This window comes from Ceratotherium simum, chromosome 12 (genome assembly GCF_057802395.1).
Source record: "Ceratotherium simum simum isolate JZ-2026a chromosome 12, ASM5780239v1, whole genome shotgun sequence".
Taxonomy (NCBI): Eukaryota; Metazoa; Chordata; class Mammalia; order Perissodactyla; family Rhinocerotidae; genus Ceratotherium; species Ceratotherium simum.
In genome coordinates, this window is record NC_141911.1 from 68,947,676 (window position 1) to 69,088,701 (window position 141,026).

General features: G+C 40.4%; 2 protein-coding genes and 1 pseudogene across 2 annotated transcripts; 1 reads left to right on the top strand and 2 right to left on the bottom strand.

Annotated features, from left to right (window-relative positions):
• Positions 1-20,819: 20,819 nt before the first annotated feature.
• EGF (epidermal growth factor) lies at positions 20,820-99,452 on the bottom strand. The gene is given in 24 exon segments (XM_004426580.3): positions 20,820-21,070; positions 22,865-22,973; positions 26,059-26,176; positions 29,216-29,383; positions 33,159-33,303; positions 34,660-34,782; positions 38,135-38,260; positions 38,965-39,081; positions 43,148-43,267; positions 46,549-46,698; positions 47,386-47,553; positions 50,985-51,208; positions 52,476-52,580; positions 56,763-56,911; positions 59,129-59,265; positions 60,329-60,454; positions 61,598-61,720; positions 65,167-65,289; positions 65,848-65,973; positions 77,847-78,049; positions 78,793-79,020; positions 79,437-79,618; positions 81,964-82,163; positions 99,326-99,452. Coding segments are annotated over 24 exon segments (3,648 nt in total).
• LOC106801247 (large ribosomal subunit protein eL30 pseudogene) lies at positions 63,188-64,289 on the top strand (annotated as a pseudogene).
• Positions 99,453-124,057: 24,605 nt separating the features above from the next.
• LRIT3 (leucine rich repeat, Ig-like and transmembrane domains 3) lies at positions 124,058-140,823 on the bottom strand. The gene is made up of 4 exons (XM_014784615.2): positions 140,398-140,823; positions 137,257-137,726; positions 128,160-128,465; positions 124,058-126,794 (listed from the first exon to the last, which is right to left on the bottom strand). The coding sequence occupies exons 1-4, from the start codon at positions 140,562-140,564 to the stop codon at positions 125,644-125,646; spliced, it is 2,094 nt and encodes a 697-aa protein (XP_014640101.2). The 5' UTR covers positions 140,565-140,823; the 3' UTR covers positions 124,058-125,643.
• Positions 140,824-141,026: the final 203 nt, after the last annotated feature.

Genomic DNA, 141,026 nt, shown 5'->3' on the forward strand with positions numbered 1-141,026 from the left:
TCTCAGCTTCAACGTCAGGCTCTCAGGGAGGTCTGTCCTGACCCGTGCAGCCCAGCTGAGATTCCAGCATCTCCCACTGTCACTGTGCTCTGTAGTAATCATCACGATGCTACCTTAACCTCTGTCTCCCCAGACGGACGATCCGCTCTGTGAGGGCAGCCTCATTGTATACCCAGCACTTGGTACAGTCCTGGCAACATAAGTAGAGTCTCAATGTTTTTTTGAATGAATGAATTGAATGTAAAAATAAATAAATAAATGAAGTGAAGAGAGAATGGACCATGGCCAGAAAATTCTCGCTAATCATCACAGGTTACTTTGCTTGGCTTCTGTCCCACCCCTCCACCCTGCCCAAAACCCACTTATTCCTTGGCACCACTTCTCTTCATTTTCCGGCATGGTTCAAGTTCCACAGTTTAGGCCCTTGTGGAGTTGCAATGACTGCACCAGGGAAAAGCTCATGCCGCTTCTCCTTCAGCTGTGCACGAGCAGGCGGTATAGCCTCAGCGATTGACCCTATGACACCTCTCAAGCACCCTTCACTCATCACTCAATAATATGCACAATCCTTTGAACCTAAATTTTCTCATCATCTGTAATTACTCTTTGAAGCACATGAGATGTTAACAAGAATAAGTGCAACTATCCAGCTTTGTAATAAGCAGCCATGTTTATTGATACTGTGATTAGGAAGTCACTAAATATAGATGTGATAATCTTACGCTTAGTTCCAGGGCAACCAGACGACTGAAAGGCACCTTTTCCAGATGGCTGGGCCAATTGAAATCAGATGATCACATCATGCTTTTGTGAGTCTTAGTCCAGGGATATAAGATAGGATTATTACCAGAGATATTACCAGAGAGTATTGAGAGCTGCGGGCAGAGTCTCAGTAGCAACATCTAAGAAAGGCTGACGGACAGAAAGAGGAGAGCAGAGCAGCAGATTCCTTACCTCCCCGTCCTAGTCACAGGACCAGGGAAGTACCTATGGAGCATAGACTTGCCCAAGAATCCTACCCTACCCCAGTCCCATCCCGCTCCATTCCATCTCACACAGACCAGGGAGTCTAGATGACCCTGAGAACCAACGTCTCCTCCTGGTTCCCATGCTGCTACACAACAAACTGATGGCATCATTTCTTTCTGAACCTGCCTCCTGATCTGTAAGGGGATTTCAAAGGCCCCGCTCTGCCATTGTGCCCATGTAATCTAAACAAACCACCTACAGAAGTTTCAGTGGAGAAAGACATTTACGTAGCACAGCAAAGCCCCCTAACTCAAGGCACTTATCTCGCAAAAATGTGCCCTCGATTATAAAAGATATATTCATCAGGACTCTGTCAGGACATAAATGACAGAAGCCAAACTCAAACTGGCTTAGGCAAAAAAGGTACTGTTAGCCCACAGCTGGTGAGGTCAGATCAATACAGCTGGAGCCCGCTGCTCAAATACTGTCAGATCTCTCTCTCTCTTTCTCTCTCTCTCTCTCCCTCTCTCTCTCCCTCTCTTTGTGGGATTCAGTCTCAGGCAGGCTCTCCCCAGGGGGTGGCAAAATGACTTCCGGCAGCACATCACTGTCTCTTACCACTTAGCAACTCCAGCAGAAAGAGAGGGAGTTGCTGTTTCTCAATAGCACCAGCAGAAACCCCACAATCGAGTAGTATTATTCTGACTGAGATCCCTTGTCCATCTCTGGACCAGCCAACATAAACTGAGGGATGAGAAATGCTGACTGGCCAGGCCTGGGTCACATGGCCAAGAAATGGGGTCAGCTTCACCTACACGGAAAACTGGGTAACACTGTTGCCCAACGGAAGAGCAAGTCGCTGCATCAGAAGAAGGGGAAATGAGCACCAGGCTGACCCCTACATATGCCCATTCAGAAGGCGCAGGTCTTTCTGCTTTCCAGACGTATTTATTCCCCTGCCTCGTGCCTCAGTTGGACATGTTGGCCTCCAGAGTTGTTCCCCTCATTGGTCTGTTTGGTTCTCCCACGACAATAATAACAATAGTAGCCCGTTCACCCCTTATATGGCACTGACTACATAATTTGACTCATGTGCTCCCAACAACTTCACATGAAGTTGTTACTATTACTAACCACATTTTACAGATGAGGAAACTGAAGCCCAGAGAAGTAAGGTGATTTGCTGAGGTCACACAGCAAGCAAGTGGGGGAACCAAGGAGCAAACCCAGCAGGCTGGCTGCAGAGAGGGCTGACATCCAGCTCCCTATTTTGCCCTTGTGATACAGTTTTCTTTTGTTTCCACTTATGCAGTTAGACTGTTTAAAGCATGCTCTCAAAAGCAGGGGTGATAGCTGAAATCTTTTTCGCCCCAGGCTTACATAGAATCCTAATCTCAGAGCTCAATGACTCTGTAGCAGATGATGGTAATTGGAATTTCTTAAAGATTTTTTATGTTGATTTTTTGACTCCATCAAAAAAAAGCTGTGGAAATAGAGGAAGTCTGAAAAGTGACCTCCTCCATAACAGTATTTCTCAACCTTTACTTATTCACAACCCACTTCACAAATTTTGCTATATCCATACCCACCTCAACTATTATTTATCTGGTATTTTTATTTAACTTTATCCTAAATTGACTCACTTTGTATTCAGCCCTGACTCTAGCCTGATACATCTGAAATCATGGACTTGATGTCCTAATTGTCTTTTTCCTAAAACATATTAAAAATAAACACCTGCGAGGGGCAGGCCTAGTGGCACAGCAGTTAAGTTTGCGCACTCTGCTTCGATGGCCTGCCAGGTTCAGATCCGGGGCTCAGACCAATGCACCGCTTATCAAGCCAGGCTGTGGCAGCGTCCCATATAAAGTAGAGGAAGACGGGCACAGATGTTAGCCCAAGGCCAATCTTCTCAGCAAAAAAGAGGAGGATTGGCATCAGATGTTAGCTCAGGGCTAATCTTCCTCACAAAATAAAAATAATAAAAATAAAAAATAAACACCTGCGAAATCAAACTAAAATCACAATGAGATACCACTCACATTGCCAGAACAGGAAAAATTAAAAGGCTGACTGTAGAACAATGGAACCACTCGCACATTACTGGTGGGCATATAAAATGTGCAACCACTTTAGAAAAAGTTCTGTCAGTTTCTTAGAGAATTAAAAAATACACCTATCCTATGACCTAACAATTATAATCCCACCCTAGAGAAATGAAAATATCTTTACACAAAAAGACTTGTATAAGAGAGTTCATAGCAGCTTTATTCATAACGGCTAAAAACTAGAAACAGACAAGAGACTGGATAAACAAACTGTGATATAAGTCACATAATAGGATATTGTTCAGCAATATAAAGGGATGAACTACTGATGTGTGGAATAACAGGGATGAAGAAAAAATTTAGGCTGAGTGAAAGACGCCTTACACAAGAGTACATACCATATGATTCCATTTATTTGAAGTTCTAGAATTGGTAAACTTACCTATGGTGAAAAAATCAGAACAGAGGTTGCCTGGGGATAGGGGTAGGGGCAGAGATTAAGGAGAAACAGCAAAAGGAGGCTTCCTGGGGTGATGGTAATATTCTATATTTTCATGGGAGTTTGGGTTACACAGGGTATGTACGCATTTTGTCAAACTAGGTAAATTTTACTCACACAGAGAAATAAACTATAAATAAATATTGAACCCTCATTAATGATGTGCATGCTGAAGGGTTTTAGGGGAAATGTACTGGTGTTTGCAACTCATTAAAAATAAGATGCATGAAATGCGTTACAAATGAGATGAAGTGATGGCTGGATCAAGGGACAGAGAGAAGGTTAGATGTGTGATAAAGCAAGTATAGTAAAATGTTAGTGGTAGGATCTAGGTGGTAGGTGTATGGGTGTTCACTGGAAAATTCTTTCCGCTTGGCTGTATTTTGAAAATTTCCGTTATAAAATGTTGGATGAAAAGCAAACATCTAACCTTGAAAATGAACTGTTCACGTAGGTACCACTGGAAAGCACGTGCCCTCCCTCCAGTAGTACACGCACACAGCCTGCAAACACTGCTAGAGCAAAAACTTGCTTTTCTTGACGTCTAGAGTTGCAAAAGAACATGATTCTAGCTCTGGCTAAGCCTATAAAGCTGAGTGAAAAATTTACGACTTTCCATGTCAAAAATTACACATTTCCTCCAATTTGTCTCAATTCCAAGCTTGTCTAACACAAAGAAACAACTGACTGAAATTTGTAAGTGAGCTCTATTCTCCTTCAGGAAAGTCATTCTTTAGGAAAAGAGAGGGATTTGGCTTCTGGAAATCTTGGTCACTGCACAAATATGTCTCTAATTTAAGGGCATGATGGAAAAACATCAAAGCTGACAATTATGGAACTTGGTATGTTTCATAAGTGCCACCACGTAAACCATTGCCTGCGATACTGTTCAAGTTCAGCAGGAAACGTTCAATCCTAATATGCAGTTATCAAACATTTGAATCTAATGACAACCCACATCAACAATGACTTGGCCTAAAATATTTTTTTCTGACAAATTAATGAGTGTCATCCACAAGGTTTAAACAATAGTCCTTAATCAGGAGAGATTGAGAACCCCAGAACAGCAGAGCAAGCAATATAAAACAAATTTGAATAGGAGATTTGGAGCACAGGCAGAATAGAATGATTTTTTTTTTTTAGCAATGGCAATTACTATTTCCATCAAGGAAAAAAAGCTCTAAAGACAAATATTCAGCAGTCTGGAAGAGTTTGAATAGCTATTAGCATAGATTAAATCTGTGAAAGAAAAGGAAGATGGCGCCCGGGCTTTCTCCTTGTGACGGCATCCAAAAATCCAACTCCTGTAAAATGCAGACATCATTCTAATTAGGCGATTATAACAGCTTAGTTTATTGGACTGTAATTCAAATATAAACTTCCATTTTACATACTCTGGCATCAAAATGAATGAATTAACTGCTGTTAGAAAAAAAAAAAAAAAAACCACGATGCCGTTTGCTTTATATACGTGTACATATGTGTAAACTAACAGAGGGTGGGAATCAGAGCCATGTTTTTCCTTCTTATAACATCTGCATGAAAGTCTTATTTATTAACTACCTGAATGAGATCTACTTTTAGACAGACTAATGATAACAAGTTTATATGAAATTTTAAAAAATGACAGATACAAAAAGAAAAATTATCAAGCAAATATTAAAACTAGGGAAATGCATATAAGTCTTCAAAACTGCCTGCTAAAGGAAGAGGCCAAGCCTGCGTGGCTATACCAAAGATAAATTACAGACAGCTAAAAACAAGACAAGAGAAGTTCCTGCCAAGAAAACCAGAGTGAGGAAACTATGGATTTGGTCTTGATAGCGACCATTTGGCAAAAATGGAAAACTCTTGTTGAAACAGTGTGATGAATAGACGCACCACGAACATGACCAGGATCATGCATAATGCAGTGCTACAGATGCTAACAGACTCACACAAGAACACTTCCATTTATTTTTCGCGGGCTTTGAAAATTGATCTCTAAAGTGGTCCCATGTGAGTGTCTCCTTGGCCCAACAAATCTCCGAGAGTACTTTGATTTTCTTTGCATCCAAAATGAATCTATCCATTGTGGCTATGCCTCTTAATTGACAAAATGAAGAGATGGAAAAGAAGCCAAGTTCCTGATTAAATTAATGTGCCAGTTCTCTGAATTATGGAAGACCTCTTGCAAACCCCAAATGGATCATATGGTTTTCCTAGGAGCGGTTTTTAAAAAGTGAATGAACAATAGGACCAGCTCTGACAATCCAGGTATGAAATGAATTGCTATAGGATTTCTTCCTAAGCTTCCCAAGCTAGAATCATTTCTTTACCCTCCCTAGTCTCATGCCAAAGAACTGTCTCATTATCCAGTCTCATCCATCCCCATCATACCCCCGCCACTGTGCACTCCTTCAAGTGCTTTAATCTCTAGAAACCACCTATGTACTTGAAACTAAAAAAGCATTGGGGTCAACAGGAGTGGCCAAGCCGCGTGGTATCACCACCAAGGAGTAAGCATCTAGACTAGTAGAAGTAACGTGCTGACCTCCTTGCTGCTGTCCTTCATGCAGTGGGGGAGCCGGCCTCTTGTGTGGTATGTGGGTGGGCATGGAGGATGGAGGTTTTAGTTCTGAACTTCCACCATGTTTCCCTCTAGACATCATTTGCCCAATTTGGAAATCGCACTCACAGACTCCTGGAAGCACCATCCAGGCCCACATGGAGATGCTATTGGAAAGGGATACTTGACTATCATAATTGCAAATTTGCACCTAGTTTCGGGCCTGGCACAAAAAAAAAGAGTGCAATGTAAAGGGCTCCTTCTCTAGGATGGTTGACAGAAAGCAATTCTGTCCTTTCTTCCAAAATCTCACAGAAATGACAGAAGAATAGGATCTAAAATATGAAAACCTATTTTAAGAGGATAATTCATATTTTTCTCTTTTGGGGAATATTTTAATTTGACAGGCATAAGCCTCAGACAAACATCAGAAACAAGTGTAACTTAACTGTGTGGATGGGATTTAAAGGAAATCAGAAGTGTGCCAGTTATGTTGGAAAATGACAGTCTTTCCCATCAGAAAAACTGCACAAGAGCAAGATATGCAAAATTTGGTTTAGTGAGCCATTTACATAAAAATGACCTGGGATTTGAGTTGACCCCAGCTGTAGACAATATTTTTAGCATTTTGAACTACCCACTCCACCCATAGCTCCTGCTGAAAGGGCCGACCAAGATGGCCACATTTGTGTTATGTACATCTAGTCTCCTCCTGCCAATGGCTAACTGGAGCCGTGTGATCCACGGTGAGCAAATCCAACTGGGGCCAAGACAATCAGATCCCTGCCCAGGAGTCTGGAATTGGGAAACTGGCTCAGCTTCATCCTGATTCATTTGCTACTCAAAGTGTGATCTGTGGACCAGCAGCATCTATGTCAGCTGCGACCTTGTTAGAAATATGCACTCCCAACCGTAGACCTGCTGAACCATTATTTGCACTTGACAAGCTCTCCAGGTGACTTTGTGGATAGTAAAGTTTGAGAGACACTGAGCTAGAGATGGAGAGGGGGGCACTTGCAAGGAAAGGGTGTATAGAATTTGGGCTGAGTTGGTTTCATGGCACACTGGAGCACCGGCAAGCCAAAGTTACAGGAAACATAAAAGACTTGAAAAGGTTGTGGAGAGAAGAGGGAGAGCAGAGTAGACCTGCAGAGACAAGACCTGAGGGAGTTATCCCAACTCCGTCTGTTCCCACCCAATCCTAGGACCCAGAGATACTTCACATCTTGGATGGATGCCCTGGGACCCAGGGCAACTTTACAGTTAACACTCCTTTAGAGCAGACAGCTCCAGTGGGAGTCTGATGCTAACCCCTCATTATTCCTAAATGAGCTTCCTGTGTGACGTAGCTTCTATCAAAACAATAGAATTTGGGAAGTTTAGGGTAAAAGGAGAAATAAATCACTTAGTACTCCACAGGATCAGGGGCACATCTGGTGTATGGCGTTCAGTCTGACATCTCACTTGAAAAAGGACACTATGGGCCAGCCCTGGTGGCCTAGTGGTTAAGTTTGGCACACTCCGCTTCGGCAGCCCAGGTTTGGTTCCTGGCCGCAGACCTACACCACTCATCTATCGGTGGCCATGCTGTGGCAGTGACTCACATACAAAATAGAGGAAGATTGGCAGCAGATGTTAGCTCAGGGGGAATTTTCCTCAGCAAAAAAAGAAAGACACTGACATCCTGGAGTCAGATATCCAGAGAGAGGCAGCAGCATAGTCTGAAACTAAGTCTGCAAGGGCCCCAAGTGTAACTGATAGAGGAAAGGGGAAGAGAAGCAGGGATATTTGGCTTCCGGAAGAGAAGATTCTCAGGAAAAGTGTCTTGAAACAAAGAGACACTGTTTTTTAATATTTGGGGGATTACATGAAGAATTGGTCTTCTAGAGGTCAGAGCCAGTCCAGTGGATGGCTGTCACAGCTCACCACGAGGAAGAATTTTTTACAACGCCAATGACATAACAGCTGTTGTTTGAAGACCCAAGTCCCCTGTGACTGCAAGTGTGAAAGCTGGTGCCAAAGGAGCCTCTTCAGAGACGTGGGAGAGGACCTTCTCTGAGCGTGGGACCAGATAGCCTTCAGGGTGCGCTGTGTCTCCAAGACTGCCCAGTTTGGGGGCTAGGATTATAAAGGCTCCTTTCTCTCTTCTGATTATGAGCAAATACAGCAACTGCTTTACGGATCTGAGTGGTCACAGAAGTCCAGATTCTTCTATTTGCCTTATTCTCTGAGTGCTCTGCTGAGTTTTATGACAGTTTTTGAATAAGAAGATGGTAACAATTGTGAGGGAATAAAGAGTCATTTGGAGTCTAAGAGACAAATTGAAAGAAAGCTGTGAGTTTGAAATGAGAAAGGAACAAGGCTGATTCCAGGAGTTCTAACATGGCAGGAGGGTAAGAAAGCTGTTAGAGGCAGAGGACCTCGAAGCTTCTGCTTTCTTCCATTTGGCACCTTGATTTTCTCTCTATTTTAATTGCTTAAAAAGTCATCCTTATCCATTATCTCATGGATGCAGGAAGTACAGACAGTTTCATTATAATTTCCAGCTCAGGACAAACATACGCATTGCCCTATGAATCTGCTTAATAATTTAGCAAACACAGAAGGTTGCGCAAGGATTTGAAAAGCAGCATTTAAAACTGAACATTAAGGGGAAAACCTAAACAATGCATGGCTAACGGTCAGATTCGTTCATAGAAGAGAAGAGCAAAACAAATCAAGGCGCCAGAATTTGAAGCCCCTTCTCATCGTAATTACAGACGTTTTTTACTATCCCCAACCAGATAATTTCTTATGAGATTCCAAAGACCAATTTTTAATTTTTCCATATACTGTCTCCTAAGTTTTACACAACCTTTCTTTCCTCATAACCTCCATTATCTCAGTCCTCTTTTTTATCCCTCCATTTGCCACAAGTGTTCAAAATGTGTGATAAACAGCACTTTTCTGCCTCTCTTCAGGCTCTTCCAACTATGGGGGAAAATTCCCAGCTCAGAAACTTGTTAATCCAGCATGCATGCTCCACGGCTTCAGGGAGCCAGAGTTCAGCAAACCCAGCCCAGACAAATGCAAAGAATGTGAACAATTCTGCTTTGGAATCCATGAAGCGCTCAGTAGAATTGAGGAATGATTTTTTTTGTGTGTTCTTTTCACCTTTTTATAAAACTATGAAATACACATTTTTTTCACTTATTCCTGACATATGGGCAGCTTACAGAAAAATAATAAAAATGCCTATGTGTCCACCTCAGAGACTCAGAAGTAGACTATTCCCAGGATCTCAGAAGCCCCGGATACAGATCAGTGCAGGCAGGCTCTCCTAGCTCCACAGACAACTACCCCTTCAGGAATTTGCGTCACTGGTTCCCTGCTTTTCTTTATACTTTTACCACTTAAGCCTATATCCACAAACAACATGGTGTTTAGTTTTACCTGCTTATAAACTTTATATGATGGAATTATTTAGTATGTAAAACTCTCTTCTCTTGTGTTTTACAGATTAATCCAGATTAAACATTGTTTTCTAGATTAATCCATTTTCATGTGCATAGATGTAATTCACTTATTTTAACTGCTATACAGTATTCCACAATAAAGCCGTACAATAATCTCTTATTCATGTTACTGTTGATGGCTGTTTACGTGGTCTCCAGTTTTTTGCTGTTATGAACTCTCTTGTATGTGGCCTTAGATATACAGGGGTAGTGTATACTCCAGATTAGGATTGCTGGGTTGTAGAATGTGAACATGTTTATTGGTAATGCCAACCTGATTATACCAGATAACATGCGCACCAGCAGTATGTGAGAGTACTGGTCGTTCCACCAGTACTTGCCAAAACTTGGACTTCTCTGACTTTAAAATATTTTCAGTGGCTCAGTGTGAAATGGTATCTCACTGTGGTTTCATTTCCATGATGACTAATGTGATTAATCATCTTTTCACGGGTTTTGCATCTTTCTATTGCATTGTCTCTTTCTTATTGACTTCAGGAAATATTTATATATTCTAGATTTATATTGTCTTTGACAGTTATATTTGTTGCAAATTTCTTTTCAAAGATATATCTTGTATTTTTATCCTCTTTCTGGTATATTTTGAGGAACAGAAGTTCTTAATTTTAATGATAATTTATTGATATTTTCCTTTTTTGGGTCTTGATGCAGAAATCCTTCTTTAACCCAAGGTTATTAAAATGTCCTCCTATAAATGTTTCTAAAAGCTTAGTAGTTTTGCCTTCCACATTTCAGTTTATACTCTACCTTGGATTAACTTTTCTGTACAGTGTAAGGTAGGGGTCTGCTTCGTTATTTTCTGTATGAATAACCAGTTTTCTCAGCTGCACTTACTGACAGGCCATTCTTATCCCACCGATGTGCACTGCCCGCTCCATCATTTTTCAAGTTTCTGTGTGTAGCTCATTTAATATTCCATTTGTTCACTTGTATATTCCTGCAACAATGCTACACTTATTAGTCACCATTGCTTTATAATAATTTCTGGTATCTGATAGATCATGTCCTCCTATTTAATTCTTCTTCATGGGTAAGATTTGATTTTTCGTACACAGTCTACATTCATTTAAATTTACCCACATAATTACCCTTTCAATTGTTCTTCATTTCTTGTAGTTTCATGATTAGATCTGGGATCATTTTACTGTGTCTGAAAAATTCCCTTCAGTATTTCTATTGGTGCATGTCTTCTGGTTGTCTGATTTTCCAGGTTTTTGTTGTCTAAGGTCTTTATTTTGCCTTCGTTTTTTAACAGTATTTTTGCTGGATGTGGAAATCTAGTTATTTGCTTTCAACACTTTAAATATATTATTCTATTTTCTTCTGGCCTTCCTCATTTCTGTTATATCTTATTTTTGTTCATTTGAAAGTATGTTTCTTATTTCTGACTGCTTTTTAAATTTTCTTCTTTTCTTTGTATTTAAGGTTTTTTTTATGTTTATCTTGTTTGGTTTCATAGCATTTCTTCAATCTGGTTTATTACTTTTCATTCATTTTGGAATATTCTCAGATGTTATCTCTTCAAATGTTGCTTTTACTCCAATTCCCTCTGCTAGCTTTCTAGAATTAAATATATTTTATATATAGATGATATGTATTAGAAATTTTTTGTGTCTCATCTATTATGCTTTTTTTGTATTTTCTATTCTTTCTCTTTCTTTTCATGCTTCAGTATGAATATTTTCTATTAACCTATTTTCTAGTTCACTAATTCTCTCTTCAGCTGTGTCTAATCTGTTAAAGCCATTTCCTGAGCTTTTTATTTCAGTTACTGAAATTTTCAGTTATTATGTTTAATAGATTCAAATTCTTGCTGAAATTCTTTTTCTTGGTCTATATATTCTTCAATATATAAACCTAAGTCATTTTAAAACCCATGTCTGATACTTGAATAATTGGATCTCATGTAGGTCTGTTTATTTTGCCCTTTTTTTTTCTTTTCTCTTGGTTTTTGGTCAATTGTCTTATCTCCTTGTTTACCTGGTAATTTTTTACTGAATTCCAGACATTGCATATGAAAAATTGAAGAAATAATCAGAGGTTTTGAATGATATTATGTTCCTCTAGACAGGGTTCACTTTTGCTTGTAGCAAAATTAAAGATGAGGTCAGGTCACCTTAAAACCTATTTGGGAATGAGCTAATTTGATCTGTATTTCTTTGTGAGAGCTAGACTGTTTCTAGTTAACTCTTTTGCCTAGACTATAGCTGTTCAAAGATCCTATGCGAAAATTTGGATTGGTTATCAGGGTTCCTCCTCTTTGGCAGGCCCTAAACTCTGATTTTTGTTTCCTAGCCCCATAAAACTGTCAAAAGCTCTGCTCAACTTCTTTTCCATTTTACTGCTATTTTCTTCTTATCTTTTCAGTCTGCTGTTTACAAATTGGCAAATGCCTCAAGAAGAAAAGTGACACTGAATATTGTTCATCTCTTTGCATTTCCCATTCCTTCTCTCCAAGATTTAAGCCCTTCAAATCCTTACTGCCTTAGTAGCTCTCTGACGCCTTCAAATGGATTGTTGTTTATATTTTTATCCAGTTTTCTAATTATTCACATCAAGAGGTTTCTGATAAATCTAGACTTTATAGCCAGACTTTTCCATTTAAAATTTAATCAGCTTGTCAAATTTTATTTTAAAAACATGAGATTTTTATTAAAATTTTATTAACTCTAAATATCTGTTTGAGGAGAATTGACAACTTTCTAATATTAAGACCTATTCATGACCATGTATATCTTCTTTTAAGCCATCTTTCATGTCTTTCAATTTTCTCTATAATGGGCCTAGACCTTGTTAGATTTATTCATGGTTACTTTCTATTTCTAATATTATTGTAATTGATATATATTTTTTAACTACATTTTCTAGTTAGTATTACTGAGATATAATGATTTTGTTACTTCTTGTAATTTAACTATAGATTCTTTTGTGTTTTCTATGAACAACTAAATCATCTAAAAATGAGAGTTTAATTTCCTTGTTTCCAATCCTTACATATTTTTTCAATTTAATCTTATTGTTTTTGAAATATTACTGTGCTGTCAGATTACTGTCTACAACAGCTAGTGTGATGTTGAATGGAAGTGATGTTAGTAGAGCATCCTTGTCTTGATCCTGATCTTCAACATTTCACCATTAAATATAAAGTTTGTTGTGGATTTTTTGTTAGATTTTTCTTCATCAAGTTAAGGAATTTCACTTTTCTTATTCTGCTAAGATTTATCATGAATGGATGTTGAATTTTATTGAAAACTATTTCTGCATCTATTTAAATGTTTTTTCTCTTTTGATTTGTTACTGTGTTGAGTTATACTTGTTGGTTTTAAATATTTAACCAATTTTTCATTTCTTATATAATTGCCACTTGGTCAAGATATGCTATCTTTTTAATATATTGCTGAATTCACTTGTTAAATTCAGTTGTTCAGACTATATGCATCTATATTCATAATTGTTTGGCCTGTAATCTTCCTTTCTTGTGCTATACTTGTCTACTTTAGAAATAAGGGTTATATTAACCTCAGAAAATGACATAAGGAGTGTTTTCCTTTTTTTAAAAAAAAGACTTTATTTTTAAGAGAAGTTTTAGGTTTACAGCAAAATTGAGAAGAACATACAGAGATTTTTCATATACTTCTTGCCCCCACACACACATAGCCTCTCCCATTATCGACATCCCCCACCAGAGTGGTACATTTGTTACAACTGATGAACCTATATTGACACAACATAATCACCCAAAGTCCATAGCTTACCTTGGGGTTCACTCTTGGTGTTGTATATTCTGTGAGTTCGGACAAATATATGACATGTATGCATCATTGTGGTATCACACAGATTATTTATACTGCCCTAAAAATCCTATGTGCTTCACCTATTTCTCCCCCCCCAACCCCTGGCAACCACTGATCTTTTTATTGTCTCTATAGTTTTGCCTTTTCCAGAATGTCATATAGTTGGAATCATACAGTATGTAGACTTTTCAGATTGTCTTCTTTCACTTAGGAATATGCATTCAAAGTTATTCGATGTCCTTTCATGGCTTGATAGCTCATTTTTTTTTAGCACTGAATAATATTACATTGTCTGGATGTACCATTGTTTATTCATTCACGTGCTGAAAGACATCTTGGCTGCTTCCAACTTTAGGCAATTATAAACAAAGTTGCTATAAACATCTGTGTGCAGGTTTTTGTGTGGACATAAGTTTTCAATTCCTTTGGGTAAATACCAAGAAGTCGATTGCTGGATCATACCGTAAGAGTGTGTTTAGTTTTGTAAGAAACTGTCAAACTGTCTTCCAAAGTGGCTGTACCATTTTGCATTCTCATCAGCAATGAATGAGAGTACCTGTTGCTCCATATACTTGTCAACATTTGGTGTTGTCAGTGTTCCGGATTTTGGCCATTCTAATAGGTATGTAGTGGTATCTCATTGCTGTTTTAAAATGCAAATTAAAGATGATGTGGAGCATCTTTTCATATACTTATTTGCCATCTGTTTATCTTCTTGCTTTCCTTTTTTTACTCTATGGAAGAATTTGTGTAACAGGAGAATTAGTGGTACCTTGAATATTTGGTTGAATTTGCCTGCTGTATCAGTCAGGATTCAATCAAGGAAGTAAACCACTAGGTATTACGGATTAAAGAATTTATTATAGAAATTAGATCTTACATAATTGCAGAAGGAGCTGGGAAAGTAAGGTCCAGACAGGGAATTTGACTGATCAGCAGTCTTGAGGTATAGATAAGTTGAAGTTTGCAGAGAAATCTGTAAAACCAGGCATTCCCACCTTCTTTAGTGGGAGCATGAAGCAAAGGTGGTGCGGAGGTCAATGGAAGACTTTTGCATCTATGTCTTTCGGTGGGCCTGGCACCACTGGTGTGCACCAGGTCCAACAGTCGGGACAAAGAGACGATCACCAAGAGAGGGAGAGGGAGAACAATCTGGAGCCTGACAGCAACCACTATGGGGAAGTGAAGACTAGCTGCACCTGGGCATCTGTCTGTCGCTGCATCAAACTGTGATGACCAACTGTATCACAAAAACATCCAGGGATGAAATTCGGGGGAAAAATTCTGGTTCACCAAGTTGACAAAGTACAAAGCTACCAAACATGTAAAGCTTGATATTTATCTTGTGGAGAGATTTTTAAATTTTTTAATTTCTTTAATGGGTTTAAGACTATTCAGGTTTTCTATTTCTTTCTCTGTCAGTTTTGGTAAGCTGATTTTTTTTTTTTAGGCAATGTCATCAAGTTATTCACACTATTTTCTTACTTTCTAAATTGCTACCTTGCCTATAGTTTTATGCCCTTTTCATCCATAACATTATATAGTCGTTCATTCTCTCTTCCTTTTCTGATTAATCTTATATATTTATTTGTTAAACTTTTTTTTTTTTTTTTGAGGAAGATTGACCCTGAGCTAACATCTGTGCCCATCTTCCTCTACTTTGTATGTGGGACACTGCCACAGCATGGCTTGGTGAGCAGTGTGTAGGTCTGCATCTGGGATCCAAACCTGCGAACCTGAGGCTGCCAAAGAGGAGTGCATGAACTTAACCACTACGCCACCAGGCCAGCCCCTGTTAAACTTTTTAACAACTAACTTTTGGATTTCTTAATCCTCTTCCATTTTTTCCTATTTCATTAAGTTCTGCTCTTATCTTTATAAGATAAGAGCTTTGCTTACACTTTCTTTGGATTTATTCTGCTTTTCTTTTTTTAACTTCTTCATTTTGGTGCTTAACTCGTTAGTTTTCAGTCTTTTTTCCGTTATAACATAGGATATAAACCTATAAAGTTCCCTCTAAATGCCAGTTTACTTATATACCATTAGTTGGGGTATACAGAATTTTCACAATTGTTCAGTTTTATATGTTTCCATTATAATTTCTTCTTTGACCCATAAGTTATTTAGAAGTGTCTTTGTAATTTTCAAGCATTCTAATTATTGCTTTATTATTTAATTCTAACTCAATTTCATTATGGTCAGAGAATATGGTCTATATCACCACGTTCATGTGGTCTTTTGAAACTTGTTGAAGCTACATTATGGCCTAGTATATATTAATTTTCATGAATTTCTATGTGTATTTCATATATATCCAATTCTAATAATTACACTTTAAAGTCCTCTATGTCCTTACTAATTTTTTTGTCTCCTAAGTTTGTTAATTACCAAGAATAGTATGGTAAAATATCCTACTGTGATGATGTTTTCTTCAATACTTCTTATAAGTTGTCAATTTTTTGCCTTACATATTTGAGGCTGGGTGCTAAGCGTATATGCTTTTAGAATTGTAACATATATCTGCCAAATTGAACATTTTTTCATTATGAAGTAAATTTTTATCTCTAGTAATGTATTTTATTATTCATCTTCACTTTCCTTCAACTTTGGATACAATCTTTCTCCACATGTAAGTAAAATGGGAAGAAAATCTCCCCCACTAACTTCATAGTTTGAAATGTGAGAATTAATGAGGTCAAATAAGATAATGCACACAAAAATCCTCCGTAAATTAAAAAGCACAATGCAAATGTAAGATAGAACTCCAGAGAAAAACATTCTTATTCCACAGATGCAAAGTTTTTTTGACCCCAGCACAAACTATCATATATACCCGCATCTGTAGGAGTAGATAGGCTTAAATGAGATTTGCGTGTAAATGGTTTAAAAACTCAGTCACAGCCCAGTCATTACCATAGTTCTTTAGGTGATGTTTCCTTACCATTGAGGCAACAGATGGAGGTATTAGTAAAAGCAGGTGAAGATAGTGAAAAACTTTGGAAAGTTGCTGTCAATAGAGATCGAGTGGTTCTAGAGCTCTAATTATATACTTTCCTACCTATCATTAGAAGCTACCACCTGAGTGTGTGTGCTGCTGCCTCCAGCTCTAACAAATTAATAAGTATTTAAGACTAATGTCCACATTCTACAGTGTATTTCTACTTGGCTTAACAGCTGCCAACAAATATTAGCAAAATATTTCACTCTGACATACAAATGGGTTATTCCTGCAACACATGGGATATTTAATTACTATTTGAATTATGAAAGTGACCTGAGATTTTTAGTAGAAGCCTTATATAGTTTCTCAAGGACTTCTTCTGCTTATAAGCATCCTGCCTTAAAAAAAAAAGATAAAAAATATTTTTCCCAGCTCCATTTAGGCATAGATAACTGCACAGTGCTAACTCATACTAATATTGTCATTAATTAATGTTCTCATTAATTTTCTTTATCCAATGCATAAAACTTGATGAATACATGACCAATATGTCCTAAACAGATATGTGTAAGGTAGACATTTTGATGTAAAAATGAAGTTGCATGTTTAATCTGTCTTGGTATTTGTGCATAAAGTTTCTTAAAATCCCGACCCAAGAGTTAGGGCTCTGCTCTTCACCCCGTATTCATGTGTCACTTGCCTGGATTAGAAGCAGTACAAACAAAGCCACCAGAGTGTAAACTAATACTATTAACAAAGTGGTCTCAAGAAGTGGTAAAATAATAACAATAGTAAGACCATTTGATGTCATGGTAAGCATTATGCTCAGCACTCTGCATGCACTATTTCGTTTGAAAACCACCACGATCCTATGACAGCAGCAGTGTTATTCTCCCCATTTTATACATGAGGAAATTGAAGTTGAAAGAGATTAAGTAGTTTGAACAAGGTAACAAAGCTACTAAGTGACACACTGGGATTCAAATTCAGTTCTACTGACTTCAGAGACCATCTTCTTAACCACTGCATTATGTATCGTCATTAAATAATACTGACACCACCTCTTCTATCTGGAATCGATGTGTCTGCTTTCTGAGAATGCAGCTGAGCACAGTAAAGAAGAAATAAAAGGATGCAACATGCCAAAAGTCTAAGGGCTGAAACTTATGTACTTTACTCAGGAAATGTTCTTAAGCTCCCCTTCAGTATTCAGTTACTCTTACTTACAACGCTAACTTGCTTAGTTATCTGAACACCAAGGTTACAAAACAGAAGCAACGAGAAAGGTGGGAGGAGTTTCTATGGAAGGTATTTGATGGAGGCACAAGAGCAGACAGTTTTAAAAGTCCACAAGAAAAGTAATAAAAATCATAGGTCAAAATACTTGGACTCAGGGTATAAGGACATTTAACAGGCAATAAAGGATCTTTGATCATCACAAAATCATAGCACGCTATTATGGCTGATGTGGAACGAAGCTCTTATGTCATCAAGGAAGTGTAGAACTATGCTCAATATGTTTTACACGATGGTAGAGAAAGAGTGCTATCTTAAATTGATAAAACAAAAGAATATTTGGTGTTGAAAGCAGTAAGGCCTTGAGTATCCCCAGTAGTAGAAATAACCCCTTCATTTGTTTCGGCTTGCCATGATTTGAAGCTGTTTCACAACAAAGGATGCCTCATCTCAGAGCTACAGAAACCAAGGTGTGGTTTCTTTAAACTCCAAGGTGAGCAGTTGACTCACTGTCCAGACTGACTCCCTCAAGATTCTCAGTGAAAACAGTTTTACTATACTTTCATTATTTTGACAGATGAGTGGTATAAATGAGAAATAAGAACCTAAATAAGTCAGGCATTAATCTGGGATTTACAATTCTTAGTTTGGAATGCACCCTGAAGGCTTAATTGTTGAGTGGGGCACATCTTAATGTTTCTTCTGCCCCACCAGACACGGAAATTGAACCATGTCACAAGGGTCAAATATTCACTGTAGAGGGGGGGAAAAAAGGAAATGACCACTAGCTATGAAATTTTCCTGGTTAATAATTTATGTGCTTCCTAAAGTCTCTGCTTCAGATATGTGAGTGATTCACATAAGATTAAATGTCCATCCCATATTTTCCTATCGGGCTACGTTGCTGCTAGCAGATGGCGATGAGGACAGACACCCTTTCAAGTTCCAGACAGGAAAGGATGTGCTTCAGGCTTGTCTGGAGCTGAAGAGCTTGGGATGGAACAACACGGAGAAGGGCTTCTCACTTAAGGACTTGGAAAAGGAAGAAAGAAAAAGTAACATAAAACAAAACAGCAAAATCTTGCCTGTTGCAGTTGCTTAAATTGCTTGGATATTTTCCCTTCCTCAGCTTTTTGTCTGTTTTTTAAGGATTTATTGTTTAGTGCTTTTAACACATTTTGAATGATCACACAGTAATCATTGATTCACATGAAAACGATATCAGTCAGAAATTAAGGTGAATAGTTGGAACTGGAACACGTGGTTTCAAAAGCACGCAGTGTCCTAAGTCTTCATTAGGTGCCAGAGACAAGGGCAGATGCTCACCTCACGTGTGGTACATGACACCTAAGCAAAGGAATCACAAGCAGCCATCATGCACAGTGAGACCAAGTGAGTTAGGAAATACAAACATTCAGTCTGGAAAAAATGCAAATCAACATGTTGGCTGAAAATGCTCCATTTTAAAAATAAATTTGTAAAGGAGGATATTTTTGGTAGAGATGTGGAGCTGCAAGCAAAGATATCTCTTCAGGGTGACTTGTTGGCTGAAGAACACACAGCATGTTTTTTCTTTACTCAGACTGGGGAGCTGGTGTTAGAGCCAGTCAAGGACTCCACATGGTCCCACTGTACAAGGTATCAGGTTTACTGAAACGCCAGAAGGAAACAGGTTTTCTGGTTCAGAGATAATGCTGTTATAGGCTATTGTGGTCTTATGTCATCTCTTTGGTTACCACTGAAATCCTAAAAGAAAGAGGCACTAAAATACAAAAATATAATCTAAACCCTTAAGGCTTCAAAAATGCTCACTCTGGGAAGAAAAAAAAATATTCACACTTAGGAAAATATTACCCCCATACTTGGGAAAATTATGACTATTGTTTTTCTGAGGTCAGTTCACTCATTAGAAATAAAAGATGGGTCTTCTGATCCTCCAGGGTATCAACTGTCAATTAAAGCAAAATCGAGTACAGAAAAATCTGAATTATCTGGGGAAAAGGATCATACTGAATAGTGAACTAATAAAGTTATCCTTCCCCCCACCAAATCTTTACCAAAATTTCTAAGAAATATCCACTTGAAGAGATGTGCTTCAACTTCTTTTTACGCTGACTTCTACTATAACCAAAGTCCAAGGAGTTGAATATAAACAAAAGAAAAGATAAGGAAACGGACTAGTTAATGCATAAACTGAATAATCCAAAGCCTCAGGCAATCCACGGTTACTGGATTCGGTTGTGTAATCTGTAGTAACAATGTCTTGGCTGCAAGAATGATATTTCACTGGAATACCTTGTAAAATTTTCCTTTATAACATTAGAGAGATTTCAAATATATTTTTTAAAAAGAGTAACCATAAAAAGCTTGGCAAATCACTTTGGTTCAACTCTAACACCCCCTTAGACTATCATTTATTACTTAACCACATACATAATAAAATGTTTATGTTTTATGGTGATTTTATTTAAACGATTAGAAGAAATTGCTGTCCAAACTGAAAACAAATCAAGCAATTTGCTTACTGTCTCATATTTGAGAATGAGTAAAAATTCTGTGCAAACACACAAAGAGGGAATTGACATTTTCATTAGAAAAAAATTCTGTAGGAGAAAGAATAGTAATGACCAAGAAACAATTAAGTCTCTTGGGTAATGTTTTAAAAATTAAATGTTTTCATTCAAAGATTTTGAAATAGAAAACATAAGCCATGTAATTCTGAAGAAATCAGGTTCTAAGTTAGTATATTTTTCATTAATTTATCATAATTCATTCTGCAAAATTACCGGCACGGACCACACCACTGATAAGTTAAATGCCTACAATGTATCATGACACTAATTTTAATATTCTAACCATCTCACGAGATTGAGCTAAATGTTCTGTCCAGGTAAAAGAAATTACTTTATAACTGACCAAACCAGTATGATTGCCGGCTTTAACCCCAGATTTCTTCTGTGGCTGCAGGAAAAAAAAAAATCTATCTGTATCGATTATTGAAGCCAACACAGTTTACAAAGCACCCCCATTGGTTTCTAACGAGTTACCTAGCGATTCTCCCGGTTACTGTCGCTCGGAAATGTGCAGTGAGACTTGCCTGAAGGAAGACACCAGAGCACAACCCATATTTGCCTCCAGGATGCTGAGTAGGTGATTAGTCATAGAGATGGTAGAACCAAAATTCGTGTTTTTCCTCTACTTTTTGAAACAAAGTGTTATTGTCCATCGATACAGTTTGTTCTTCTTGACCTTCCTTTTAATTCCAGTTTTCACTGAGTCAGCTCCATCTGGTGTGGTGGACCTGGGGCCCTCTGCTGCTATAACGGGTTAGCTGACAGGGGAGAATAAGGCTTTTCAACCCCCACCGCTATGGGCTGTGCCCCACAGCAGGGGAGATGAAAGCTACACTCCAGTCCCTGGGGACTGGGGCCCTTACCGCTGGACGGTGGAACGCAGCAACCTTGTGGTGTGCCCATAGACCTCTGGGGCTCCTTCCTCCACGATGTCGGTTGCAATGACCCTACACAAAAGAAAAAAGACATTTAAGTATTCACATAATTCACAATGTTCAGCAAGTGAGACCCTAAAAGTAGTGGTCAGAGAGTAGACCTGAAATATGAGACCCAACCCATTTTCAAACCATTCTGGACCCAATTTTTAAGAAATTAAAATAGTCTTTTTGGTTGAGATGATTTAAAGGACTATGCTACCTGACACTGCTCTTTAGCTTTCTCTGTGTACTTTCTTTCTCCCCATCTGGACCATGAATGACTTGAGAACTGAGCTCAGGTTTTAAACACATTTGCATTCCTATCCCCTAGCATGGTGCTCTGCATCTAACCTGCACCAACCGATGCTGGCAGAGGGGGATGAATATGGTTCTATGGATCCACCACTAGTTCAGCCTGGGTTTTATTTTAATGGATTTTCCAGGAGCAGACAGGGAATTGGCTCAGAGCCAATCTTGGTCTTTTATCTCATCCTTCACTCTACCTGCCTGCCTCCCACCTCTATGCGCCTTTTCACCACCGTCATTTATGAGACAGCAGGACAGGACTGGGGATGTGAGCACTCATATTGGGAGACAGTCATATGAGTGGCCCACAGAGAATGGGGCAAACTGTTTGCAGTACAGGAGTAAAAAGAGAGAGACTCGCACATATTCCTGAGTCCCCAGCTAACTGAGTCCTTGTTCTTTTCTGAGTTTAACCCTACTCTTGTCAAATCATTGTGCTATTGATTATTTCGCAAAACTGTATTCTATGTACCTCTAAAGAGGATTACCTTTGTAACAAAGAATTATGTGCTTTTAGTGCCTCAAGAAAAAGTCGTTATGTAACTACAAAATATTCCGTTACTTTCTAATAACGCTACTGACAACAAAAGCCCAAGCAACCTTTGAAAATGCTGAATGTTTTCGTTATCCAGGTAACAATACTGGTAACATTATATGTATAAAACTATAATATTTGTTGTAGTTTAAATATTCAATTCTTAAGTGTACCTTAATATCCAGGGCCTTCTTCAAATTAGGAAATAAAGTTACATTGAATTTAGGTTACATGGCAACATATGTACGAGAGAGGAATTTAAAGTGAGTTTTTCAAACTATGTTCTCTCTATAAGGAAATCTGAGGAGGATAGTACAGCAATCAGCATATTTATGAAGGGCAAATATCAGAAGATATAAGCGGAGCTGAGGCTCCTCTCATCAGTCGCAGAGGTATGATGCCAGAGGGTATCTAACTCCACTTCTGCCTGAAGCAGATGGAGTTCCAGAAGAGCCCGAGAACCTGGGCTGACCCTATGGCCCCCTCCCAGTGGCTTGGCTGGACTTCACAGATGGCCAGGCCTCTGGCTGAGGGCTAGCCCCTGATTAGTATCTCAGTGCTCCCAAGTCCCTAGGAGAACCCCCAGGTCAACTCAAATTCACATAAACTCTTCCTACTAGAACATGGAACACATTTTCTTGGAGCCGGTTACAATTTCACTGGAACTACCTACAGTTACCAATATCGATCCCAAACCCCAAGAATGACCTCAAAACCCAACCTAATTCAAAATAAGGAGTCACTCTGTGTGTGCTTCCTCAAAGCGATCGAGCAGACGGCTATGTGACTAGAGTTTTGAGTGAACGTGGTAACCTCACATAAGACAGGAATCCAGTCCAAATATATTTCTCTAAAGCTCTATGGTGTTCCAACACAGCCAGCTGCTCACATAGCTTATACAATTTAACTACTGTTTTTGTGCTTAGATGAGACTGATCACACGCAGGAAAACATTCAGGATTCTGGTAAAGATAACCACTCACTGGGCTCCAGGGAGGAAAACCGGCCAACATCTGCTGTCTGGCTGTTCTTGGGGTCCATAGGTTGACTCCCATTCCTGAGGTTTTGGTGTTGTTCCTTTATAACCACAAACTGCAGAGAACAAAAGGAAGAGAGAAGACATTGTTACAACTTATAAACTATCACAACATACATTAAATAAAAGCCTACGGTTCCATCACATTCATCCCACCGAAGGCGAAAGCTGAAAGAAAGACCCTGTCAAATTTTCTCTCTCTGGCTCATGACAGATTCCATTTTCAATCAGAAACCTTATGTCACTCTCTGTTAAAGCAACTCAGCACTACCAATGCCCTTAATGAACTCTCTTCTAATTCTGGAATCCCACCTTTTGGGTCACGGATCCCTGGGGGCTACTTTTCACTCTAAGCAATCCAAGGATCCAGAAGTGTTCTAAGCATTGTCCACAGGCCAGACAAATAATATCTCATATATGTATGTGCTCCAACTTTTCAAATATGTGTGTGTGTTTAGTTAATAAAATTCATTTACTCATGCTACCAAGTTCTGAGTAATTTGGGCTCATTCATGAGTAATGATAACTAACAGTGCAACTAGTATTTTGCAGGGATTCATGAAATGCTTTTTTTTTTCTTTTCTGGGAAAGACTCACCCTGAGCCAATATCTGTTGCCAATCTTCCTCTCTCTCTTTTTTTTTTTCCTCCCCAAAGCCCCAGGATGTAGTTGTATGCTCTAATTGTAAGTCCTTCTAGTTCTTCTATGTGAGCCGCTGCCACAGCATGGCTACTGACAGATGGGTGGTGCGGTTCTGCACCCGGGAACCGGACTCAGCCAGCCAAAGCAGAGCATGCTGAACTTTAACCGCTAGGCCATCAGGGCTGGCTTGTGAAATGCTTTTTCATGGTTGAACAGCTTGGGCACCAGAATTCTAAAAGCAGGCCCAGAAAACAACATTTCTCTTTGGTCAACAAAACAATTGCTGTTGTCATTTTCTGTATTGTCCACAACAGATTGGGCACTTGCAATGCAGGCTGACCAGGGTTCACTGACTCACATTCACACTAGATAGGTTAAATATTAAAACTGATCCATGAGAAAAGGAAAGAAAAGAAGCGACCCCGTACCCCAGGATAAAGGACACAGTTTGGCGAAGTCCTTCCTTGCCAATCAGTAACCCAGCAGAGGGCCTGCCCCAGGGTCTTGGCTGATTGTGCTCCACGGGTTCAGAAACGGGCCTTCCACAGGAAGGAGCCCATAACTCAGACACACCACGAGGAAAAGGGAACAGAGAAAAACTCTCCTTGCTCATGTTTCTCTTGAGAAAAGTGCAGGAAGGAATAGCGAGTGGAGTCAACTAGGGAGAGAAACGTTGGTAATGGAAGGGTGAATCCTATGAACTTGTGTTTTCATTCTCGTATTTTCTACAACACCTCATGCTTTGCTGCTGCCTCCTCATTAATGGTCTTCCTGCAGCAACATATTGCAAAATCAATACGTGACCCACTGTTTAGGCGCACGTACCCATTACTTCTGGCTCAAGTCAAAATCCAGCCCTCTGCACTGCAAATTTTCCAGCTACACGCCTCTCTGCCAGAAGAACACAGGTCCCAGAATTCTGGGCTGAGATGAGGAAGGCGGCTGATGGAACAGACCTGCTTCTGCCGCTCCTCCTCGTGGTCTGTGTGCTCCGCTCCCTCCCACACCCACTGCTGTCTGCGGCAGCAGACAGCGGTCAGGCCAGTTACGACGGTCAGGGGGCCGAGCTGAGCAGCCGCAGGCCTCCCTCCACAGCTTGGAGCCGACAAGCTGCTCATGACTGTGGCAATTGTTTTTGATTTTTTCAAAAAACTAGATACACACAGATTGTGTTTCTCTTTCTCTCCCATGATTTAAATAAGATGAATTAAACTTGCTACCCAAGACCTGAATGAAATACCGTAGAGACTGACAAGTGCAATCTGGGTAATTTGGAAGTCCACAAAGTCATGGGGCCTCAAAGCACTGAGGACATTCTATAGCAGAGTCCACCCAGAATCACACACTTAATCTCTAGAGACAGAAGGGATCCCAGAGCTCATCTGATCCAAACTCCTTGGTGTCCTGAAGAGGAAACAGGGGTTAAGTGACTTGCTGAAGATTAGACAGCCAATCGGTGGGAGGGTAAGGCCAGAATTCACATTTCTTATTTTATTTCCCTATCAAGTTCAACCAAAAAATAAGGACACACTGAATGCCTATAACAGGCAGGGACAGACGATCACCTGGTAGTCGAAAGCGTAGCCACAGGAAAGCTATTCTTTGGGAATGCACGTGAGGTGGAGGCTGGGGAGGGGGAGAAACAATGTGGGAAAGACCCCGAATGTTGCCGTTGCTCCTCCATAGCCTCTCCCTGATAGCCTTTGCGCTATTTTCCCACGAGTTTCAATCCCCCGTGGATCAGCCACACAGTCCAGCCTCTGCCACAACACACACCACAAATAACACCAAGAGCACACACTGAACCCATCAAGTCATCTCTGACAGGGTTCCGGAAACGGAAACTCCAAGTTTCAAGACAGCTTGGCCTGTTCCAAGCTTGTCCTCTGGTGTTCTAAGACCAACTACTGAAGCAGGTGATCTATGAAGCATTTTGAACTTCCCAATCACTACGCTTTTTGGAAAATACATCGGGTTGCGAGATAAAACACAGGACACCCGGTTAAATTTGAATTTAAATTTGAACTTTCAGTATTAGCGTGAATTTAACTAGCTGTATTTTTATTTGCTAAATCTGGCAACTATTTTGCTCCTGACATTTAGGAACTTAAAATGTGTGTGAGAAAAGAAATGTTAAGAAAATTTGGAGCATAGTCTTGGGTTTTTAAGACATCTCTCTGAAAGGGATCACCTAAAAATTGGGAAAGACTTTTCCCATATACACAAAACTCTAAGTTACAGGAAGAAACTACAGGCCAGATAAAAAGATTCCATAAATTTCTTGTGCCATTAAATTATGGTACTATTTTAGCCCATCTGATTATTTTAGGACATGGCTGCCCCATCCCCACCGCCCCTAGGTGGGTTGTTGTGGTGTTGGCTAACATTAACACCAGCTGGAAGCTATAACAGATTCCAGTCTCCCTGAACTCAGGGAAGAATGAGTTCAGGGATTAATATAAAACCAATTTCTTGCTTCCTGTACTTTGGTCGCATTACCCAAGGTTGGGGGCAAGAGGACGTCCCAGCCTCGCTGTCTACAGGCCTGCTGCCGTTCTCATCTCTGCTCGACTCTTCATAGGGGTTCTTTGGATTTTTTGACAGCAGCTTCTGAGTCCTGCAATAAAGCCAAAATGTGAGACAATCTTGAAACAGTAGCCCACTCAGTGATGACCAGGGACAACTACTTCTGCTACTGAAATTTAGGAACTTAAAATGCACGGGAGAGAAGAAATATTAAGAAAACGAGGAGCGTAACTTTGGGTTTTTAAGGCATTCTTTTCTGCAGAACTTTCGACATGATATTTCAGTCTTCCCAAGGTTCTGTGAGATTCATTCATGGACAAATCTAATGAGTACTAACTATATCGCAGGCAGTCCTAGTACTGGGATATAGCACGGAAAACAACAAAATCTCTACCTTAATGGCCTTACAGTTTTGTGGGCAGGAGTGTCTATGAAAAGAGTATCACAGCAATTGTGGGATGCACACTACATTAGCTCCATTTTACAAGTGAAGCCAGTGGGGCTGGGAGATAGCAGCGACTCACCCAAGGCACACAGTGACCAAGGGCAGCCCAGGAGCTGGGTCGTAATGACGCAAGGCCTAGGCTCCTTCCACTGGCCCGCTGCGATCTCCTGCTCAAAGGCATTAGAGGCGAGAACACAAGGAGTGGAAGACTCCAGGGAACACTGTCCCATAGTTGCCAAGCCAGCCAAACAGACTAGGTCTCCTGCCTCCAAATCCAGTTTTATAAATACTTATTTCTTCGACAAACATTAAGCACTCAGTTTGTGCAAGGCATGGTGTCATGCACTGGGGAGAGGGGGGGAAAAGGAGGGAGATCTAGCATTAAGTGGGATCCCTGTCCTCAAAGCAGTAGTCTCCCAGGAGCTGAGAACTCTATGTAATGTGTGGTACAAGGAAATGGTGTGGGTCATTAGTATTTCTAATCAAAGGTGTCGGGGAAAAACTGAAGCAAGTAGCTAATATAAACAGCTGCAAAGTTGCAAAGTTATAGTTTGTGACAGAATACTTCCTGTTGATTTCTTACAAGGGGTTCCTTCCAAGAAATTAAGATTTATGAAGTAATAATATTACAATACTTAAAAAATTATTTAGTTCCCAAATGTTAATCTTTTGAGAGATAACCAAGCGTCAAACACTCAATCTACACAAAACAGGCCCGGCTGCTACAAGAGAGAAATAACTGATTCTAACTCTTTAAAGAAAAGCACTTAACATGCCCAGCTTAAAACTCAAAGCTAGAGCTGTGTGTACTGGTATACTTCAGCGACATGGCAGTATTCAGACTAGCATTTGTAATGTGATCTCACCAGAATCAATATGACTACGGCAAATGCAGGCAGCACGCAGCTGAAAGTCTGCGGTGGGGTAAGCAGTTCCACCGACCAGAACTGTGAAGAAAATAACTGTAGATTCGTTCAGAAAGAGCTTTACAACTCTGGATGCATTTCAGTAAGGAAAAAAAGAAAAAGTTCTGATGAGTGTTCTTTTTGAAGAAATAGTCCTTACCACTTTTGATTTTAGGTATTTGGGGAGTCAGAGGCTTATTTGTGTATAAAGTCTAGAGTCATTTTCCAGCTGAGCCAGTCTTTGAATTCTAAGTCTAAAAGGCCAGCAATCTGCCATTAACTCAGAGCTCAATTCAGAGATCTGAAGAACGCCAATAGAACATAAAACATACTATGTCATAGCCCATAGAATAAGAAAAAATACTTAAAAATTATGGCACACATGAACTTAAATTTCTTGCTTCCATTTTTCTACACTATTTGCCAGGCATCTACATTTCCCTTGGCATTCTGTCCAAAGGGATCAACTGATGATTATTCAATATTCTTTCCACAAACAAACAAGATGTTAATTGAATACCAGGCTAAAAAGTACAATGGTTACTGATGAACCACTGAATTAAAATTTCAAGTTTGTGCCTGAGAATCCTGTGTCTCAAGATAGAAAAGGGTTTGGAACATGTGACTCTTTGGGGGAAGATTACAGTTCACAGAAAATCATAATAACAGCATTTATTAAGCCCTATATGCCAGACCTACACTAAACTCCTTATTTAGATTAACTCAAATAATGTCACAATAACTCTTAAGACAAGTACTATTCTTGTCCCCATTTTATAGCAAAGGAGATTAATGAATACAAGGTTAGATAACACGCTTGTTATTTCAACACGCACTGGGATTTGAACCCGTGCACTCTAATTCCAGAGCCCGTGCTCCTCAGCCCTATACTAGGATACAGCAGGGTCTCAGAGGGGCTCATCTTGGATGATGTGCTGAATTCTCCAAAACGCAAGACAGTTGCCACCTGAGCGGTTGTGTAGTACCAGTAAATGTGGTGGGATTTTCATCTGCAGATGGCGGTAGGTATTCTGCACATTCCCAGAGAACTGGGACCTGTTAATTAAGTGGGTCTTAGGTTCTTTGGCCATAAAATGATGAGATTGAATGAGATAATTCAATCAAGTCTCTTTCAGCCCAAAAGTGCTGTGACTCACTGATTTTTGTACAGCACAAACTGTAACAGTGTGTAAAATGCTTTCAATATTGATGACAGTGGAGGAGGCTCTCCTACTTTCTAAGAAAATGGAAAATGAGTAAACAATGTGATGCCTCTTCCTTCACCCTAATGTAGTGGAGTTTTTAAATTAAACATATAAACATTATTGTTCCACAGTTTTTAACTTTTAACTTGAAATTATTGAAAACACAAAATCCAAGGACCAGAAACTTCCAAGTTAGGAAAGATACTGATTTTCGTCAACAAAAGTTAATACTTTGTGGGAAATCAACTCAGTGGAAGGCAGCCATGGAAAATGGCGGTTATGCAGGCTATTGGGGGAGAAGCATCTGATGCTGAGAGAAAAAAGTGGAATACAAAAATGCGCCACCTTAAATAACAACCCCATCAACCACGCAGGCATGTGGACAAAGACCGGAATGGCCCAAGCTAAAGGAAAACCACTGATGTCTCAGAGCCGTGAAATCCTGGGCCATTTTCTGTTTCCTCTACTGTGATCCACTTGTAAATGTAGTAAGTGTGCAGAAGACACGGGAGGCAGGGGCTCCCCTGGGAGGGGCTGGAAAGAGGTGGAAAGTGCCAACGGGAAGCCAGGGTCACCTGTGGTAATGAGCCCCCCACAGGCCCAGCAGCAGCAGCAGGACAAGCAGTACCACGCAGATGGCCGCCACGGTGACGTCCCGGGGCCGCCTGTGGCTGGCGTGGCGCAGTTCCCACCACCTCAAGTCTCGATGCTGACAGCGCTCCCCGACGTAGCCAACCACACAGCTGTGACAACACACAAACAGAGGTCACAGTGAGCCCTGGCCAAAAATGCTTCTATTTGTCAGACTCAATATCCAGCCGTCTCTCCACCTCTACACATCCAGACTCAGCTCTTTTGGAAGCATATGGAAAATCCATCAGGGGCAGTTAAAAGCACTCTGATTTACAAGTTAAAGCAGCCTGGACTTCCCCCTTTGGTCTATTTGCCCTGGGAGCGACGGGGCATTATTTGCATACCGCCTCTATAAGAGGCAGAACATTGATTAAAGATCAATTTCTGTTAGGCTGAAATCCCGCAGAGCCACCTTTAAGACCAACACAAAGCAGCTCTGCCCTAAGAGCCAAGAGTCTTCAAACAAATGTTTGGCCAGATTGCAACGAGTGTAGGTCAAAGGAAGGAAGAACTGGAAGGCAGAGTCCCTCGCTGGAGACCAAGCCATAAAAGAATGTGCGTTGTCTCTGAACAGGAAGCACAGCCCGGTCTGCGGAGGAAAGATTTTTCCCTTTTTTTTTAAATCACCATGGGCCCAAGAGAAAAGGTCTCGGTGGTGACACACAAGCATTTGCTTACTTTCTTCAAGGGGGATAAACTAAACAGAGAAAAAGGAGGAATTCACCGACAGACATCCTGCTGTTTCTTTAGTGAAACTATTACCAGAATTACCAGCGACCAACACACGTTGTGAATCTTCAGATGAAAGTAAATGAGACAAGGCTGCCATCTACTGGGAATGCACACTTCCAGAAACTCTCGGGAGCTTGGGTAGAACAATAGTATTCTGTTATTCTTGGCGAGAGCATCAACTTCTGAAAAATATCCTATGAGACATTTTCTAATGCTCACTTGTTAGGGATTTCTTCCCTTTGGCCTTGGATCAACTATCTATATATCCACACCCCCACCTTATTCCAGAAGGACTTGAAGGAATGAATACACAGAGAACTGGTATCAGTACCCACTGGGGAAGAGGCAGCATGGAAGAGGCATTAGACGAAGCCCCAGAAGATCTAGATTCTAGTCCTAGTTCTCCCTTGAGGGGGTCACAGGAGCTCTGGCGAGACACTTTCAGAGAAAGGAGGGAAAGGAACGAGCACTGGTTAACCGCCTTATGTGTCTGATGCTGCACTAGGCACTTTGACTCATTTTATTTTCAATGGCATATTTCCATTTTACAGATGAGGAAAGTGAGGCTCAAATGGGTTAAGTAATGTGTACCAGGTCACACAGCTAGTGAATAGCAGGTTTGATTCAAATGGTTCTCTGATTTCAGAGCCTGTGTTCTCTCTACTACCCTGGGCTACTTCCAAAAGGGGTTTCAAGCTCTATACACTTCTCAAAAGCTATTCCTCTAGAACTGACCATGCAAGAGATGGCAGGATCTGAGTGTAGGAAACACAAAGGATGACCAAGTAATTCTAGGCTTTCCTGGATACTGTTTTATTTCTAGCTATTGCTGGTTACAGACATTTGCTATCAACGCCTAGCAGCCACTTTTGAACTGTTGGATGTTAATGGGCCACACCTCCCATCCTCTCAGAGATTTGAAGGTCTCAAGGAATATACCCAGCACGGGGCAAGAGTCCTGGGGAGCCAAGGCAGTCTGAATATCAGAGCCTCTCTGAGCTTTAGAGGCCCAGAGCAGTCAGCCAGCACTTCACAGGGCGGGCCACACACCACTAGTTCTTTGGGTTATTAATTAGTTCTTCTGTTAAACCAAACAAAAGATTTCCTGGCTAAATACATTTCAGTTTCCATGGTCAAATAATTTCAAGAAATTCTGAACTAAATAAAGGTCAACAAGACTTTCTCCCGTGCTGTGGTGTGCCATGAAGCAAGAACTGAAGGCTAGAGGACGCAGCACTTCTCACACTGATTATACCACACAACCTTTCTTCAGAAACATTTCACAGCGCCTGTGTTGGGGATCTTGGCTGAAGCAGACCTGCTGGAGAGGTGTGGGTTGGTTCAGAGGCAGACCAGATGGATGAGGACCTCTTCTGAGCTCAGGAGGTTGGGGTTTTCTGACCAGGGAACCTCCGAGGAAGACCTTGGGCAAGGACACTCAGTTCTCACACATCCTCTGCATCCTGGGGCAGCCAGGCATTTTCTGTATCTGAGGGCACCTTCCACTGCATCCAAGCCAGAAAGGAAGAGGGTACTTTGTTATAAAGTACCCGCCCACAGCATTAAGAACACTCTGTGTGCAATGATGCCCACGAAATGTTTCTAATAAAAGTCGGACTGGTGAGCACTCTGTCGAGATGTGTTATTATGGAATTTAAAAAATACAAGGCAAAGTCATGGGGCCAGGAGGAGGGAAAGGTTGAATGTTTGATTAAACCACATTTTTATTAAACGTAGGATTCAAAATCAAAGTTATGATCCAGATGAATGGGAACTCTGGTGATATTTCAAATATTGCTTTTGATTAAAAACACTTAAATTGGAGTGTTATCTCCAGCTTAATTGTGATTTTGTAGCAACTCATGTTTAAAACATTATCAGGGGAACACGATACTTTCATCAGGATTTAATGACAGAAAGAAAAGCAGTGTTCTAAAGAGTTCATAAATCATTTAATGAATTGACGCTATCAGGTCCAAATGAAAACAATGTCCTGAATGCAATATGTAACCCTGCAGTACCCTTCGTATTATTATAGTGTCTTTTATAATCCAAAGTTCAAGTATCAGAGAGAAAAACAAACCATGACCTAATAAACTGGGACATTTGTTTTCATAATCTCATTATTTGGGATAATAAGAAACCATGAACAGGTAAAAACAATTTGATTCTTATTATCAAAATCAAAGATGACTATTTTAAGTGCCAGATTTATCTTAGGTTAGAAAATTACAGCATGCTCATATGAAATGAAAGCAGATTTCCACGAGAACTGAGTCAGTTTTGCTAATATTCACGAGTATTTTCATTATCTTGTCAGGCCAATATGATCTATAATGCAAGGCCACACACTTCGTCATAGAATATAATTTATTCGGAGACCTATTTATTTTTCGGTATCTATCAATTCCCTCATATTGCCTTCAAAATATGAAAGAATTAAAAGTGAAATTTGACACAAGGCAAGATATGGTGAGTGTGGTTTTATGAAGGTTCAGGGGGAGGTTGTCCTGTGAGCAGGGCAGGAGCGCCTCACAGTTCTGGGGCTTCCTCGACCCTACTTCCTAGGTTGATACTTTGCCCTGTGAAACCATCGTGGGGACAAAAAGGGACAAAGGCAGCAGTGGCTGCAACTAGCAGTTGTTACTAAACAGCAAAAACATAAACGTCAACTATTAGGAAGTGAAGAAAAATTATATATATATTTTTTTACTTTTGAGAATTGAAGGCAAGAAGTCCAGTGTGAATACATATAACACTTTTATAAATTCAGAAACACGTCGTGGATGTCTCCATATATTTGGCAGAAAATAAATCAAAGTTTTAGGGATTCTCTCACAAATCTAAGTTTTTCGACCAGAATGAGAAGTTTAATCCCCAGACTGTACCAGTAGTAACATCAAGTTATTTAAGTAAAAGGGAAAATCACCAATTCCTTAAATTTATATTTAGCACTGGCAGTTAGGGGGCTGGTGTGATGTGCAGGGAAGGCACAATATACACACACACACTTTACATACATATATTTATATATTTCTCCCTAAGGAAAAACCTAACTATATAAAAACCTCTGCAATATAAACTTGACAAATCAGCTGAAAGTTATGGCCCGCAGCATTGGATCTCTGCACCGTCGGAAGACAGCTGACTTACTTGCACGCGTAGCTGCTGACCGCCTCAAGATACATACACACGCCCCCGTGCAGGCAGTACCCATCGTGGGACGGGGGGCATTCCGCGTAACTGTTTCTCACAGAGTAGCGGCCATCTTCCCTGGGAGGAGAGGGAGGAGTTGAGTCTGGAAGAATCAAAGACATTCCTTTCACTGTCTGGAGTGACAGGTCTTTCAGGTGTCAACATCAGGAACTGGCCTCTGTGAGCGATTTGTGATACAATGTCTTTTATTGACAGGAGGACTAGCAAAGCAATGCCAGTCTCCCTTTCCTAACCAGGCTTGAGCTCGTTCCCCATGACACCCCCCATTCTTTCTTTAGGGTCAGCATTATTTACATAAAGCATACTGGAGGCAAGTCAAAGAATGCTCAGTCCTAGGACACGGTATGAACCCCAAGTCATTGATCTCATTGTAAAAGCTCATCTTCACCCACAAACACACACTAACTGTGTGAGGTGACAGCTAGTTTAAAGAGGGCCTCACTGAACAACAGTATCTGTTATGGCTTATAAACCCCCCACCAACACAGCCCATTACCCCAGTACCCCAGGAGTCTCCAAAACTTCTCTCATGCAACACTTTCTTCTGAAAACCATTTAACTTTTCGGGGGAACCCTCAAGGACAAGACTAGCTACTTTGACATAAAGGAAATGCCACCATAACAGAGGGAAAGCCAAAGGCTAAGTCCCCTTTATTGAAGGGTTCACTGCTCTTTCAAAGGAAAACATCAGGGCGTGTAGCTGACTATATAAACATGAGCAGTCTTCCGATACCTGTAAGATGAGCAAATTATTTGAGAAAATAATGTGCTAGAAAAACAAAGACCTGAGCAAGTGCACAACTTTCCTGTCTTAGGACGTTTCTGCTTGCAGAGCTGAGACAGGTAAACAGCTGGCAGTGACGGGAAGGAGCCCCCAGTCCTGGTTTCCAGGGTCTATAAAGCCAGCTCCCCTCGTGGGGTGCTGACGTGAGAAGAAGGGGGTTATAGGAAGGGGGTTCAAGAAGCAGGAGCCCATTATTAACATTTAAAAAGAGAGAAAAAAGAGCTGGAGTTCTAATTCAGATCAAGAAATACTGACTTTTTAAAGTAATATTTTAAAATCCTTGAAAGTGACTCAAAATGCTGAGTCCAGACATCCCCCCCGCCGACCTGTCTAGCCCTGCAAGAGTTTTTCCAGCAGCCCCAGAAATCAACATTGCAAATCAAGTTACTGGTTGCATAGTTAAAGAGAACCACCTGTATTCCCACCTTTATTGAATTGTGAGTAATAAAAAAGGATTTATTCCAGATGCTATTAAATTAAGAAAACTTGGACCATTTCACATTCTCAAGCCCAGCATCAACCTAATAGGGAAAGTAAATTCACCAGCCTGATTGAACCGAATGATTTCTAGAATCTCTAATGCAAATACACCAGGGTACAGAATTTTCCGGAATCAAGTCCCTCCCCTTGGCACTAGACCTCCCACCAACCTACCAGGGCAAATCGGTCCAGGTCCAGACAGGCCGCCAGCACACAGGCAGGTGTAGTTGCCCTCTGTATTTGTACAGGTGGAATTTTCCCCACAGGTGTGCACGCCCAGTTGGCACTCATCAATATCTGCAAGAAAAAAGGGAGTAGGGAGAGAAAAGTGAGGTGCAGAGGAGGAAAGAGGGTCACACAATTGGAGAATCCACCATTCTGGAAGGGGAGCACCTTCAGCTTCTGTCATGCTGCATGTTCTCAGAGCTCTATGCATTTTAGATTCAAAATTTCTCCCATCAGTGTTGGAGAGAGCGATGAAAGCAGTCCCTCGGCTGCAGGCCCATTCAGGTAAACTCCTGGCATGAGGCTGGAGGTTTTCCTACTGCTTGGAAGGACAATAAATTCCCAGCACAAGTAGCTCAGGGGGAGAGTTGGAGATTGGTAAACTGTCTCTAGACAAACATCTAGAAGTTCAGATCATATCGAATAAAACATTTTTTCCTTTTTGTCTGTAAGCATAAACTAAGTCATCACTTTCTCTCCCAACTACTCACCTTCTTCTTTCTCAGTTACCAGCATCCTAACATTTGGGTCCTTCCTCTCTGCAATTTTACATCACTGTAAGAAGAGCAGCATCCCATCTGTCCTCCACTCCTCTCCCCAACACCACTGCAGATTAATCCTCCTGAACCACATCTCCCGTCACTGCACCGCTTGACTCAAATACTGCCAGTGGCTCTCTGTTGCCTAGAGCGGTGCTGCCCAATATGGTAGCCATCGCCTCTGTGAGTACTGAGCACCTGGACTGCAGCTAGCCCACACTGAGACGTGCTGTAAGTGTAAGACACACACCAGAGTTTGAAGACTTAGTTCCAAAATAACAAAGCATGTAAAATATCCCAATAATTTTATACTGGTTATATATTAAAATGTTGATATTTTGGATATATTGGACTAAATAAAACATTATTAAAATTAATTTCACCTGTTTCTTTTTACTTGGTATAATGTGGCTACTAGAAAATTTAAAATTACATAAGTGACTGACATTATATTTCTCTTGAACACACAGGTCTAGAGAAGTAAAACCCCAATAACTGACTCTCAGATTCTAGTTACTCACAAATGTAACCCAACCTACCTGTCATGGACTGAAATGTATCCCCCTTCCCCCCAAATTCATATGTTGAAGCCCTGCCCCTCAGGGTGACTATATTTGGAGATAGGGCCCACAAGGAAGTAATTAAGGTTAAATGACATCTTAAGAGTGGTGCCCTGATCCAATAGGATTGGTGTCCTCATAAAAGGAAGAGACACCAGAAATCTCTTTCTTTCTCTCTTTCTCTATGAGCCACAGAAGAAAGGCCATGTGAGTACACAGCAAGAGAGTGGCCATCTGGAAGTCAGGAAGAGTCCTCGCCAGGAACCCAATCAGCTAGCTCCTTGATATGGGACTTCTAGCCTCCAGAACTGTGAGAAAATAAATTTCTTTTGTTCAGGCCACCCAGGCTATACAGAGTTTTGTTATGGCAGCCCGAGCAGACTAAGACAGCACCTTAACAGCCTCAGTTTCTGCTTTCCCTCGTATACAACCTTCACTTAGTGCTCAATTAGGCTGTACTCTACCCCCGAATAAGACCTGTGACATGTTCATGGCTGGAATGCTCCCACCCGTTCACATTTCTGCCTAAGAAAAACTTACTCATGCCCCAAGTTCCATCCAAAATGACACTTCCTCCATGAAGTCTTTCCCAATTTTCTTCCAGTTCTGAACGTCCATTGTAGTTTTTACTTCTCTTATGATGCATGCCTTTTTTCAACCCTTGTCATAGCTGTACTTCTTTTAGATCATATTCTCCTTGCAAGCAAGGACTGCCTTCATCATCTTGGTGTTCCTCACAGTTCCTAGGACTGTGCATTTGCACTAATAGGGGCCAGTTAAATCTTTGTCACATTAAGTTGCTATCCTGAATGGCTTAAATTGAGTCTTTTTTTTTACTGACTTCCTGTTATAATCTCTATGAACTATCACTTTGAGAGTGTGAGAGAGCTTTTCCAAGAAGCAAAAACAAAGATACACTCTTGGCCAAGAAACGCAACTACTCTTAAGAGTAACAACATTTTTATTGTGTTGTTATTAACATGCCAGGCATGGTTCAAAACACTATATCTACATATGTAGGTGAAGAGGGAGGAAAGGAGAAAAGGAGGGGAGGGAGGAAGGAGAGAGGGAAGGGGAGAGGGAGGGGGAGAGGGAGGAGGAGAGGGAGAGAGAGAGACCAGGAACGAGCCCACTGCTTCCATGGGGCCTGAGAACTCCATGCCACAGGCAGGCTGGGCCATGACACCCCGTTGCATGTTTGCTACTGGAAGGAGGGTTAGTAACACAGTGAGAATCCAGAGTCTAATGAGTTTAAACATCCAAGAAAGTAAACCTTCCTTTCTCTTCAAAGTAAATTAAATATAAAGCCTGTTTATTTAAATTATCTATGAGCCTGCTTAATTAGAGCAGTGACATTTTCCTGATTGAGAGCCAAATACGTGCTTAAAGAGAATTTACAGATGTCTGTGGACTCCACAAAACTCATCTGATAAAGGTCTCATTTAAACCAACCAGATCCCGAAAATTGGTAGTTATGACTGATAGTTCATCTTGACTCAACCTGCGGGAGAAAAGCAGTACCATTTTAGTTTCTTATCATGGCATCTGCCTCTCACCGTGAAAAGATTGTTATGTTTTCAGAAGGAAAAGAAAACACTGAAAGAGACATTTTAAAGCCCTGTAAAACTTCGGGTAACCACTTCACTGGGCAACGACGCTGCAGGCAGGTCTTCACTCGTACGGCGATGCTGTGCTTCTGACAGCTGGAGGCGTACAAGACATCCACTAGGTGAACTCCCCACCCAACACGCCACACCCAGACCTCGGCAGAGTGTGGCGGTTATGAAAGAGGTCTTAATCACTCTTTACTGGTATTGAAACGTCAGTGGCTTGACTCTCCCATCTAGAACTTATCAAGAGCCACCGGATGAGCCCTTCACAGAACCACACCTTCTTTCCTTGACGCACACAGCAGTGATTTCCCACAAACCCACATCAGCTCTGCAGGTCACCACAGTTCAATTGCCAAATTCGGTGACAAAGGAGATGCTGTCCAATTGCCCCCATGGGGGCCCAAGGTATGCAGTATTCATGAGGCATGGTGTCACTCAAACCCCAGAGAGAGAATCAGAAATGCAGAGGGGTGAACAACCTCTGCAGGGTCTTGTAGCTGACTAGCGCAGTAAGAGCACAAGGGCACGAACTTGACTGTTTACCAAGAACTGAAATATGTCAGTTTGAACAGGCCACACAACTCCTTTCTTAGTCTTAACATGTGTGGCACCCAATTATATCTTGTCTTTCCTCTGCCCACCAGACCCACAGTGTTTCATGATTCTCCGAGGCCGCCTCCACCCTCCTCCCTCAGCACAGGTGCCCTCTTACCAAGACAGTGAACCCCGTCTCCTCGGTAGCCTTCTGAGCACCGGCAAACATAGCCACCTTCAGTGTTGATGCACTGAGAGGAGGTGGGAGGGCAAACCGTGATCCCCATCTCACATTCATCTACATCTGTGGGCAAAATGATGCTAGTGAAATACATAGGCAGGCCTGGTATCAATGAGCATAGCAGGAAAGAATAAGTACAACCTTACGTACGATCATTCAGCCGTTTACAGGTACTGTTTGCAAATGTAATGCAAACCCTGCATGTCGGACACGGAGTTCACTTCTGAATCAATGTTTACAGATTTCTCACGTGTCCGATTAGCTAAGTATGTGGAAATATATCACATCACGCCAGAGTTTCAGAGCATAAGAACTCAGATTTTTACAGTAATTGCTAACTTAAGATTTTGAGGCTATCAGCATAAAATAGAAAACTATCCAGCATACCTATTTATTAAACTAAAACTTATCACCTAAGCTTTTGGGGAGAAAAGTTGTGCTTTTACTGGAATTGATGAATTTGTAAATTTGACTTGAACTCAAATTCATGATCCCGAAGCTAATTGTAAATTCTTCTCCTTAATGTCAACTGCATATATTATGTAATTTTAACATAAACTCAATGTACTATAACAATATAGTATATGTTTAATATTTTCTATATATGCCATCCATTATGTTTAGCTAATATTGAGTAAAGTATTCAATCCTGCTGATTACATAAATCCTTTTTTATGTAATCAGGATTTTTGAACCAGGATGAGCTGAGAGAATGTTTCTGGTTCATGATTTTCTAGATATTACGTGTATTTGGTCTTTGCTCTTACCAGAACATAGTTTTCCATCCCCGGCAAATCCTTTGAAACACTGACATGTGGCATCCTCTCCCTCTGAAACACACCGAGCATGTGGATCGCATCCCACAGGACCACAGTTATCGTCACCTGCAAACACCAGGAACCCCATCAGATCATTTCCAGATCTCAGAGGAGAAAATGGGCATTAATTTCCTGGGGTCTACAGACATGCTAGCACTCTCTTTCTCAAGTTATGGGACAGGTTAACCTCCAAATAGAAACATTTTGTTGACCTGAAATCTATATCTGTATTAAAGGATCTACAAGCCACATGTTTCCGTTTACATGCTCTCAATAAATCTTTAGTCTTAAAGAACTATTTGGTGTTCAAAGGGCCCTATGTGAACTTATTTATAATTTTTTAAAAGCACTTGCAAATTTGAACTATAAAATTGCTAGGAGTAAATGGGCTCAAATTTCAAAACGTTTATTGCTTATTTGAGAATTCCCAACCATTATGACATACAAAAGGGGTCAATATCTTCTCATCCGCCAAAGACACACAGGCTAATACGTAGCAAGTAGATCTGTGTGCCAACATGGCAAAGAGATTCAATCATAAATGCAATGAGAAATAAATCAGAAAAAGATTTATGGTCAATTTACTAAAATCATGTTTCATATGTAATGGAATATGCATGTCATAATGAATGTTTATTATCAAGATTTATGCAGTGACTTCCAAACCTCAAGGCACTGTTACAAAGTCATGAACCATACAAACTAAATGCTGTAAATGGATCATTCTATTTCATACTCCATTGAAATGCAAATGCCGCAGGGGACAGGGTTGCATGTTGAGCCCTAAACTTGAGCACGTATTTTTCCTTTAACTATTCATGTACACAATCATTCTTCAAATGCCTCCTCCCTTTTGGAGTGCGGGATCTCACACAGCACACTAGGCTATAAACTATCATCTGTCTATTCACTGGTAAGTTTGCTCACCTGAGTATAGAAGAGGTAAAGAAGCTCTCCAAACTGGCCCATGAATTAAAGAAAGTTAAACGATCTAAGTAGGATTTGGGTGCCACGTGAAGGCAGACGTCTGGTAATTGCGTTTGATCTGCTTAGCTAGTTGTGCAAGATTTCTCTTGTGGGAACACATGCCTTTCATGCTTGCTTGGTCATCTCCTGTCACTCATGACTCTTCAAGATGGATAAGTTCAGACTAAATCAATTATCCATCTGATTCGGCGTTTATTTGTAAGACTAGCTCCCAAATCACAAGGCTGTTCAGAGTGCATGGTGGACAGTATGCAATTACCCAAGACATTTTAAATTACTTGCAGAATTATCTTAAATTGGAATACGATTCAGGATTTATTTGGTAACTTGCAAAGCCCAAGGCAGCTTTGCATAATGAAAAGCAACAGATATGCAGTTGTGGGGGATGGGCCGTAGCCAAAATTCTTTCTGCCACAAACCAGCTCTGGAGGGAAGGACTGCCTGTGCTTCGTCTCCCTCTTCTCTAAAACCCAGGTGACAATTTCTGTCCAGTCTACTTCACATGATTGTTGTAAAGACTGGAAGAAACAGTGATTTTGTAAAAAATCCTTTGAGAATTATAAATATTACACATATCTAGATAAGGATGATAAAGAAGAAGAGTATTGTGACAGCCTGAATCAGAAGGAGCCTTATCACACTAGAGAAGACTCTGGGGCCTCTAGTAAAACTAATAAAATTCATTCACTCAGAAGCACCCACTATCTGCCAGGTCCTAATGAGGGCCAAAACCACAGCGGTGGAGAATACAGAGAAGGGCTCTGCTCTCTTGCACAATTAATTATTGAGGTACAGGTGTGATCAGCACAATCCTGAAACAATACCGGCTTCCAGGAGAGCAGAAACAGCTCCCACCTCACCTGGGCAGGAGACGAGGAAAGCCTTTCTGAGCAACAGCATATTAAGCCACAGGACGTGGAGGGGTTAGAAAGACCACCGTGGGCCGAGGAAACCCCACCAGCAAACCAGGCAAGGCCAGGTAAGTGACGCAGGACGTGGAGAGCTGCGGGTGGCAGAGCAGGAATGGAGGCTGGGGAGGTGTGGAGGGCTGGTTCCTCTAGGGCCCAGCAGGCCACGTTAAGGATTTTACATTTTATTCATGAATTTCGAAGAATTCACGATTTTAGTAAATTTGACAATGAAACTTTTTACGATTGAATCTCTTTGCCATGTTGCACACACATCTACTTGTTCCACATCAGTCTGTGTGTCTTTGGGGAATAAGAATATATTGACCTAAAATCTTATATAGAGTCTTCAAAGCCTTTTAGCATAGACAGTTCGTTGAAATGAAATCTCACTACAAAACATAAGTAAGACCCCTTAGCATAACACAGGTAGAACTAAAACTTTACACATTAAGACAAAATAGAACACAATTCAGGTATGGAAAAATAAGGTAATTTTCACCAAGACAATCAATTCCATCTATTCTGCATGAGGCAGAGTCCAGGCTCCAGGTATGAAGGCAAATGCAGCCTGTTATATATGTATTCCAAATCTTGGCCCTCGCATCTCTTCCCCATTCCACCCATGTGCCTACTGTACTGTCTGTCATTCATCTTGGCCTTTGAGTCCCCCAAACATCAGTCTTCAAAACATGCTCTAAGGGGCCAGCCTGGTGGCACAGTGGTTAAGTTCGCATGGTCCACTTTGGCAGCCCTGGGGTTCATGGGTTCAGATCCCAGGCGCAGACCTACACACCACTCATCAAGCCATGCTGTGGCAGCGTCCCACATACAAAATAGAGGAAGATGGGCACGGATGTTAGCTCAGCAACAATCTTCCTCAAGCAAAAAGAGGAAGATTGGCAACAGATGTTAGCTCAGGGCCAATCTTCCTTACCAAAAAAAAAAAGAAAAAAAAATGCTCTGTGAACCTCTAGGGATCACTAGGGACTTTGAAGAGGTTCTCTATACTGCTAATTTTTATTTATATTGTTTTATTCTATCATATTGTTTGTCTTCACATCAGACTGTGGCCTTGGGGACTGGGGCTATATTTGGTTCATCATGGTATCCCCAGCACTTAGCACAGTGTATGGCAAATAAATGGTCACTAAATGAATAACAATTAATTTCTTGACACAAATTAATTACTTGGTCATAATTTTCAAAAATCTTTGGTCAAGTGACTAAGAATATATCTGAGTCTGGGTTTTCACATCTGTGAAATGATGGATTGTAATAAGGATCAAATCAAAGGATGTATTTCAAGTACCTGGTAAACTTGAAAGCTCCACACAAATTATTATTACTAAAAATAGCCACATCCTTGTATTTTGTCAAAAATCACCCCAATAAGTTCTTATAAGGAGGGGCAAGAGGTCCCCAGGGTCTCAGACACTGACAAAGTAGTCTGTAGACCAGAAAAGTTGGATGAGCACTTTGTTAAGAATCTAATATCTAATGTGGAGTTCTCAAACTTATTTTTAGCCACAGACACAGTAAAAATAAAATCTTACTCAGAAATATGAATCGATACGAGGTCTCACAGTAGAGCTGCACTGACAGAAGGGCAGAGACCCAGAGTGCTGAAGGGGTGGGGTTTGCAGAAGCTCTAGAGCTGAGCTGCGCCTGGTTTGAACACCACCGGCCTCATGAGTGAATACAGAATATAAAAGAATTAGTTTCCCTAAAGTTCATACATATCGAACAAATTATTTAGCATTTTGGTGATAAATGTGCAATATAGAAGAAAAAATTCTAATGTTTGCTATTTGTGAAACTTCTGGAGCAGCTGAAGCAACCAACCTGTATTTGCTTATCAATTACTATTTACTTTTCACACTAACGGAAGTAAAGCTAGAGGAGCCAAATATCAAAAATACTAGGTGTGGATGGGGATACACTCAGACCTGCTATGTCTTATCTTTCATCTCTTGTTTCCAAGGTAGATTTCTTCAAGGTCAGTCCAAAGACTCTCAATGAACAAAGTTCATGTCCAGGAAAATATGGAGCCACCCTCTTCAGGCACAACACTCAGAAGAGAAGACGACCCAAAGTTTGAGTCCAAAGTTTGGATTCACTAGCTTTGTGTAGATTTAGCCAACATTAAGTTAGAGAGATAATTCAGAATTTCTAATAGGTAATTCTAATGGAAATTGTTGGAACCAAAGCCGTATTGGAGAACTCATTATTCATACCTGACACCATGATTTCAGCCATCAGCATATGATGAGATTCTGTAATGTTATCTTCAGACTCTCTACTCCTGGATGAGATGTCCATTGGCGTTGTTGGATTACTTAGATCTGCTTCACTAACTATTGAAGGTCAACAGATACAATTAATTCACCCTTTATGATTCAAGAAAAGTTTGATTTAATTTATGTTTATGGCTGTTTGTTGGTTGCAAGTTCAGACTCATTCTTACAGTAAGAGGATTCAGGAAAACAGGCAGGGTCTTGGTGACTTAGAAAACCTCACCCACTACGCCACACCCTCCCAGCTTCACTCAGGTGAAGGTGAGTGAAGTGAAGGTGAGGGTGAACCACTTCAACTTGATGGTTGAGGGTGGGGGAGCCAGTAGGGAAGAAAGACAGGACTTTTTTAGGTACTGGCAAAAAACAATAAGAGTAAAATACCAAAATCCTATGAACATAATCAGCTCCTGATCACAGCCCACCATTACTAAGGAAAAATTAGTGAGATGATCTCCCCAACTTGCCCTTCATATACACTCCTTCTCCTTTAGGCTGCTTTCAACATTTATTTTTAGTGTGATTTTTTTTTAGATATATATTTATTTCTATATTTAGAAATGTGGAAGGGCATAAACAAGCCATAATTTAACAGGCGTGGGACCTATGAGAACATAGGAGAAATGGATGCCCTACAACACTAAGTGTGTTCTCTACATGTGGTCCATGGATCCCTGGGGTCCCATTGCATGGAGTCCATAGGTCAAGACTCTGCATAAAAGGCTAATGACGGTGAAATTATTTGCGTTTTTTCACTGTGTCGACATTGATACTGGTGGGGCAAAAGCAACGACCGGGGAAACTGCAGTGTCTTCGCACGAGTCAAGGCAACAGCACCCAACTCGACCGGTTCTTCACTGCCAAACACTCACACACGCAAAATCTATTTTCACTTGTAAACTCATGATGAAGCAGTAAAATTATTAATTTTTAAAAACCTTGACCATGGACTACCTGGCTCTTTGCTATTCTGTGTAACGAAACAGCAAGTGCACACAAAACCGTCCGCGCACACCCGGGAGCTCTGCGGCTGCCTGCAGGGAAGCACTCGTGCACTCTGAAACCAGCCTCTTCTTGCACTGAACATGATTTTCACTCGAAAGAATGACGGATAAACTATGACACTAACTCTTAGAGATTCGGCAAGCATTTTCTCAAAAATGACTGAAGTGAGCCTGTCACTTCAAGGGAAATAACTCACAGTTCTTGTTGTCAACGATAAAATTTGAGCTTTCAAGTGAAAAGTAGAATTTGGAAAATTTTTTCCATGACTTTGAGCTTGACAAAATCCTAATATTCAAAGATTTTTCTTTTTCTTCTTCTTCTTCTTCTCTTTTTTTTTTTTTTTTGCTGAGGAAGATTAGCCCTGAGCTAACATCTGTTGCCAATCTTCCTTGGGGTTTTTTTTGGTTTTGTTTTTTTTTTGATCAAAGAAGATTAGCCTTGAGCTAATATCTGTGCTAATCTTTCTCTACTTTATATGTGGGTCACTGCCACAGCATGGCTAATGAGTGGTGTAGGTCCATACCCAGAACCCGAACCCATGAACCCGGGCCACCAAAGCAGAAGGCGCTGAACTTAAACACTATGCCACAGGGCCAGCCCCCAAAGATTTTTCTGATGAGTTTGATAATAATAATTAATCAATGTGATTTTATGTATATTAACATGACATTTGGAAGATCTGCATAACTCAATCAATATTTTCAAATGACCAGACCATGATGCTCCAAAATCATGCATGGTAAAAGTTCCACTCAAAGTACAAAATAGACCACTGGATTTTAATGTAGCAGAGGACAAAAAGTTCAGTGATATGGCTTCAGATTCCACATTGCAAGTAAGCTCTAAGAAACTTTCACCTGTCTAGTTCTGATCCAGCATCAAAAGAAGATACACAAAAAAGGCACCAGAAAAGGCTATTAAATAATCCTTCCTTTTCCAACTCCATGTCTGTGTGAGGCCAGATTTTCACCACGGCAACAGATTTAACATGGAGGCAGATAGGAGAATCTAGCTGCCCTTTGTTAAGCCAGACATTAAAGATATAAATGTAAAACAATGCCACTCTTCTATATATTTTTTGTTTCGAAAAAGTTATTTCATTTATTTCCATAAAAATACGTTCATATATAATGAAGTATTATTGTAATTTTAATAGAGATATTAAACATTTTTTCAGTTTTAATTTCTAATATCATAAGTCTTGATAGCTATAACCCACATAAACAGAAACTCTTTGGGCTTCTCAATCATTTTTAAGAATGTAAAGGGGTCCCGAAACCAGAAAGACTGGGAACTGTTGTCCTCAGGCCACAATTAATAGAAAGTTCTGGGGTCGGCCCGGTGGTGTAGTGGGTAAGTTGGCACGTTCCACTTCGGCGGCCCAGGGTTCGCCGGTTCAGATCCTGGGTGCAGACCTACTCACCGCTCATCAGGCCGTGCTGAGGCAGCGTCCCACATAGAAGAGCTACAACTCTACAACTATGATATACAACTATGTACTGGGGCTTTGGGGAGAAAAAAGAAAAAGAGGAAGATTGGCAACAGATCTTAGCACAGGGCCAATCTTCCTCAAAAAAAAAAAAGAAAGAAAGTTCCAAAATACCCAATTCTGGTCCACGGATAGATCAATCCATTTATCTGTTGTCAAACTGTCACCTAACTTACACCATGCCTATCAGATAAATATGAATTAAAAAAAAACACTTAATGAAATTTGAGTTCTCTTTGGAATAAAGAAAACGAGAGAGAGGAATCCAAATGCGCCGTAGTTGCAGGATGGCCGTCCAAGGGAAGCAAATCAGCACTGCTGGTTCCACCTCATCTTTGACCTACTCTTCCCCTCTTCCTCAAAGTCATATTTAGTACTTAAAAATGTGGATCACAAGCCTTCTAAGGCTGCACTCCCCCACTTGTCTGATATCCTCAAGTTATTTATTACAAAGAGCTTTGCTTTTCATATTAAGACAGTCATGTGGCAGGGAGGTTGTATGTGACTACCTCTCAAGTTGAGGCCATAAAACTTCTAAACAAAATGTCTCTGAACATTATGTGAGGTGGTAAAATGCCGGCATTTATTTCCAAGGATGGGCTACTCCACCATAAATGGGGGGCTGGAGGATTGGAACTGAAGGCTTGGAATATTATCTCTTGTTCATTAATTTTACAGCTAGGGGAGGTTGACTGAATCTAGTCTGTGATGAGGAGCCCAAACTCATCGGGGAAAAAACCCAACAGGTTTGCATCCCTAAAAGCAGGCAGCTTTTAATAATACAAAATATTAAAAATCAGCACAAGCATAGGGATCGATGTGGAACTATATTCCTGAGCGACATAATTACCTGCTAGTATCTGATGGCCATTCAGAGCCAGACACATTTTCCCATCTGGGGCTTTCACAAAACCTTCACGACACGAACACTGAGCGATTCCAAACCTCTCTTTGCAGATATGTTCACAGCCTCCATTTTGATGTGAGCAGGGATCTGTTCCTAGAGGGAAGAGGGATGCACTACAGATGGGCTGGGAGATGACAAGGGTGCCACTGATGCAAATCACAGGGTACAGCTTCGGGGAGAGAAACTTAGTTTACCTAAATGGAGCCCATATCAAGAGCTACTTCAGAAGAGTGATTCTAAGGTGAGCTCAGAATGTTACTACCTTATGAGTATTAATATTGAGTGTAGCCAGTCCTCCTGTTCAAGAAGCTCTTTGGGCAGATGTGACTCCTACTTTGTGACTCATCATCTAGTCAAACTGCCAAAGGGCAATTCAGAAAGAGGAGCGACTGGATGCCCTTTCCATTTGCTTACTCCCTGGCTGACGCTCACTGGCACTCTCAGGAGAGGAAAGGCCTCCATGTAGAGAAAAGCTTCCACTGCAGGTGTCTACACGGCTCCTCCCCACTCCCACTCCTGCTCTGAGCACCTTTAACCCAGGAGTCTTTGAAAAGGAGCAGATAAGTAAAAGCTGTTCAGGGGAAGAGAAAATGAGATTGGAGGGACAACGCGCAAACTCACTAACAGATTGTCTTAGTTTAAACAAAATCCAAATCTCAGGAAATCTTAACATCTCCCCACATTAGTAGGAACTGCAACATCCCCTCTCCCTCCCCTGCCATCAAACAAAACAGTTGCAGATTCCAGCCAAAGAAAGACTGTGTAACACGTCCAGTGTACCTGGTTTTGCCAATGGATGAACTACAACCAGTGATGAGGGCTTCAGCATGCTGCCTCGGAGACGTACCCTGTTTTTGCCAGTCCTCTTGTTCACCCTTATTACTGATGGCACAGTCCAATCAGAGAACCACACGTGATCCTCAAACACAGCCACAGCAAACGGGTGTCCTGGAAGCAGTTCAGATCCATTACATACATCTTGTCTTTGCCATGAATATTTTTTAAAGGACAAGGCTTGAAACATACACACAATTCCTACACTAAATCAATTCTTTAGTATAGCTGCTAAGCAAGGTATGAGCCACCACCTCCACCTGCACCACGGAGAACCCACGTGATGTGGGAGCCTCATCTTAGAATGGGAGCCTGGTGGGATGAGGACCTAGCAAAGCCTTTTGTCCCCCAGCATTTGAAGAGCAGGAGAATGCTGGCTGATTGACATCACAGCACCAAGAAGGAGGAGGCCAGGGTGGGAATGTTTCTGTGTTCAGTGACTCTGTCACTGTTTATTGACTAAACTTGAGTAAGGTATTTTACCTCTTTGCCTTAGGTTCCTTATCTTTTGAATGGCAGTAATAAGTAGTAGACTAAATCCACAGGTTTTTGTAAGGATCTTTAAAAATTTGATGTAATTGACTAACAGTCTCCTCAGAATTCCCATCTCCACCCACACATCTCCCTGCATTGGGCCCCCAGCTCCATTCCTGTCTCTCCTCTTATCTAACATTAGTCCACCGACTGTGCTCCTGGGGTCATCCCTCCTTTCTTCTCTAGGACCTTGTTCTGTCAATTACTCCTCTCATTTACATCTTCATTCTCTTCATCCTACTAGCTTCTTTCCCTTAGCAGGTTCTCCTATCCTGACTTCCCCAACCTCTTCACCCCTCGAGCTTCTTTTTGTCTCTTTCCTTCCCTTCTTAGCCAAGTTTTTTTGAAAGTCATTTATTATCTGCTGCCTCCATTTCCATGGCTCCTACTGACCCCTAAGTGGGCTTTTCTGACCCCACCTCAACTAAACCCACCTCTCCATGCCACTGAAACTGCTCTGACGAGATATTCCAGTATTTAGTAAGCTGGGAAATGTTGTAATATACTACCTCAAGTGGTCAGAGGCTAAAGCCAAGGAGTCCCAAGTTTGGAAGTTTGTATCACGTCCAGTCACATTCCTCAGGCCAGTCTTTTTGGAAATGAGCACTAGATTTGGTGGATTAGAATGAATGTCTCCCTCTACTGGCCCAAACTCAAACGATTTGTCCTGGTGACTGAGTCTTCTTCACCACTGACCAGGACCATTAAGATTCATTTTGGTCTCTAGCCCTTTCTCCCAAATTAAAGCCATAAATGCAACAAAAGAACTTTTTACATAGTATCGTTTTGTGTGTGTGTGTGTGTGTGTGTGGTAAAAAACACATAACAAAATTTACTATCTTAACCTAAATTACAGTTCAGTAGTGTTAAGTACATTCACATTGTTGGGCAGCCAATTTCCAGAACTTTTTTATCTTGCAAAACTGAAACTCTAAACAACAATTTCCCATTTCCCACTTCCCCACTCCTGGCAAACACCATTCTACTTTCCGTTTCTATGAATTTGACTACTTTAGACACATCAAATAAGTATAATCATAGAGGATTTGTCTTTTGTGACAGGCTTATTTCACTTGGCATAATGTCCTCAGGGTTCATCCATGTTGTAGCATGTGTCAGAATTAGCTATAGTTTTTCAACAAACAAATACCCCACACTAGACATAATCTTCCTTATTTTTTGTTTATAGAAGAGCCACAATTGCATTTCAAAAGACTGAATTCCTTCAATCTTTACATTAAAAATCCTGAACTGCCAGTTGATAAGCCACCACTTATACACCAGTAGATGGCACTGTAATGATGGGAATGGTTATTTAGATAATTTCATATCAAATTTTTGATAATAGCCTTTAATAGGAAGTTGCACTAGTCAGAGATTACAGTCGCGATACAAATTGTTCACAAAATATCCGCTATGCTTTTTGGTTTAGAACATGGTGTCTTTATGTTCTGGTTAGGAATTTTCAAATCCCTTTTTATCTTCATATGTCAAAGCTATAATTTTACATTTATTTGGGTGGTGTATTTTTTAAATAGTGTATATCTCCCCCACTAGACTCCATGACTTCACAGGAACCACATTGTTTTACTTTCCACTGTGTCTCCACTTCCTTTAATGACTCAATAAATATCCAAGTGCATGGATGAATAAAGTCTACAATTGCACACAAGCTTATCATTTATTGTGAATTATGTCTTTAATTTTTAAAGAAGCTTGGAAGTATATAAATTTTTCAATTATACCTCTCTTGATCTATTTAATGTATAATGCAAATCTAGAAATTCATTACCTCTAAAATCAAAGAGAATGGGCACAATAAATATCTTATACAGATTATTAGTTGGCTTCTTCCTAGAAGAGAGAAACCACGTTTTTTAATCTTCCCAAACAACCATTTTTTAAATCTCTAAAGTATCTTCAACATCTCCCTGGCCCTCATGTTTATATCTCTGTTACCAAATCCTCTCAATTATTCATTCACAATGATTTTTTTAATACTTTAATCCTCCATTCCACTTTTAAAAGGTAATGTTCTAACTCAGGTCTTCATGAACTGTTGACTGGACTAATTAACTAATGTAGCCTCTTCACTGATTTCTTTCTCTCCAAATTCCAATCTAACCCTAACTGTTGGATCCAATCCAATCCATACTGTTACCTGAGTGGTTATCCTGAGATACCAATCTTATCAGATCAATTTCCTGCTCAAGAACATGCAATGGCTCCCAAGGACCTTCAGAATTAAGTTCAGTCAACATATCCTGGCAGTATTAACATACAAAGACCAATTTTTGTAGCCTTATTTCAAATGATCATGTTTTATCAACATCTATTTACCACACGGCCCAGTTCAAATATTGTCTTTGCAGATTCTCTGTGTCAAAATTAATCTCCCACTACTATATAATCTCATAGCCATTTGTACTTCTCTATCTTTTTTTTTAATCTTTGGTTTATTGCAGTAACATTGGTTTATACCATTGTATAAATTTCAGGTGTACTTCTCTTTTAACAGCATAGACTATATAGTGTTTCAAAGATATTTATGAAAAAACATGACATCCCATGCAAAATCTGAAAATGGGGAGATAACTACATTTATTAATCTTTGCACATGAATGGGTATTCCTTAATGCCTAAAGGTGACATTATCACTGTTGTGAAATGACATTTTCATAAGAAATGATAACAGCTGAACAAACTTCTTATTCCTAAAGATGTTTAAAAATTTTTAATATTTTTGTTCTGATTTTGGGAAATCTTGGCCAAGAGAAATGATTTATATCACTATTTTTTATCTGATATTCCAATGTTAAGGAAATCCTCATAGCTCATAAATCCCTGGAGAGGTCTGTCAGTCTCTTTGTCTCTATTCCTTTCTCACCATATGGTTAAGGGTGTGTGTGGGGGACAGTGAGTGTGAGTGTGTGTGTGTGTAAATACATTTTGTATTTAATACTCATCAACACTCAGCCAAGATGAAGAAATCACCCATCCCAAAGCCTCACCTACATCGTTCTGGGCAAGTCTTCGGCGTTTTGAACCATCCAGATTGGCCATTTCAATCACAGACTTCTTGGCATCGCACCAGTACAACTTGTCAGTTAAGTAATCAATCGTTATTCCGCTGGGCCAGGCCAGATCAAAGCTAGCTATAACCAGACGGCCAGTGCCTTGAAGGGAAGAACTTTCAATTCGTGGATTAATCCCCATATCAGTCCAGAATAATCTCCTTTAATCAAGAAAGCATACATCAAATAAAATCTGCACCAAAAAAATTCTTCCATTCTTTCATCATTGAAAACATCAATGTAAATCACTTTAGGATAAACTAAAGCAGTACACCAAGGAATACAGAAAGAGAAAGTATAGCACTGTACATTGAACAAATAATTTTCAAAAGGAAAAAATTATCTTTCCTATATAGAGCATCTTGGACAGGAAATGCTGAATTAAGGCTCAGATCATTGGATAAAAAAGGAATTATTAGTTTAAAAAATCGTAGTATATTACCAATCAAAAGTGTGTTCAAGTGCATATTCTTAAATTAGTCTTTCACCCTGCAAAAGGCAATGAAAACTTGCTAGCCTGTCCCTCTTCTCTGCATATGTAAAACTCACTGTATATGTGAAATTACAACATAAAGGGAGGAGCAAATTTAACTATTATCCAGTTTCATACAATGTACTTAGTTAACCTGGTCAATTTTAAGTTCCATAAATCAGGCGTTGAGGCACATTTTTTGAGGTCAGTATGGTTCGATATCTTTTCACTGGTTTCTTTAGAGATGGCTACAGTCTCACTATTTTAATCATGTGGCTGGCTCCACATCAATTACCAGTTACTACCAGTATGTTATTTCCAATAGACCATCATAAAATTTCCATCATAAATAAAGTAGAGTTAGTTTTTATCCTTGTCTTTTAACTAGGAAGGAATCAATTATTTTCCTTAATTCTCTAAACCTAAACCAACATTTGTCGGCAATCTGTCACTAATTCACAATTAACAACATTAAGTCTTCTAATCTTTCATGATTTCTATTTCTTCTTGTCTAAATCTAGGAATGACCTATCATTTGAACTCATCTTATGATGTTTCCAAATAGAATTCATAAGCCATGCAATCTACATATCATCCTCTGCTCAGGAAAGCAACAATGTAGATTTTTAAAGAAAGTAGTTTAATGGGTGTATGTCTAATTGATTAATGAATTACAGCCCACTTCTTTTCAAAAAGAAATTGAATTTGCTTAAAATGAAAGGGTATCTAAATAATAAAATTTTTATACAAGAATAGAAAATCAAAAGACATTAAAAGGATGAGGAAGTCATGCTAGCTATACCATTTCTGAAAATTGGAACAAATCTCATGGATTTTCTTGGTTCCTGATTCCACTGACCAGCTGAGGTCTTAAGACAAATTTGGGACACTAGCATATCAACAAGAACTGTCCCATGACCTCTGCAGAAAGGTGCCTTATCTTCACAAGTACTCACTTGGCCATTGGGTGAACAGCAATGCCTCGTGGCTGAGAGACGTCCTCCTGAATAATGATTTCACGATGTTTTCCATTTAAATCACTCCCTTCAATGAGAGACTTCCTAACAGGCACGCAATATAAAGGGGCTTGTTATATCGACTTTATTTTTTAAACAAAAATACTCCTTTTCCCTGTTACTTACTGAAATGCAAAGATAGGCATTCTAAACTACCCCATTACATGTGCACACGCACACTCACACACAAGTCAGGACCAACATGCCCAAGAATTCTATTTTTTTTTAAACACAGTCTTTTAATTAGCATCTCAATATCCATCCCAGGCAATTGAAATATACAGTTGAAAGGATAACGTAGAGGGAACTGTGTCAGTGGCTTGGCAGGGACAAAGCCAGGAGTGCAAACACCACCATTCCTTTCTCTTCACAAAAGCCAGAAGAGAGGAGCTGTCAGCTTCGTGGTCACAGGTCATGAGGAGGAGGGAGATTCGACCTCCAAGGGCCACAGAGACAGCCCCCCAGGGACAGTAGGGGAGACTTATGTTGACTTTAATTTTCTTCCACATGATTCTAGGACAAGTGGGAGTACTGAAATATTATTTGCTCATCTTATTGCTAAAAGAAAATAACCCTTTGGAATATGGCAGGGGAGAAAATTTTTATTTCCTAATTTTTCCATTTATTTGTCAAACAAATCTGTATTATCAAAATATAAAAGTAAATATTTACTGAGCACCTACTGTGTGCCTGGGAATGTCCTAAGCATTGGACACACAATAGTAAACAAGCCCGCCACCCCCCCAGCCCCATCTCTGTGAGGGAGGGGGAGGGAGGGGGGAGGAGGAAGAGGGAGGGGAGGGAGGAGAGGGAGAGGGAATCCTAACACAGAGAATGTAAGGAATGCAACTGGCAGACTCAGGGCTGGTAGCTGTGTGAGGGAACCCCGACTTCTGGCAGCTTCCTGGAGCAGGAAGGACCACAGGCAGAGGGGACGGGAAGAACTTCCCCTCCCCACCACGTGCTGCCTGCTCGCCCTGTTTCCCTACCGCAAACTAGAAAGTATAGCTATCTTTAATTCATTCGACAAACATATGGAAAGGCCTGCCCCTTGTTCTTGTAGGCAACGTCTGCACGAAACAGACCTGCCCAGAAACACAGGGCAGGACTCTTCTCTCCTCCCTGTTCTGCAAACTGCTGTGGGAATCTCCAAGTGGCTTATTCCAGTGCGCTCTCTAGTCACTCGGTGGGGAAGGGGCTTTAGAAATCCTCCTCACAGGCTCCAAGCAGGAGGCAGGTAAAGGTAAAATTGGCTCAGGGCCTGTGCTGGGTCAAGTACACTTTGCCAGCTACCCACTCAGGGCAGTGGATCACCTGAGACCATTTACACTCCACTGCCACTTTTAAAACATCATCTTATTCCCAGACGAAGTGGTCATGGAAAGGGTACAGCTCGGTGGAAGGTATTTTTGAACTCAATGTGTTAAATTCACTCAGCCACAACTGTCACTGCGCCTGTCCCCTTGGTGGGAGGGAAGGAATTCTGAGGCCACTTGCTTGTGACCAGGGGCGATAAAACTGTCAGTTCTGATCTCGCTGTTACATTGTCTCTGAACTCTTCCTGTTCAGAGCAGCAGTGAGGTGATGAGAATTGAGACCAACATAAGCTCCTGACTCTGGAGCTGTCTCGAGCAGGATTGCTGGAATTTACTTTCAAAGCTCCCCAAGGGGTTCGCCCAATAATACACTGCTATTTGATTCAGCCAGAAAGCAAATCTCGGGCTCTGGCGTTGGTGATGAGAACGCAAAGGCAGCACGGACATTCGGGTTCACGTGAGTTGAACCATAACCCTGGTCGAGGAGGGCGTCTTTCTCTCTATATCTGTTATCCATTGGTCCCGATGCCCCTGGGACCCTCTAAAATCTACCCTATTTCCAGGGCAAGAGTTGTCCATCCATCCTGGAGGGGTGATTTTTACCTCATGGTGGTTTTTATTATCTCAAAATATGAGCAAACAGTATCTTATATTTTCAGCCTCTCGATTTTTTTTTACTGGGCATCTGACTTTGGGAACAGGATTCCGTCACACTAAATAATAGCATTGCCAGTGGAATTATCAGTCAGCTTCCTTCCTACAGTTAGATGTTAATTTGAATCTGTCTTTTCCTAAGCCAATGTAAACTAAGCATCCACGCTGGTTCTTTTAATTGGTAAAGAGTTACTATATAGTCTAATATCACGAGCTTGGAATCTCAGTTATTTAAATCCAATTTCTAGCTAATATCAAGGTTTTTAAACTATAAACCTCTCATTTCCAGACAAATTAAAAGTTTTCTTTTAGCAGCTGCCTTGAAAGGGAAGAGGACTTAAGCGGGGCTTGTTATTACTGAAGTCAATGAACTAGGGAATTGGAGGTCTGATTCTCCAGGATACGGCAATGCCCGTCTATCTCCTGAGGCCTCGGCAGGGGTACCATGATGCTATTAATCATACATGGTTAAAATTAGAGGTGCCGTGCGCATGTGGGAAATATGAAGAGACCCAGCATCCTTAGCTGGGCTGAGAGTGGCTGACATCTGCTGTCCCGATCCACGTTTATCTTTCTAGAACAGCCATGTACAAGCTCTGTTATTATGCACAGCTGACATTTTAAATGTCCTTTTAAGTAGGTTCAACACTGAGGAGGCTATTATTATGATTTTTATCATTATTACAACCGCAACTCCAGATCCACTTCTTCCTGGCTGCTTGACTACGGGAAAGTTATTTTACCTTTTTGATTCTCAATTTTTTAATCTTTAAATTGGGGATAAGAAAACTTACCTATTTGGGATTTAACAGTATCATGGATATAAAGCTCCTAGCACAGTGTCCAATGCATTTCAGTTATTCAATAAATAAATATCCAAAGAATAAAGGAAGATATGGTTAAATAATTGAATGAATGAAAATATACTTACCCTGGATATAGAAGAGCCATATTATTGGTAACTGTACAGCACACCATACTTTTGGCTCATTTATAAAAACCCACTTGTTTCACATGGGTTATCCAGACCAAAAGCGATTTTCTGGGACATAGAAAGCCTACCCCCAAGTGTATACACCCGTTCCCTGGGACTTCTCCCTCTGTGTTGGGACTGCTGATTTCAAAGAGGCAAAACCCTAACTAATTCTCTCTTCTTTTACTTGAACACGGCTGCACAGGTACCAGATGTTCCAGTTGGGCACCACTTCACTTTAGGGCTTGAGGTTTTGCTGAGAGAATATCCCGGCGCAGAGAGCATCTCCACTACTCTCCTGGGAGGTACTCTGTGGTTAGCTGCCGCTCTCAGAGCAAGGAGGTGGGCTCTCATTAGCACACCAGACAGATGCAGCCACTTCCTTCCTTCACCCTCCTCCCTCCGCCGCCATTCCTGGGACTCTCACGGGCCACACACACCAGGAAAGCAGGGCGCCCAGAGGGCAGAAACACCACAACTGCTCTCTGGTTCTGTCTTTCCTACCAAAGGGAAAGGGACCACCTCTCGGTCTCATGAGGACTTTCCTCATGACTCCAGAATGAAGCTCTCACTGCCTCCCTCATGCTCACTGAAGAGGGAGCCAGCATGTGGATTCCAGTCCAAGATTTGTCACTTGCATGTGTGTAACTGAATAAATCAGTTAGCCTTTCTGAGCCTTTGTTTCTTCAACTGTAAAATGAGGGGGCTGGACTAGTTGATCCCTGACGCCCCTGCCAGCGCTCCCTCTGGGAGGGTACACCCTTCATTTGGCAATCATCTATGCACGGCCCTGTGACACCTCCTGTACTGATATTCAGATCAAGCATTTACATTAGTTTTCCCTGTGTGCATGTGCCTCATCTCCCCAGGTAAACCAGGAGCTGACTGAGAAGATGAGCAGTCTTCATGCTCCCTTGCATCTCCCATGTTACCTAGGCGCACGCCTAATCCGTAGCAGATGCTCAAACAATACTTGTTGACTGTATTCAGACGGGTTCTGCGTTTCTCTGATTATAATAACAGCCTGAGTGCAAAAATACAAGCTTCTTTCTGGTCCTCGAAATTCTCCTGTGGATACAGATCCGATCTTGATGAAAGGAGGAATGTCCTGCTTGGTGGTGGAGTGGGGATGGGAGGAGTGTGGACAGCACTGGGTCATCTTTCCTCCAATCCCAGCCGGGTGCCCAGCAATATCTTCCTGTTCGAGGTGCAGGATGAAGCCACCCCATTACCCATCCTATCACTCGCATCCCAGGCGGCTTCAAACTGAAGGAGGAAACATACCCTCTGTCTGTCCAGTAGAATTTCCGGTGAATCCAGTCTACAGCAAGACCTTCTGGCACATCCACGGCTTCCTCAATAAGCCTTTCTCGCTGGGAACCATCCATGTTAGCTCTCTCTACCCACTTCAGCGCTGTATGGGCAAAGTATATCTACAAAAGAGAACACAGGCATTTCTGTCTGATTTGTTTAAAAAAATAATGTGGAATATATACAAATGAGTTTAGTAAATCTTCAGATCACACAGTATGATGAAAAGCTTGGCTTTGGAGATAGACACACCTGCAGCTGAACTCCACCTCTGCTGCTGCTCAGATATGTGTAACTTAAGCAAGTTCTTAATGTCCCAGAGTCTCAGTTTCCTCCTTGGTAAAATGGGGATAACAACACCATGCACATTAGTTTTGTATGTATATAACTCCTCAGCCCTGTGCCTGGCACATATTTCTATTGCTACTGGGAATTTATTAATCTCTGACCATTGGTCCATATCAAAGCCATTGTATGTGAACACAGCCTGAAAGGGAGCCATGCTTTGCAGTGTAATGGGGGCTACAGCCGGGCTGTCTCTGCTGCTCGGGGCACAGCACTCCGCTTCCCTACAAGGCAGCAGACACGGGCTCCTCTCCCAGCTCTGTCACTTGTTTGATCGCCCTGGTCAAGTCATTTAACCTCCATTTTCTCAACTATAAACATGGCAAATTTAGACTAGATACTTGCCAAAGTTCCTTTCATCTCGAACCATATATAATTTCATTTTGATTAATCCATCTTGCCCAACAGAGCATTTTGCAGGTGCAAAGTTCTTTTTCAGTCACGTATGCAGACTATCAAACAGGTAAAAGAATTTTATGAGAGTGTTAAGAACTGCTGTGGGTCAGCTGACAATCCAATGACAGCATTTGTGGAATTTTAACTGTGAGTATATACATGTACACAAACCTATAATCAATGATAAGAGTATTCACAAAATGGTAATTCATTAAATAATGGGTTATCATCTTTCTAGATAAAATAGAATAGGTTCTATTCCTTAATACAAAAGTGGGTGCTTCTCATATTAAAAAACATGGAGAGCTCTGCTTCTCAAATTCAGATGTGCACACAAATCACCGGGGAATCTTGTGAAAATGCAGACTCTGACTCAGTGGTCGGGGTGGGCCTGAGAGTGCAGTTCTAAGGAGCTCCAGGTCACATTGATGCTGCTGGCCCGAGGACCACAGCTTGAGAAGCAGGAAAGTAAGAACAATGACAGAAATACAAAGCAGCCACATGACTTAAAGTTCACTCCAGGTCTCCTTATTCACCTAGTTGTAAAAGTATTGACTGTTTAGGAAAAAACTAGTTTGGTAATAAATGCATCTTGAACTGATTTTTTTCTATTCATTATTTTTTTCTGTTAATATAATTCTTCCATGGAGTCATATAGATTCAGTTCAAGGAAAGAAAAGAAGTGTTTGCTGGTGTTTAATTACAAAACTTCTATTTGCAAAAGTAGTTATATTTGGCCATCAATCCACGCCAATTAAACAGAGATTATTTGCTTCCCTCTGTCTTTTTTAGCCATTTACCAGACTGCTTAAAATCAGGAAGAAACAAAAGCACAAAGTTTAAAATTCTAGGAATTAATGTACCATCTAGTAATAACTAAATAATTACGGAGGCAGGTTAATAACTACGTAAATATATAATTATTGGGTGATTAATCTCCAGAAGACACTGTAACATATCATTTCAAGCACATTCTAACCTAGCACAAAGAAGAAATTAAAGACCAAATGGTCAGCTGATTGGGTTGATAATACGGAAATTCTAAGTTATATACAAAAAACTTCATGTAAAATTGATTCTTATGTAAATAATGTTGTGAGTTAGACTGCCATTCCAACATGAGCCATAAAACTTATGCTTCCTGATTTTCATGGTTAAGAGGTCATTGAATTCCCTCCCTTGAGGACAAACAGTAAATGCAAATTACTAACCCATATTTCCTATGCCCCACCCCAACCTCCCACTCCTCCCACTACCAGCAAATAACCAAAACCCTATTTATGGCGCTCCTCCTATGTGTATGGCACTGTGCTAACCTCCCATCCTCATCTCCAGAGAGGAAACTAAACCTAAAGTCCTGCTCAAGCATGCCCAATGAAACGGCCAAATCACAGCAAGGACCAGGGTAGGGTTATGACTACAGAAAAGTCCTTAAAATCTGTTAAATGATGTGCCAAAGTCTGTATTTAAATTCTTCTGTGCCTAATGGTTCTGAGCTTAGCAGAGGATTTTCAAGTAGCCCAGGTCATCTGTTAGGATGAAACCCTCCACTGTGTCCTTAAAGCACAGCCACATCTGTTCAGGCGACAAAGCCATACCTTATTTTCCACAGGGTCATGATCGAGGGCGAAAACCGTTCCCATTTGCTGGCTGAGCAGGACTCCATAATCTGTTCCATCAAAATGCATGTGTCGAATATCTTGAGAATTGGCAAACAGCAAAAACGGTTGTGGTCCTGATAACCAAATTCAAACATGGCCCCACTTAAAATATGCCTTGGAACCCAAGAGGCACCTCTGCCCCCTCCCTTTCATTGCACCCTCTTCCTTCATTTCTGCAGGGCTTGTTTTCTTAATTTCCCACCAGTGTGGTGTAGGTTAAGACAGGTAAGAAGACAGTCCTCTTCTATGAGGTGACATATGGCCAGAATTTCATCACTGGATTTCTCCCCATCTAGGTGCCTGCTTTTAAAATGCAAATGACTTGTTGAAAGAGCCAGCATTAAATAATCAACACCACAACTAAATGATGCAAGTCTTAGTGCTGTTATCTCCTTGATTCATACACACAGAAATATTAATATTCAAAGACTGTATTAATTCATGTCCAAATAATTACCCTCTGTGGCCTGGGCACTTGTGAAAGGGAGGCATGATGATCTGAGTTAATAACAAGACCCCTGCTCGCTTTCAAAGTTCAGCTTATGCTATATTCACTAAGGCCCTGAGAAGTTAAGAGTATCGCGGTCTGGCTAAGGCGAGCTCTGCGGGCTCATCATTACGTTATCCCAGATTATAGCATGATGAGCCTCAGGAGAGATGAAATCAATGTGGGATAAATCTGGGATTTCCAGGGCTGCAAAGGACACAAGAGATATACTATGAGAAGGTGAAAAAATAGCTGAAGCATACAACTTGATATTAAATTTTGACATGAAAAGGACAGAATTTGTCAAAGTATTATGATTATTACACTCACTAGAGAGATGAAAATCAACTCATTCAATAAATGTTTATTAAGTGTCTCTTTATCAAGTGTTTTAAAACTACTCTGGTCATGACTTTCACATGTACTAGAATGCTGTACTTGATGCTGAATGCTAATGAACTTAGAAATATTCTTTAAAAACATGATTATTATTTATATGTACGATGTGAAATGTGTTCCATTTCCAAAATAAAAAATCAGTCTTTCTACCCAGCAGCGGAAAGCCATTTAACTCTCCGTCTTTCTGAGTGAAATGTTGTTTTCACACAACTTCTTGCAGAGACACCCTTTCTAACCCCCACAGCACCGACCTGAAGCTGCACAGCTCCTCTGGTCCAGCTGCAGGTCATAGCCAGGAAAGCACCCACACTCCCAGGACACCGGGCTGAGAGGGACGCAGAGCTGGCTACACCCACCATTATCAGGTGACGAACAGCCTACGAAAAACAATTGCTTGGTAATGACACTATGTCATTCAAAACTATAACAATTTTTCGTCAAAATATCGAGGTGAACCAAGTATATGTTGATTTTTAAAACCATTTCCACCATCATTCACACTGCTGCAATCACGTTGATTTTTCAGAGATTAGGAGCAAAATGTACCGAACTCCTCTTCCCTATAACCTGATATCTTGCATGTTAACCCTTCACATCCCAATGGCCCCTGTCTTTTCGTTCTATCAGTGAGTTTGAAAACAAGTGCGCTGGCAGCTGGCTGGAGTAAGAAACACATTTCGGGGGCTGGCTGGGTGGCATAGCGGTTAAGTGCATGTGCTTCACTGCGCCAGCCCAGGGTTCACGGGCTCGGATCCCAGGCACGCACACTGACACACCGCTTGTCAAGCCATGCTGCGGCAGCGTCCCATATAAAGTGGAGGAAGATGGGCACGGATGTTAGCCCAGGGCCAGTCTTCCTCAGCAAAAAGAGGAGGATTGGCAGATGTTAGCTCAGGGCTAATTTCCTCACAAAAGAGAAAAAAAGAAATACATTTTGATGAGTTTGGCAGCTGGTCTAACATCCTAGTGAGGAAGATATTTTCTTCTCTCTCACATGTTTTGGCCTTTGGACTTCTTTTGCTTTCTTTATTAAAAATACAAAAAGCCACACATAAAACTCTTCTACTAATTCCCAGTTACATCCAGCCCTCTACATGCTTAAGTCTCTGTGAAAACAAAGTAAAGAGGTATTTATTAGGTGCAGGGAACAGGCCAAACCCCCTGCACCACCACCTTCTGTAATGCTGGCCACAAAACCAGGGGGCAGGTATCGCTCAGCTCTACAGATGAGGAAGCCGAGACCAAAGAGGGCAGGTAACTAGTCCAAAGCAACACTACTAGCAACCAGTAACGCTACCTCAGGGCTGTCTAACTTCAAAGCCCCTGCTCATAACCACCACACCATGCTATCAAAAAACAAAACACAAAAATCTGATCTAAATGTATATGTTACTCTGTGGCATAAATATCTTTCAATGTGTAATGTTGGAAAATCTCTTCCTCTTTGTCAATAACATCAAGTTTTAGGTGTCACTTAGAAAATAAATGTTGTCAAGCAAACAAAAGGTAAATAAACTCACCGCTACATGTTTTTCCATCTGTCTCAAGCACTGAGCCTTCAGGACAGAAGCACAGGGGACCATCTGACGTCAGAACACAGTCATGGCTGCAGGCGGATGCATTGCTTGGACAGGAAACTAATTCTAATTAATGAGACATAAGATCAAGATTAGTGTGAAATCAGATTTGTGGAAATTTAGTAAAATCAGTTGCTAATTAAAAATGCTATGCTGAAAAGAGTAAGAGAAATAAAGATCAAACATTTATGAAATGCTGTGGTAATGGAGATATAAAAATAAAGAAAAAAGTTCAAATTTTAAAAAATTTTAAAAAGATCTCTGATTTTAGAAAATGACTCTAGTTTCCTCTAAGTTTCTTTTATGTCAAATAATATTTTTTAAGTTATTAGTCATCAAAACTCCAAAATATTTTAAATGGAACTCGGCCAAGTGATTCTCAAGTTCACCTGGCAAAAAAACTGTATGTGTAAGAAAAACCAAGAACATTGTCTGAGTGGGGGTGGGTGTAGGAAGAGAATGAGAGGCTCTTAACAAATATCAAAATGTATCATAAAGGTGCAATAATTAAAACAGTGGGTGGGGGCCAGCCCGGTGGTGTAGTGGTTAAGTTCACACACTCCACTTTGGTGGCCTGAGGTTCGCAGGTTCGGATCCTGGGCCCGGACCTACGCACCGCTCATCAAGCCATGCCATGCAGGCGTCCCACATATAAAATAGAGGAAGATGGGAACAGAAGTTAGCTCAGGGCTGATCTTCCTCAGGAAAAAAAAAAACTGTGGGTAATAAGTGCAAGGATAGACAGAGAGGATAATAGAACCAGATAGAAAGCTCACTTTAGAAAAGTCTCAAGTACACATAAGAACACAGTGTGTGATAAAGGTATTTTAAATTATTGATCATGTGAAAGATCATCCAATAAATGGTAGAGAAATAACTGAGTAATGATTTGAGGTAAAAGTTAAATCCCTACCCTACACCACACACCAGAATAAATTCTAAGTAAATCAAAGATTAAAATGTAAAATAGATACCGTAGAAGTTCTAGAAGTTCTGACAATTGAGATTATGTGTGTCATGCTTGGCACACAGTGGGCCCTAATACACATTAACATCATGCACTTGAGTACCTTTGCCAACAGGTAAACCACATGTTATTAGAAGAAGGGCAAGTTCAATAGACAGGCACAAAGGGAGTGGGTAATTTCCAAGAAATTCATTACCATCCACCCAACGTGATGTGCCTTAATAAGCACAGATGATATCCAGATCAGCCTATTCCCCATCATCTCTGAAGCAGGACTAGACAATATACATGATTTTAAACATTCATTTCTACTTAGCCATGGTAGTAGTTTCAAATCAGAAATCTGTAAGAAGTTATCTGAGTATAATCCTAAATTTGAATTGGGAATATCCATATAAACTCATAATGTATTTCTCTTTTTAAAAAGCATATTCCTAGTTCTGACGCCCCAAAAGGTCTAGAAACAATGACTAACTCAGTAGCAGATTATGTTCTCTACATATAATTTCTCACTAAAGGAAGCAGTGTTCCTTGAGAAATTGCTGATTCTAGGTCTACAACATAAAATGTACAAGACAAGCCTGGAAAATAAGTCCTACCAGGTAATAAGGAAACTATCAGAGACTCCTGGAGTCAGAATCCTTTTGAAGAGGCTCCCACAAGCCAAAGAGAAGACCATTTGCTCATTGGTAAGGATAACAAGTGCAATGGGTTGCAACATAACAGACATGCTAAAAATCCACAAGTTCATCATAATACTTAATAAAAAAAATACTCACTGTGCCAGCCCCAGTGGTCTAGTGATTAAGTTTGGCATGCTGCACTTTGGCAGCCCGGGTTCGATTCCCAGGCATGGACCTATACCATTCGTCTATCAGTGGCCATGCCATGACAGTGGCTCACAAACAAAATAGAGGAAGATTGGCAGCAGATGTTAGCTCAGGGTGAATGGATCTTCCTCAACAAAAAAAAAAAAAAAAAACAACTCACAGGTCACCTTTGCAAGGGGTTAAGTAACCAACCCATTATTCTAAATAGAAGTAAGTAAAGAGAAAAAAATTCCAACATTTATCCTGCTTTTACCGTAAGAATTGTATCTTGAGGTAACCAAATAGTTAATGTAAGTTCTCTTTATAAGGGTACTCCAATTAATAACTAAAAAGAAATAACAGATCTACATATCACTGTTTGAAACCCTTGATGAAGTAACAGATCTAGGAAATGATTGTTAACGGCTGCTCCAACCATTCATGGAACGACTAGAGGGCTCTTTCTCACTCCTGGCCATCTTGGCTGCTGCTGCTGGTTGGGGGCTGTCCCGCACCTAAGGTGGCCTCAGAGAAGAGGAAAAAGTCGCTGAAGTTGATCAACTCTAGGCTCCAACTCGTCATGAAAAGTGGAGAGCACATGCTGAGGTATAAGCAAACTCTGAAAATGATCAGACAAGGCAAAGCAAAACTGGTCATCCTCGCCAACAACTGCCGAGCCTCGAGGAAATGTGAAACAGAGTGCTATGCCAAAACTGATTGATGTCCACCACTACAGTGACGTTAACACTGAATTGGGCACAGCGTGTGGAAAATACTACAGAGGATGCACACTGGCTGTCATCCATCCAGGTGATTCTGATATCGTTAGAAGCTGCCAGAACAGACTGGTGAAAAGTAAATCATGCAAAAATTTTCTGTAGTAAAACTGGCCAGAGCTTGTTTAAAAAAAGAAAAAGAAAGACTACTGAGGAACTTTATAATGGTGGACAGAAAGAGAAAGAACAGGACATCACGTGTCTCCTGAACGGCATACTATAACACACCTATGAAGTATTCTTGCCAAATATATCAAAGCTGAATCTGATCAAGCCTTTAGATCTAACTACAAGTTTGCAGAAAGACAGGGACATCACAGAAGTGAGATCAGTGAAATCCAGAATGTTAGAAACTCTGCAGGAAAAAAATAATGTCTTCAACAAATACCTGCAAGGGAGAAAAAAAGGAGAAGGAATCTGCAGAACAAAAGCAAGATGGATCAAAGCTAATAAAACACATGGTGCTTGTCTGGATTCAAACAAATCAACTGTTTAAAAAACTTTTTAAGATAATTTGAACACTGACTAGATAATTGATGTTATTAAGGAGTTATTGTTAATTTTTTTAGGTGTGACAACGGTATTGTGGTTATACCTGAAACCTGACTGGGTATTTGATGATAGTAGGGAATTACAGCTAGTTTATTTTAGATGTAATAATGTACCATAATTATGTTTTTTACATGCTTATCTTTCAGAGATGCATAATAAAATATAGATAAAGAAATAGGAAAAAAATGTATGTATATACATGCTTGTTTCCCAGCCTTAGAGGACTTGATGTAATAGGTCTGGGGTAGAGTCCAGTTATTTTTGTTTTAAAAAGAAAAACATAATAAAACTCCAAGGTAATTCTGATGCATACTGCTGATCAAGGGCCACCAACCCAGATTGTAGCCACCTTAGAAACATCACTGAAAATGAAGGAAAATAATGCAATAAATACTTGTCGTGACTTACGGTGACACCGTTTCCCATCAGGAAGCAGGACAAATCCTACAGGGCATGTGCAATAATAGGATCCAGGGATGTTTTCACACCCAAGAGTACAGCCATGATTCCAAAAGGCACATTCATTGACATCTACACAATGGCAACAGCAACACACAGTCAGACGGTTATTTTTGAAAATAAATAGTGATATCAGTAATAAGTCAGCACTAGTAGGGCACCTCACACTTGTAGCTGCTGTAACGGGCCATGGAAAGACCATCTTTGCTACTGTAGCAAAGGGTGAAAGCAGTCGGATCAATGAGACGTGGGAGTCACATACAGGCATACTACACTCTGAGAATCTTATCATAGCTGTGGAGCTACTTCCCTAAAAAACTGGAAAATACTGACATTTTGCATCCAGTCAAACCCACGGAGGTTCATGGAGTCCACTCCGAGAATCCCTGCCCTACAGCAACCTCTGAGTAGCCTCTAGAGTATTTGATCCAGGAACACAATATCTAAAGAAGACCTGAAAGTATTACAAAGCCTTCAAAAACACAAGAAAAATTAATAAAATTACTTTTCTGGGGGAAAAATGAGGGAAACTTGAAGTTGGCTCCACACTGAGGCTGTGGGTGGCCCACTCAAGATCAGCCACGGGCGCAGGCCCGCCCTCCTGGCCTCAGAGGGCCGCGCACACGTTACCTTCACAGGACTGCCCGTCCGGGCTTAAAGTGTATCCTTCTGCACAGGTGCACACACGGGACTCGGGGTCCCGCCCGCACGCGCTGCCTCTGCAGTCGCCTTTCCTCAGTTTGCAGAGTTTCTGATCTGAAAGAGAAGATGGCTCCTTGGAGTGGAGGTGTGTTTTGATAGGGGACAATGCTTGACCCCTGCATGGTTCTTAAGTCTGATCTCCCTGTGACGTCTTGGTGTTGTCTTTCACGGTGGTGGCACTGCTCTAGGGTCAAACAGCACTAGCCCGGATTCCACAGCATTCCGAAACCCACTTATTTCTCTAATTGTATTACTCCTACAGTAGCCCTCAGGATAGGACATCCTAATTAGCAGGAGATGTCATTCCTTGGGTTACAAACTCTAAGCACAATTCATTAGCTTTTTCATTCTGATTTACTTGTATGAATAAAAAATAATAAAGCACATAAACAAAAATTCTGAAAATGAAATCAGAAAGAAAGAAACAAAAGAAAGCTAAGAAACAAAAAAGCTTCAAACCTAAGAACATCTTTTATGAATAATATTTATAGGTCAGATCTATATATTTAGCTGTTTTTAGGATCATTATTTAAAGAACATCTTTCAGACTTAATACATACAATTGCCATATGTCTTATCCCCAAATTTCTGAGTTTATTGCTGCCAACAATGTTTTACAAAATAGCCCAGAGTAAGTAGTAAAATCTGCTCACTGAGGTAGGTGCTGGGTTGAAATTAGCCAAATATGTTAAACAATAAATCACCAACTTTGGTACCTTCATTTTCAGAGCCAGAGTCAAGAGCTAAACTAGTAACATGTATATCCCCGCTCAAATTTTGCTCCTTATTTTTTGCCAATTTTAACAATGACAGGACCTTTGTAAAATGCTCTGGGAAATACTGAGATAAGCTTGAGTCTGAGGGCAGATCCCAGGATGCACGAGCAAGAGCTCTGACAAGAGGTGACAGCAAGGGAAGAAAATTGGGGCATGGACCCGGAGTCCTAGCATGGCTGACATCAGAGAGAGCCGAGGACCTGATGGAGGGAATGTTGAAAACACAGCCTGGCTGTGAAGGGCACAAGAGACAAACCAGCAATCCTGAGCACAGCAGTGCGAAGAGCTGAGACCGGTCTCGGAGGTTTGTTTCTCTGGCCTCTGTTTATCTAGACTCTATAAAGATGTCTCCTCACTCTGACTCTACCTGTTTCCTTCTATCTCAAGTCACTGAACACCTGTCTTGACCAGTAACAGCACAACAGAGTAGAAACATCTTCTTGCCCCTTTGAAAATGCCCCTAATGTGCCTCAGAATCACCTGGAGGGCGTGGGCCCCTCTAGAGATTCTGATTTGGTAAATCCAGGGAAAGCTCGTGAATCTGCATTTTGAACAGAATCTGGAATGACTCTGATGCCGGGAGCCTTCACACCACACCCTGAGAAACACCAGCCTAAGGTACCAATGAAGCATCCCACCAGCATCTCAGTTACAAATGCCTCCTTTTAGCTAGTCTGTGTTATTTCCTCAGATATTTTAAATCTGTTTATTCAGATCTCTTGACAGAATTAAATGCACACTCAGTCTTGCCCATTATTCATTGCTGTTGGAATATCACTTACTGAATCAGTTAAGATTTACATTGAATAGTTTTTTGGATATTAATTCAAAAAATTTTGTTTCTTGTCTATGGTTTTTATGCCAATCACACATGTATAGTTACACCATTTTTCATGTTCCTGCATACTTCATGTATCAAAATTTTAATTAACCAAAATTAAAAATAACATGACCCAAATTTTAAAAGTAACTGACTAAAATTAGAAACTTGTAAACTTATTGGACAAAATGCACCCACTTCAAATTTCTAAAAAAAAGTATGTAATTTTTTTAACTTTAATTTTTATAAAGTTTACAAGTAAACAACAACAAAACTCTGGAAAGGTCTGACTCTGCCTTTTAATAGCACCAAAACAAAAACAGAGGGATTATGCTTCCTATAAATATCCCTTATAGATAGATGACCACTGGATTAAGAATTAGAAAAACTACATTCTGCCTTTTACAGAGAATCACTTGATCTCTTTGACCTCAGCTTCCTAATCCATGAAATAAAAGTGTTGACGTAGATATTCTCTAGATCCCTCACTTTAAAAAAATAATTTCTTTTTATAGTTCTGTACAGAATCAGATGTTTGTGGTAAATTCCTCTAGGTTTCTCAAATTCCTCTAAAACCTAATTACTGCTTATAACATACTAATGGAGATTCAAACTGACTAAGGAAGAAATAATTAGTGTCTAGGGTACAGAAAATGCTCTGCTCTGCGTCTAGATCCAATCTTATGTATCTTTTTTGTACTTTTTTACCACCTCCTACCTGCTCTTAGAGTGTTCTTATCATCCTCAGCATCCTCACCATCGTCATCATGGTAAGGTACATGCATCTTTTTTGCATTAATCAGTAGGCTTCTGAGGACAAGGCACGGATCCCATTCATATTTACAGTCCCAATGGTGCCTGTTACAACACAGGTGTACTACACACATCTGGGATATACGCACAAAAAACCGCCATCATGTCACCTGCAACTTATCGCCTTTATTTGGTTTCTCCTTGAATTTGCAGTTGACCTTAGAGTCAGAACTCCAACAGATGTCAGACTGTGCTAGCCCGGTTCTCCTTCCCCTACACCACGCCGCTGACGGTCTGAAGGATACTTATTAACAACGTACGTCCCTCTTCGGTGATGAGCACAGGCAGGATAGCAGTCACTCTGCTCCTCTGAGTGGCTGTGCTGACGACGTGACCTGAATTCAGACACTAAACACTTGTAAAGGTCATTTGAGGAAGTGGCAAACAGAGAGGATTGAGGGCTGTATTTTTGTTTAATCTCCTTAATCTTCTGCTGCTCTTTAGCTTCAAATTAGGCCGAAGCTGGCACTCAGAACGCGGCTGCAGACCTCAGATAACCCCTCTGCCCAGAGCCCAGCAGTGGGGCTTAATTACGTTTGAGATCAAACCGAAGCTCCTCCCCGTGGAGTTTCCTGTCCACCACCAACTGCGCCTGCGCTCATACCTGCCCGACACAGGTGGTCGCCAGGGCTTCCCTACGGCCTGTTCATCTGTAGATTCCACCCGGCCCGTTCTGAACAGTGCACATGGGAGTCCCTATCCTGCTGTTTCTACCCATCACACCTTTTTCCAACCTCAAATTCAGTATAAGACTCACCTTATCAACAAAGCCTTTCTAGTCTCTTCCATCTGAACCCATTCACTTTAATCACTCTTGTAACTAAATATTTAGCATCCCCAAAATTCAGCACATAACAATAAAAAATTTGAATAACACTTTATAAAGCATTTACATTATCACATTTAATTTGAGCTATGCAGAGCCAGTATTATCTTCCATTTTACAGATTAGGGAACAGTGCCTTAAGGATCACATATGGGTAATAAGGGGCAGGGCTGGGCCTCAAGCTCGAGCCTTCTGACTACAAACCCCATCTCTTTACCACATATATATGTACCATATATATATAACTATGTATATGTGTATATGTATACTTATGTGTGTGTATATATACATACGCAAAATATAACTGTGAATTTTAATAGAAAAATATATATGTTAAATATATGTGTTAATTATGTGTTAAATTATAAATATTATATATGTTATTTTATATCAGTTAAATATATATGTTAAATACATATATAATATATTTTTAATACATATGTATTATTTTATATATTTTTTCTATAAAAATCCACAGTTATATTTTTGTTTCATTTGTTTATTGTCTTTCTTTTTGGTGAGTTTTCTGAATAAATGACTGCCTCAACTTCCTCAAAAAACTTCCCAAACTGTGTAGTATAGAAGTTTATTCTTCTTTGTTAACAGAAAATAACAAGAACAGTCATTCTATGCTATTGGAATTCCTAAATACAGTAAAAAAAAAAAAATCACTTAGCCAGAATTCAGCTACTTGGTATTCTTATCCATCTGAATCCCTCTAAGAATCAGCAGTAAACAAATCAACAACCTCTGAACAGTTAAAAAAATAAATGCTTTTAACTCTCAGAAGAGCCCCTCAGGCCCACTCAGTCTTTCCTTATTTTATGCCCCTTTCTGACAAGTTTGGCCAGCCCAGCAAGAAGATGGAAATACAGGTGTATATGCCTCCACTCCCATTGTCACCACTGCACCCCCATTGCAACCTCGATGGCAGAAGTGGCTGCATGATTGCAGCGTTCCTTTTGCTGAGCCCAGTCATAGCCTTAGCCCAGCATTCCAGACCCCCAGTGTCAACAACGGGGAGAGACAGGTGAGATGACCCCGTTGGTCAGCTCTCCCACAAAGACTAGAAGCCTCAAACCAGGGCTCCTCCTGGAGAAAGACGGTACACTTTGCATGTCAAAATGATAATAACTGCCATGAATGGAAACATGCCAAATACTTTTTAAATCCATGCGTTTATAAAGATGCTTTAAAAAAAAGATCACCTTTGGAGGATGCACTAACCCTTTATGATGAAAAGAGATAAATTAAGGGAAAGAATCCAAAATTTAATTTACCTTTCCTATAAAAGAGCCTCTTCAGGGAAGTCATATAGCTCATGTGGAAAAGTTCTTCAGCTAATAAACGCATAAGCGATGATAGAATTAGAATGTCATCATTTTGAGCCTCTAATGGAAACATGGCTCTAGGCAATGATAATCAATAGCTTCTGAAAGCATTATGTGAAAGGCTGATGGGAAACTTTCCAATGGATGGACCAGGCTGGCAATACCCAGCACCACTGATGAATCTTGGACATCACAAAAATAACAGGAACCAGCCACTCCGGGCCCCCCCCGAGTGATCAAGAGGAAGCATGCAGTACCACCAGCAGTACCACCCATAAAGTATTCTCGCAAAAAATCAGAATCTGGTCAGGCTTCTGGGTCAAAACTACAGGTTTACAGGAAATACAGAATCGTGTTAAATGACACCATGAGGATAAAATTTGCAAAATCCAGAATGTGGAAAATTCTACAGGACAAATGACCTGGTTTCCTCAACAAACAAATGACAAGAAAAGGCCTCAGATTAGAAAATAAACAGAGGCCACAGCCAGGCATGTGGAAATCAGCAAGAAGTGAGAGCTGACAGCAAGAAAGAAGACAGAAAAATGACAAAGAGCCATTCCAAGTATTTAACAGGCATTGCAACTGGCAGCCATGTGGTGTCAGGCAAACCTGCACTAAAACCCCAGCTTTGCCTCAAACCAGCCCTGTGCTTGCCCTAATGGCATGTGTCTGTGTCAACATGACCCTAGTCGTTAAGGAAATGTGAGTAACTATAAATAATGTTAGGAAGATACAGCCATCCACATTTTGCTAAGATTCCTATGAAAAATAACAGAGCTCTGGGTATCTGAATTTAAAATTATATGAAAACAGAAAATAAGCATTGGTGAGGATGTGGAGAAGTAGAAACTGTTGTGGCAAAGTGAAGTGGTACAGCCACTGTGGAAAACAGCATGGTGGTTCCTCAAAAAATTGAAAATAGAACTACCATGTGATCCAGCAATTCATTTCTGGGTATATACCCAAAAGAAGTGAAAGCAGGGTCTTGAAGAGGTATTTGTACACCCATGTTCATAGCAGCATTATTCACAATAGCTAAAAGATGGTGTTCATCAACAGATGAGTGGATAAACAAAATGTGATATATACATACAATGGAATATTATTCGGCCTTAAAAATGAAGGAAATTCTGACATAGGGTACAACATGGATGAATCTTGAGTATATTATACCAAGTGAAATAAGCCAGTAACAAAAAGAAAAATACTGTATGATTCTACTTATAAGAGGTACTTAGAGTAGTCAAAATCATAAAGATGAAAAGTAGAATGGTGGTTGCCAGGGGCTGGGGGGAGTTATAGTTTAATGGGTATAGAGTTTCAGTGTTACAAGATGAAAAGAGCTATGGAGTGATGGTGGTGATGGTTGCACAACGTAAAGGTACTTAATGCCCTGAACTGTACACTTAAAAATGGTTGAGAGGGGCCGGCCCCGTGGCTTAGCGGTTAAGTGCGAGCGCTCCGCTACTGGCGGCCCGGGTTCGGATCCTGGGCGTGCACCAACGCACCGCTTCTCCAGCCATGCTGAGGCTGAGTCCCACGTACAGCAAGTAGAAGGATGTGCAACTATGACATACAACTATCTACTGGGACTTTGGGGAAAAAAAAAAGGAGGAGGATTGGCAATAGATGTTAGCTCAGAGACGGTCTTCCTCAGCAAAAAGAGGAGGATTAGCATGGATGTTAGCTCAGGGCTGATCTTCCTCACAAAAAAAAAAAAATGGTTAAGATGGAAAATTTTGTGTGTATTACACCACAAAAAAAAATTGGAAAGAAAATTATCTGAAAAAACCTTATATCTAGGATCATTCTTTTCCAGAAGTTTCCAAATAACCAAAGGTTTACGGTAGGCGCTCCAGCAATGACATAATCAAAATGAATCAGAGTCCCACCTGGACAGTTTTAGCTACACTAATCACTTCCATTAGCAGGTACGTTTCCAGGTGGAGGCAATTCTCCTTCATGAACTCTCGAAATTAAATTCAGCAAAAATTTTGTGCATAAAATGAATGCAAAGTATTTTACACAGCGTTGATGATAGATACCCTTCATTTTCCAAAGAATATGCTTTTGAAACTCTCTTTTGAGCTTAAAACTGGAATCTACATTTAAAGAATACAGAAGAAAGCAAAATATTTGAACTTCTTTGTAAAAATTTGAACTTTTATAAAATAATATCTGTGAGCAGTAAAACTAGTTGCAAAATTCCCAGAAGTTGAGCTTGAAATAATGTCATTAACATCGTACGCAAAGAAGTTCCCACACTGGCTCTGAGATTCATGCAATAGCACAGGTGTCAGGGCAGCCAGAGAGCACCGCTGCCTAGTAAGATCTATCATGCCAACAAAAATGTGAGTTCCATTCTTTATCTGTTTTCAGATAGCCGGAGAGAAGTGTGAGTGTGTGTGGGTGTGTGTGTGTGTGTGTGTGTGTGTGAGAGAGAGAGAGAGAGAAAGAGAGAGAGAGAGAGGAGATTTTCTGTGTTCCTAAAATAGAAAATATTTTTTAAAAGAAAGAGAAATAAGGTTTTGGCCCTATGATCTGTGCAAACTGAAACATTTAACTACCAGGAGGCCATGGATAGACAATAATATGCTGAATTACAGGTTTTCCCAAAACAAATAAGGCAACTGTAAGACGTGAAATGATAGATCCCAGTGAGAATGTAGTTGGGGACGCAGCATGGTGTCACTCTGCCCGGGTTCAAATCCCGATTCTGCCTCCGTGTGACCTTAAGCAAGCTATTGTGACATCTCTAAACCTTGGCTTCTTCATCTATAAAATGGTACTAACAATCACACCTAATTCACAGGGTTGTTGTAAAGATTAAGTGAGATAATGTAGGAATAGCCCCGAGCAGATCATTCTGTACACACTCAATAATTACGGGCATTTCCAGTATTTCTAGAGGCCATACAAGCTGTGGCATTTTCCTATTTTATTTCCTATGCAGCAGCCCATGGGACTCCCAAATCGATTATTTCTAGCCAGACCTCTTTCTTCAGATCTAGACCAATTGAAAAAAAGAAAAAGATTCTGAGGCATAGTGAGAGCGAACCTGCAAAGATCTGCTGCAGAGTTAAGCTGCAGAGAAAAGTGAGTTAAAACGCTGGGGATTTATTCATAACATACAAAAGAGAGGGGCCCCGGTGAAGACTGTCTCTCCAATCAAGGGCAAGTGGGGCTTACAACATGTAAGGAAGACAACGTGTACTTAGATATTAAATATCTTTAGACCTTGTTCCTTACTATTTAGGGGAGAGAGTGCCAAAGTTTGTTTTCTTTAAACTCTTGTTATTAAACGTCCTCTAGGCCATGGGAGTGCACTGGAGAGCTGTATTCCCTGTCCTCACAGGACTAAGGGAGTTTAGGAGGACAGACACGGCCGAGCATGAGTGCCCTGAGACTGGGGAAGCCTGAGATTCTTCTCTGAGAACAGCCCACGAAGGCTCCCGGTGAGTGGGTCAGGGAAGGCGTTCCTGAAAGAAGTGATGTTGGAGCTGTTTCTCAGAGGATGAGGAGAGTGAGCCAGCGCAGAGAAGGAGAAAGAGTGCTTCTGAGTGTGTGGAAAGGCCTGGAGGAGGGAGTGGGTGTGACTGTGGGAGGAGAGTAATCTTCGAGGACGGCTGTAAAGCAGAAGATGGTGAGAGATGAAGCTGAGAGATGAGCAGAGCGCCCTGGGAATGGGTTAAATAGAGAGACTGGACTTCCATTATTAGCAACTGAGAGTTGTCAACTGGCTTTAGCCAGGGAATGACATGACTGGATTCTCCTTTCCGAAGGGATATGCTCCCTGCAGCATAGAAAAGGGAGGCAGGGAGACTAATTAAGCAGACCCCAGGGCTGGACTGCTGCCGAGAGGGCCCAAGTGTTTGGACCGTAGGCGGGAGCATTGTTAGGACTTGGAGATTGAGTTCATGGGTGGGAGTGAGAAGGAGGGAAGAAAGGACCACGCGTAGATTTCTGTCTTGGGAGAGGGAGGTGAGATGCCACTCACTGAGGTCGGGACACTGCAGGGAGAGGAGCTGGGGAGGAGGGAGGTGAAAGTTGGGAGGGCAGGTATTTCTTTTGCGCCCGAAGTACTTGCAAAAAATCCAAGTAGAAATGCTCAGAAGGCAGATAAATATACGGGCCTTGATAAGGAAACGTTCACCGAGCCTGAATGCGTACATCCGAGGTGCCCACTGCAGGACCCTGAGCCTGGAGGGTGCAGACAGCAAGCAGGCGCAGCCCAGAGGCGGGACCAGAGTGACGGCTCTCAGGAAACTGGTCAGAAGCATCCGAAAACCAGCCCGACGGTGAAACAGTGACTCTGCTACCTTGACTTGGGCTCTGTGATTGGCTGCATCAAACTCCTCCATCACCAGCCCATCCGAATGGCAGAGCCAAGGGCTTGTTTAAGGACAAATCAGTCTTCCCTGTGAAGCTCTGTGACTCTGCCTTTGTAAGCGCCCCCTGCCCTTGGTCTTCACCGGGGCCCCTCCCTTTTGTATACTATGAATAAATCCCCCATGCTTTAAATCACTTTTCTCTGCAGCTTAACTCTCACTATGCCTCAGTGTGTGTGTTTTTTAATTGGTCTAGATCTCAAGAAAAAGGTCTGGGCTAGAAATAATATATTCAGGAGTCAAGTGGGCCACTGCGTGGGAAATAAAGTACAAGAATGCCGGAGGTTGTCTGGCCCTTAGAGGTTAACAATGCACATAACCACACGAGTGGTTCTGAGAAATCTCTACTTGAGGAAAAAACAACCTGTTTAACTTCATTTAACCCAGCCCGTCTAAATCATTTGACCCTGAAATGTTTTTTCCCCCAAAAAAAACCCCATTAAATCCCACAGAACTAGTGTTCTGTAGAACATGCTTTGACAAATGATAGTTTAGGCATTTTGCAGGAAGTAATGATGAAGAACCGATGAAAGTTATATACCGTATCCTAGGCGGACAATTGCATATTTTCATCTCACACATACAATGGAAAGAGTCACAGCCCCTAAATCCCGGGTGAAGAGTTCCTGCGCTCGAGGCACTCAAACCACGTAAACCTGCTGAACGACAGCCAAAGAAGCGGCGCTCTGGAAGCCACACGTCCTTTGCACTCGGAGCGCAGGCGAAGCCCACCCTTTGGTCCATACCTGCAGCCAATATCTCCAATGGCAACTGCCATCTAGATTCCAGGTTTGCCTGTAGCTCTGCCGCCGGCAGTGGCTTCCCAACCAAATTCTGTTATTTGCCACGGGGTTTGAAGCTGTTCTGTAATGAATCGTTATAGATTTTCTTCCAAAATTCATGCTTTTAATTATCCTGTTTGAACTGCCTATCAAAGAGCAGGCTGAGTAATCATGAAGGACGGTGAAGAGCTGAAGTGTTTATAGCAGAAAGAACACTAAACTGGCAGACCGATCACCAGGAATTTTTTCCAAAATCCAGCATTAACAAGCTGTGTAATTCCGGAAAAGTCACTCTATTTCTCTAAGCTTCGGACTTCTCAGTTATGAAATGAGTACAATAATCGCTGACCTTTCTGCCTCACAATGTGGCTGTAACGAACAAATAAGATAATGCCCGTGAAAAGACTTTGGAAACTATGAGGTTCCATATACATGTAAGCGATGGTGATGAGGATGAGGGTGGACATATCTATAACTATTAATGAGACTCAATAATTACTCATTCATAGTACTTGTTGGTTCTAATTTGTTGCGAGTCATCACCACTTGGACAATGAGTTGTACGTGAAGACAGCTTGAGTCAAAATTTCCCATGGAAGGTGTCTGGCAGTGTATCAGATTCACTGCCTTCATGTGTGGAATACGGTCACCATCTATTTGATAGTGGTGACATTAGGTCGTTGTATTTAATGTTGTGCTGCAACCCACAGTTGAATTGTTCCCCACAACTCTCACTCTGTAAATTCAAGTAAATCAATTTTTAAAAAATAACTTATCTGAATAAACACTTCATCTCTTGGAATTTATTTTATTCTTGGCAGTTCCTCATTAGTTGCATTGAAAACATAATCATTATACAAGTTAAATTATAGTTTCTATCTAAATTTTTAAAGAAATCAGATAAAAAGCATTTGCACTATTAGTTACTTGCTTGCAGATATAAGAAATAATTATGTTGATTCCCCTAGATTCTGGCCTGCCTTCAGCAATCTCATGCCTGTGCCCCTGTTCAGTCTCCACGGCTGTCTTCAGGAGCCACGTCTAGGGCAGGTACAAACACGTGTATACACTAACCATGGCGGGGACTCACTGTCCCTACCACTTCCCACACTGTTACCAAACCCTAGCCGCATCCAGCAGGCAGGAAGAAGAGAAAACAAACAATTCCATCTCTGCTTCAGAACCTCACAAGGCTAGCTGGGGATAAAATTAAAAATATTTTAAAGACTTCTTGAAATAACACTTTTACATAAAGCAAATGTTAGTGTAACATCATTTATGTGGTATATATGCCATATTGCAGAGCCCACCTTAAAAAAATTATATCTAACAAAATCAAAATCAAACAGAGAAGACTACATTTGAAAGAGAAATTTGAGACTGTGACTAGATTCAGTCAATTCATTCATTTGACTAACATTATCTAAAATTCTTTATATAGAAATAAATAACCACATAGGGTGGTTTAAATAAATAAATAACAGACAGGGTCCCTGCCTCCACAGCATCAATAATCAAGTGGGAGAGAAAATAAAAAAGAAAGCAAAGTAATATGTAATTACACCTTGCGATGAGTTCAATGTTTGGAGAATGAGAGAAAAACAGGAGGTGAAGGGGCCTCCTCTGATTGGAGGACCAGAGAACGGCTATCTGAGGACAGGACTCTTAAGCTCAGAACTGAGGAGAAGTCTGGGAGAGGGAAGAGTGACGGCCAAAGCCTGAAGGCTGAGGGAGCTGGGGTGTCTGAGAAACCATGGAAAGACGTGTTAGTTTCCGTGAGGGAGGATGAGAGAGTGCTAGATCAGGGTGGTCAAGTACCGCTAGGCCTGCTAAAACCTTGCACTTCAATCTAAATGCAAAGGAAAGCTTTTGAAGGATTTTAAGCAGGGGCGTTAGTGGATCAGATTAACTATTTACAGGCAAGAGGGGAAAACAGCAAGATTAGTTGAGTGGCTATTGCAATAGGCCAGGCAGGAAATGCTGGTTGCTTGGACTATGGTGGTGGCGGTAAAGAAGCGTACATTTGAGATGTATTTAGGCGGTAGGAATGGAAAGGATTTGGTGGTAGACTGGAAATTAGGAGTGAGGCAGTGGGAGAAATAAAGGATGACCCCTAACTGTCCGGCTTGAGCCAGTAGACAGGTGTAGACCAAGTGCCAGACCCTGTTAGAGGTCAAAGGTGACTCACCAGACGCCGGCGCATCACCCCCTGCCTTGGGCTGCACCAGTGGATGCACAACTTTAATTCCAGCAGGTGGTACAGAGGACGGACCGAGGTAAATTCTAACCACATCCTTCCCAGTGTGTTTGTCAGCTATCCCAATTGTCTTCTTTCTCCACGTTGAGTAGAAGATACGGTCACCAAAAAGGGACACTGCAAACAAATTGTGCCTAAAAAACAACAGGAAAAAACAGACAATGGCAGAACATTTCCTCCTGGGCTTATTAAACTTGCACTTCATTTCAATTTATTGTATGAATATTAATCACTCAACAATTTTCAATTGTTTCTCATTTAGGTTTAGAGACATGTCAAGTTGAAAATTTTATTTATGTAGTCATAAGCTGAATTAATAGGATATAATTTCCAGATTCATTGTCTCATTTTTTTGCTGATCAGCACGTTAAGTGTGATGGAAATACAATAGGAACAGAATAAGCATGAATTTCTGGTTTTGTCCATTTCACACTAGACTAATTTCTGCCTCTTGCCACAAGCTGGAGAGTTGGTTACTGGCAAGACAGCAAATCAACTTAAAGATAGGTGCTTCACAAAATCTATGAAATCCTAATTCCAAAAAGAATAACTACGACCAACATGTGGAAACTTATTATTACATGCCAAATATTCTGTTATTTTTATTTGCGTTGATTTACTTAATCTTCACAGCAACCCCAAGAAATTAGCACTACTATTATCCCATGTTAAAGGAAACTGAGGACAAGAGAAGTCACGTAACCTGCCCAAAGTCACTCACCTAATAAATGGTAAATCTGAGACCTGATCTCAAGTCCTTTGGACTCCGAAATCTGTACTAAAGCACTATTCCAGATTAGCTGACAAAAGTAAAATTAATTTATCACACAAACTTCAAATGGCAATTGTTTTATTTTGTACCAAAAGCAGAACCTACTGTGTAAGATGTTTGCTGAGACGGACAGAACTTCCATCATAATCACAGGAACAAATGCGAGAGTTGCCTCCTTCTCTATCGGACTGAATCCAAAAGAGCCGTTTCTCAAGCACATCCAATGACACGGCTGTTATTTTCTCTGATGTCTCTAGCAGAATCTTCTCTTCCACACCATTGAGATCGGCTCTGTGGAGGCTGCCGGCTACCTCTGAAGACCAGAATAGAAACCTGAGGGCAAACGTATTACAGAGACGCATAACCGAATGTGAGGTCACTTCAACGGCCCACTCTCTCAGAGGGTCAGCAGTCCCGGATGTCTGCACAGGACGAGCCTGACTATTTTGAATGAAAATTCGATTCGACAAGTATTTATTGCTCTGTGATGGAAATCCCACGTGATTTCAAGTTAGAAGGAGAATGACGCCTCTATAGCAGGGAACCCTGGTGGTGAGGAGCACTATTTGTAGAGGAAGCCTGCCCTGGTTCAAATCCAGGCTGCCGCCCTATTGAAAATGGTGTTGTGGACTGTAAAACAGGGCCTGGGTCTCAAAGAGAAGGCCCCTTTCAGTTCAAAATGTTATGATTCCACGCATTTTCATCAGATTTTGAATTATATTTCAATGTCTGAAAACAACAGAATTTACCTTTCTACTGGATCAACAGCTACATTTGCAGGATATTTTAAGGTGCCTAAGAGAACACGGGAATTGTTTCCTTTCATATCTGTTACTGTAATGATTCCTTCCTCTTGATTTGACCAAATAAGTTCTTCATTTATCCAATTTATTGCCATTCCTGAAACATTTTTCTCTATATTGCATACTCTCTGTAAAATCGAATTTCAAAATTGTTATTAATATTTCCCCATTCACAACAAAATTGTTTTATTTTTATGAAAGTCTATTCTTTTAAACACTTGTCATTTTTGCACATTCCCCAAAGTATTTAAGTGATGAAATAGTCACAGTCACTGTGGCATTGTTTGGATGCACTAATGCTAACCCTCCCATGTGAATATTTCTGGGCATAATATTTATGTCATAGCTTTGAAATGGAAAATTATCCTACACTTATTGAAATTAGGCAATCGACCATAACGTATTAATTTCAACTATAGTAACAGTGGAATTTTGATGCTCCTTCACAGACAATTCATTCAATTGCATTTGCTAACGGAGTTTTCCAACTTCTGACCGGAACCCAATTCCAAGCCCGGCCAACTTCTGTCAGGATTCCCTTGGAATTTGTGCATAGCACTAGGAAGCAGGTGAACTGCTCTCTAGCGCCCCATTTTACTGCTGGCCCCTCCTCCTCCATCAGGCCCCTCTCTTTCTACAAGTCCCCACGCCAGGACGCATGACCCGAAGAGCAGGGCTTCTCTTTATGCCTCTTGGGTAGGCAGTGTTTCCTGCTCTCTTGTGATAGAAACAAGTAAACAAGAGGCCAGCCCCGTGGTGTAGTGGTTGGGTTCACACGTTCCGCTTCAGTGGCCCAGGGTTCGCCAGCTCAGATGCTGGCCGCGGACCTGCTCATGGCTCACCAAGCCAGGCTGAGGCGGCGTCCCACATAGAAGAATTAGAAGGACCTACAACTAGGATATACAACTATGTATAGGAGCTTTGGGGAGGAACAAAGAAAAAGAGGAAGATTGGCAACAGATGTTAGCTCAGGGCCAATCTTCCTCAAAAAAAAAATTAAAAAAAAAAAAACAAGCAAACAAAAACCTCTGTTATCTCCTAATTCCAGCATGTGCAGGTAAAGGGTCCTCTTGAGGGGTCGAGGGTGGGAGGTGGGGAGAAGCCCTGATTTGTACCGTGACAGATTTCCGTGGTGTAAATATTCCCAAAATCACCGCTTCCAGCTATGGACATGACGTCACTGAACTCGGAGTTGGGCAGATGGAGCGATTTCACCGGCCTGTGCTAGTCCTAGATCTCAAAGTAATCTGGCCAATCCATTCAACCAATTGCTAATATATTAATATATAGCTCACCCAGGCAAATTGTTTGCATTTTAATGGCTGTCCTTTACAAACAATGTTTTAACCCAAAGGAGTGAATATAATGGTGGATTTTAGTCTTCAGGCCAATCCTTTCCCAATGCCTTGACATAAATTCACAACTATTTGATGTATTTTCCTGTTCTGTAACAGGACACCCTCTAGACTCTTAGGCTCAAGGTTTTGAAACTATTCTACAGATGGCTGGAGAATAATGTGTAGTCACCCCTGTTAAAAGTGAGATTAGCACATATTAGAGATGTGATAAAACAGATTAGCACCTAATTGAAGCTTTTAAGAATAACTGGAGGGAGAAAGGTTTATTTTTAAAAAAGCGAACAGTGGGCACTTTGTGTTGGGAATAAACGCTTTAGGTTTCCCTAGTCACATGCTCTCTGTAATCCATCTCCCAGGAACAGAGAACATTCCTCCTGGGACTGCTTTAAGGGTTGTACCAGTCAAAAAGAAAGAGTAAAGATCTTTTGTATGTCTTGAAGCAAAATGCTTTATATCTGTCATCTGCTTTATTATTCTTTTTCCAGCATGCAAACACCTTGAGAATAAAATTTAAAAAATTTTTTTTCTTCCTAAATATCAGGTGCAAAAACCCATGACAGAGATTTATACGGATAAAACGGGGTTTCTCAACCTCAGCACTGTTGCCACTTTGGGCCTATAACTCTTTGATGTGGGAGCGATCCTGCCTGTGGCGTGATGTTAGCAGCATCCCTGGCCTCTGCCCACTAGACTCCAGTAGCACATCCTCCCTCTTCCCCAATCCAGTTGCTACAACCAAAAACGTTTCCAGATACTACCGAATGTCCCCTGAGCTGCAAAATCACCCCCAGCTGAGAACCACTGGAGTAGAAAAGAATCATGTAAATAATCTGTTTTAACCGTAAAATGGTGATCTGACTTAATAAACTTAAATATTTTCAAAATTACATTAACATCCTCACTTTCTCCTTTTCAGAGCTTCCGAATATCAATGCCGTATTCATGGGCTTGTTCAATAACATGATACCACAGATGCAGGTTAAATAAATACCAACAAATGCCAGACACACCTTTGAATTGTGATGTGATTTTCATCTATACATCATGGACTCATTATATTGTATTTGTCGGCCTGTACAAAAATCCCTCCAACACTGTGGGAAACGGTACTTTACCTCCTGCCTTGTCCCATTCAGAAAAACTCTTTGCAAGAGTTGTCTTTCTAGATCTACCCAATAGATTCTTCCCTCGTTGTAATGAAAATCCATAATCACTGACACGCCAGCATCTGCCACCAACTGCTCATGATTAGTTCCTTCCAGATCAATCCTGAAGATACTATTTCCATGGCAGAAAATTAAGAAGGGTGCAGGACCTGAGTGGGGAGAAAGAAACAAAACTATGTATTTTCAATGATATTTTATCTGATTTACACAAAATGCTTCTCCATGACAGCCAATACAAGCAGAATTAATTTTTAATTTCTGGTTTTATATTTTTAAAAAAGACTACTGTAATAGAGAATAAAGAGTTCCTATAGATGTTCACAATTAATTTTATAAATCACCTTCTCCATAAATTGATTGTAAGAAATGAACATTGCCAAATTATGAAAAAAGAACTATTTGAAAAGAAAAATACTTTCTACTCATCTATAAAATGCCATTTTATGTTCAAAAAGAAACCACCTAGGACTGGCCCAGTGGTGTAGTGGTTAAGTTCAAGCGCTCTGCTTTGGCAGCCCAAGGTTCACGAATTCAGATCCTGGGTGTGGACCTACGCACCGCACATCAAGCCATGCTGTGGCGGCGTCCCATATAAAGTAGAGGAAGATGGGCACAGATTTTAGCCCAGGGCCACTCTTCCTCAGCAAAAAGAGTAGGATTAGCAACAGATATTAGGCCGGGGCTAACTAATCTTCCTCACCAAAAAAAAAAAGAAACCATCTACTATATTCTATTGTGGAAAGGGTCTGTATGAACATAAAATTTAATTATGTGAATTGGTAATCTATTACCAAAAGATGTTATCATTTTGGAAATGGATCCTCCCTCCTAGTCTTACCTTATGAACAGAGGCTTCAGGGTCTGTTCAGAAGAAGATTGAGAAAATTAGAGATCTTAAGTGGAATCAGGAGTAATTGAAATGCCATCCTGTGAAAGCTCTGAAATATTTTGTCCTTGTTAGCATTGCCACATAAAATACAGAATGCCCAGTTAAATGTGAATTGTATATATATTGCATGGGACTTACTTACACTAAAAAATTATTCACTGTTTCCCTGAAATCAAATTTAACAAGGTGTCCCATTTTTTCATTTGCTAAATCTGGGTAGTGGGCCTCACTGGATTTCTTGATTCCTGTGGGCCCTTGCCCTGTACCCAACCCTATACCTGGGTCCAGTCCTGTTCCAGGTGATAGCACCCACCCACTCTGACTCCCAGGTATGCAACACCTGCTTGGGAGACTGATACCTCTCTTTGGAAACCTCAGCACAAATGACTGGCTGACCCCACACAGAGCTTGCCTTTGATGCTCCAGGATGATGCCAAGGGATAGTTTCATCCCCTGCAGCTAGGCTAGCATGCTTGGTCTCTCCTGCCCGAGGGTGAGGAGGCTGCTGCCATTCTGCCTTTAGATAACTGTGGAACCACTGGGATGAGTGGGGGATTGGAGAAGAATTCTAACATAGTCTCGCTTCCCCTGCTGGGTTTATTCCATCCCATTTTCACATTAAATTTTAATACGTTAATGTGGCATAATAATAATGTGTTTATTGTCCTAAGGATTAAACAAGATGATGGAGTAACATCCTCTTACTCAGAGATTCTGTTGTAGAGTCCGGAAACATTAACCCCACGTTAGAGGATACGTCAGAATCAAGACACAAGGGGAAGAGAGAAGTGTTAGGATCATGCTAGTTTGAAATAAGTGCTAGCACAAATGTGCAAGAGAATTAGCTCAAATCACTCTTCCCAGAGCTTTTCCACAACACAAGCTTTCCTGCACAGATAGATGTGTAGGGAGCTCGTTCTCCACTGCCACTCAGTTGTAAGATCAGAGCTGTCACAGGAGAAATGGAAAGGGCATTTCCAGTCCTGGCTCCACCAGCTTCTCTCAACACCCCACAGGATCTCCCCACCCATATCAGAGGATTGTTGGGGAAAGAAATGAAATTATAGATATGAAAGTATTTCATTAATTGTGGAGCACTGCACAAACGTAATTTGCCATTGCATTTTCCCACAACAGGGTCTCACTACCAGGTGCCACTGTTCAGGTTTGAACCCATGGACTAGAATGTTGCTATAACTCACCTCTCCTATAGCAATGCATCCTGAGAGAATGGAAGACTTAGGGAAAAGCATCCTAAACCAATAGCTACTAATTGTGGGCCACAGAGTGCTGCAGGCCTGTAGATTTATTGCCAGGAGCCCTCTCTTTGAAATGCGTATCATGTATTCTCTCTAAACTGAATAAATGTGTCCAACACATATTATTACTTTTGTAATGCGTTGACGTATGAATGAGATTGAGAGGACATTTTATCCATTTAAAAGTATTACTAAATGGGAGGTTTCCAGGTAAAAAAAAAGGAGAAAAGAAAGGCACTCTAAACATTTTAATATTCCTCTCCCCAAACACAACACAATCCTTTGTACATAACAGGTACTCCAAATTTTTGAATAAATCAATACATTAATGAAGAAACAACTCTGTTTTGTTTACCTGTCTGGGCTTTTACCAACAGGAACAAAGCCCAAGACACTAGCAGATCTATCGAACTCATGCAAGCAGAGTCTGTCCTATTTTACTAACAGGAATAATAATAATAACATCCAACTTTCCCATCCTGACCTTGACTATCCACAATACAACACCATGAGCTAGATAGGCCAGATATTAAAGTCAGTAAATCACAGAGAAAAGAGAAATCTGAATACTTAGATTCATCAAGCACAAACCATAGCATTAACTTCAGCATTTTTCAAAAAACAAATACAGAATATTTAGTAAAATACTAGGTAAGGATAACTAATAAATTTTATCTTTAGATTTTTCCCATTCGTGGGAAAGGGTTCCAGGGTTTATCATAACCTCTTAGAACTGGAAGACCGTAGACATTACCTAATTCAGTGTTCCCCAAAATTGCTTGTACAAAAGCATCACACAGGGTGCTGTGTGTGTGTCGTCTGCAGATCCACCCCCTCCCTTGAGATCCCAGTTCAGCAAGGCTGGGCTGAGGACTAGGAATCCGCTCTTTGAACGGACACTACAGATTATTCTTGCAGCTTGGTGAATTTGGAAAATTCAATGATGAGGAAATTCAATGATGTTTGTTAGCTGGTGGGAGCTGGATAATTCTAATGAACCCAGACACCGCCCTCCCAGTCCAGGATTCTTTCCTGCCTGTCTGGGTTGCCATGTATCAAGATGTTACAATCTTCATATTACTTATGTAACTGATTTTAATTCCACTTCCTCAAAACACTGTTTATTTTTCCTACACTGTCAGCATCATCTTATGTCAACCAGGGCCTGGGCTGAGTATGTGTAGACATGAAATGTAATGTGATTTAAGAGAAAATGAAAGACTTTGAGAATTAGCCCTGGTAATAGTCATTACTCTGTACTACCACTGGAAATGATAACTGTCAGTGTTTTTTCAGAACTGTCAAAGACTCTATAAACCTCGATGTGTGGTACAATCCTCGGATTTGAATGTCAGCAGGGGTGTGTGTTTGAACAGCTAAACTTTCCCATGTCAAAACCCACGCCGTTTATTTTGGGTTCGGTTCGGTAAGAGGGAAGTGCATGGAAAATCAAACATCATTTCTAAAGAACACAAACAAATGTGCATGGAGGTCACAGCAAATCAACTGGAACCCCTGACTCCTCATTCTGGGGATTAGCAGGGGAACTTCAGGAGTCAAAAAGGAGTCCGGTATGCTTGGAGCATAGTGAAGACTTTTATTAGTGACTACAAGAACCGGGACCTCCATGGCACACAGGTCAGTCACGAGAAGTAGGTTTTGATGAAGTGGGTGGCAGAAACAATATCTCACAACAGTCACCTCTCCATCTGCTCTGGGTCTGTGGGAGTGGCCCCACATAGGTAAGCCAGGAGAGAAACTGACTGTCTTCTGCGGCCCGTGGGTGCAAAGGCTCATGGGACCTAGTTAACACATAAATGATACGGGCACCCAGATTAACAAGAAACCCTCACTTCTCTCATGCCAACACTGCCACCTGCTCTCACCACCACAGGTTTCCTGCCCTAAGTCTGGAGACAGATGCTGGCTCACAGCACAAAGAAAGTGAAGGGGAGCTCAGACCTTAAGGATTCAATGACACTATGAGAAGATCTAGATTTAAACTGATGGAGGTGGCAGAAGAAAGCCTGATGGCTCCTCACACGGCTCCTCCGTCAGGCCCTGGGAGGGGTCATTTATTACTACCTCCCAAGGGGCTGACTTGAACGATATCTTGGGTTTTATGAAGTGCAGAAAGTTTTATTTCACTCTAAGACACTATCCCCATCTCCTTTTCTCAATTAAGGTACTTAAAAGGGCACACATTCATTTCTGGGCAGTCACAGCTTTGTTCTCGGCTTATTCATTAACATCAACATTCAGGGCAGGAGAGAGAGGAGCCAGGTGATTCAGAAATGATACATCCAGAGAGGGAGCTAGGAGATGTGAATTTAAATCTGAATTCTGTCAGGACAGCTCTGGGGCTCAATTTTGCTTCCTGAAAAATGGGAATGAAGATTGCCACCCTAGTCCCTGAGTGGTAGTAGAAACGTGTCATCCGAAGCAGAAAATAGCCTCTACCTGACCCTCAACAGCATTCTCATTATCAAGCTTAAGAGGTCTACTCCCAGGTCCTCAGGATAGTAGCTGAGACTAGCAGGTTCTGCAAAATTAAACTTGTTTTTTTCAACAGGACTTCCAAGAGTCTTTAAGGTGCTATTACACATTTTGATTCTCCAAGAACGTTAGTGGTGAATATCATCAGAATAGTCATAGCCAACATCTTGTGTGTTTTCTCTGGGGTAGCACATTGAATGCATTATTTCATTTAATTGGGTAACGCTAGGAGGGAGGTGCTCTCAGCATCTTCATTTCACAGACGAAAAAACTGGAGTTTAGAGTAGTTAACTTGCCACAAGTCACACGGCCAATAAATAACAAAGTGGGGATTTAAAGCCACATCTTTCTGATCAGATTCTAGCTTTTAAACACCATGCTGTACTGCTTATCCCAAACTGAATTCACCAGGAACTCTTATCATTTAGCATCTTGTAGTGTACCACGTCAAGTGTTTCCACTTCAGGAAACACTGTTCTAGGCATGTTCTCCACAAGGCTGGATTCTCTGAATCCACGTTCCAGGAACTGATCAGAAAGTGGGTCCCTTTAAATAAATTCCCATAATTACACCAACTGGATAATTTTATATCTCATCCTATAATATAGTGCATCCCATACATAATGCATTCCTTGCCTTCCTTGGCTCATGGCCCTTTTCTCCAACTTCAAAGCCAACAATGTAGCATTATCAAATCTCTCTCTGATTCTATCACCTTTTTCCTCCTTTGACATTCTCGCCTCCCTCTTATAAGGACCCTAGTGATGACATTTAGGATCCACCTAGAGAATCCAGGGTAATCACCCCATCTCAAGGCCACATTTGCAAAGTCCCGTCTTCCATGTAAGCTCACATTCACAGGTTCCACGAATTAAGATGCAGGCATATTTGGGGCCATATTCAGCCTACAACAGTTAATGATGTTGAACATCTTTTTCATAGACTTATTTACCATCCTTATATCCTTTTTGGTGAAGTGTCTGTTTAAGTCCTCTGCCAATTTTTTAACTAGGTTATTTTTTTTCTTATTGTTGCATTTGAAAGGCTTTTAAAAAATATATTTTGGATACAAGTCCTTGGTCAGATATGTGATTTGCAAATATTTTCTTCCAGCACACAGCTTGTCTTTTCATCCTCTGGATATTCCCTTTGGCAGAGCAAAAGTTTTCACTTTGATGAGGTAAAATTTATCAATTTTTTTTCTTTTGTATATCATGCTTTTCGTGTCATTTCTAAAACTCTTTACCCTAGGACACAAAGATTTCTCCTATGTTTTTTCATAGTTTTGCATCTTAAATTTAGATCCATTTTGAGTTAATCTTTGTATAAGGTGTGTGGTTCAGGCTGAGGTTCATTGTGTTGCTCACTGGATGTCTAATCGATCCAACATCATTTGTTGAAAAAACTATCCTCTCTCCATTGAATTGCTTTTGCACCTTTGAAAAAGATCAAATGATCATATTTGTGTGAGTCCATTTCTGGACCTTCTAGTCCATTCCATTAATTTATGTGCCTATCTCTTGGCTAATATCACAGCTTAGTATAACTTTTAAAAAACTCATAATGACACAGTTTTTCAGAACAGTGAACCCCGTTACAAGGTTCCTGTGCTGTATGTAATCCTTCATCTTAAGTAAGCATGTTTAAATATCCCTCAGCTTGTGAGCATAAATTACGCTCAGTTTTATTTAAAGTGCAATTTCATTTAAACTGCTACCAGACTAAAATGCATTCACCAACATTAAAGCATTAGAAAAGTTTTTCCAGATGTTTCACACACATACATGTGGCAAGACTCAGAAATCACTGTTCACCTGCCTTCTGAGTTTTGTCACAATATTTTCTACCGTCTGCTGGACATTTTCAGTTGAGGATGTCCCACAGCCCCAAAAGTCCCTCTGCATGTTAAAAACTGAGATTATGCGATCCCTTCTGATCAGTTTGCATTTATTGAAAAGATTGAATTTGACATAGGAATTCAAAAATCTGGTTTAAAGTTCAATATGTTTTGATACTTAGTCTTTGATAGCTGTCATAGACAAAACAGATGTTTCACAATCACATCTATATCAAATGAAAGAAATGCTTCACTGGCTATATGTATAAAATCACAAAACATACTTTTTAATTACATCTATCAATTATTCACAAATTATGTTGAATTAGACTAGCAAATTTCTATCTTCCTAGATTTCACTCAGTAAATGCAAACTGACCAGAAGGTCTTGCATTTTATATTTTTAACAAATGGATTAAAAGGGACAAAAATTCTTTATTCAGAAGTTTTTAAAAAATAGTTTGGAAAATTCTCATTACAGGTTTTTTTGAGTGCAGATGTGGGTTTTTAATAGGTGACATATTAACATTGATTCAACTTTCAAATCACATGACAGTGGGAACATTTCCAACATCTGTTTTCACACTGCTCCCTTCACACACAGATTTCTTACACCAGCAGGCACTTTCTCACTCATCGTCAGAATGTCACCTCTAACTTGAAGGAATAACGTTCTGTTGTTTTAGTTATTTTTTGAGTAACATGCTAGTGACACCTATTTGTCATCACAGAAAGGGTCAAAAAATGTGAAACATTTATCTTTTTTTAAAAAGAAAAATATGTTACATTTGATTGGTCTCTTAAGTGCTTTTCTTCAAGAGACTCTGCAGAAAACATGTGGGGCAAATATTTTCATGGTAACTCCCCAGCCAATACAAAGTGTATAAAGAATCCAGTTTAGTCTGGTTTTCACAGGAGTAGTGACACCAGGGATGTCTCATAGCACTTTGTACAATTCCAGTGTCAACTTCCTTGTGGCACTGCCTCCCTGCTAGACCACGGTGAACTGTAGCGTAGGGCCCACGGGGACCTCCCCCAGAATCCTTTCTACTGATGTTCCAGTACATGAAGTGGCCCCATCACCCTGGGTACACTTGGACTATATTTTTCATAATACATTTGTTAATATATAAATAAGTCATTGACTACTGAGGAATTTCTTCTCGGATATATTTTTCCTTTATTGGCCAATGAAAAAGGATTGTAATCCTTTGTGCATTTCATTGTTGAAACAGAGAGGCACATACAAGAGTGGCTAAGATCACTGGCATAGGAGACAGAACACCCATGTTGACTCTTTGCCAGCTCCACTACCTATTAGCTGTGTGACCTTCAGCTTATTACTCAACATCTCTGTGCCTCAGTTTCTTCATATTTAAAATGGAGATGATAATAGTACTTACCTCATTGGATTATTATGAAGACTAAATAAATTAATTCATACCAAGTGCTTAGAATTTTTCCTCACTTATAGTGAGTTTTCAGTAAATGTTGACTGTTAGATTCTAGAAAATATCATAAGCTGACATATGTTAGAAACACCTTTACTTTCACTCCACTGTGTCATTTTTCTAATACTTATGTCTTCAAAATTTCAGTAATGCTGTGAAGTTCTCAATAGTATTTGCTGACAAAAGAACACATTTTAATCTGTTGTCATGTGGTTTTCCATGTATTATTTTAGCTATGTTTTACCACAGCAGGAAGCAAGAGGAACATGTACTTCACTAATAGTATGAGGCTTTTCCATTTTTGCTATAATGTCAGAAACCTCAAGACAGCCTTCTTACTTATTATCATTAAGCCTAGTAAACACAGCCTTAAATATCATAACTTTGAACACGACTGTAAAAATCACAAAAAGTTGTTTTCACATTCTGGATACTCATTTGTAAATATCTCGCTTGTCCTGATGACTTCACGTTACCCTTAGCTAACATTTCGAGGCCAGTTTACACTTGTTGCAAAGTTCATCATTACTAATAATAAGCATAAATCCATTTTTCAGGCTTTCTTGTTAATTTCTTTTTTTCTTATTTTTTGTCAAATCTAAAGATATTTATATCATTTTTGCCTCTTATGCAGCCAACAAAGAGCTTATTTCAGAAAGAAGAGAAGGGTCAGCACTGTCCTACCCTCATTATTCTCTTGGCCTTGTATTATTAGCATTGTCTGCAATCCTCAGTTCCTTTGCAGGAAGGTTTTTCAGCCACTTGTATTTTGGAAGAGTTAGTTTTGACAAATCCAACTAATATGGTCCATGAGTCATCAGATAAATTGCAGCCCACCCCGCACCAGGCCCTCTGAGCTGGGGACTCCACTGTCCCCCCAGGATACCCTGCACATCTGGATCAGTGATGTCACCACTGTCAATCAGAACATAAAATTGATGTTGAAAAAATATTTGTTGAATTGATTTGAATTAATCCATTGGTGTAATTTACATAAAAGGAAAGGTGTTTACATAAAATTTACATAAAAGGAAATCTCAGTCCTACTTTCAAGGTGCTTTCAACATAAAGAACTAGACATATTAAGAGATTTTCCCTATGCTATAAGCACTACCAACTCATGTCAGCTACATAGTTGGATGATACCAATTTCAAAAGCTGAGGCTTGACACACCCGCCAGGCACAGCGCATCCACTAAGGAGAGAACTCTGTCCTGCAAAGCAAGGCAACAGGCAAGTGTGACACTAGAACCAGCTATCCAAAACTGCCCCCTTATTTCCTGTGACAGGATCCATCCACATGTGTAAAGCATCCACCACACCTCACTCTGTTTAAAATGTACCCTTTGTTTCAAAAATGGCATTTCATCCTGTCTGTTAGGAGTAATAAAACCTAGTCATTTCATATGCATCAGCATAGCTTCTGTTAAAGAGGGAGATCCATGCAGTATGCTTCTGTTTAGCTTTCTGTTCCAGAAGATAATAGATCAATATTGAAAGACAGTCACTATTATCCTCTCTTAGGCATTGTTGAGTACTTTTTATATGCACCGAGATTCTAGATGGAAATTTTTCCTCATAAACCTTCTTTTTGCCTCTTACATGAACTCTTTGCCATGATTCATTAGAAAAACCAAGAAATACAAAAGTTCCAGTCGATTTTTCAAATTTCTTTTCCAAAACATGATAAGCCTTTCGATCCACTTAGAGCTTTTAAAATTCTCAACAAGTTGCTTGAATCTAAAAGCTATACATTTCCACATCCTGGGCAAATGAACATTAATGACGGTAACCTTTGCAATTTCCCTGCACACCAAGGAGAGATTCCATCTCTTTGTATTGAAAATTCTATAGTAAACAGAATAACCATGTGCTTCAGAGAGAGTGAGAAAACACCAGGAGATCCCTGGTAGCTTCTGCCTCTGGTTAAGTTTCTAAGCCGCATAAGGGAAGGGCCCCAAATACACAGGATTGGCGTCGGCAGCTATATATTATGACAGTGTTGAGTTTGACTGATTTTCCATCTTTGGTCTGTTTATACAAAGATGGAGTCTACGGAAGAAGAAAGATCCTTCTTCAAGCTTTTGAAATTTTAACCAGAAAAGTGTTAAGTGAATGAAATAAAACACTGTTTCTCAACTGACACATCGTGCTGAAGAACAAGGCAACTGCCAGGATGTTGTTAGGACTGTCTGTATCCTAGCAACCGCCTACCCACAAAAAGAACCACCTCATGAATGAGATCCACTGCCTACATACAAAGCTAGTGTGTAGCACCCTGACAGGCTGTTCTGAATGGAGGAAGAAGGTAGTGGTTTTCTCTGAAAGGCCTCTTCTATCCCGCCACTGGGAAGGGGCTTTGCAAATAAATCAGTGCATCTCATGAATCACTGTCACAGGAATCTGCTGGCTTTCAAATGCCTTCACACTCACACAGATTCCAGTGTACTAAGTTTCCTGGGAAATGCTTGGGAAACCCAGACACTGAGGGACATTAGCATGGTTGGCCAAGCTTGGGAGAATCAGAAGATCAAGGTCATCAGTAAAAACAGATGCACACACCAATTCAAACTCCAGGCTTAGAAAGAAGGTCAAGAGGTGATGAGAGCAGAAGTCCCTGCCTTGTATTTGGCTAAAATAACTGAAGTTTCTATACATTAACTAAGTTCCAGCATCAAGAGGAAAGATGATGTTAAGGAAAGATGGATGATGGAGGAAAGATATGAATGATGATGTTAAGGAAAAGAACAATTCCTAAAGAAAGACATATTTACATGCCTTATTCCACAACTGCCCTCAGAGGTTAGTTAAATTGGCCATATAAAATAAAATAGAAATGTGTTTTCCGATATAGCAAGATCTTTCAAGAAGTGTGAGGGTCCCTTTTGTTTAGTGTAATTTTTTCTTTTACACCTGGCAAAAATGTTACTCATTCTTCCAGGCCCAGATCTCAGTTATCTTCTTGTTGTGGGCCCCAGCAAATGGGACAGCTGGGGATGGGACTAGAATGGTGGTGTGCAAAGCCACCTCATTGTTAATAAAGAATCTCTACAAAATGAATCTGCATTCTTGGTTCACCTAACATCCAGCTAACACTGCTTCGAAGCGAGTAGTATTAGCATTCTGGATGAAAGTATTGACCTGTGGGCAAGAATTAAACAGACAATGGGGACAATTATGTTCCAACCGTCAGGGTTGCTGTTGTTGCTGTTGTTCCTGGTTCTTTCTTAAAGTTAATTCTAATTCTAACATTAGAAGCTACAACATAACAAAACTAACATTTTGTTTTCTAGCTCTAGGATTGCTCAAATTTGGAGTAATAACTAAAACTAAACTAAACACTAAACTGCTTCATGGAATTTGAGAATTTCTTGAGAAATATTTAGGAATTCCTTCAAAGAAAGTACATTCTTTGAAACTGACCTGGACATTCCGAAAAAGCTCTCCAAGGCAGTAGTTTCCAGCTGTTGAGGCTAGTTATTGGGTCTTTAATTTTTTTTTCATAACAAATTTACAAGAACTACCTCATTAAAATAATTGCTGAAATATCTTAAGTCAAGCAATTTACACATACTGGAAAATTACTAGTTTCTTCTTCTAGTTTTCTTCACTATAATCAAAGTGACTAAAAGGCTGAGAATGTTGAACAGATTCTAGAAGGCTTATTTTTCAGGCAAGAAATTTTTGTTACCTTTCATCTGAGGTCCAATGTTTAATTTTTTAACTCTGTCTGGATTAAGAGACAACATATAAATTAATCTAAATAAATTAGTACAATGAAATCTATGTCAATGATAAAAATAAGAGAGGAGATATAGTCATTGATAGTAGACCACTGACTGACTGACGGGGGACTATTCTGCCTCTCTCATCTTCACCCACTGGTGGCTCTCATCTGTCCTCTTTCACCTCGGGCCACACCTCTGTGAGGCCATAGTGCTATGGAAGACAGTCCCTCCCACCTGCCACCCATTGTACCCTTTCATCTGAAAGGCCACTGGCCTTTCCCTCATTTTCCTCAGCACAAGTGAGGTCAATCTCTAACTGTTAATAAGACCCTCTGTAAAGATGCCGATAACAGAAGAGAACAACCCACAGCGCACCTTACCATCGCCTGCCAAGACCAGACCTATGGGGGTCAGTGCCTGTCTCACTCTGACTTGTGTCCACCAGGCCAAAGAAAGGACACTCGTGCCAGCCTGGAATCCCGGCGTCCTTCCCACCTGACGCTGCAGGAACGGCTCTCCAGGTGGTAGTTCCACCACCTGGGACCTGCCTCCAAGAATCCTCACTTCTGCCTCATGCTTAACATTCTCCCATTGTGGGAAGAAAAGGGAAACATTGCTTTAAAACCTGTGGTCAGAATTTCTCTTCTGAGAAACAACTGTTTTGTTAATTAAAACACTTCAGTATGCTATTTAGTAATTTTTTTAAGTCGCCCCCCGCCCCCCCAATTTAAAAAGGGAGGCCCAGGATCTGACGAGGAACACAGAGTGGCAGGGGAGGAAGTGTAACGTGCTTTCCTCGTCTGGCGGGCTGGGCCAGGCCTCTTTTGCCCCACGCCTTCAGTCAAGTCTCTACCCTCCCAGCTGGTAGCACTGGCTCTCTGGAGAGGTCAAACGAGGTGCTGTCCGGTGTGAGGTGGCGGCGTGTGGGGAGGGACAGCACCTGCGGGCAGCGAGGTGGAAGGACCAGCGGGGGGGACACGGCGCCTTCCCTGCCACATCACCGTCGCCACGCCCGGCAGTCCTCGGACACAGAGGAGGGAGACGCTGGGTTGCTCAGAACATAGGAAGGGGGCGCAGGCCATTTTTATTTAAAAATCCACAGCGGGCCACAGAGCTTTGGAATGTCTGAAACTCCAGCCCATCCTTAGGGATGTGGTCCGGCCTTCTGGTCCTTATGGAAGAATTTCAGCGCAACCCTACTCCTGGAGGGATCCTGGGCGCTAAGTTAGCCAGCTGGGGAGAGCAATTTTTACTTCTAACATTGCACACTCAGAAAAGTCATTCACTATGAATAAGTGCCCTTTACTTAAAAAAAAGGAGCAATCCTTTTGCTTGTCGTTTCACGCTTAAGTGAAAGGACTGAGCTATAGTGAAGAAAGATGAAGCATTTATTCCATCAATGTACTATTTCTCTAAAACTCTCTCTCCCAAGGAGAATGTGTACCACTTAGAGACTGCAAGATGGTTCATTATTGTGTAGAAAGAAAATGCTAGAAATATTATGGGTTGTATAATGTTCATAGTGTTGGAATATATAACATGTAAGTAACTGATAAGTAAACAAATACATATTGGAAACATATGCCCACATTTTAATTTTTTTACAAATAGAATGGAGTTTGGAGACTATTGATGTTAAAAAAGCCCAACTATCCATACTAAACAAGGAATTATTTCAAATGGGTTTTCAGTGGATGACAAAGTAAGATTTTGAATTTCACTTGAGCCAAATTACCAGTCCACTAACTTTTGATGGGAAGCAATTACTTACTCTACTCTGAACACAAGCAAATAATTCTCACTTTCCAACTTCCAAATTGAATGTCAAATATTTGGACAACCCCAACTAGCCCCAAAATGTAAATTCATTTAAAGAAGTAATTTATTAGTTCCTTTATATGCCCTCAACAGCTTTAAAAATCTTAGAGAAATTGGTCCCAAACATAAGGAAAAATACACAAGAAATTTAAATAATCTTATCAGTTTCAAGTGGCTTGTTTTTGCTGTTGTTAAATAAAATTATTACTGGTAAGAACTCTAACAAGCAAATTTAATTTGCACTCAGTGGAATATTTGATCAGTTGATGTCACAGAAAGACAAACATGGGAGCTGCAGTTCCACAAGGTTACCAACTCAAACCAGGTTGATGTGTTTTTGTATTTTTAATAAACATTTCTTCTGAGGACAAAAATACAAATTATGTATGTTGACATTATTTTGACTACAGTTTTTAACGTTGTAAAACTACCATCAGGTTTTTCGATGTGGAATTTTTCCATGTGTAAAAAAAATAGTCAATTACTATAGAAGAAACCAAGCCACATTTAGAAATATTACTCCTATTATCACCAATAAAAATAAGTTTAACAATAATAAAATATTAATAGCAGCTGGGACTTACTGAGAGCTGTCTACGTGCCAGGCTCTGTTCTGTGCACCTTACACGTATTAACTTAGTGGTTCTAAGCCCAGGCTGCCCATTATGCCCATGAGAATCACCACGGGAGTAACAGACAACAATGCCTGGATTCCACCCCCAGAAGAGACCCTGACCCAGATGGACTGGGTGACAACCTGGACGTTGGTGATTCTGATGTATGGCCAGCAGTGAAAACAAAAACTTTAACACAATCCTGACAACACTCCTGCGAGGAAGCGGTACTTGTCTTTATTTTATAGCGAGGAAAATGAGACACACGGTTCACGAGCAGCAGAACTGGGATTAGAACCCAGATCTACCTTTACCACTAAGCTGTACTACCCCCGGAAGACCACAAACCCCCGGGTACTGAGGGGTAGTTTCATTCATGTGATGTGCGTAAAAGATCATTTCTGTAATTTCTTTGTGGTTAGATTAAAAAAAAAAAAAACTTTTGCATAACTGTGGCTAAGAAAACAAACAAGATTCTGCTCATGGAATTACTCTGGTTTGCACGTGACTGGGAAGCTGACCAAGCCTGAGCCAGTGCTGAAATCAGTGATTTCCCTGTTGACTGCTAAAAGTGATCTCCCGGGTGGCTAACTGAGCGCCCAGGACCCCTCCTGCAGCCAGCTCTCTGAGTCTTGACTTGTACTTCGTCCTCACTCTTTATTTACCAAGAAAGTTCATATAAATAATGCAGGTACGGGACATCAAACAGGAACAGTTCCTTTCTTCAACTATTTCTCCCCTAGGGCAAATAGGCTTGAAAGTTCAGAAGCCACTTGCTAACAGTTTTCTTATTGCTCTCCTCACCTACGTAGCTCAGATAGAAGCTAACAGAATACTCAGTGGATTGGGAAAAAAAAGGCAGGAGAGGCTGGGAGGGGAGAAATGAAAAGAACACCCAGTTCTGTGTTCTTATCTCTTGGCTTATCTGGCTAGCAGTCACATAAGCGACAACCTCGCATAAAGTTACCTGAATCTTGTCAGACCACAAAGCTTTCTTCCTGCTGGGTCAGAGGAGGTCTGTCTCAAAGCCAAGGGCAAAAAATAAGGCAAGTAGAATTTAATTAGGGGAAAAATAGATGATGGCACCATATCTATTTAGAGAGGAGAAATACTATCCTCTGAAATGCAGAGGGCACAGGGTGTGACCCAGGCACTTATCAGCTAACATGAGACTCGGAGTGTAAAGCAGGGGGTTTAACCAGTGACTTGCAAGGAAGGAGGGAGCAAAGAGGCCAGAGTCACAAAGTGGCATCCAGACATTCCACTCTGCGTGGGGTCTGTGCCACGGCAGGTGTTCAAATAAGGCATCTCATGGTGCGATTTGATCAAAGAGCTTTAGCCGAGGGGACATTGATTGAACGCAATCTGCTAGCCTCTGTGCTAGGTGCATTTCACGTGTCATCTCCTGTGATCCCCACGACAATCCTGAGAGGGGGGTACTATTATTTCCCTGCAATATTCCAACACAACTCAAGTATTAAGTAGGTAGCATGGATTTGAAATGAGGTGTGTTGCTTCTAAAAGCTGTGTTCCTTCCACTCTGTGTCACAGTCCCCCTAGCTCTCTATCCTGGGCTTCAAGTTGATTTGGTGCACCAGCCTCAGTGAAGGCACTTCTGAGCCAATGGTGGGCGGGGGTGCCAAGGCGCAGGCTCGCTTGCCAGCGGGAGTTGGGTTGTTCCCTGAGACTCTAAAGCTATGCGTAAACGTTCATTTGTGTATTTTTTTTTGCTCTCTTGGGTTCTGCTCTTGACTGGCTCCCACCATCTCCCTCACGTCTCACGCAGATGGCAGTGCCTGATGCTGGTCACTTGCCAACTACTCCCGGGAAGATTCTCCCACCCCAGAGAGGCTCCCGTCCACTCCCTGTAACTGTGTCCAAAAGCTTGTACTTCTGCCTCCAACAGCTGAGTAATACATTCAGGGGTCGCTTTGTCTTTCGTCACCCATTCTGTTGCTGTTCTCTAGGACTATGTGATCAGCAGGTCAGCAAAAATCTACAGAGTGCATACCAGGAAAGTGGGAATGGTCCAGGTGCTGGGGACATAGAGCTCACTAGAATCAGTCCTTCCTTCCGACACCTGGGGTTCTGCTCACCTGTGACAATGACTGCCACTGGAGACAGTCCTGAGATCCTGAGCAAGAGCCCCTGGTGTCCTCCTTCCTATCTTCCTTCACGGGAGAGCCGAGCAGGCGCCCAGCCTCGGCAGTTTGGCTCAGAACTATTCTCTTTATTCTATTTTGTGCTGTCTTCCAGAGGTTTCTCTTCTGGAGACTTCACTGTGTTTCCCTCAATCTACCTTTTTCAGGGAGTCTGATCCATTTCAAAAATGCAAGATGACAGGAAAGGAAAGTCAGGGTAGTTCATGCCTCTAAGGGATGGAAATGGCTGCTTCGTTGGAGCAGCAGGCTGGAGACCCACCCAAGAAAGAAAGAAAATGAATCAACAGTGGGGGAGTTGCGGGAAGAGAGAGAGTGGGAGGGAGAGATTTTTTCAGGCAAAGTCCTTAAGCAGTATTTTTATTTGCATTCAGTAAAAGTCCTGTTTCCCTTGAATAAAACCCCATTTACTCTGGGAGGCGTGTGCCATGTTTACTCATTGTCCTTTCTTAGCAGTTCTCAAAGTTGCAATGCACCTGTTATGAAAACCGGCGCTGTCAGAGCTTCAGAAACAGGGGAGAGAGGTGAGAGAGGAGGTGGTTTAACTTGAAACTTCCCTTCACAATGATGGAATCACATTTGCTCCCAATTCCCTTCCCGTTTTTCACTGATTTTTTTTTTAGCAACTTCTGAGTTCTTATACCAAGTTATCAGAAGGATTCTTTTTCCTTTCTGGCTTATATAGAGACAGTTTCAAAAAAAAAAAGCCATCTGTTTCCCCAGTTTCCAATATAAAGCCGATCAACTAAGTGTTTAGTTACTCCTCATGTCAGAATAAAGACGGAGGTTTACGTGAAAAGAAGCGTCCAGCTGGTGAAAACTGAGACCTATTCACGCACGCACAGAAGAACAATTTGAGAGCTGTGAATTTTTATAGCTCTTGGCAGATTAGCTGTAACAGGCAGTAAGAAAATATACATGCATTAGAAAACAAAAATTAAGCAAATATACACAGCCAAAAACAAATCAGAAAAGAAAGCCAAGTGTACAAGACAGAATGAACAGGTATCCGAGGGCAGTCTCCAGGAAGCTGTGAATTCCTTGTAATGGGATTACTTACCCACAGAGGGAGAGTCCCCCATTCCCAGGGGAGAGGCTGCAGGACAGATCCAGCGCTGCCGTGCGGAGACAGGAACAAAACTAGATGTGAAAACTGCCGGCCACAGAATGACAAGTACAAGCAGCATAGTCCTGATGGGCCTGAACTTTCAACACCAAGTAGCTTGACTTCGCTTGAGCGTAGCCCTGCCAAGGCGCGTATGTCTGACCCCTAGCGTGTCCCCCTGGGTTGGCCTGTGGCCCTGGGGCATCTCTCACTCTGCTGCTTTGCTGTTGCCCTCCAGCTCCGTCTCCTTCAACTCAAGACAGCGTCCAAATGCAGCTTGAAAGGGACACCCTGGGAAAGATTTCTTTATCTAAGTTTTTGGGAGGCCGGTAAGAAATACCTGACACCCTTATGACAAATTTCTCACAGTTTCACAGCCATGCTCTGGAGGCCTGCGGCCGACTTCACTGTGACAGGCAGAGTGCCCAGGCAAAGGCTAGAGAGAAAAAAGAAAGGAAAGCATTGACGGAAAGTTCCAGCCGCGACCCTGGGATGAGGCTGAAAGAAGAAATATGAAGATACAATTCCTCCGCAAACACGGCCCCCTTTCTGAAAAGTAGAATGACTCTCTTCCCTTTTTAAAGGCCTTGGGCTCCACCTCCTCTTCAGTGACACTTGAGCGAGCCTCTGTTTGCAAATGCGAATGTGGGCAACTCCACGCCACAGGAAAGCAGGGACGCCTGCCAAGGAGGAGATAACTGGCTACTCCCCATAAATATTCCCGGCAGACCAGGGAGAGAGCAATTAGGGGCTGTGGAGTTGCTCCTGGTATCTCGGAGGCACCTGCTAATATTGGCGACGTTTTAATATTTTGAAGGGTGAAGACAAAGTTAAACCCGGCCGGATAAATCAATGGTGATCAGCACTGCTGATAGCTCAGACTTATAATAATCGATCATTCTCACGAGCGATACTAAAGAAAATTTACCGTTGGCTCATTATTTGAACAGAATGTCAACACCAGTGCACGTTCCTGGAGCTTAACCTTTTTTTCTCTCTCCTGTATGTTTTATAGCGGAATTGGAAGATTATTCTTTCCAAATCAAAGGGAAGTCCCTGGAGCCAAATGAAGAGCTACAGCGCACACAGACACCTTTTCTTTCAGCAGGAGCACAATACAACACGGTGAGGGGCCAGGAGTGCAGAGAAAGGGGTGACTGTTTAGAGAGCCGTGCTGGCAACAGCGAGCCGACGGACTGCGCGCAATCTGGGGAGCGCTGCTCCTCCTCAGGCCGTTTAGGCTCTCTTTTCACAGATCAGTGACAGAAAATACAGCTTGAGGCATCGATTAGCTGTCTCCTCGACCACTTTCTACTTGGAGCAACAGCAATTACTTCTCCAGGACTACACCAGAAATAGCCAGCTCAGGCCGGCCGTTCATACCAGAGGTGATGAACAGTGGAAATTTCAGCCAGTGTACTTCATCCTGGAAAACAACTTGCATTGAAGTTGCCCAGAGGTGGTATTCCAAGTGCTAGTCAAAATGTAGATAAAGCGATAGTCACAAAAAAAAAAACAGTCACACGAGTGACCACCCGTTATGGGGAGAACAGGAACCACTCCAGGTCTCTGACTCACATTTAATTACGTCCTCATCATTCCTCAAATACTCTGTCACTTTTCTGAAACAGCTAAAGTCAGGATTTCTCTGATTTCAGCCGCCTCTGCTAGGCAGCTCTGACCCCTTATTGGAGAAACAGATCCTGGGGGCAGTAGAAGTCATGTGGGGGGGATGTATGGAATATTCCATTGCTTTCTGGATTCACTCAGACTCAAGACTCAGCACAAGTGTCCCTCAAATACCCTGCACTAAGTTACTAACCTTGTTAATAAGCTTCCCCTTCAGTAAACTCATTGCCAGTGTCACAGGTGACAGCATAGAAGCTTAGAGGACCGTCCAGCATCAAGCTGTATTAGTGGAGGGGCATGAGGAGAATGACATGAACACAAACATGAAATAATCCACAACTATATTCTATTTGGATTTGCAATCTCTCATAATAGTTTTGGTTGTAAAAAGGCTTGCTTTCCTAATTATATGTCACCTGGGCTAATGTGGTCCTTAATGTTGAACATAAGCCCCTTAGGAGGTGATGGAGTCAACCTGGGTCTGGTAGATGCTGAGACTGGTGACTCACGTTAAAGATCAACCCCAGCTAATCCACAATCTATGGACAGCAAAATCGTAGGACAGGGCTACCCATCTAGAAAGGACTTCTAGAGATATTTAATAAGTCCATATTCTTACTTCTAGATAAAACTGAACTTTTCCTGGAAAAATAAACATCCTCCTCATTTTAAAGTTGCCCAGAAATCTATTGTAGCTTTACAGGTTTGAGTTGCCTAATATCATATAGTTTCTGGGATTGAGTCAAATTAACTAATTCATTGATTAATTAAACAGCCATATGTGATAGGGCACTGGATGGAGTACAAGAAATAGAAGTCCTCGTCCCGAAGTTCAAGAGCTTGCTGCAATTGATTAACCGCAACAACAAAGAAGAGTTTCTGAGTGTGAGCTAACGAATGGCCGTCACCAAGTATTCCGGGGGTGTCAGGAAAGAAGGGGGAACCGCAACAAACTCTGTGGACTGGAGCATCCCGCGATGCTTCATGGAATAACTAGGAATCCTCAGGTAGGCATGGAGAAGGAGGAAGGCCATGCTGACGATAGGATGTGGAACAGGACAAAGAAAATAATTGCTTATTTATTAGATCCTTAGATCCTGAAGGGACACAGCTGCATGGGAGGGAACCCTGCTGGCAGGTCAGTAAGAGAGTTGGATGTTAATGGCAAGGTGACTGTTCTGAATGCTTTTATGTGTGAGTGAACATCAATAGGAGAAGGGAGGTTATTGGGAGACATGTTTATGTGTGCTGTCATCATTCTAACTTTTCAGATAAAATTTCCCTATTGAAACACAAAGACCTAATTCTCCTGGGTTATAGATTTGCGGTACACACAGCTATTATTAATCGTCACCACCACCACACCATCAACAGATTGCTCCCAATGTGCCAGGTGTATAGGAAGTAGATGCTTTCTTCACATCACCTCCGATCCTCAACACCACCATGCAAGGTGGACATTATTGCCCCATTTCACAAATGAGGACACTGAAGATCAGAAAGGCTGAGAAGTTTTCCCGATATCACATACATTTATGGAGGATATGAACTCTGAAGTCATTATTCTCTCCTCGTTAGATGGTGGTTTTGATCAGAATAGACAGGCTGGGGTATCATCAAAAGAAAGAGCCAAACTTATACTACACAAATGGACGTGACTGCAGGAAGCAGCAGTGACAAGGCAGGGCGTTTTGGTGGGAATGACTATCAGCACTTCCCATCCACCTGCAGACACAGTGCATGGGCCATTTCATGGGCGACGTCTATTAGTGAGCACCAAGTGTATTAGGGCAGTTCCTACAAGATTTGAAAACATCATCTTGTTTTTCAGAGAGAAAGTTGTTGACGTGTGTCTGGCATTCTTTGTGATTCATATGTGGCAGAAACTGAAATGGTACTAAGGGAAAGAAATTAGGAGGGGGCACAGGCACAAGAGTTAGCTACGAAGGGCAAATTACATTTACCAAGGTATGAACAGCAGATGTAAAAGTTGTATTGAAAAGAAGGGCAATTGCGCTCTTTGGTATTTAACCAAAATGAGTTGAAAACTTACGTCCATAAAAAAACCCACACATGAATATTTATTGCAGCTTTATCCATAATTGCCAAAAGTTGGAAGCAACCAAGATGTCCTTCAATAGATGAATGAATAAACAAACTATGGTACATCCATACAATGGAATATCATTCAGGAATAAAACGAAATGAACCATCAAGCCATTAAAGACATGAGGGAATCATAAATGCACACTGCTAAGTGAAAAAAGCCAATTTGAAAGGCTACATTCTGTATGATTCCAACCATATGACATTCTGGAAAAGGCGAAACTCTAGACGGAGTAAAAAAGATCAGTGGTTCCAGGGGCTGGGGTCGGGAAGAGATGAATAGGGGGAGCACAAAGGAGTTTTAGGTCAGAAACTATTCAATATGATATGATAATGGTGGATACATGTCACTATATATCTATCAAAACCCATAGAACGTACAAGAGTGAACCCTAATGTCAACTCTGGACTTCAGTTAATAATAATGCATCAATATTGGCTCATCAATTGTAACAAATGTCCCACACTAATGCAAGGTGTTAATCATACGGGAAACTGGGGGAGGGGCAGGGGGTATATGGGAATTCTCTGTACTTTCTGCACAATTTTTCCATAAACCTAAAACTGCTTTTAAGAAAAATAGTCTATTAACTGTTTTGAAGGAGGGGAGTCACTATCCGATGAAGTCATGCTATGCTTAGTGCACAGATGAAGTCATGCCACACTTCTACCAGATGAAATCAGATTCCTAAAAGCACTTGGTAAACAAGAAGTAAAAGAGGAATCCTGCCCATGATCCATTTTGCAGCTAAGTCCCCCCAAGTCACCTAGAAAGTTTCCTCTGAAAACCAGCCCCTATCCACAGAGGGCAAGGAGAGACAAAGAAAGAGGCAGCCGCCCCTGCCCCAGGTTGGCAGGTGACTGGTAAGAAGCAGGGCACTGACTTAGGAGGCTTGTCTTGGGGGCCGTAAGACAAGTAGATCTCCACCCCTGCCCACCATAAGCTTAAAGTTTTATCAAGGCCTTAACCAGGTTCAGTCACCTTTATTGTCCAGATGGTCTCCACAACACGTTGCTCTCTCAACGCTGTATCCTTGAAAGAGCTCAGGCTATGGGAGCAGAAGGTACATTCCCAGGACAGGGGATGGGGGAGGAGCCTCTGATCGCCAGGGGTCAGCTCTCGGGTCAACCAGAGGTCACATCCTCTCCATGACCTCCTCCAACAACGCTTCCTTCAATATTCTCTCAAATATTTTAACTTCTAAAAACGCCAAGGTTTAGGGAAAGAACTCTGGCTTTTCTATCATCCACAATACAGTCTTTCCCTGACCTTCAACTCCGCTGAATCTATAGGAAGCATAGTTCCGTTAAGTACAGAGCATTTGAAGACTGATGAGAGTACCAAAGATGCTATAAACCTCCTGCAATAAAACTACTTGCTGGAAACTAACGAAAATACAAACCATAGTTTGCAGCTCTTCCTTTGCTCTTATTATATTTATAAAACTGTGAAATACTATCTTCTTTCCTTTCTTCTGTCTCCAAGGATAGAAATTATTTCAGTGAAAATAATCTTAGTTTACCACTTAAAATTTGAAAGATGTACAAAATAGATGGTGGATAGAAAATATTTGAGGAAATGACACATTTTTAAAATTTCAAACACCAGAGAAACAAAATAAGGTTGCTTTTATTTGGTTTTCCCAGCCTGACTTCCGACTGAGAGGCATTCACTTTTTATTTTTATTAAAGTAAAATTTATATAAAATGAACAGATCTTAAGTATAAAATCTGATGAGTTTTGGTAAATGTATGTACACATTAAACCAACACCTCAACCAAGATATAAAATGTTCCCATTACTGCTGAAATTTCCCTTGTGCTCCCTCCAGTCAATCCCGCCCACATCCACAGGCAACCACTGCTCTGATTTCTATCATCGTAGATTAGTTTTGTCTGTTCTTGACCTGTATATAAATGCAACCATACAGTAGGTTCGCCTTTGTGTCTGACTTCTTTTGTTCAACATAATGTTTTCAATATTCATTCATGTTGTTGTATTGATACTTCATTCTTCTTTATTCCTGGGAAGTATTCTTTCGTATGAATATATCACAATTTGTTTATCCATTCTCCTGTTGAGGGACGTTTGGATTCTCTTCAGGTTTGGTTCAATAGATGTTTTCCTTTTTCTTCAGTTAATACTTAATTGCCGGTTCATAGGGTAGGTATATATTTAACTTCATAAGAAGCTGCCAAACGTTTCTCCAAATGTGGCTGCTCCATGTTATACTCTCATCAGCAATGCACATGCATTCCGGTTGTTCCACATGCTCACCCATATATGGTACTGTCAGTCTTTGTAATTTTAACCATTTTTGTTGCTAGTGCCTTGGAGTTGCTTTGGAACCCTGCCTGTTTTTTGGCACCATCCTCTCATCTTCCGGTGCTGTATCAGACAATGCTTCACTGCTATTCACAGGGTTTTCACAGCCAATTTTTCTAAAAGTGGGTGGCCAGGTCCTTCTTTCTAGTCTGTGTTAGTTTGCAAGCTCCAAATGGAACCCGTCCACTATGGACCATGGGTGACCCTGCTAGTATTTGAAATACTGGTGGCATAGCTTTCAACATCACAGCAACATGCGACCACCACAGTATGACAACTTTACAGACAGGTGTGTGGTTCCCTGATGGAGACACAAACCTGGGCTGCTGTGGTGAGAGTGCTGACTCTTAACCACTAGACCACGGGGGTAACTAGCCATTTTAGTAGGTGTGCCAACATCACATTGCAATTTTAATTTGTCTTTCCCTGATGAATAATGGTACTGACCATCTTTTCATATGTTAGTTGATCATTCACATATCTTCTTTTGTGAGATATGTATTGAATTCTTTTGCCCATTTCTTTATTGAGTTTTTTATTTTTTTAATTGATTTGTAGAAGTTTTTATGTATATACTGGATACAAATACAGATCTATGTATTCAAATATGTAAATATGTATGCCATATCTATGTATTACAAATAGTTTCTCCCGGTCCACGGCTTGTCTATTCATTTTCTTAACAGTGTCTGTTGATGAGTGGAAGACTTTAATTTTGATGAAGCCCAATTTATCAATATTTTTTCTTTATGGTTACATTTTGTGTGTGTTTTTCTAATAAATTGTCACCTACTCCAAGCTCTCAATATATTCTATTTTTTTTCTACGCTCTGTTAGAGTTTTAGCTTTTATCTTGCAGTTTGTGATTCTTTTTTTTTTGAGGAAAATTGGCCCTGACCTAACATCTGTTGCCAATCTTCCTCTTTTTCTCCCCAAAGCCCCAGTACATAGTTGCATATCCCAGTTGTAAGTCTTTCCAGTTGCTCTACGTGGAATGCCGCCTCAGCACGGTTTGACAAGCAGGGAGCAGGTCTGAGCCCAGGATCCAAACCTGTGAACCTCGGGCCACCAAAGCAGAACGCACGAACCCACCGCTGTGCCACCAGACCGTCCCAGTGATTCATTTTTATTAACATTTGTATACTATGTGAGGTTGGAGTTGAAGTTAATTTTTCTTCACATATATATTCACTAAATATATAGTTCAGTTTGGAAAGAAGTGACATCTTAACAATATTAACTCTCCCAATCTATGAACACTATATATTTCTCCATTTATTTAGGTTTTCTTTCATTTCTCTCATCACTTTTTTCGACTTTTCAGTGTAGAGCTTTATACGTCTTTTGTTAATTATTTGCATTATATGTTTTTTGAATGCTCTCATAAATGAACAGTTGTTTCAATTTTATTTTCTAGTTGTTTGTTTCTCTTTTATAGAAATAAAATTGTTTTATATATGGACTTTGTATCCTGCAACCTTGCTGAATATTTCATCGTATAAGGAGTTTTTTCCTTGAGTCTAAAGCCTAATGTTTCACTGACAACACCAGAGGTAAAATTAAAAATATGACACTCATGTTTTTTTCTCAAACATCAGCTACCTTTGCTTGCCATCAGTCAGGAGCCACCATTGGGAAGAAGATGGAAGGGAAAGCTTCCATCTTATCCCTGTGAAAAGTAGGCCTTCACTCCACTTCATGGAAGGTAAATCTGAGGATAGAGAAATTAAGGATCTCGCCCAAAGTCTCAGAGCCGTGAAGTGGTGGAGATGGACACAAACTCCACGTCTGTCTGACTCCAGAGCAGGTGCCTGAGCCACCACTCTCCGCGGCTTCTTCTGTTTCACTAGTGATGCTGCGATGAGAGCCCATCCCCCAGGCCGGCTCCTGAGACCAGGACACCAACAGGAAAATACGGGTTATCACATCCATCTCTGTTGTCTTTTGCCAACTTCTTTGGCATCTCCCTTACGTTTAAAATTCCACCTGATGAGGTCTCTCCGGCTGCTGGTGAATGCCATAATTTGTGTCGTTTGAGAAATGAAATAGCCTTTTTCAGTGATCCATAAAGATGTGCCTGGAAATAATAAGAAAAAGAGGCAGCCATTACATTAAATAAACAGACATCCTGAACGTCAAGGAAGTTTAATCAGTACTCAAGACAGGGAAGTCAAATGTGAAGGTAAGAAAGCAATCCCAAGAATGAATGTGAGTAAGTGTCTTGTTTGTAGAATAACCAGTAAATGGTGTTATTCCAAATTCTACACAAAGACTTCACGTATATTGGAGAAAGAAGAGAGGAAGGTATTTAGCCACTTTTGCTGAGACCAAGACACCCTGGAGCAATTGTAAAAACACTGCATCTCAGATCCTGTGAGAGCTCACCTGATTTAAACCTACGTCAGGGAAAGGATCCATTCCCTCACAGGTCAGCTGTGGCTCCAGCTTCCCGGGTGCATTCATGGATTCATTTCAGCCCTATTGTGAAATGTATCTGCTAAGCCAAGAATAACAAAATTATGCAACTCTGCACTGGGCAGATGAAGCCTCTTGTGTGCAGAGTTTTTTTTACTATACATTAGAATCTGACTGCCTTATTTATTAAAAGGAAAATTACATTGTTTCCAGGGAGTTTGGGAACAAGCTGTAATCTTCCTTCTTAATCTCCTCAAACAGAAGAGATTTTGAAATAAAATGGAACTCACCATGCATATATATACAAGTAAAACTACAACCTTAGCCCCCCCATGTGTGCCGGGGCAAAACGAAGAATTGATATTATCATACCTGGGTCTTAGGCCACAGCTTGTCCAAAATGTAACTTCCAGAAGAAGGGATCTACTTTACAATTATGACCAAAATGAACAGGACTGAGGTTTGTGATTGCCTGGTCCATCACAACATGACAGACTTCAGCATGATTCCTGGATTACATTCTTGTTCTGTATGTTAAGAAATGATATGTTTCGTTTCTCACCAGTTGATAAGTGGTTAGTTTAACATAACACGTATGTTGATCTTGTATGAAAATAAGTACGACCTTTAAAAGCCTACTTGCATTTGGTACAACCTTTTTAGCAAGCAATTTGGCAACACATTTCAAAGCCATAAAAATATTCACAGGCGTTGACCATGTAATCTCACTCCTGGCAATTTCTCCCTAAAGGAATAATCTCTCCACTAAAAAAAGAAATTATAATCATACAAATAAGTATTGTAATATTATTCATGGTAGGAAAAATTAGAAACAGTTTTCATTTACAATAACAGAAATAGTTAAGAAACTATTATGAGAATATGATATAGGCATTAAAGGGGAAGTGCTTACCATAATACTAACAGAAAAAAATACAAACTCTTATCTATCCTACGATTATAGTATTTATTATTTTGCATAACAGATAAGAAACACAGAAAAATTGAAAATCATTTATTTGAATAGGCAGTGAGATTACGGGTTTTCTCCCTTTTTAATTTAAGATTTTCTTGTTTAAAGTCGTAATTTTAAGGGGGAGTTAATGAGATATCCACTGCCCTTCGGATGAAGAGCATTATGTTCAGCTCTCTTACAACCTAAAAACCCTGCCCTCAGGTCTGCTGACTCTGATGGCACTCTCCTTCTGATTGCCTTATTCATGAAAAGGAAAATTATGTCTAGAATGTCATTCCCTTAGAGTGTTTCCCTGCCTCCAGCCTCACTTACACTACTCAAAATTCCGCCTGGAACTCAAGACCTCACAGGTGAGGATTCTATATCTCAGTCTCAGTAGTTCATGTCAAGAACCTTCGAGAATCCAAAATATACACTCTGTTTAAAAATTGAGACATAAACTAAGATAAAATGATTCTCCAAAGGATACTCGAGAATCCAAAATATACACTCTGTTTAAAAATTGAGACATAAACTAAGATAAAATGATTCTCCAAAGGATACTCGGTTTAAAATTTCTCTCTATATTGCCCATTATTAGCAAATTAATTTTTATCCAACATATGACATATTTCCAGCATAGGAAGAGAAACACAAAGCCTTGACAGGACAGTTTTTCCCTGACAATTACTAAGAAATAGATGTTTACTTAACATAATTATTGAAAGTAGGCAAGTGTGGATAGAAACCTGCTTAATCAGTACTGTTTTATATGATAATTTTATGTTTCTACCTTACTTAACTAGGTTCTCTTCAGTCAAGTTTTTGATGTATTTGTACATTACTAAAGCATTTCCTTCACAATTCCTTCCGAGAATATTTGGAGTTGGCCCACCACTGTGTCTCTTCAAGGTGAGACTTTCCATCACTTCCTATCAAGCTCACCTGTTTAATAATGTTAAATAATGTAATGTGATTATGAACTTTTAAAACAAATTTCCATGTGGAATGTTTCATGTGTAGCAAGTATTAGATCTATAATCTGAGTTTTCAAGGAGAACAGTTGGTCTCAGGATTCACCATTCTTTGAGGAAAAAGTAAATTCCTAGGGCAGAAAACATAGCCCCCAGGAGAGTAGTCAAATCTGGATTAAAAGACAAAGGCAGGCTTTGGATCTGTAAATTGAAGATTTTTGCATTTATGGGGAAAAACATAATTTTTTATCCCCCACATTTACTGAGTGCCAAAAGCATAGAATCAAATTAAAAGTTAGAAATCATTTTTTAATGGATCAATGATAATTACTACATGAAAATTATAGGATCTTCTGGATTTGAAAAGTATTTATAATAGGCCTGGCATCTATCTGAAGGGATTGGTGTAGTGTGACTTGTTCTTGCAGCACTACAGGAATCATGTTCTACTTCCGAAGCCAAAGAACTCCTTTCCTCTGGGGCAAAAACCAACTCCACTAATTAACTCATGATCACATAGCTAAGAAAGCTTGTGCTGGGAACAGTTCCTGGATATTATAGATTTCTCATTTCCTTTTATGACTTTCCAAAATTATTACTGCTTGATGACTGGCTTATTTCTACTTGTGCTCCTACCAGATTCCTAAGTCACATGACCAACCATACATCTTGTCAATACAGAGATGGTGCCTGGCACAGAGCAGGCACTCAGTATATCTTCGTCAAGTAAGAAATGAGTGACTAGCAGGTTAAGAGTAAAAAGAAGTCAGAGGAAAACACCTTGCAGTGTGTGTGAGTGTGTATGTGTATACACACACACAAGTATAGGACTCTCAAAACTCTACCACAGGCAAATAATTTCCAAAAACCCAATAGTAGCAAAGTCCTCCATGAAGGTGATAGTTATGTAAAGTGCCTTTCCCTCGTGGAAGTCATTCCCAAAATACAGCTCCAATGCAAGGTAAAAACCTACCTGATCATTTGGAAAATTCTGAAGAATCCCCAAGGGGAACAGAGATGCATCACTTCTACCCTAGAAGGAAATGAGGAGCAGCGCACCCACTCGAGGAGCCCTGTGACCCCACACAACCTCCCAGCTGCCCAGAGAGCAAAGCCAACATGCAGATCCCAACCTCAAATGCCACGAGGAGAGAGAGAATCTGGCGTGTGCCCTCTGAGTCCCACAGCCAGAGGCACACCCAGTTTTCTACCACAGCTGTCATGCTGTTCTTGGATGGGGACAAGAAGGAGCCTGACGGAGCAAAGTCAGAGGGCACAGGAGTGAATTTGGTGCTTGGACTCACTTACTATTTGTACAAATTGATCTTTGCTAGAATTAACCCTTTTTAAGCCGGAACTTCATTTGATGGTTCTGTTCCTATTTTTTCCAGCCTGCCACACTACTTGGAGTCATTCACCCTTACTGACTCTGTACTTAACATTCATCTGGAAGTTGCTGATAAAATCAAGAAACAAATCAAGAGTTAGAGAACACCCGAGCTCACCAAAATCCAATAACAGGACTTTTACTGACTTTGCTGTAAACATGCTATTTATTCTGAAATGAATAAAGGGAAATATTCAGCACCTAGCAGTCTACTTCACTTGTTTTCTTATGTTTCTGAACCCCCAGGTAACCACCCTCCTGAGAGGGTTGACATTTCTGGCATACAGCGAGAATGGTATTCACAGCTGTTTCCCCAATCACATTTACTACATGGTGCCAAGAAGGGCCAGCTGACGGCTCAAGGGACTGTGTCTCACCTGACATCCTCGTGGGTTGCATGCATTGGTTTTATGCTGATTATGTGGAGTCAAATTCTATTGGACACTTAGTTCAGCAACTCAACCAAATCCTGTTCTCCTAGTCTAACATCTGGCTTTGAGTAACTCACCTGCATGAAAGTGAGGAAACCTGGGTGCCAGTAGTGGCTCTGACCTTCTGGGTGCTGGATGGTGGTTTCCTTCTCTGTAAATTAAGAGATCTGAACCAGATGACTTCTAAGGTGTCTTTCAGCTCAAAGCTAGTACGTGCCGTGATTGGTAACACAGGGACTGTCAATTACAGTTCATCATTCATCTACTGAAAGGAAGAAATCACAGCATTTTATATGGAACCATGGAGAGCCAATTCCAACATCCTCTGTTACCAAAAAAAGGAAAATAAGGTCCATAGAAAAAAGGTTTCCCAGCTACTTAGTGACAGAACAGGCTGAGACCCAAACCTCTTGACATGTTATCACATACTTCCTCTACAATGTGCTGCCAAGAGTGGTTGTCAAATCTCCCACTGAAAACGGAAGTCTGACATCAGCTAAGGAGTGGAGTCAAGTGCTCCCTTCTCTCTGTTCTCATTGCTCTTCACTAACATCTTTTCTGGCACTAACCACGTTGCATTGTAATTAGTTGGGTGCAGGTTTGAATAACACACACACACAGTCACCCCCAACAGGCACTTACACACACTTTAGATTGTGAACTCTTTGAGGACTTTGTCCACTCCAAAGTGTTGTACACATGGTAGACACCCCATAAGTGTTTGCTGGATGTCGCTGCATGAAGTGCTTCCAGGAGAATGTATGAGCAGTGGGGTAAACCAACAATTTACCTCTCCGCTGCTCCACGTTCTACTCCCCTTCCAGATTTTGCTCCGATACCCCATAACACAAATCCCGATACCTACATGAAGTTGGCAGCGACAGCCTTATTCCTGGAGGTGCAGTAAACCTCAGTATACAGGACACCCTGGTGAAGGGAGATTAGCCAAGACGCTTCCTCCCTTCTAGCCTTGGGAGCAGGGACGAAGAATGGGTCAACAAAGAGACTGAGCACACGGAGGACCACAGGCTGCCTCGGCAGCCACCCAGGCACCCACAGAGCAGACAAGTGGGTCTGTCCCGTCCCAGCCTGGGTGTGCGTATCACACAGGACCCGATACTGCAGAAGACATCCGGTCCCGACCAATCCACTGCGGGCAGTGCAGGAGAGGGGGGCTCACGTTTGTGAGGCTGCTGCTTGGGACCAGAACCCAACTGATGCCTGATTCACCATTCACATGAGCAGCTCCTCTTCCTTTGCAGAAGAGGCTTGAAGAAGGGGAGAGAAAAAAAATAGAAAGGAAAAAACACCAAAAGAGCTCACCATAATAACTCCTTGCATGAAAATATCAAGGTAGAAAAACAGATTTTCTCCCTTTGAAAATGAAACCATTATCTAAATTGTGAAGAATTTAAATCAAATAAAATATATAAATTCCTTTTTTTAATGGAATACTATTTAAATGGTTGGACTGGTTTTACAAAATGAAAGTTATTAAGAACATTTGGGTGATTTATATAAGCCCATTATGAATTTTTAATTAGTTTAAATATATATTATCTTTTTCTTTATAAAATTAATACATGATTATGCCAGAAAACTTGGAAAATATAAAAACACAACAAGAGGGAAAAAATTAATTGCCCATAATCCCAATCATCTGGAGGCAACAACTATTAACGAATGCATTTCTTTCTGCATATTTTTTTACAGAGTTGTGATCACATGATATACATGTAAATTTTAATTAAAAAAATAACATGTTATGTGTTCGGATGATAAAAGTAATATGTATTCATTGTAAAGAAATTCTTGACAAATACAGAAAATAAAAATCACTCTAAAATCCACAATTAGTACACTGTTACTTTATGGAAAAGGAAAATGAAAAATGACCACATCTGTGCTAAAGTTCTGCTTTACAAAGCTCTTACAAAAGTTTCTGATTTTGAATCTGCCAAGAAATCATAGTAGAAAGTTATACTTCTAAGGTAAGCTTCTGTAGTTATACTTCCAAGGTAAATTCATATACTTCTAAGGTAAATTTGCTCTCTTGTGGGAAATTATTCTGAAAAGTTTTAGACACATCACTTCTTCAAATCTCTTAAATCCATTGTCTACACGATGCACTTAGGAGGAAGTGAAGATTCTATCCAGCCCAATGCCAAATCCTAGTGGTTTCTCTTACTGACAACGGCCCAGAGATGGGAGGGCTTTGGACTAAAATTTAGAGACGCAACTTTACTTGAATCGTGGCTAAGCTTTTAGCAAATTATATCAGTTTGGCATCATTAAGAAGCTCTAAGGCAATGGTCTCAACCTCTGCTGTGCATCATATAATCACCTGTGAGCTTTTAAATCCCAGGTAGGTACGCCCAGACCAGTGAAATCAGGGTCTGGGGGTCTGGCATCAACATTTTTAAAAGCAGGTAATTCCAAAGTACATTGAGGGTTGAGAGCCCTGCTCTAGGGAAAAAGCATTGCACCCCACCCCTAATAACGCTTAGAATGGAGAGAATGTCTTTCACTTAGATGGCCAGAACATCTGTCATACACTTGTCCCACAATGTAGGTTAGAGATGACCAGAGACAAGGTGTATTTTTTGTTTTCCAGTTATACTATTTTTCCTAAATTTTATTATAAATGTATTATATTGCAAGCATACATAGTCTGATCCTTCCATTGTAAAGTTCAAGAAATATTTTTAAATTTACAAAACTAAGTTAATTTTAATTCACCGAAATTTTGTATTATATTTGCTCTCTACTTCACATCATAAGTACATTAAAATTGCATATGAATTTAAAACTTCAGAGTAAAATACAGCTATAAAAAGTGCAGGAGAACATTTGGAGAATATGTAAGGAGGCCTTTTTAAGCACAGTAACAAGGCCAGAAACCCTAAGTGTGAATATGAACTGATTTAACTACATAGCAATGTAAAACTTCTCTATGCAAAACATCATAAAGCTAAAAGACATATGAAAAGCAAGGGAAGAATATCTGTAATATATATATAGCAGATATACAGTTAATACCCTTAATTTTTAAATATTCTTAAGAAGGCAAAGACCACTAACCCAATAGAAAAGTGTGAAAAGTCCCAAAACAAGCTATTCACAAAAGAAGCATAAACAAACATATGGGCAGATGTTCAATCACAGCAAGAAAAAATAAATTCAAATTGAAATAATAAAGAAATGGTTGGTTACTTATAGGACTATAAGGAGGCCTTGATTCTCTTGGTGGGCAAATAACTCCAAAATACACTTTACCCAGATTCACCAGTTGTTAACATTTTGCCACATGTGATCATCAATCTCTTGCCCTCTCCAAATAAATATTGAAGAATAGGTTGCATACATCATGATACATCGTGCCCCTTTACTCCTCAGTATTACATGTGCATCTCCATTTTAACCTTTTATTATCCTTTGTAAGGATTTTGTTTACTGCTATCAAGTAAAAACATCATTTAGCTGAGAATTGTTAAATATAGTAGTGGATATCAAAGCCATAAAACTATTCTCCAAAAGAATTTTCCTTGGTCATCGTGATAACACTTATTAAACAACTATATATGACACCTGGGAAATTGTCTGACAGACATGTTTGCTTCCTTCTGAGATTTTGGCCTCTGAAACTTGACCACAGTCAATAAACTTGTAGCCATCCATCAAGAACTCATGTGAATTCCAAGAGAGTACTGGAGGGCCAGTTTATCGAGGAGCAGACTGTCATGCACGCACATAAGCACACACACACAGACACACACACACATATTTAAAGAAGCCAAGAAGCTGAGATACACCCCTCGAGCAATGCTTTGAAAATTAAAACCGTGGGTGTCCAATTTTACAAATGTGCAAATTGCTCAAGTGAAATAAGATTCTGCTAAGGGTAAAGGATATCAGGACTAGCAGGGGTGTGTGGGGAGCGGGGTGAAGGAGGTCTAAGGAAGGAGAAGTCAACGAATGTTGAGTTTGTAAGAATCTCCCCGGGCTAAGGAAACTACTCCATTTGTCCAGAAGAAAGAGAATCAGCTGCTGTGTTTGGGCACGGCTATAGATACGGTGTGTTTGGACATATGGCATAGATCATGTTTAAACAAATACCAAAAACGCCTCCCTAGAGCAGTCATATTCTAATAATACTCATGCACCATTGAATTCTAAGATGGACCTTAATTGCATTACTATCAAAGTCAATTTTCCAATTTTCACTACTTTTTCTTAAATGTTAGTCTTTCCTTAACAAGTTAAGGCACCTGATCTAATCACTTATGTTCACTGAAGTTCTGGTGTTTCTTTCAGTGCATGTTGAACATAAGAAAAATGATTATAATCACAAGCTCCGCCAACCTGAACAAAAGCAGTTTTGTAACAGATTTCTATCTGTAATTCAGAGACGGGGCTTTAGCAAGGTTCCCATTTCCTATCTTCATTCTAATCTTTGGTCTACTGTCCTGCATTTTTTTTTCTTGCTTTTTTTACTTTGAAACAATTTCAAACTCACAAAAAAGGTGCAAGTGAACTCCAAAACGGAAAACCGTTTATCCAGATTCACTAGTTGTTAACATTTTGCCACATTTGCCCCATCAATTTCTTGCTCTCTCCAAATATACATTGACAAATAGGTTGCATACATCATAACACATCACACCTCTTTACTCCTCAGTATTACGTGTGCATCTCCTAAGAACCCAAATATTGACTTTATTCTCTTACATAATCTCAGTACAATTATTAAATTCAAGAAATTTAACATTGATATAATATTTTTACCTTATCAATCATCTTTATCCCAATTTTATCAGTTATCTCAATAATATCCTTTATACTTTCTTTCCCTTCAGTCCAGAATCCAGTCTAGGATAACATACTGCATTTAGTTGTTATTTAGTCCTTAGTCTCTTTAATTTGGAACAATTAATTCCTCAGTCTTTTGGCTTTATATATGCACGTGTGTGTATAAACACATGTACACATACACATATATGTATATATATACATCAAGATATGTGTGTATATACGTCAGCCCTAGTCATATCAATGACATGACATTTCCTAATCAATGATCTACGATATATGAATATCATACATAAAGTATTCACCCATTTTTATTTTCTTGAGAGTTTTTATTAGGAATGAGTGTTACATTTTTCCAAAGTCTTTTTCAGAATTATTAATGTATTAATATAATAGTTTGTTTTTTGGGTTGTTTTTCTTTTTGCTGGGAAAGATTCACCCCGAGCTAACATCTGTTGCCAATCTTCCTCTCTCTCTCTTTTTTTTTTTCCTTCCCAAAGCCCCAGTACATAGTTGTATATTCTAGTTGTAAGTCCTTCTAGTTCTTCTATGTGAGCCGCCACCACAGCATGGCCACTGACAGACAAGTGGTGTAGGTCCATGCCCAGGAACCAAACCCGGGCCACCAAAGCAGAGCGCACCAAACTTTAACAACTAGGCCATCAGGGCTGGCTCAATATAGTAGTTTCGATTAATAGATTTCCTAATATTGAACCATCCTTGTATTTCTTTATAAACTCTTCTGGGTCATGATATTTTCTTAATGTGGTGTTGAAGTCTGTTCACTAAAATTTTATTTTGGATTTTTTGCATCAATATTCATAAATGATATTGATCTGAAATTTTCTCCTTTTTTAAACTGTCTTTATCATATTTAGACATTAGTGTTATACTTGCTTTGTAAAAAAAATTTGGAAATTCTCCTTCATTTTCTCTGAAGCAATTTAAGTAGCACTAAGACTGTCTGGTCTCTTTTATAGAACCCCCCTGTGACACCGTCTGGGCCTAGTGCCTTCTGTGGGATAGTTCCTTGATAACTTCCTTTAATTCTATTAAACTGCTCTGCTCGTGCTAGCAACACGTGAGTCCGTTCTGGTACATTGTCTTTTCCTATGAAAAGATGCATTTCATCCAGGTTTTCTAATTTATTTACAGATAAGTATGCAAAGTAGTCTTTTATACATCTTCTGTGTATCAATAGTTATTTCTCTCTTCTCATTTTATGTTGTATATTTGTGCTTTTTCCTTTTTTAAAAATTACATTTTTTAGTGGTTCATCTCTTTTGTTCATTTTTTTAAAACAGGATTTTCATTTATTTGATTCCTTTCTATTTTCTGCCTCATTAATGTCTACTTCTACCTTCATTATTTACTTCCTTGAGCTTTCTTTTTATTTACTTTCTTGTTCTTTTTCTAGTTTTGTCCTTCCTTTGGAAATTTAATTTACTTTTATTTTTATTCACTTTTATTTTTATTCACTTTTATTTTTATTGACATATGTATATCCCACTATGAATTTTCTGTTGATCACTGCTTTAAAAGTATTGCATTTTTATATATAGAATTTTTAATTATCACTACTTTTCAGAAATTCTGAAATTTCTGCTTATGTTTTAGCTTTCACCCAAGAGTTGTTTAATGGAAATTTTTAAAAAATTTCTAGGTGGGAGGTTCTACTTGGTGGATTGAAGATGGCTATACAGTTTTTTTATACACCTCCATTGACAGGTGGGGTCTATTTACCTTTCCTGTGATTCTGGACTGGCTGTAACTACTTAGAGCAATAGAATATGTTGGTCTAGGCATATTTTTCAACAGAACTGTCAGTTTCTGCTTCAGTCTCTTGAATTCCTGAACCACCACATAGGAGTCTGACAACTTAGCTAAAGAGACCAGGTACAGGGGCCCTGAAACTACACAGAGAAGAGGAGGGACCCAACTAAACACGGCCTTCCACTGCCCCCACCAGTGCACCAGACATGTGAGTAGAGGAGCCATCCTGGAAGTGTGTCCTCCAGCCCAAGCCATCCCAGCTGATACCATGGGATCGGAGATGAACAACCCAGCTGAGCCCCCTCCAAAATCCTCCCCCACAAAATCATGTGCAAAGTATAATGCTTTAAACCACTAAGTTTCAAGCCACTAACTTTAAACCTCTTAGGAAAAAGGGGAAATAGCTTTTTATCTTCTATACCCTTAAAGGGCAGCTTCACTGTATAGAAAATTCTTGGCTTGCATTTTCTTTCCCCTAGTTTCCTGAAAATGCAGCTTTGTTGTACCTTGTTTTACATGTTGTTTTTTAGAAGTCTGATGGCAGCCTAATTTTCTTAACCTTATAACTAATTTGATCTTTTTGCCTGGAGGCCCTGAGGATATTTTTCTTTGTCTTTAAGAAAGACATCATTCTTTTTCTTGCTTGCTTTTTTCTTTGTTTTTAAATTTCATTTGGTTTTCAGGAAGGCATGCAATTCGTTCTTATTGTTTTAAAGGGTCTTTTATAGTGCCTTTAATTCTCTTTTTTCCTACTTAACATTTTACTGTCTGGTCTACAATGTTTAAATAGTATCCTTTGACTCCCACATATTACTTATGTAGCAGGCAGTTATCTTTTCTGCTCTCCTGTTTCTCTCCCTCCTCCTCCCATTTTTCAGTTGCATTCTTTCTACTGTCAGTGTGTGCAATGTTCACACCCTGTTCTCCCACCCACTCACTCTGTTCTAGGCTTTGTTCTACAGTTAAATGCATTAAATGATCAATGCCTGTGCATTTGCTTTAATTTCTCCTCTCTACTTCTTTCTCTTCTCTTACTGCCTTGTCTTTGAACGGTATCACCCTTCTCTCGCTCCTTCTGCCCCAGAAGCAATGCTTTTCCAAGGCTTCCACCTCTGGCCCCCCACTTTCACGCCCCTCCCCTGTAGCTCAGTTTTCAGACGTAAGGTCAGTGTATTTGCACTTGGTGTTTGCCTTTCATTCTCTGGGTGTGATTTTGTCTTTGCCCCACATAGACTCTCGGCTTTCCTCTTTCTTGCGGTCTCTTCAGCCTTCCTTCTGTTGCCCTCCATACCCACAGGCTTGCAGCAGAGGGAGGACATCCACTGGAATTTGATGTTGATTTCTCTTACAGGCAGTTTACATTTCATGGTGTTCTCTGTCTCCTACTAATGCTAAAAATATAGGTCATGTGTGGTTTTATTTGCATTTTTTTGTTAAACTAATAGTTTTGGGGGGGGTGGTTTTGGAAGGACACATGGAGATATTAGGATTCAGGTGACCACCATTATCCTCCAGACCTGCTCTCTTGTATTTTGAGAGGTTTTTCCTCAAAATTCTTCTGTACTTTTACCCTTCTTTCTTTGCTCCTAGGGATGACAGAAAGTTTGATAAGGAACTCAGCATCAATGGAGATCTATGCAATTACTCCAAGAATTTAATTCCTTACTACTGTCACAATGTTAAACACTTGGGAAATTCCATAAGACAAAGACAACTAGCACCCTTAATAAATGATATATTAAAATAATGGCAATGATAGGAAAATTGCTGCTTTTCTATAAGGACTTAATTGTGCTTACAAATTGTACCAAAATAATACACAAACATCTGGGTTTATTTTCCTGAATAATTAAGGAATGAATCATCATGTTACACCCTACACCAAAGAGAAGAAAAATTACAATGACCCTTCCATGCAACCACTTACTTGAAATTAGTTACATAAAAAAAGGACAACACAAACATATGCATTGGGAGTATAGCCTAATTTTTTTCACTATTTAAACAAATCAAGAGTCAGATGTTTGTATACAAAATCAATTTTATTATAAATTAAACAAAAAGAGGCTACTTCTCAATACAAATATTAGCATTCTCTTTCCATTGAAACCAATGAATATACTTTTAATCTCCCTTTTTCTGCTATAGACCAAATGATTGACCAGAGGACTTTCAGTCTACAATGTCCTTCAGTGTCCCTTCTGCATCATTCCTGACTCCTGGAATATTTATGAATGTCCTGAGTAATATTACAATACAATACAGCTTACTCTACTGTTTTCTAACTCTGGTTGTTACCCAAAAATATTGTTGTTTTTTTAATGTGGAGCCATTTTGCTTCTTTGTAATTCCAATATTGCTTCTACATCCATTGCATAGAAAAGTGTTTCTCAAAATCTTTACATCACCTGCATCATTTTCCTGAGTTGAGTGTCAAAATACAGTTTCCAAGGCCCAGGGCTGCTGAATCTGAATTTCTACCTGTAGAACCCGGTAGTCTCCATTTTAACAACCCAAGCAGATGTTCCTAAACATAGCACCCTAGGGCAACAGTTAGTGCCCTGTCTGGTCTCCCCAGTCTGTGCTCCAGGTTCTTAACCCTTTCTTGCATGATAGAGTTTGTAGATGCTTGGTGATCTTAGGTGCCTTCCTATGGACACTCCATAGTTTATCAAGGTTCCTGTTTAAATTTGGCACCCAAAATTAAACCTGCTCCTGTAGAAATGGTTTATTAACGCGGAGTATAGAGAGACAATTACCTTCCGTGATCTAACTGCTACTTATATTAAAGTCACTCAACGCTAGCATTTTTAGTAATTACATAACTCTGTTGGTTCATAAAATGATTGTAATCAACTAAAGTCACAGATTTTTTTCACTTGAACACCCATATTTGTGCTAATCTGAATGCGAAATTTTATATTTATCCCTATTAAATTTAATTCTGTAAATATGCCATCTTATTAAGATAATTTTCAGGATTTGATTTCTGCACCCATCATATAAATGTGTTTGTCGATGGCTTTATACAGCATCAAACAGTCTCTGATAGAGAGCCACAGGTCTCTGCCTTTACCTTATTCTATTTGAGGTTTTTATAATTGACTTGGGTGAAGAGAAACAGAGCACTTCTGGGGGAATATGTGCCAAGATATTCAAAGGCACAGAAATGCCAATTTTACCTAAAGAAATGAGATTGATTAGAGGGATAATTATTATTATTTTTTTTTAATTATGGCATAATGGAAATTCACATGGTTTTTAATCAAGATAAAATAATCCAGAGAAAGGTCTCTCTTCTGACAGCCACTTAGGACAATTGCCCTGGTGTCTCCAGATGTGCATGTCTACTTTCCCCTTCCACGAGGACTATTCCATGGAGAAGCTTGAGAAGCACTAATATAAGATAGCCCATCAATTTTCATGTCCTCTGCAGAGATGAGAAGTCTACGTTCATCCAGTGATTTACAAAAATGCTAAATGGAATAGGGTGAAGCATGCTACTAGACACTTCCTCATGTTATGTAAAGCCATCACTAGACATTCTTGAGAGGAGGCAACCCGTATGACTCCATCAAGCCGAGACAGAGAGCAACAGAAGCTGCCATGTGATTCTCCAGCAGTTCTTCGAGCTATCTGCCTGGTGACCTCGTAAAAATTAGCCATAGTAGTTTATCAAAGCTGCTTCTTAGTCGAAATTTGTTGACTGCTAGTGACCATAACACTCATGTCTGTGTGCTCAGAAACAAGCCTTTTAACAATCTGTTGTCAAATCTGAAAACAGAATCGAGTCGTCTGTAATTTCCAGAATCCACTCTATTCCCTTCTGCAAAAATAAAGAGAAAGTTACCCATCTGTGGTCTGGTGGTATCTTTCCTATCTGCCATGACTTTTCAAGGACTGCCAAATAGTAGCTCTGAGATTATGGCTGAAAGTTCTACTACCACTCCGGTACATAATTCATCTGGCCTCATTTTAAACATCTTGGACTTAGTTTACTAATCCATCGTCTACCTTGGGCTGAAATTCCCACTTTTCCTAGTTTCTTCTCCATATTCAGTTTAAAAACCCATCTAGAAAAGAGAGAAGAAAAAATAGGAGTTGAAAGATTCTGCTACTTCTCTGATATATTTTCTGTTACCATCTCTAAGCTGTAGATTTATTATTTCCTTGTTCTTTTCGACTAAAAAAAAACCAAACAAGCCTTATAGTTCCTTCTGGTCAACATTTCCATTTTTGTTTTGATTCTTAACTTATTGGGGGCCTAAATTTATGACACTTTTATATTAGATTTGCTACATTTCTACATTCCTCCTTGGTTACTCAAACTTTTTTTTTTCTTTTATACATATCATTTGAAATTTTAAATTATTAGACAGCCATTCAACTTTCCTGAGCTGTCTCCCATTTTATTCAAATTATTTCATAATTATTCAGCTAGAAATTTTTTAAAAAATCTCCCTTCATGGGCTGGCCCCGTGGCTTAGCGGTTAAGTGCGCGCTCCGCTGCCGGCGGCCCGGGTTCGGAATCCGGGTGTGCACCGACATACCGCTTCTCCGGCCATGCTGAGGCCGAGTCCCACATACAGCAACTAGAAGACTGTGCAACTATGACATACAACTATCTACTGGGACTTTGGGGGAAAAAATAAATAAATAAAAATTAAAAAAAGAAAAATGGGGATGTTTTTAAAAAAAAAAATCTCCCTTCATTAGCCATAATCCCTTTTTGAGACTCAAGTCTAGGGGTCAAAAATTTTTTTCTTTGAACTTTTTGTAAAAGTTCTCCAAAGTCCAGGGCCCTTCTCCGACTCTAAAGTCCAGGATTTGCTTTTCTGGCCACCATAAACTATTAGCTTAGAGTCCTCAACATTTTTTATATCATAGCACATCATTGATGATAGTCTCACATGTGACACACCCTCACCGTGCACCCCAAGTTTTACAAACCTTAAATACATTATGTCTGAAAGTCAAACATTGTAATCATGTCTAATTGCCACATATATTGGCTATACATCAGTTATGCTATGTATCATCCACAGTTCTCATGGTGACATTGATTAACAGGCTGTTGATTACGGGGAATTCCATGCTGCTCGCTATCATGTCAGCCTTTCTCTCCCACTCAAGAAAGCACACTTGTAAGAACGTAAGAGCAATGATATCATCAGGATAACCTTGACTACACTCAAACGTATGTATTTTTAGAAAGCAGATGATTTATAATTTTAGTTCTTTCACTATTAGTAACAAATTACTTGCAACTCACTGCCAAGACCAAGCTGAAGATGACAAAGGTGCTTTCTCCCCTCCATATCACCAATCAGCTTTTCCTCGCTGGTCAAAATTAAGTCCAGACCTCACTTGATTTTGATTATGAGGGCAGTCAGTAATTTATCTCCTTTTTTGACAAATAACCTGCCTTTGTACAATATGGGTGCCATTTGGCTCAGTAGTCTGTCACATTCTCCTGCAGTATTTTGGCAAAGCCCTTTAAATATGGCAATGAAATTTCATGATATGTTTAGAGTAAAGAAATGCAAGTTTTTTGCAATCTTTTAATCTAAAATAAGTTGATCTAACATAATTTGAACCTAACACAAAGTTATCTGCAAAAGGTATTTTTCTAACAAATCCCAACAATGAATACTGAATTAAAAACTGTTAGCTCATCAGACAATGCACTCAGTGATGGAAGCACCAAGGACAAGTAGGCTGGAAAGGAAAGGAAATTATACCAAAAGAGGAAATGGGGGAGTTCAGAGTGGGCTGTCTATCCATATTGGTCATCTTCTAATGTGCGGATTATGGCTAAACTAGAATTATTTTTTTCTTTTCTTTTCTTTTCTTTTTTTTTTGGTGAGGAAGATTGGCCCTGAGCTAACATCCATGCCAATCCTCCTCTTTTTGCTTGATGAAGACTGGCCCTGAGCTAACACCTGTGGCCATCTTCCCCTATTTTGTATATGGGATGCCAGCACAGCATGGCTTGATGAGGGGTGCGTAGGTCCACCCTGGGATCCGAACCTGCAAACCCTGGTCTGCCAAAGCAGAGCACGTGAACTTAACCACTACGCCACCAGGCGGGCCCCTATTTTTTCTTTTTAATTAAGAGCCATTTAGAATAAACAATTTCTCATTCTCCAGCTATTTGTATTATAATTTCCACAATGTGTTACATTAAAGGCAATCTGTTTCTTACACAAAATAAAGTATTTTCTTAGAACTTGCTTCTCAGAATATTTCAGGACTTCTGACATACCTTTATAAATCTGTTCTATACGCCAAAATCTTCAATGTAAAGGGAATAATCTTTAGTAAGGGTGGTGAAATACTTCTTTTTTTTAAAAAAAAAACCTAAATTTTATTTATGAATCCCCTTTTCTCTCTGTTCATGTGACCCACTCCAATTCAATTTCCCTGATGTTTTTAATGTAGAAAGTTTGACGAAATGAATCCACTGAAGCTGCTCTTTCAAAATCCTAAAACATGCTTTTTGGATCTAAAAAGACTTTCCAAGTTCTTCTCTTTACCCAGGAAATCAAAACAACATGGCAAGAGACAAACAGCTGAGCTGTAGTCCTTTGGCTACTTGAATATCTTTGGAGGAAGCAGAAGGGAAAAAAAGAAATGAAGGAAGGAAGAGGGGAGGGAGACAAGAGAGGGAGAGAGAAAAGAAGAGTAAATATCAAAATATTAAAGAGATTGTTTTAAAATGAGCACCTTTTTAAAAAAATACCCATACAGTCAGTTAGCAAATGTATTAGAATGCAATAGTTACTATTTGTTGAAATGACCTTACTATTTACCGTGATCCTCTTTTTAAACTTATTTTTGCTAATACCTGTATTTCTAAGGACAAGGGAAAAGTTGTTCTTACTGCAATATGAATACAACCACACAGTGTTGTAGTGCCTAAGAGTGCCAAGAGCCAGAGCCCCCACTCTCCGCTGGGCTGGATTCGACCTTAGTCAACGCAAAACTCTGCATCCTCCCCGTCTTGCACACCAGGCAATGGCAGCAAATGTCCACGGCAGGTCCCAGAAAGCACTTTGAACACGAATGAACATCAAGGCACAGCTGGTTACACTAATCTTTCTTCACTGCCCAAAAGACCATCTTTTTAAAATTCAGACTTCACTTTTTCACAACTATTTTCATATAAATTTATTTTTAAGAACTAAAACATTACCTTAAAATCTATTAATAACTTATTAAGCACTACTCTAAAAATTATTTCTACGGACATCTTCCATACAACAAAAATCAAAATTATTTGTCCTTTCAGCTCAGAAGTCTCATGGTATTTTTTTAAACACAATTAAAAGTGTTCCATTTGTGATTTTCATGGAGGATGTGAAAGTCTTCCCCAAAGTCACCCAAACAGAGGGTCAACGACACCCGCAGATCCTTAATTGTGTGGAGGAAATTCTGTCAAGTTCACGTGCGCCTGAGCTGTCAAACCTCAGCAATAATAGTCTGGTCTAGAACCCTCACTTTTAAAAGTCGTCTGAGATTCCACACTTGACCTAGAACAAAGCAGCAACTTTTCTGAATCGTCTCTGTGCCTTCGCGTCCAAAGCTCCCCCACACTTTGAGACCCGGGGGACAGGGTCTCAAACTGGATGTAGGTCTCTTTTGCCAAATCCTCTTCCCAGAAGGAGTCTGACTTACATTGCAGTTTGCAAACTTTGTACAACAGGAAAAAAATCAATGGCAAGACAACAACACAGGCAGTACCGCTCACCACGATAAGGACAGACCCTTGAAAATCACCTGTTTCTTCCACCGTACCAGTAGAAAAGGTGACACATTGGTCTCTCTGGGGAGGCACTCCTTTTGGACAGACACATGCTATGTATTGCTTACCAGGATCCAAGCCATCTATAGTTACTTGGTTCTTGCTGGAGTCTGCATTCAGCAGCAGCAGGTCCTCCTCACCATACTTGGAATACAACACGTTCACCTCAGAGTTAGGCATGGTGTTGATGGTGTTCCACACCAAAGTCACACTCTGTTCAGTCTCACTGACTACCCTGAGATTTTCTACTGTGGCATTCATCTCCACAGACAGTGCTCGATCCAACAACGCCAACTCTTTTTTACTTGCACTAGCTGGGGGAAGCTTACCTCCACTCATCTCCACCTTTAAATTTCTTTTCCCACCTGGGTAGAGCGGGAGTGACTGCCGGCCAGCCACGGTGGTGCTTGCTGAAATTCCAGTGCCTTGAGCTGTCGTTGAAGAAACAATGGAGGAGAAGAAAGGAGATAAGGAGAAGGAAGCAATGGAGGGAGGAGACAAAGCAGAAGTAGAAAGAAGAGTGGAAGAAGCAGAGGAGGAAGAAGGCCAGGGAGATGACGAGGGACCAAGCATGGACGGAGATCTTCTAGATTCTGGCTGGACCTCTTGCTCAGGGTGATCTCCAGTTCCTCTTTCAGAAGTGTCTGATGAGGTGGCAGTTGTGACAACACCCACCACTGTCACAGTAACCACAGCTTCTGACATCCCAGCCAAATTTTTGGCCTTACATTTGTAATCCCCAGCATCCTTGTATGAAATGCCTGTCAAGCTTATTATGGACCATCTGACTCCTTCCCCTGGAGATTCCTGAATTACTGGAAGAAAAAGATATACATACTCTGTGAGGGAAGAAAAAGGAAAAACTCAAGCAACATGCCAACTGAAGCAACTATCTGGTTCTACATGCATCCCTCTGACACAAGCCGAGAGGGAAATGACACACTGCAAATCTCTGATGGCGGGTGATGGTTCTGTGAATTGTCTACGTGAAGGTCTAGGACACGCCAGGGGCCACAAGCTCTGTATGGGGAATGGTATTTTAAAAAGACATGGGGCTGCAAATTAGAAGACCTGGGTTTAGTAAACTTTTGTCCCCTAAGTAGTATGTGATTTCAGACAAGTCAATTAATGTCTTTAGGCCTCTGTTTCTGTATTTTTAAAATAAGGGGATAAGATAAAATGATCTGAAAGATCCTTCCAATTTTAACTCACTGTAGCTCTATAAAATGTTTATCACATGACCTTACTTAAATATTTCCCCAAATATTTTTTCTTGTAATAAAATGTCATCTATCTACGTAGCCAGAAGGTACAGCAGATCATTTTCTGGCATGGAGGAGTCATAATTTGTATTGTCAATCTTTCATTTTATATTTAATTTAGATAAACATCTAAACCATGGATTTTTTTATTTGCAGAATAATACATAGTTTTGCAAAATTGGAATTTTACTTTCCTAAACACTAAAATCTAACATATTTCCATTCTGTCTTGATTTCTGAAGGGTAATACTGGATTGAATGTCTCAATAGCCCAAAATGTAACTCACCACCTTAAACTGTGAGCCGTTTACTCTCTATTTGTAGGAATATTAGGCCTTGAATTTTTTTTATTTCATCAGGTTTCATTATTTCAATCTCGATTTAAATTTAATTTTAAAGAGTTTTAAAAGTCTATAGTGAGACTATCACTATAGAACTAAGGCCAAAGCATTGACTTGGTCATAGTAGGATCTGAAAATGTATGTAACCAATATTTCTAAAAATTATACTTTTTGTTTCTAATAAGGTTTGCACATAACTTAATATTTAAATAATCATTCAAAAATGAGAAACTTGTATGAAAATCCCTTTTAAGAAAATCGTAATGGTCATACATTTTAACGTGAGCTGTATCCAAGATGATGCAGAAAGACAAAGGCCTTATCTGCAACCAGCATCCACTGGATTGTGTTGTTTTCTATCTAAGAAAAAAATCAGATTGTCTGATTTCATCTATGTCAGTAGTCAGATAAACTGAGGACAATATTAACCAATAAAATGAACCTTTCAAATTCCCTCCACCCAATAATTTTGGCATATTTTATTAGAATTAATCAGCCAATTGTAAACCACACAAACACATGAGATAATTTCAGACCCTTGAAAACTCTGTTTCATGGGCCTGCATTAAGAGAATACCTGTATAGTTAGCCGGCGAGCTGTCGGCTCTGGTCCACGTGAGCTGCGGGGTGGGGAAGCCTGTGGCATCGCACCGCAGCAGCACATTACTGCCCAGGGCGGACGTGATCTGGGTGGCCGAGGTCATCACCGACGGCTTCAGACACTGCTCCAACTCAGCCCGCTGAAAAGCAATCCCTGCCAGGCGCTCGGGTTCACTACAAATCATCAGTGGGTCCAGAAGCACTACAGCGGGGTCAGCAACCTTTGACAACTCGATCATTTTGGAAATGTGACAGTCACAGAGCCAAGGGTTGTCCTGCAGACCTAAACCAGAGGGGAGGAAAAGGCTGAAAAGCTTATTCTGACGACTTCAGTTTATGTCACAGCCTCCTGGGGAAGCAGGTGTCTGCACGGTCTCCCTAAGAACAGACGTGCTTTGAGGGATGAAACGAAGCACCTCTCTGTCAGTTCTGCCCTGCAATCCAGCCGCTGAGTGAGCACAGCCTGTCGGTTCAGATCATCAACACATGGCCAAGTTACTGACCAATTACACTGTTCTAGGCTCTGCTCTAAGCACTTACCTGCATTATCTCATTTCATCCCAACAATCCTATGAGGAGGAGAGTATTCTTATCCCCATTGTAAAGCTGAAGAAGCCGAGACACGGAGAAACAAAATAATTTGACCATGGGCCAGCCCCGTGGCTTAGCGGTTAAGTGTGTGCGCTCCACTGCTGGTGGCCCAGGTTCGGATCCTGGGCGTGCACCGACGCACCGCTTCTCCGGCCATGCTGAGGCTGCGTCCCACATACAGCAACTAGAAGGATGTGCAGCTATGACATACAACTATCTACTGGAGCTTTGGGGGAAAATTAAATAAATTAAAAAAAAAAAAAAAAAATTTTTTCAAAATAATTTGACCAAAGTCACACAGTTCATCAGCGTCAGAGCCAAGATTTGAATCCAAGTACCATAGGGTGCCATAAATACCATGATAGACATATTTCTAGGGTGCTATTAAAGTACTTACAGTTTTTTAAGTATTATAGGGTGCTGAGAGGCACCTAACGCAGCCTGCACTGTGTCACTGTTCTGTGTGGTGTGAAGACATGCTGAGGTAGTATAAGTTCTGTGGAGCAAACCATAGAGTGAGAGGCAGCAGCGTCAGGAGAGAAGACTGGAAAGACTAGTCAAGGCTAGAACATGGTTTGGCATGGATGTCACATGTAGTGGCTGCTCAAGTCTCCCCTCAAGAGACAGTCAGCAGCAAGGGTAGTGAGCTGTCAGCTTCCGTTGCAAGTGCCTCCAGGACCGGCCTCAGCTTTCAGAACTGTTAGCCCAAGTGAGTTGGCCTTCAAGGGGGCTGTCTGGGAGCTTAAAGGAAAGTGAGGAAAATGTTACTGGAAACTAGAGGAAAGGGGACCCTTGTTATGGAGTGGCAGAAAGTTTAGCAACACCGGCACCTGTGGTTAACCTAGAAAGTGGAAAACATACTCAGTGACATGCATGCTCTAGCTAAGGGCGTTTCCACACAGTGTTGAAACTCCTGCCTGGTGTCTCCTTGCTGTGCATAGTAAAATGTAAAGGAGAGACAAGAGCCAAAGGAAGAACCGATAAATACAAAGGATCCAAATCTTGCTAGGTTCAATAATAGAATTGTTTCTTACTCCAAGCCTCTCCAAAGTTCTCAAATTAAGAAATGGTTTCAAAGGGGGCTGGCCCAGCAGTGTAGTGGTTAAGTTCACGTGCTCTGCTTCGGCAGCCCAGGGTTCAAGGGTTCAGATCCCGGGCACAGACCTACACACCACTCATCAAGCCATGCTGAGGCAGAATCCCACATATGAAAGAGAGGAAGATGGGCACAGATGTTAGCTCAGGGCCAATCTTCCTCAGCAAAAAGAGGAGGAATGGCACAGATGTTAGCTCAGGGCTACCCTTCCTCACCAAAGGAAAAAAAAAAAGAAAGGGCTTCAGAGAAAAAACAAGTCTAGGGTGGGTGGGACTGTACAATCACTTGCTAAGATCTCAGAAGGGTCTAAGATGGTGCTCGGAGCCTTCAGTCAGACAGAAGTCTCTCTAAGGACCTTAAGGGTGATGTCCCACAGCAGCTTCACCCGAAGCCTGAGGGTGAAAAGGATTTCTCTCACAAAGATTTGTGGGTGTGACTTTTTACTAATGGAATGGATTATACCTTGATTCATAAGGAGAAAAGACAGAACTGCAATTTAAAAAAATTCTAACCATGGCGGAAGATTTAACTGTTCATTCATAAATTCTAGTTTTATATAAATGCCTATTTTTAATATAATAGCACTTTATGACTGGCTCATATTTTTCTGCCAGTATTGGTAAAAGTTTACCTTTTTTAATGTTCTATCTCATAAGTTGCATTTCTTCCATGAGTGAACTGCCTTGAACTTTTTCCTCTTACATTTAGTCCTATGAATCTGTGACCAGTTCTCTAATATTGCTTTGAATTCTATCCCACCTACCAACAAACAGAAAATTCATTCTGTCATGTAATAATTAATATGTGTAGTATTTATATGTGCAATATGTGTAGTAAAGTGTACTTTATACTTTCAAAACACTTATTGTGCCAGATTTTTTTTTTATAAAGTAATAACAACACAAGCCAACAGTTACAGATTGCTTCCTATGTGGCAAATACTGCACTTGTCAAGAATTGTAAAGGGTCTGAGTTTTACCCTATTTAGAGCAACCAAGTCGTCCCGATTTGCCACATAGTTTTACAGACGTTGGCAGAAGACACAAGATCCTGGTCAGAGACAAAGGATAGTTTATTACTCACAGCTCTGGAGGGAGACATTGTCTTTATCATACCGGGCAGTAAGCACGCCTACCCTTTGCTCTGGAGGGAGACAAATCTCTACCTTCCAAAATGGTTCTCTACACAAACGTCCTAGAAAAGACAGTTCAGAACACAAGGCAGTCAGTCAGTGCCTGCCTCTGCTCACAAGACAGGCAGAAATGTGAGAGACCAGGGAGAACTGTCTCCCAACAGTACTGAGCATGCTAAGGGCTTTGTCTACCCCAATCCTGACAAAGCATGAGGTGGGTAATATTAGTAACATCCTCATTTTAAAGAGAAGAAAACCAGTGTTTAGGGAGGTTTAGGGATCTGCCCAAGGGCACACAGCTGGATGCGGTCAGGATTTGAACATCGGTATCCTGATCTTAAAGTTCTCATTCTCAGCCACCATGTGCATGTCTTATACTGACCTCAGGAAACTAGTGTGATTCCTCCAATTTCACACCAGAGAACACAAAAGCGCAAAGAGATTACTGCCTTGACTTTGTAAGAAGCTTCGAGTCCTGACTAAGTCCCAGATGTGTTAGCCTCCTAATCTAGTACTCCTTCCACCATAACTCATTTCTTCATCCTCTAAAAACATGGAAACATATAGAGCCATGGGTGGCAGCAATAAATACTGTTATCTACAAATCACAGATGTCAAAGCAGCAAGGTCTGGAGTGCAAATGGGCAAAGACCCAACAGCTATAGCACTAACAGTTTCACCCACGCTTTGAAACTTACAAAAATGCGTTAATGATGAAGCAAAATTCTTTTACAAATTAATCCAATGGGTTATATCTAAAAGTTATGTAAACCAGGAAGATATTTTTAAATCCCTCAAAAATAGAATGTGTATGTATTTCAGTTGTGAAATATCTAAGGTCAAAGGTACAACTTTAAAACCTGAACAATCCAAGTGTCATACCAACTAAAACACCAAATAAGCCTTGAACGGTGAAAAAAATAAAACCTGAATAATAATAGTGATCTGAGTCTTGAACACATACATCAGGTGTTTTCTCTTCTGGGGACAAAGGTACAAGAACCCTCTGGAGTTAAACTGTGACTTGTTCTGCATTCCTTCAAGGCAGCACACCAACCACAAGCACGGTAATTTGCATTCATTAATTTAATTTACATAACTATTCTTGGATAGGGGCAAATGAACTTTGCCTTCTCCTTTTTCTAAAAGGGTAATGTTTTCCACAGTAGTTGGATTAAACGTGCTATTTTTTGTGAAAAGTCAGCAATAAATTCCTGTACAAAAGTTATTCTGCAGACGATCAACACTTGAAGGCAAAGACCATGCCTTAGTCAACTTTGTGGAGGCAGTGGTATTGAACAGTTCAAGGGGGAAAGGAAAATCTTTTCAACAAATGGTGCTGGAACAACAGGACATCTGTTTGGGGAAAAAATAAACCTCAACCCCTACCTCACACTATACTCAAAAACTATTTTGAGGTGGATCACAGTCACAAACATAAAAGCAAAGAATAGAAAGCTAAAAACTGCATATAAAAGTTAAAACCATAAAGAAAGTAGAATATCTCTGTGACCTGTAGGTAGGCAAATATTTCTTGGATGGGACACAGAAAGCATTAACTATAAAAGAAAAAAACTGGTAAATCAGATGTCAACAAAATTTACAACTTTCTTGACAAAGATACCATGAAGACAATGTACAGACAAGCCACAGACTTGGAGAAAATATTCATAATGCACATAACTGAGAAAACACTTGTATTCAATAATAAAGAGACAAACAACGTTAAAAAATTATAAAGGAATATGGGGCCAGCCCAGTGGCATAGTGGTTAAGTTCACATGCTCCTCTCTGGCGGCCCTGGGTTCGCAGGTTCGGATCTCGGGCGCGGACCTACACGCGGCTCCTCAAGCCATGCTGTGGCAGCGTCCCAAGCGCGAAGTAGAGGAAGATGGGCACAGATGTTAGCTCAGCAACAATCTTCCTCAAGCAAAAAGAGGAAGACTGGCAACAGATGTTAGGGCCAATCTTCCTCACCAAAAAAAAAAAAAATTATAAAGGAATATACCAATGACCAATAAGCAAATGTGTACATGGTGAACACCATTAGTCACTAGGCAAATGCAAATTAAAATCACAACATGACACCACTCTCTGATCCACCCAGCCCCAAGAATGGCTGAAAAAGACTGACAACATCAAGTACTGGTGAGGATATGGAGCAGGTAGGCTGTGATACAGTGCTAGTTAGAGTGTAAAATAGTACAGCCTCTTTGGAAAACCAGCAGTTTCTTAAAAAGTTATATATATAACCATCCTATATATATTCAATCCTAAGAATTTATCCAAGAGAAATGAAAACATGCTACAAAAAGCTTTGCACAAGACTGTGAATAGCAGCTTAACTCATAATAGCTAAAAACTGGAAACAGCCCAGGTGTCCAACAACAGGAGAAAGGATGAATTGGTACATTCATAAAATCGACTACGACTCAGCAATAAGGAACGACCAATACATGCACACGGATGAATCCCAAAAACACAATGCTGAGTGAAAGAAACCAGGCACAAGAGTGCATCTTATATGATTCCATTTATATGAAATTTAGTGCAGACAAATTAACCTATGGTGATAGAAAATAAATGGTGGTTGCCTGGGCTGGGAGGAGACGGACTGAGAAGGGGCCAGGGGAAATTTCCGAGGTGATGAAATTATTCTGTATCTTGATAAGGGTGTGGGTTTTGGGGGTGTATACATTTATCATCACACCCGATTGTACACTTAAGATCCACTGTATGCAAATTATACCCCAATTCCTCAATTACGAAAAAGTTTAAAAGAGAAACGAATGCTATCTCTGGCACAGGGTAAGCCCCAACTATGGGGTTTGTCTCCTCTGTGCCCAGCAAAGGACGGGCACACTCACGGGGACTGAGGAGTATTTGTTGAATTAAATTAATGCCGTTTTAGAAAATTCTTTGGGAATACTCGGGCGCTGCTGCCCTTCAGGCAAACTCCATTCTGAATAGGAGAAGAGCCCAGGTTTACAACTGAACAAATTTGGGCACCAGTGAAAAAAGCACTCAGAAAAGCATTTTATGTCCTCTCCTACTGCAGGCTTTTTCCTCCAAGACAAACACTGTTAGGCCTTACTGAGTCTGCCTGTGTAAACATTTGCTTGTTCTTGAGAAAGACGCCATGGAAATTTACCTGTATTGCAAATCAAAAATGTAATCTGGTTTCAGGGTTAATTTAAATACTTACTTGCAGGACACTAGTTTATGTTTTTATGGATACATTAAAGGACAATATTATTAAGTTGATATTTTTACTCATGCAGAAGAGAGAGGGAGTAAAGGAAAAGCCTTTCCCTAAATTTTTTTTTATTACATAAATACATGATTTAAAGAGATCAGTAAAGTAATGCATATATGAGAAAAATAACTCTGGTGTTATTACATACCATAAATTGCATTACAAAAGAGAGGGGAAGAATGTGGGTTCTGGAACCAAACGGCCTGTATTCATACTCCCGCTCCACCACTAGGTGGTGAGTGAATCTGGGCAAGTGGCTTAACTTGCACCTCATTTCTTCATCTATAAAATGGGGATGAAAGGGTGCTTACCACAGGGTTAACACGAGACTGGAAGAAGCTCTATCTGCACAGTGTAAGAAGCAGGCTGGGCCCTGAGTAAGCGCTCCATCAGTGTTAGCTATTACTTTTACTATTTTAAATAGAACCTCCATCTGCTAACAACAACAAACACAGGACAATAAAATTAAATACAATGTATCCCACGATAATAGTACAAAAAAGTTCTACAGGGCACCTGGAAAAATATCATTGCTACAGTTAACCACTGAGTTCTAGAAAATCTAGAATTAGTTCTCATTACCATATTTTAATGATAAAATTGGAAGACTGAAATATAGTTAAAATAACAAAAGAGCCGAAGTAGAGAAGTCTTTCTTCATAAGACACTCCCATCTCAGTCACAGCTGCTGTGGATTATTGGTGATCTAAAATCATAACCTCAGAGACTGTCCGCCTTGTATTCTAAAGAACTGTCTCATAAAACATCTCATTACGTTCTCATTCCAGCCCTGTGAGCAAGAAGGATTAAGTCTCCCATCTCCGTACTCCAGCTGAGAGAGCGCATGTTTCTGTGTGTGATCCACACGCGTGCCCCAGCCCTCTTCTGAGAGGGCGGCACTTCTTTCCCCTTTTGTTACAAGGTAGGCATGGCTTTGCCAAGGTCACCTGCCACCCACGGCTGGGCATGCTTCAAAATATCTTCCATTATTTATTATCATGTTTATTATCATTATTATAAAAATAATGCATAGTCATGCAGAGCACTTTGAAAATACAGAAAATCAAAAGATGTCCCACTCCCCAAAAAGGACGGTTAACCAACTAGTGTATCTTTTCAGTCTTTTTCTTTGCACATTTTTGAATAATTGTAATCATGCTTTATATACAATTACATACCCTGCTTTTTAAATTTACTGTTATACCAAAAGTTTTCTCATGTTACTGCTTTTAGAGAATCTGAACCCTAAAACATATGTAAAACTGTGGGTAACTCTCCACGGACAATGAAATTTCATAACCCCTTCTCATTTGATCCCTCAGCTCTCATCCAGATTTAACTCACAAGGGAAAAATATTAATGTTCTATAAATTACTTCTTCATGGTAATATTTGCAACTAATCATTACAAAGCTATTTCTAGTAATTTAGTAATTGGATTTATTTTATACTATACATCTTCATTGGGTACTTCTATTAGAACCAAGAACTGCTTCCAAAGAAACTTAGAAAAATATAGAGAGAAATAGAATCTGAATGTTTAAATTAGACAATCTCTAACTACTAGCCTTACTCATAAGGATCAAATTAGCAGCTAAAATAAAGTAAATAAATACTACAGTATAGGTTTACATGATGCCTATCACAGTGTATATAACAAGGACTCCACAACTATTGTTAAATTAAACCGTTTTTTCTCTAGCCTATCCTACAATACTTCCTTTATTCTCTAATCAAAAATGTTTGAAGGACTAGATAAGCAGTGGACAAAACTGCTATATAAGAAAAGCTTACGTGATTTTGCTTCTTTCTATCTGGTTCTTATTACTCATACTTTTAGTCTCATAAGCACCAAAACACATTTACATTTCAACAAAAGCAATGCTAAAACCATTTAAACGCTGTCACAGCATTTTCTTTTTTATCAAAAAAAAATTGCAAATTTATCTTTTAGTTTATTTATACTTTACTTCAGCAAATATTTGAGTATGTGATATTGGTCAGTAGGGATTGCCTGCACAAATTTAGCATCTGGTTGCTTCTCACTCCAAAAGGCTTATTGTCATTTCACTGGACAAACACTTAGTTCTTTCATGCTTCTGAGAAACATAACCTCTTCTGCAGCCATGATGGACATAACTTGTGAACTGACAACAAAGCCTTATTGAGTGAACAAAATTTTAGCAAATCAAACTGATTGACCAAAGCCTCAGGCTTGTGGTTCATACAAAAGGATGAAAGGCCTCCCTGTCCACAGACACCCCTGAGAAGGGTCTCGGTTCACGGACTTCAGTCAGGGAACCACGTTCACTGGCATGCACCACGTGCAGAGCACTGTGCAGAGCACGATGCGGAGATACAAAGAAAGAAGACAGAGGTTTACTGGAAGGAGTGTACATTTAAGAACCCAAGGCTAATACCCATAGAACCTAAACAAAGTGAGGATCAACACATACAAAACTAATCACAGCTAAACTTAGAGACCAAATCCATTAGCAGACCCATTGGAGGCCTGTAAAATAACTGGTGTTTCCACCATTTCTTTTGAGATTAAGAAAATGTGGAAGCTACTTTCCTAACTAATTAAACCACTGCCCCTCATAAAGATGTTGACACCTCTCTCTCACTCCTGAAGAGCCTGATGAAGGGATAAAAAGAGATCAGGGCAAAAGGTTGGGTGTGGCAGAATATGGAGCACTGGTGTGCTCACAAGAATCAGGGCAGGTTGGTAGATTTCGTCATTCAGCTCCAGGCTCTCTAAGAGCAATGATAGTCTCTCAGCTTATGAGGCCAGCTCCCCTCCCTCCACAAACACACACACAACATTACACCTTACACAGGGTAGACAGGCAAATTGACCTAGCTGATAAAGTACTATACCATCAAAAGGGCAAGTATAGAGTAAGAGACCAAATTCAATAGACATGAAAAGACTGGACAATTGAAGGCACGCAGAGCAAATTATCTGGACCTGAGAAGCCCAGAAACGGGTGAGCTTACCAAGAATAACTCTTCTTGGTGAGAGGTCCAGGCTTCTAGACGATGTAACTAAGTGGGACCAGCTCTCCAGGAAATCTGGCGGCAGCGTTGTTAGTCTGTTGCTTGATAAATCCAAGTAGGCGAGGTTCTTCAGGTACCTGACCGCCTCATTTGGCACACTGGTTATTCTGTTATTGTGCAAATCCAGGGTCCTCAGACGGGGCATGTCCAGCAGAGAGGCCCAAGGGAAAGCAGCCAGAGAATTCCCATCCAAGCGCAACTCATGCAGCTGCCTTAGGTTGTAAAAGCTGCCAGCGTCAAGGCTGGCCACGGAACTGTAAGTCACCCAGAGGTACCGGAGCTCCACCAGGTAGTAGAAGGCCTCGGCGGGGATCCCGTGGATGACGGTCTTCTCTATGCGAAGCTTCACTGTGTCCACGGGGAAGTTCGTAGGGACCTCGTTCATATCCAGGTCGTTACATAGCACCAACCTAGTGTCACAAGAACAGTGGAAGGAAACCTGCTTTCTGAGACTCATTTGAAAAAATAATCCTTATCTGAAACATGCATTAATTTTTCACTCCTTGCTGGTTTTTGCAAAATATCTGTTCAGCCTGGCTAACCTATTCATTAGTAATTTGTCATCATCTTCTTCTTCCAGGTTGAATCACGAAATGGCCATTTTTGTAGGTTACAAATGATCAGATATCAGCAGTTTCATGTGGTTCAACCTTATATTGATGGAGCTCTTTATGGGTCAGGCCTGTGCCACACCCATCACAACCATCCCTTTTGTAATCATCATGGCAGCCCTAGGGGGTAGACGCTGGGTTGCAGGTAGAGGCACCAGCTCTGGAGTCAGGCTGATCTCGGTTCAAATCTAAGCTCTGACGGCTCCTCTGTGGCCGTGAGATTGTGGCCACTTCTCCAATCTCTCAACTTCATTGCCCCATATGAGGTGTTAGGATGACTAATTGAAACAGATATAAAATTTTACACCTTCCTGGCACATAATAAGCACTCAGTGGGTGTTTGCTATTATTATCATCAACCTCATTTTTACAGATGAAATAACGGAGGCCCAGCAACATTAGGTAACTTCCCAAGGTCACACAGCTAGTGGATTACAGAGCCACCCCTCAAACCCACATCCGTCCACTCCAAAGTGCACACTTTCACCTCTCTAGGAAATGACCCACTTTAAGGGAATCCCCTGTTGAAGCTATAAATTGATCCTTTTGAAGAAGATCACTTAATTAAAGAAAGAAAAAAGAGCAAATGTTCACACTACATGCTTAAAGTTAAGCTCTATTTTAACAAGGTGACCCATGCACTGCTTTCAGCCTAAGGAATTAACCAGAAACTTGGAGTTTATTCCTTTTACCACTCACTAACTTAAATTACCTTGAGCAAGTCATGTTGTGATCTTGTTTAGCGGCACGTGGAAAACAGGCATAGAAAAACAAGCCTGCCCCATACGTGGGTGTAAAGTAGGAAGAATCAGAGAATTTGGATTCATTTTAACCTGAAAAAAGACCTATTTATCTCCCGTTATATACTCATCCCCACTAGATGGCTGAAAATTAACAATAAAAAGTTTTGCAAAGCATGATCTAAATTATAATTCATTACACATGTAGTAAATAATAACAATAACACAGCCATTTAGTAAAACACATCACATTAAATCAGTGAATTTTAAAAGCCAGCCTATAATGTAAGAGAAGGAAGCAGCATAAAGCTGCAATGTACTGGTGGCATCATCTCCTTTCTGTAACTTTGGGAGAAGACCCTATGGAATCACTGGAATTCTCTAGGGGCACCTCTTCCTCTTCATCTCTATTCTGTATCACAAATTTCAGTGCTACTTTATACCAGGATGATCCGGTTTCTACTCATTAAGTCAGCATTCCAGTGTGCTGTAATGCAAAAAAGCCTGCACTGGGAGCTAAAAGACCCAGCATCTTATCAGCCAGTCACTGCATCAACTCAACACTGTGACCCTGGACACGTCATTTAGTCTCTATAGGGTTTAGTTTCTTCGTTTATAAAATGACAGTGGTCAAACTAGATTATTTCTAGAATTCTTGCCAGGCATAATATGCTCTGATTTTTATAATATCCATCAATAAAGGGCCACCACGGAGAAGAAAGCATTTCTATGATTGTTTTCTCAAAAGCACCCTAGCCTGAGTCATTAACTGCTGCATATCTTTTGCCAAGTAGGTCTTTAAGTCTTAAGTTCTTCTCACTGTCTTTACCAACCTAGTGAATATCTCAAAAAGATACCAAGAGTTGGTTAAGTAAAGTTTATACAATAACAAAACAAACTACTCAAAAATGTTTTTATTATTTGTTTAAATTTGTAAGACAAATTGGGTGATTCTTTTAACAAATTACTTTTAAGAGTCTCACTGTTCACTTCAACCAAGTCACAAAAAAATCTGATCCTCAAAAAAAAAAAAAGTCTACCATGTTTAGCTAATATGAGTTCTGTTTTACATTTAATTCTATCTAAAGGGATCCACACATATTACAAGTAACTGTTCTCATTTAACAGGTAGACATCAGAGCAACGCAGAGGTTGAATAGCTTCTGAGACCCCAAGGTGCCAGCAGGAGGCAGGGTTGATCTGGATTCTTCAAACTTCTTTTCTTTGTAAACTGCAATATCTTAAAGTGAAAAATTCTAATTATGAAGTTCTCTAACTCTTGTGATGCTCCTTCCTACTTCCTAAGTTCTATCCAGTTGGCATGAATAACTCTCAAAATGAAACAGAAAACCCTGGAAGCAAATGCTCTGGCCTGTCACGGCACCTCCCGATGGGCCCGGCCCTCTTGTGCTTTCTCGAATCTGGCTGAGCTGACCACACACATTTGACCTCCTGAAAGGGATGCTTTGTGACAAGTGCAATTAATATTTTTGTGATACAGAATGTGTCTGAGAGTCTCAAATAATTTGAGGGGCTTTTAAGAGCTAAACCACTCAAAATGAAAACAGTGAAGGAGTGGGCAACCAGTACGAACACAATTAAGCTCAAGCTTATGTAAATGAAACCTCTCCTCTGATTTCTGATGGACAACTTGCTTTCAAAATAAGGCCATCTGGTTTGAGCCCTTTTTCTCGGAATCATCAGAACACTTAGCAAGGAGAGAAGCGTACCTTGATCCCAAGCCGTCGTTTCTGCCCCGATAATCGCAGGAGCACTGAGAAGGACAGGAACAGCTCACTCCTTCCAAAAAGCTAAGCACAACGCACAGAAGTGCAAAGAGACGCATCGCTCCTTCACAGGTTATTTGAACAAAAGGTAAAAACAAAATCCTAAGCATCCAGAAGCTGGTGTGCCAGGAATGTAAACAGCCATTTAGTAACAGCAGATTATACGGGATTAGCCGAGATCTGTAGTTACTTAACCTTCAAGTGTATCTTGCAGGGGGATCAATCGACCTAGCCTGTGAACAGTTTCAGCAACCCACATACAAAATAGAGGAGGACTGGCATAGATGTTAACTCAGGGTGAATCTTCCTCAGCAAAAAAAAAAATAAAAAATAAAAAATAAAAATATATATATATATAAAGGGAAATATTACTGAAAACTAATAGAATGCATATAGAAATAATAGAGTCAAAGAATTTGCTCAGTTAAAATAAAACACTGCTGATTTTCAGGTTCTGCACAATTCATCTGCTCATTGAATATTTAGTGAGCACACACTGAACCAAGTACTAGGGCTACAAGGATGAATAAGGCATCTCACGGCACAAACGGACCTCGAATGATAAAGAGAGG

Bases quoted from the DNA above. Each gene is read 5' to 3' on its own strand.
- LRIT3 (XM_014784615.2), bottom strand. From the start codon at position 140,564: ATGCTTAGGATTTTGTTTTTACCTTTTGTTCAAATAACCTGTGAAGGA. The intron at 137,727-140,397 runs GTACGCTTCTCT...TTGTGACACTAG, and splicing joins AACGACGGCTTGGGATCAAG to GTTGGTGCTATGTAACGACC. The intron at 126,795-128,159 runs GTATTCTCTTAA...TTTTTCTTCCAG, and splicing joins CTCGCCGGCTAACTATACAG to TAATTCAGGAATCTCCAGGG.